Source organism: Thalia democratica, chromosome 2 (assembly GCF_965202585.1).
Source record: "Thalia democratica chromosome 2, ktThaDemo2.hap1.1, whole genome shotgun sequence".
NCBI classification, from domain to species: domain Eukaryota; kingdom Metazoa; phylum Chordata; class Thaliacea; order Salpida; family Salpidae; genus Thalia; species Thalia democratica.
This window is the reverse complement of record NC_139166.1, coordinates 33980106-34124284: the sequence shown is the minus strand read 5'-3', so window position 1 is coordinate 34124284 and position 144179 is coordinate 33980106. Positions and strand designations below refer to the sequence as shown.

The following is a 144179-nucleotide window of genomic DNA, read 5'->3' as shown; positions in this document are numbered from 1 at the left end:
CAAATGCGCTAGATTCTTGGCTTTTAGACAACTAATTTCTAAGATTTTATTTTTAGTTATTTATTTCTCAAGTTTCTGGTCCACTATGTGCCTCCATTGTGGATTTCGGTGAAGAAATTATAAATTTTATCGAAAAGAAAGGATACTATAAAAAAATTAATTAAATTTTTTATTATTTAACTAATTTTGATAGTCAATACATCATTTTCATCGGTGAGGTACGCATTTTTACCCAGGTATAAAGTTCATTTATACGTCATGCCTATTCCCTATGGTACAAATTCCTAAAAGTTTTCTGCAGGTTTTATTAATCTTTGCTGTCTTAGTTTAATAACAGTTGTTGTCATTTTCAAATAAGTCGTCAATATTTAAGAGCCTTACATACAATTTAATATTACTCACTGTGACTTAAACTTGTTAACCACCCTTTGTGATTTATTAGGGCTTATACTTTGCCAAAAAAACTTGTTATTTACTTGGTTTTTTGCTTTGCCAAAACTGTTGTGACTTACATATGATTATACTTTACCAAAAAAATTCTTACTTACTTAAGTTTTGCCAAACTATAGAGTTAGTTAAGATTATACTTTGCCAAGATTTTGTGAATTACTTAAACTTCAACTGGGACAATACTTATTGTAACTTATGTTTCGATCCTCATATGGAATTTTAATTGAAATGACCCCATATGAAGTTTTGTTCATAATGAGCCCTTATCGCCCGTTGGTATTCTAAACCCGCTATGTCTTCCTTTAACGCTTTGTCGCTTTTAATGGTTTAACATTAAAGGCTTTAAAAAGGGGTATTTAGTAAATGTTAGTATTGCTTTTTTTAATTAAATGCCAGCTATAATGGTAAAGTTTATCTAAATATACTGTTAAATAAAGTGCACTATGAATTGAAAATGACAAAATATAAGAATGTAAGATATAGCGATTTAAATATAAAAAGATAACATACTAGTACAGTGTATTTTGGTAATTTATAGTCTTTTTCTCACTTCTGTTACTTGAAAGACTGGTTGTTCTAACTAACCTTTTAGAGGACCCCAGTATAACCCTACGAGGATATTGGTTAATTAATTATACAGTTATAATTTATTAAAAATTCAAACCATTAAACTATACAGAATTACCTACACATATTTAAAACTAAATATTACTTAAGGCTACCCAATTTAAACTAAGCACAAAAAATAAGTGGTTTGGTTATTGTTAACAAATTGAAATGATACACCACTAACAATAAAAAGAACCGTGCATAAAATAATAATAAAAAAACTTTACTTTAGAACACAAAAATTAATCTGAGAATTAAATACTTGAAATAAACTATTTATATAAGAAACAATTATTGTTAAAAAAAAACTTTATTTCTGCTATGTGTGTTTCCGCGTGCAGAAGTACTATATTTTTTTGAATTTAAAGAAATTTTTTCCACCAGATCTAAGTTGTTCTATAACCTTAGCAGCCTTGGCTAAACATATAGAAGAAACGTTCAAAAATGGTTGTATACTACAAATAACAGCTCACACTTAAACATTCATTATAGCAGCTTGTTGTTAGTCCTGTCAGATGTTTATCCATGGTATCGACTTTACTTTCCCCTTTCTTATCTCAAACAGAAGATTGAAAGACTGTTGAAATTAGAAGTAAAAAAACATAGTTGTCGTGAGACTGGTCAAAGTAATTACTTTTCTCTAGTACCGCCTAATGAACCTAAAACTCAACTATCTACAAATGATGTTCCCAATGATATTTTACCGGTCTACTCCACGTTTGAAACAGAAATAAGTACAATCAGTCAATAAAGCGGGCAACAAGATTCAATTGATCAAGAAATTCAGACATAAATTAAGGTTTTTTTTTTGCTGAAGAAAACTAATTTTAACAAACTTAAGAAGCTGAAGTCTTATCTTGGTGACAGTAAAAAAAGAAAAGATACCCACACCTCACCAGGTTTGCAAGAAGGTATCTTTCAGCACCTCCATCTTCTGTTTATTCTGAAAGGTTATTTTCTGAAGCTGGTAACTTGTACGAGCAAAAGCAAAATCGATTGCTTCATCACGTCTTTAAAAAGCTAAAAACCTTTCTTTGTACCTAAAAAGCGTGAATACGAGTAAATGTTATTTATTAAATTACTTACTTCTATATAGATAAACAGTTGCTAAAAAAGTTAATCTTAATCTTTTGTTCTTTTTTAAACTATTATTATTTTTAGTCTAAAAGAATAACTATGGTCTTAAACGTGAGCGTCAAGAAAGAACGACTGGAAAACTAAAGCATGCTTACGTGTAGTCAACGAAATTTGAAAGAAAAAAACACGAGCATCGATTTTTAAACATTTATTATGTTGTTTACAAAAGAAAAATACGTTTTATGTGAATAAGTACTGTAACCAATATAAAATGACAAAAAAAAATCTTTATTAAGAACTTAACTTTTTTATGATTTACAATAAAAAGATTATTTAATACCAAAAAGAAATCGATGCTCATAAATATGGGAAACAGAATTTTTCAAACTAAGTTTATGACGTTTGCTGCATTTGATGTTATATATTTTACTAATTATCTTACAATTTTAGCTGAATGAATTTAAATTTAAATGAATGTAGTACATATCTAAAAATAAATTTCAATGATTAGTTTTTATATTTTCATCATTTAACTAATAATAAAAGCTGTTTTGTAAAGAAAATTATTTATAAATCTCAGAAATTATGAACTTATAAAAGTTTATTTAAATAAAAATAAAACTTTACTACTGTTCAAATGAAAACAGCCTTTTTGCTATTTTCTATAAGCAGTTAGATACATAAACAATATTTTCTTTAAGTTGTAAACTTTTATTTAATTGATAGCTAACACTTAACTACCAAGTTCAATCTAATGAAAAACAACTTCATCTATGAAAAAAACAGGAATGTTTAGAAATAAAACCAAATTTTTATGTAACATAATTTTCTTAAAGATATACGACTTGATAGCAACCGCAAACTATGCAACCTTACATGTTTCCATCAAAAATAAATAATAAAATAAAATGTTTTTGTTCTTTTTTAAACTTTTACTATTTTTAGTCTAAAAGAACAACTATGGTCTTAAACGTGAGCGTCAAGAAAGAACGACTGGAAGACTAAAGCATACTTACGTGTAATCAACGAAATTTGAAAAAAAAAACACGAGCATCGATTTTTAAACATTTATTATGTTGTTTACAAAAGAAAAATACGTTTTATGTGAATAATTACTGTAACCTATATAAAAAGACAAAAAAAAATCCTTGTTAAGAACTTAACTTTTTTATGATTTACAATAAAGAGATTATTGAATACCAAAAAGAAATCGATGCTCATAAATATGGAAACAGAATTTTTCAAACTAAGTTTATGAGGTTTGCTGCATTTGATGTTATATATTTTACTAATTATCTTACAATTTTAGCTTTTTAGAAAAAGTATATTTAAGACAAGTTATTTAAAAAATAGCACAATTACGTTTAGTATTTTTTGAATAACTAAAAATTACTTACAACTGAATTATAATGAATGTAGTACATATCTAAAAGTAAATTTCAATGATTGGTTTTTGTATTTTCATCATTTAACTAATAATAAAAGCTTTTTTACAAAGAAAAATATTTATAAATCTCAGAAATTATGAACTTTTAAAAGTTTATTTAAATAAAAATAAAACTTTAATACTGTTCAAATGAAAACAGCCTTTTTACTATTTTTCTATAAGCAGTTAGATACATAAACAATATTTTCTTTAAGTTGTAAACTTATATTTAATTGATAGCCAACACTTAACTACCAAGTTCAATCTAATGAAAAACAACTTCATCTATGAAAAAAACAGGAATGTTTAGAAATAAAACCAAATTTTTATGTAACATAATTTTCTTAAAGATATACGACTTGATAGCAACCGCGAAGTATACAATGTTACATGTTTCCATCAAAAATAAAACATTGCAAAAGTTTTATTTCGAAATACTAAACTTAAATAACATAAAACACCGCAAGACACAAAATTAAGTATTTTAAAACTTAAGTGTTTATTTATTTTCAAAAGCCTAAAACTGTTATTAATTTTACAATCAATTAATAAAATAAAATAGTTTTAAAAAGTATTAGTTAAAAACGGTTTAAAGTTTAACTGAACTATAAGGTTAAAGCACTTTTATTTTAGCCATTCTTAATTACATGTATAGCTCTTATGATATGCTTGTTTAAATTTGATTGTATACGTTAATCTATAGTAGAGTATAGTATAGTTAATTTTATCCTGGATAAGACGTTAAAAGGTATCCAAGTAGTGTGCGAACCAATAACCGAAAGGTTCTTCGTGCACCAGGTCCTAGGACCAAATAATATTGAGTGTTTTTTTCGATCAATAAACTATAATATCTATTTAAAGTTCGATACTTTATAAATAAAGCAAAAATAATTATTTACAAATAATCTATAAATACATATATGTATTGTTTTTGTAATATAGATACTTGCTGTGTGAAGTTCGCAGATGACAACAGAGACTCTACATCAGGGCTTCCCAAACTTTTTTTCAAAAGCCCCCCTTAAAAAAATCTAAAAATCTATGGCCCCCTCCAACAAGATTTCTCAAAAAACTACCATTAAAACCGCTTATGACCTTTTTGTTCTCTTCATCGTCAACTCCAGAATATCTAATATAAGTTTCAATTTATGGCCTTGATGCCCCTAAACTTCTTTTTTCTTCCTAAAATGTAGTATAATTGTTAAAATTACCATTAAAATAGTCTCGGACCTTTTTTTGCTCTTCATCATCAACTCCAGAATAATGTAAGTTTCAAATAATGACCTCATGGCCCCCCTGGGACTCTTTTACTGCTCATGGTCCCCTTATTTCTCTAATTTGGCCTAATTTGGAAAACCCTGATTTATAGTAAATAAAAACTTTGCTGACGAACGCGTTTTAATGCTGAAATAACTAAACAAGGTAAAAGCTTGTTTTATTGTACTTAGTTTTTGCGTATAAAAAAATAAATGTATATTAGCATACTTTTATTGGTTAGTAAAAATAAATTTCAAAGCTTTTTATCGGTCTTTGATTCTTTCTAAAATGCAATTAAGTATTCTAAAAACTGAAAATTCCAGTAAAATACACTCAAAAAATCTTAAGCTAGTTTATAAAAAAAATATTTTCAAAAAAAATTTCTTTGATAACTAACACAACTTTGATAATTCTTTCATTTTTCAAGAAATTTTTTTTGAAAACGTTAACTTTATTTATCAAAATAATTTATTTTAAGTAGCTCTGACAATCTAACAAAAGAAATGTTTCAACTTTTTACATTGATTTACAGCTCAACTTTATTGCTTATAATATTTTATATGAATAATTACATTTACCTAAGCCAACAATTATTTAACTTTAGTCTAAATTTTAACCATGTTTACTTAAAGCACAGTTAAACTTTCGTTTTATATTTAGTACATTTATCAGTGATTGTAAACATAAATTAATTAGAAAATTAATACATCAAGTTAAGTTTTAAAAAGTCCTTTAATTTTGTTACATTTTTAAAGCAAGTACACTATATGCTTTATATGACTTAACCCTAATAAAGCTTTTTATTTAAAACTTGTCATTATTATTTTCTTGTGTTTTTCTAACGTATTACAAACTAATGCTTACAATAGAAAATGATGATATTTTTTTACACTAGAGTGTGTATTTGATCTGTTATACAACATTTGAGGCTAACTAAATAGGTATAATACTGTATTGATTTAGTAAATGTGATTTAATTTTAGTAAAAAATATTTTAGACACATTTTTCAAACTTCAAAAATAAGAATAAGCCTAAATTTTATGTGACTAATTATGAAGATTGTATTACAATGATAAACACAATTTTTGTTTTTTTATGTAATTGATTGATTTTTAAATTAATTAACAAAATATATATTTAAAAAAAACGATAATAATTATATATACTAAATGCATTTTTTTATAGTCTTTTGATTTAAAAAAAATGATGTTACAGCTTTTACAATAGTATTTTCTTAAACTTGGTAGGTTAAGAAAAATTAAATCACGTCGTATGTTAAGTTTACGAAAACTAAAGTTTTACTAAAATCTAAACATCAGTATTTAAATTGAAAATGAAGTTGATTATTCTGAAATAAGTAATTTCATAATTTTACGTAAAAGCTTTTTACAAAAAAAGCTTCTACTCAACAAGAGGCAATAATAATCAACAAAATTAAAATCAGTCAATAAGATTATACTTCAAACACTAAAATAAGATGTACATAACTATATGATAGATACATAAGATAACTTTTAAGAATAGATTAATTTTATAATTTTAAAGTAATCATGTTTTAAATTACTTTTCTATAACAATATTACAACACTTAAACTATTTTTTGATTGTAACGCTAGCAAGTTATATATAAAGTTATACGAGTATGTCAAATCTACTAAGCTAGCAATTTTGACAAGAATGATCAACAAAATAAAGAAGCCTTCATACTAATTGTAATTTTAAAAATGCTTAAACTTGCAGATTTAAAAAAACTACAGAAACTTTTAAACTGAGTTTTTTTTCTAAAAACGCTAGTATAAAATCGATCGTATATAGAAATAAAAGCAATTTCGTGTTTTTTTGACAAGAAAATTAGTAAAAACTGTCACTTACAACTAACCTACCCTTTAAATATCTATATTTCTTACTTAATTTAGCTTAACCATGGACAACAATACGTTTATTAGTTTTTTGAAGGTTTAAAACTGTGTAGATTCAGCATTGTAAATAGTTATATATTCTTTAAGATTTTAAAATTGAAATAAACATAAATATTTTAAATATTGTTTGTTTAACCATCATTAAATATCTACATGCAAATGTAAGTTGTTTTCGAATGTCTTAAAACGAAAGAAAAACATTATTATAAAGTGAGAGAAATAAGTATTTAAAAAAAGCTACTAAGTATATATTCTATAAAGACATCGTTTTATGAGCATAACTCTAAATACATTAGAATTTAGATAAGAGTTTAATTTTTTTTTAAACTTAATTGATAAACGTCATTTAAACAAGTATTGGTACCTAAAGTAAAAAAAGTAATAGTAAAGGTTTTAAATGTTAACCTTAACTATTAATATATATACTAGTTTCCTATTTATGTTAAGACCTCTTTGGTGTTTTAAAAAAGTCATTAATTTATTAAAGATTAATATTAAAAAATTAACATAGTGCTACTTGTAAACACGTATTTAGATCCTTTTGCATAGCGATTTCAATAGGTTTTAAGGTTAACAGTTAGTGCATGAACAAAATTCTTATATACTTTACTATAAACTACTTGTTAAGTTTGTTTAAAAGCAAAAAAAACACTATGTTATTACTTAGGTATTACTTAGTTTATAGAGTGACTTTTAGTAATTAAATAAAGCCAAGTAATTATAACTTAAAACTTATATTAGCTCTATAGCTCGATCTAGCTTTGTAATTCAAAAACTTATTACGAATCTTAAATACAAGCGATTATTAATACAGTATCGATGCTTTTAACCAAAATTAAGTTTTCAACTATGTTTAGTCTATTTGTTAGGTCAACTTTTCTCTTTAGAAAAAATATAAAAGTTATGATGTTTGAGGTGTTAATTTTTCTTGTTTAAAAGACTTATTTTTTTTATGGTTTCAGTTATTTTATGATAATAGATCAAATAATTATCAATTGATAAGCCGTTTAATAGCAAAGTTTTCAGTACTTGCTTCGATTTTTTAACTTAAAAAAATATCTAAACGCATTCGCTTATTTTAAAATGATTTTGCTTGTCAAGGTTGTGTTGTTTTTCGAAAACCACTTCTGTTTTTCCGTAGTGTGAAACGTAAATGCGTAAAAATACGTAAATGTATAAAATAGAAGTGAAAACAAAATTATTGTGTTATAATTTGTTTGTAATTGTTTTGGTTACTATTTTAATATCATGTACGTTATTTTTAGTGTTTATAATTTCATAACTACTAGTTAAAAATACCTGAAAACATTACAGTGGCTAAAACCATTTACACATACAGTATTAGCGGCACAAAACAATACATAAATTTTGTAAGAAAAAAAAAAGTTAAGGTTGTAAAAGTGAAAATTTTAAAAAAGACAACACAAAATAGTTTAAAAAAAATGTTAAAGCATAGCTTTGAATTTATAGTCTGTAAAAAAAGTTTTAAAACTACTAATTTTTTTCTGAACTGACATACGTACAAATTTAAAAAAAATCAATTCTTTAATTTTTATTTATGATCAAACTAAAAGTTATTGTATAAAACTTATTATTTTAGTTGTGTTGTTTAAAAAAAAATGTCTTATAATTAAAATTGACTTCAAATAAGGCTTAATTTAATAATTTCATGTTTAAGAAAAAACAACAAATATTAAACATAAAAAGATATTTTAACATAGAAAAAATATAAAATGAAAGTTAGGAACTTGGTGTTTGTTTTGGCATGCGTGATCTTAGTGGTTAATACCAGTGGTTTTAAAACAAAAAATCGTGGAAGAAAAGTTGAAGGAACAACAATTTCGTACTTAGCTTCTGTAAGTTTTCGACGTTATTTGTATTATATTTTAACACACTAAAAACCATTAATTGTTTTTTAATAAAAACATATTATGTGATAAAATTTGTTATAGCTTAATTAAGTTAAGTAAACAATATAGTTATAATATTTTTCGTTTAAAAAATAAAACCAAAATTTAAACTTTGTTGAACAAGTTTACTATTCATTATTTTTATTAAAAACTGATAAATAACTAAGGATTTTTAACATTCACATCGTTTAAAACTAAATTTTACTGCACAAGTCAAGAGTATTAAAAGTTTAGATTTTTTTAGTTTTTAAAGAAAAACAAAACTTTAAAATAAACTCTTTGTATGACTTCTAGCTTAGAGTCAACAAAACTAATTATCTAAACTTAGTTTATAATTACCGTTATTATATTTTATTTCAACAATTATAATAAGCTTGAAGACGTTTATTAAGAACTTTGATCACTCATAATACTATTTTATTAGCTTCATTTCTTTATTTAGATTCCGATTTATAGAAAAATGAAAAGTTTAGTTAAAAGAAAGTTAAATAAGGCGATAACTGAGCAGAAAATTTCAAAGTCTAAAAGACGGAGACAGAGAATCAAAAGAACCCCAGAAAACGATCTGTTAAAAATTTACACTCTCTTAAGAACAAAGAAAAGGAACGAACGAATGAATAAAGCTTACTTAGCTCGAATAATCACATTTTATCTTAAAAATAAAGTATAAAATAAACTAAAGTTTTAGTAATAATTTTTTACACTTAAAAGATTTGAAAATTATAATTAGCCAAATTTGTTAGTAAAGTTGTTTACCAAAAAAAAAATTCCTAAAAACTTAAAACTAGTTTAGATTTTTGTGAATTCTAGTCTAAATTATAAATTAAACAAACTATTATATTTTATTGTTTTGAATTTTTTTAATTTATTGAGAAACTAATGTTTTTGTTGTTTTTCAAACTTGTTGTAAAATTAATTGTGGTTTACGTTTTGTAACTTATTTTAAACTACTAGTTTTAAAAAATCATCTTGCTCTTTTAGTCTGTTATTTGGTTAAAATGTATAAAAAAAATTCAAGGTTATAAGCATAGATAAAAAGAAATTAATAGAGATACTAAGAACAAGCTCTTAAAACTTTTGTTTTCAATGTATGATAATCTTAACACTAAACATTGAAATATGTTTATTATGATTTTTTTAAATAAGAACTTATATCAAATAGTTATTTTTAGTAATCTAAATAAAGCTTTTATAGAAAAGTTTCAGTTAATAAAACAAGTTTTCTTTTTTCCTTTAAGTAATTTTTTTACAATTAGAGTAACTATATTAATTAAATTATTTAAAGTTTAAAAAAATTTAATCTCTTTTAAGAACATAAATTTTGAATACTTTTGTATAGACGTAATTGAAAAAAAGTTGAAACTAATATTTTTCTGTGTCTACCTTTCCCCACTGTCTGCAATATGTGCACTGACTACAAAAAATGAAACTAAAATGTTTTTTCCAAAAGACTTTTTATTTTACGTTTTTGGGGATTTTAATCTGCTAAACATAGATTGGACTATTCCTAGCGTAGACTAAGATGAGTCCCATGAGTAATTTCTTAATTTTTTCACGAATAATCTTTAAACTCAGGTAATCAAAATTCCAACTCATAAAAATGTAAACATATTTGATCTTTTAATTTGCAATGACTTTGGTCTAGATAGAATCATATCTCATTTAATTACTTTTCCATTAACAAAAACGTGTGACCATAACTTGATTTCATTTAAAGTTAAAATTGAAAGTCAAACAGTTATTTATGCTAAAAAATATTTATATAATTTTAAAAAGGCAGGTTTGGAAAATATTAATAATTACCTGTCAAAAAATAATTGGACATCATTATTTAAAAGTCAATAAATCTCCAACATCTTTATGACCAATTCATCAGCTCGATTCAAACCTCAATTAAACGTTTTACACCACTTTATTCTAAAACTAACAAAAGTAAAAAACATCCATCTCACATCAATAAATTATTAAACTAAAAACTTATTTTGCACAAAAAAGCTAAGACAAATAAATCATTTTCAAAAGATTATAAAAATAAGTCAAACGACTACCAATTAGCTGTTAAAAAATATAATTTTGAATGTAAAGAAAATTTTGCAAAAACACAAATTTAAAAGAGTTTTATAGTTACGTAAAATCTAAACTTAATTTAAGTACTGCAGTACCCCTTTTAAATGACAATGATAAAGATAAAACAGTAACCTCAGATTTTATAATAGCCTCACTTTTTAACAGAAGTTTTCAAAAATGATATCAAAAAGATGATAACCACCAAAGTTTTAAACTAGCTCAAAAATAATTTAGTAAAATTGAAAACATGTTATAACTTACGAACACCATTAAAACCATTAGAACCCCAGAAAATATCCTGCCCGTTTTATTAAGTATGCAATTACATCAAAAATTTTTCAACTTTCATTAATTTTCAATTTCTCTATAGAATAAGCTGAAACACTAAAACAATGAAAATGTATTTTGTCATTCCACTCCATAAGAAATGTAACAAACACAATACGTTAAACCATAGGTCAATATCTTTAACAAGTGGATTTTCTCGAATTGTTGAACACACTATATCTATTAAAACTCTTGGTTACATTTTTGACAATAATTTACTATCTAATAAACAATTTTTTTTTGTCCCTAGCCGCTCGTAAAACATTCAACTGCTAACATGCTTACATTCATTGATAGTTCCTTATCTCAAAAACGATTATATTAAAGTAATTTACACTAATACAAAAAAAGCTTTAGATTCAGTACCACACAAATGATCATTAGAAATATTGAGTCAGTATGGACTACATGAATCCTTAGTGAAGTGGTTCAATAGTTTTTGAATTATTTTTTACTGAACGAAAAAAAAAAGCACACAAAACATTTGCTCATAGGACCTGGTGCACGAAGAACCTTTCGGTTATCAAGGTCATTAATTGGGAGATCACAAAGAGTGGTCATTAATGATACTCTGTCAGACCCTTTAACGCTATACAGTAAAGCACCACAAAGTGGTGTAACTGGTTCTTTTCTATTTTTAATTACATTAACGATATTAGTTCAAATATTGATATGTAAAGTGATATCAGTTTATTTGCAAATAATATAAGAAAAATTTGTGAGTCAAATATCTCTTTACATTATATTATATCTCTAGATAATATCTAATAAACAATGAACTTTACCGCAAGATCAACAACAACAGCATCCGAGACAATCCTACGACCGGTTTCGTCCTTATTAGGACTCATCAGGCAGGAATAGTCGCGAGAAACCGCTATTGTGATCTTAAACAAGCGGGCTTAAGTACAATGTACTGAAGCGACCGTTTGTGGGTAACGTTGAAAAAATAATATCTACAAATGCTTAAAAACAAGAAAACTTGATTTAAATCCTAACAAGTGTAAAATTCTAACAACTAAAAATAAAAAACTTTTTGACCCAATTGACCTATTAATCAATAACACTAAGATACCAACAGTTAAAGTTTTTAAAGATTTAGGAATATATATCTCTGAAAATTTTAAATGGAATGGACACATACGTTATTTACATAAAGTTGCACAAATTTCTTCCTAGAAAATGTCAAAAAGTTCTAAAAATAGTTTAGAAACTATTCTGACAAAGCTATTTAAAATCTACGTTCGTTATAATCTTAAGTACAGTACCAAAATTTGGTCACCTTATTTAAAAAATAGATATTAATAAAATTGAATCTGTGCAAAGAAATTTTACCCGTTTTACACGTAATCGTTGTAACATAGGAATGGGTCTAAATTGCACGAAGAAAAAATTTCACGAGGTTACTAAATTGCACAAGAACAAAATTGCACGAGGGAACAAAATTCCACGAAGACGATTTTGCACCAAGGGTCAATTTTACACGAGTTACATTTTTGAACGAGAGTAAAAAAATAGAGCAAAAAAAAAAGAATAAAAAACAAAAAAAAAAATTATGAAAAAAAAAGTTACTGACCGAAGGTAAAGGTTAGGGGTGACAGTGATAGTAAAAAAGTAAATAAAAAATAATATAAATTATTATTAAAGAAATAAAATAAAAAACAATAAAAATTAGCTACCGACCAATGGTTAGGGGTAACAGTGATATTAAAATTAAAATATATAAACTAAAATTAAAAATTAATAAAAAAATTAACAAAAGATAAAAAATATTTATTACTTACCGACCGAGGGTAAGGGTTAAGGGTAACACTTATAGTAAAAAAATAACTAAATTTAAAAAAAAAATGAAATTAACACAGAAATTAAAAAAAAAAAAAACCCTTGCAAAATTGTCTGGTCGTGCAAAAGTGTCCTCGTGCAAATTAGTCTTCGTGCAATTTTGTCCCCTCGTGCAATTTTGTACGCTCGTGCAAATTATACAGCTACCATTGTAACATATCTAAAACATCATATAAAGATAGATTGGTTAAACTTGGATTGGAATCTCTAGAACATAGAAGATGAGAATTTTACTTATTTACTTTTTATAAAATTACTAATGGCAAATATAAGGTCTTTTTCAGTTAATTTTTCAATTTTTCTCTTGATAAATATCAGTTAAAAGGCAATTTTAGAAAAATAAAATGTATGCATAATTTTAAGAACAGTCAGTGGCAAGGTTAATTTTTTCACAGAGCAATGACAATGTAGAACAAGCTACCACAAGGTGTGGTATAGTGTGAGAGGGTGGGAAATTTTCGCTTAAAACTGAAAATTTTTAACTTAAATACTATTAATATCAGTAAAATTCAAAAATTTTCCATTTAAATCAACAGAGAAAAATAAATTAATAAATTGTTTATAATATTTATCTCATCTAAATTAAATACTGATTTATTCATTTCTATTTGTAATATTAATTATTTTTATTTCCCTACGCTTCCCCTAGCAGACTATTGATTTTTTTTTTTTTGTACAATTGATTTTGTATGTACTAAGTTTTCGCTTTTCATATCAATCAAAATAGTTTAAACTTATTAATGAGTTCTTTATAACTTTAACTTTGTTTGATATTTTGTTTATGCTTATTTTGTGTTGAATATAAATGTATTTTATTTTGTTCTTCTTCTTGTGTGTCCTGTTTAGGTGGTTAAGGTTTTGATGTATGAGTATAACATTGCACACCAAACAAATTACTTTTATTTGAATATAATAAAAAATAGCTTTGGCTTGTAGTTAAAAAATGTTACGGAAAATTGACTTTAGCATCAATACGAACATCAAATTCAACATTTTATTTTTTTTACTAAGATTTCTTTGCCGTTAGGGATTTTACAAGCAGAACTAAACAACAAAATTTGAGGCTTATACTTAAAAAAACATTAATATAGTTAAGATCTTTATACTAAAACGTTAAAGTTAATAAAAGTTACCTATCTAAAAACCACAAAATTATATTTAATAAAAAAAAGTTAAACAGAGTACACTATAACTTCTTAAAGCTAATAAAACAGGATATCCACATAATCAAATTCCTTCTGTTTACATAGATTTATCTTAAACAAGTGTATCAAAACAGCTTTAAATTTCATAAGGTCATACTCAGTTGCAAATTGTTTTATGATACTAAAAATAGAGATGTTACATTTCTCAGCACACTTTGCAATGTGTATCAAAAGTTCTATAATTGCAAAGCTTTTTGCAGAATCTATTACTTGTTTTGACATTTAGATATTTCTTTCAGTTGTTCTTTTTTGAAATCTTAAAATTACGTAGAGTTTGACCTTTGTAGATCCTGTCAAAGAAAAAATTGAATATTACAACATTTGATACTGGGCTTTCACGTCAAGACTTACTATTACTTTAGATTATATACATAAACTACTCTAAGTTTAATCGCAAGAGAAATGCTCGTTTTTTTTTTTGTTTTATTTAGCAGATCTTTTGCTAACTACTAGAACTTTTAAAACAACATGCAACTACCCGATCTCCAAGGCTGATTTTCTGATATGTTGTTTTTGTGAAGCTTTACTAATTTACCAGCGAGAGACTCTAGGTATCTATCGCTACTGATTTTTATTTTGTTTAAGCTGTTGTAAACAGATCATATGTGCTCTTTTTCGTTGTTATTAAATTAAGCTTTCTATTTGTGTTACATAAGGACTGAAAATGTAAGTATTAGCATGTGAAGAATGATTTTCTGTATACCGTTGTCTAAAATATACTCTCCTCTTAAATAAATAGGATGTCCAAAAACAATAGACTGATCACTGTTGCTCTCTCTTCCTTAGTCAACAATATGGCTTAATTAAAACTGTTCAGTTTGTTATAAAAACGTAGTTCTCCCCTTTATTTCTTGAAAATACTAGAAATTCATCCATATATTGCAGGTACATTATTTCGCTCTGTAAGTTCGGGATAACTTGATACTCCGTGGTTCAGTGAAAATATTTGCCAGGGTTGTGCTCAATTGAGAAACTATTTCAACTCCATTTACCTGGTTGTATACTATTTCATCAAAGCTGAACTTAACCTAATATGTAGCAATTTGCAGCATGCTAACAATACTTTCTTTCCTAATCGTTGGTTTTCGTAAACTGTATAACTTATTTGTAATAATTATTGCAACCTCTTTTAAAGAATCATCGTAAAGCAGTTTCTGACCATTATTAAAAACACTAAAATCAAATCAAACTTAAAACTTCGGAAATATTTGACGCGAATATAATTCGCAAAAACATTTGCCCTGTCGATCAGAGAACCTATAACAAAGTTGAGACATTACGTTAAGTATTACGGAAACTCGCGGATCGTAGAAGAACTGAAAAAAAAAACAGCTGAGTGATTAACAATTTATTAGTTGGAAATTATGCCGGAACTCGGAGGTTGTTGGCAATTTTCAAGTTTTAAAACGATGCAAGCAGAGTAATCTTTATATTTTTGAATTTAATTTTTTAGTTCATGTTTTATTTGTTAAAATTTTTATGATTTAATTCGAAAAACATGTTTTCACTAGCTCGTAGTAGATCATAAAAACATCATGTGACGACTCAATAACTGAAAGGTTTTTTCGTACACCAAGTCTTTAGATCAAGCTTTCTGAGCACTTTAGTTATGGAGTTCAATAGACTATGTAGTACATAGTATGTACTATGTTCTGCTTTTAGTTTTTTTTTTTTGAAACTATTCTTATATTAGTTGTTATAAACCGCAACTTTAAATTGTTATAAAACTACTGTTTCAAAGATCTATTTTTTGTATAACAAAGTTTGCTGTATTCTATTAATAAACGTAAAATATTACTTTTAAAAATAAATATTGTACAAAGGATTAAAACCCCGTAAATATAGTTTCAACCAACATCAGAAGCTTTATATTGAGGTTTTTTTTGTTGATAAGCAGTGATCTACATTTTTAAACACTATAACAAAACTATAGACTGTGAAAAATGTGTACTAACTTTGAATCATAGAACAACCTTTAGTATGTTATTTTATAATTACTTTGTTAAAAATAAAATGTAACTTAACAGTTACAGGCTACTTTCTAAAACTATTTTCAAATTGGTTATAACAATAGCTTTATAAAATTGTTTGATATGTAAGTGAATAAAATAAACGAATTAAAAGACCCTTCAAGTGAAACTTAGTTAAACATATAACAATATGTTTTTTATTGTTTTCTACTTACCGAAATTTGTTTTAAAAATATTGCTCTGATAGTAAAGTGCTTATAGATGATACTTTTGTTTAAAATCATAACTATATTATCAAGTATAAAGTTTTAACTATTCAATTGTCTTTTAAGATTATCCTTTTTTACCAGAATTTACATACTTTTAACTAATTTTTTGTATGAAAGTTTAACAAAATTTATTACCGTGACAAACCTAAAAACCTTTAAAACTTAACAATTTTAAGCGTTTATACACAAACAAATTGAGAAAATTTTGCATATACAAAAAAATACAAAATCAAATATGCTGATGTTTAGTAAGTTTTGAGCTTGGTAAACTCACATTTTTAAGGAAAAATTCATATACTATGGTTAAATTGTTAAAAACAACGAAAAATTTGTTATAGAAACTTTTCAGTGTTAAATGTGAATTACAAATCGCCAATTCCTTGAAGAGCAACATCCATATCTTCGTTGATTGCACGGATCTTGCACTTCTCTGAGTAAAGAGCATCTAAGAAATAAATTTATATTTAAACTTAAATAAAATAAACTTATTTATAAAATGTACGAAAATTCTTAAAACTTATTTTTCATTTATAGTATTTTAAAATACTATATTTTTTATATGTAAAGTTTAATTTTTGTAGCTGAAATATTGCTTACTACAAAAAAACGTTATTGGAAACAAATTTCCAAATTAACAAAATAGTAACTGTCTTTTACTTTAACGAAGTTAATGAAAGTTTTAAGCTACAAAGTTAATTCAAACCTCATAAATTTAGATATATACATTTTGTTAAAGTTAATAAAATTGTATGAAATAGTTTATGATACGCTTCCGCACAAGAATAACGATAATAATTCACTTTTTTGCAAAAAAAAATATGGGACATGTAAAACGTGTATCTAAAATGTTAATAATCAAACAAAATCAATTTATCTTTAGACTAATTTAAAACAAAGTTCTAATTAAACCTGTTTTTTATGCTACGAAGCTTTATAAAGTTTTAAGAAGTACTGATTTTTAAAAGTCCACTTAAACTCTGCGTGTGTATTTTTCTAAGCTATTAAATATTCCACAAAAGTTTTTTGAAAAAGTTTTAAAGTTAGATTTTTAGTAGTATACTAAAGTATTTTATTTTAATTTTATGAATAAGCTAGTTTAGTTACTTAAAAGCTGGTATTTACATGTATCTAAACTTTTATCACAGATTCACTTTCAAAATGCGAACAACATAATCCCTTTTTAATCTTTCAAAAATTTAAATAGTTATTTTACAGTATTTGATTAATTTACTTAAAAATAGTTAGTTTGTTTTACAATTGTTGATGTTTTTTAAGGGAAAAGTTTATAAAAAAAAGTTTTTTTGGTTACTTTTTGTTATAACCAACATGTTTATTTTTACGATCATCATATTATATAACCAATATTTGAAAATAAACCTAAAAGGTGATTTTTTTGTTGTTTTATGTGTAATCTCCTAAGTTTGAGTGAAAATCTCCTAAGAACGTATAACACTACTCATAAATCTTCTTATAAAAAACTGCATGAAAAATTATAAAGTCATATGAACACAAACTCTAGGTATTTAAACTAAAACCGATTGTCTTAAATTTTTTTGTTTATCTGTTATAAATATAAAAAACTACTTGCTAATGGTTTGTTAATACAGATGATACAAAGCTAGTCCGTTCAAACTTTATCATATAACAATTTTATCTGTTGTATAACTATTTGTTAATTATATAAATAACTATTACAACTATTTTGCTACTTTTTAAGCTACAAAGTTGAAAATATATACTTTTAGTACTTATTTAAATTTATATTACCTTCAAGTTCATCAATGTTCTTTTCCAGTTTAATTACAGATTTTTCAGCAAACTCAGCCCTAGTTTCAGACTGAAAAGTATCAATACGTTTAATAAATTTAGCGTAGTTTTCGTATATTTAAACTTATATTTATTGAACTCACGTCTTTAAGTTTGTCCGTCAAGGTTTTAATCTCAGTTTCATAGGTAATTTCTTTAGCAGCATACTAAATTTAAAATTTCGATCAATAGGTTTTTAAAATAATTAATCAAAATTGTATTTTTCTTAAATTTCAGTTGAATACTATAACACTACTTAACATATAAAATTTTTAGCTAACACTTTTATCTGTTTGATAAGCTTAATTATAAGTGCTAACCTTTTCTGATTGTGCCTCAAGAGATTTCAAGTTGTTCGTAACAATCTTCAACTCTTCTTCTAGTTCATTAGCTTTGCTGTTTATAAGTAAATAATTACACATAAATAATAAATAAATAGAAAAAAGATTTTTTATTTAAAATTTTAACTTAATTTTTTCAAGATTGTCATTACAAATATTTTTTTATACAGTCTACAAAATCAGAGAAAAAATTACAAACTTTTCAGCAAGTTCAGCCCTCTCTTCACCACGCTCCAATTCAGCTTCAACCATGACAAGCTTACGTGCGACTTCTTCGTATTTGCGATCAGCATCTTCAGCAATGTTCTTTGCCTCAGTGAGTTGAATTTCTTGCATCTCAAGTTTTTCTTCATCTTTCAAAGAGCGGTTTTCAATAACTTTGCGTCCTCTGAAAATTTAATATTTTGAAAGAATATTTTTTTGTTGTAGTAAAACAGTTCTGAAAGCTTAAATATAATAAAATTAGAGCAACTATGCTGTTTGATGTTTGTTTAATATATTAAGCATTTAATATATTTTTACAAAGAACTTCATACATAAAAACAAATATTACTTAAAAAAAATAGATATATTGTCTAATTTATTTTGTTTTATGCAAATAATAGTTAATAATCATAATAATCAAATCGATTACTTTTTTATATAAATCTTATTTTTAAAACAATTAGCTTACAATGACTTAAAGTCGTTAAATCCTTACTAAAACGTTTAAGTCTACTTGTAATTTTAACCACTTGTAATTTTACGTAGCCCTTTAAAACTACTATAAACTGAAGTTTATAGGTATTAACGAGATCTACATCTTAAAAAAATTACATAATGTATTGCATGCAAGTATGAAATAGTTAAATTAATTGCTGTACATACTAAAGCTTGAAAAAAGTTTACCTATGCACAAGAAAATGCACATAAGTTTTTATAGAAGTAAAAGTGTTTTAAAAACTGGTAATCTTTTTTAATTCTTATTTTTAAAGTATTTAAATACATTTATTATAAAATGTAGTAGAAAATAAAATTAAAACATGATAGTAGTTGTTTTTGCTTTACACACTATTTACTAAACTAAGTAGTGTGAACAGCATTTATTTTAAGCAGTTTATCTTGAAAATAAAAATAAAAACACTTATGCATCCAAAACTTGAAACTTTAAAACTATTCCTTATAGTGAAATGTTACAACTTTTTTAAACGAATTACATACAACACGTTTAAATAAATAAAAACTACAAACAATTTTAAACTTAATTTAAATTCAAAAGTATTACAGATTTTAATTTAATAATATGTAAACACTTTAAAACTATAAACTAATAAATCATTAGATGCAAATAAAATGAACTTTTTAAGTTTAAGTTATGTTAACTCTGAGTTAAAGATAATTATCTTTTTTTTTTTCAAAACGTTTTGTACTATCTTTATATTTATTAATTGGACCTTTTGAAACGATTTTTTTTCAGATACGAATTATTTTTTGATATATGTCTAAAGTATTGTATTAAACTACTGAAACAGTTGCTATTTAGCAATTTTGAACTATCTCTGATTTTAAATATACTTTTTATATATATTACCGTCGTTATCTTAATTAATTGGACTTTTTTGAATGTATGTTTTTGTTAAACACAATTTATTTTTAAAAATTGAAGTTGTAATAACTTTAATTGTCATATAATCGTGTTCATTAACTTACTTTGTTAGTAAGAAAACTTTTTATTTGCTTATATAAAGAATTAAATTTTATCTTTTAAAGTTTCACAGCTCAACATCAAATGAATACTTTAAAATGAGCTGCTTTAGGTATTAATAAAAAAAAATATTTCTAACTTTTGTCAATTTTTGTGTATTAAAGGGTTGTACAATGTAATATACATTTAGTATAAACAAACAAAGATCGAAAAAAAATTATGATAACACTAAAACTTAACTAAGATAATAAAGTTCTCTTTTTTATGAAGAGCATACGAAATAAAGTATTAGAATATTGTTTTTAAAGCAATATTTAAAAATATTTAAGCAGCTATAGAAGAATTATATAGTTATAATCATAAACTGCTGAGTTTAGAAAACATTTTCTATTAAAAGCAATGTTCTAGTTTACCTTAATCACCAAAAGTTAGCTTTTTTTAAGTCAAAGATAATTTTTGTTTCTTATATAATACAAAATAACTCTTTTAAATCTTTAAATCAATTATAAATCGTTTAAGCTAATAGATAAATTGAAGTAATTTATACGTGTTGTATTTTAGTTATTCAATCAAAACAACAAAATTTTTATAACTTAAGGAGATATATAAAAGTGATTTATTATACCAGAAATTACTAAAGTTTTTGTTTTGAAAAGTGTTCGTCAATTAATAAATAAGTCTAAAACATTGTATTACATTAAACTATGAAAAATAAGCTTTGTAAGTCATTTGTAGAAAAAAAAATAAAGCATTACAGATACATACATAAAATTATTTTAATTTCAAAATTAAATATCTTTAATATCAGAATATGTTAATTTGTAGTTTTTTTTTCATAAAATCTATTTTGATGTTTAAATATTTCTTTTATATTTTCAACTTAATGTTTTAGCTACTAAACTTTTATTTTAAAATCACAAAGGTTTTAACTAATTATAAAAAGTTTCATTCATGTTACTTTTTTGTTCCATACAAGTCTATGTAACTAAGACGCTGTTTAGTAACATGAACGGCATTGCAGCGAAGAAACGACAATCTTGTCTATGACGTAATAAGAAACTACCTTTCGCTCTCATCAGCTGCTTTTTCAGCTTCTTCAAGTTTTGTCAATGATACGGAGAGACGTTCTTGTGCTCTGTCTAATTCTTCTTCAACCAATGTTATACGACGGTTTAAACCGGCTACTTCTTGTTCTGCCTATTATTTAAAGTCTTCATTTAATTTATAGAACAGAATATTATTTTTTTTATACTATTCTAAACTTAAGAAACGTGTTTTTTAATAAGTCTGTACAATTTTGTATTTAAGGTATAACTTTTTTTTAACTATCTAGTTTACTTTAGTACCTACCAAACATTTAATATTTAAAAAAAGTATTTAATGTATTGTACAATGATCAAGTTAAACTTAAGTTTACGTTCAATAACATTTTAAATATTACACAACTCTAAACAGCTGTGCTTAAAAAGTTTATGCTTCTAAGCTGTTGTTGTACAAACAGTAGCCTTTAAAATGTTTATAACTTATAAGTGAAATTACAGTTCTAATAAGTAGATATTTAAAAATGTATATAATTAGTTCAAAAATAAATAGAATTCAACAATACAAATGGTCATTAAAAAAACTTACAAACTTAAAGCTATATATGAATTTTAAAATAAATTATTAAATCAAACTTTATTAAACTTTAAAAAAATAAAAGTTTTACCGTATACATTAAAAACAAAGTAAAACATATTTTCTACTACCAATAACTTTTTAATAATTCAAATTAATCTTGACACAGTTTAATTAAAAAAAATAAAACAGCAAAAACTGCACTTTAAAAATACAAATCTAATTTAACTACATTAACAATTTTACTGACTTTAGTTTTCAGCAACTAAAAATTTTATGAAATTACAACAAACTTACATCAGCAGCCTTTTTTTCTGCCTTTTCCAAGTTCTCATTAGCAGCCCTCAATTTTTCGATAGAGTTGTCAAGTTCATCTTCTGTTGCCTTCAATCTTTTTTGGAGAGCTTGAAGTTCTTCCTCAAACTAATTAAAAAATGGTGGTTGATAAACTTTGGGTTAAATTTTTTTTAGTAAACATGAGTTATCTAATAACAACGTTTTTTTTTTTTGTTTTAAGGGTATATTTTAAGATAGCTAGTATATAGTAATAGTCAAAGATAAAAAATATAACTTTAATTTACTGAAAGAGTTCTAAATTTAGAATCTCGAAACGTTATGATTTTTCTTTACCAAAACTTAAAGATCTTTTACAGGTATTTGACATTCTTTAAAACTAGCCATTAGATTATACTATTTGATAAATCACCTTTATTAAAGATATAAAGTTGTACAAATAGTTTTACAAGAAAAAAAAAAGATTTTTTTGAACAGTTTTTTGAAATTTTTAAACTAGTAAACTTGTTTTATGGAAATTTATAAAGCTTTATAGGTGTCACAAAACAATCATTTGTCTTAAAAACTTACAGTTAAAACTTTGTCTTCAGCAACTTTCCTATCAGCTTCTGCTTGCTCGGCACGATCGATGGCCTGCTCCTTATCAAATTTGAGCATAGTCATCTTCTTCTTGATTGCCTCCATCTTGTTTTTTCTTGATAACTCCCGAAATTAAAACAAAAACTACAAAAACAAGTGTATTTTCAATGAAATTAGCAAACAAAACTTTATTCAACTTTAAATCACAATAATACAAGATTTTCTTAGTTGAAAGTATTATGGTTAACACTAAAGTTAGTCTTTACAAATCAAACAAAATATTTTAGTTTCAATCTAGCTAGCTATGCATTCTTAAACTTTATTCTACTTACAAAGTTTTTGAAAATAAATTCTCACTAGGGGTGTTTTTAACATTTTAATTAAAAAAAAATCTTAACAGGAAGTGTTTTTAAGCCATCATAAAAAAAATCTAAAAATTTTAGAGCAAAAAATTAAAGTGAAACATAATTTACCCTTCTACTTTTTTATTCAATAAAAAACTATATATAAGTTCAGGAATATCGCTTAAATTTTAAGAACTGAAATTTATTATTTTTTTTTATCTTACAACTTATTAGACAGCTAACTAGCCGAGCTTTTCCATGAAAGTGACGCTCGCTGTTCCAAAACTTCTGTCTTCCATCATCCATCTAATCATCTGCCTGACATAGACAAACAGGGAATCCCCGCACACACATTAACAAATGTTATGCATTTTCGCACACACGCGCTTCTGATGAATTTTCTATATTTGTGATGTTTGCTGCTTTCAGCTGTCTATTGTATACGTCACTGCTCAATATATTCGCTTGTTAGCTTTACATTGCTTAAAAAATTCACTTATAAAAATAAACTATGAATTATATTTTACTTAATTAATAAAAGTTTTAAAGTAAAACTTATTACTTTTTTTTACTTTTAGTAAAAAAATTTGTATGGTTTAAGAAATAAACAATCTCATATAAAAATATAAAAGTTTATGCAACATTCTATATATTAAAAACGTTAATAGAACACTTTAAAAAACTAAGAGCTTTAGTAATAATAAATTTAAAACATCATTCACATAAATAACTTAATACAATTATTTAGCTGTATAACTTCTTTACCATGCTGTAAACTTCTACATATCATTTAGATTGTGAGTGGGCAACGTTCGGCTCAGGGACTTTAGCAAGTGATCCGGAGCCAAGCAGTAATCTTTGACCTGCGACGTACTATTTAGTTCAAAATCAGTTTTACTTTAGTTCATAATAGACATAGTGCTTACTGAATAACATTTTTTTTATAATGTTTATTTTAAAACATTTCAAATTTTTTCTAAGTATAGCTTTTCAAATAAACCTATCTACCCGACCAAAAAAGTTTTCCCTTGTTAACTTACGGAAAACAAAACATATCAAATGCTTTTAAAAGATAACACCAGGGGTGTGTTTTTACAGGTTTCCTGTTTCCTGTGAACCCCCTGAAAAAAAATATAAAAAAAAAGAAAAAATTATTCTTAGAATATCACTAAAAACGTTGTTTATTGACTTTGTTTCGGTTATATGAAAAACTTTGAATAATGAATATTGAACTTATAACACTGAAAGATAATAAGTTTCCTATACAAAAAATGTTCGTTTTTGCCCAGCTGAAATAGATTTCAAATAAAATTTTAATCGTGACGTGATAATAGGTATAAGTTTTAAACAAGCATTTTTTTTCTTGGAAACTTTTTACTAAGATGCTCTTAGTTCCCTTTATAAACTCTTACTTAGTGTAAATAACTTTTGATTAAGTTTTTTTATTCAACTAGTAAGTACAATTTTACTTAGAAAATTTCCAATATAATCACTAAAGTTTTATTTTACCTAGTTGATTGTATATAATAATGTTGATTGAAGCTTTTGTATTTTAACATTTATATTTTTTGTTTATGTGTCAACCAAACCAACTGAGTTTAAACCTTGAAAAGTTCAATTCAGATAGTTTTCAAAATCATCTTTAGACCACTACACGACCTGGCAATTTATTCTTTTATCATTAAATGGTATTTTAATAATTATATCTATTTTATTTTATTTTTGTATAACTGTTGGCCACAAAGTTTATTCTTGATTTTTTGAAATTTTTAACTCAGAGAGGTTTCAAAACCATCATTAGAGTCCCTGCACCATCAGGCAAACATTTAATTATAATTTAAAGATATTTTAATTTAATTGTATAAGTCTAATCATTTTTTTTAGTGAACTTTCAAACTTTATAGACAAAAATGAAAAACATATATTTATTATAAGTAGATATATAAATGTATAGAGTTTAAAATTTTAAAGAATAAATGTAACTACCATCTATACTAACTTTTAAATCAAAATTGAAATTCTATTTTTAAAAATTTATTCTGGTTTTAACTGTTCAAAAATATAGGTTTAACCGTTTGCTAAGAAAAGATCCTAGTGAAGTAACTTCACTGGAATATAAATAAAAACAAACTGTACAGTAATCTTCTTTTATTGTACCAACATATGTTTCTGTGTGTTAACGAATCAATACACTTCAACTGGGTTCTCCAAAAAAAATAATAATTACTGTAATGAAAAAATAGTTTTATAACAGTCGGATTTAATATTAAGTATTTTACCTATTTTTAACTATTATCTGTAGAAAATGTTTTATTTTAATGAAAACATGTATACACCTACTTTATACTATGCTTCTATTCTTTCATAACACTAATTTTTTTTTTACAGAACCCAGTTGAAGTGTGTTGATTCGTTACAAACAGAAACATATGTTGGTACAATAAAAGAATATTACTGTACAATTTGTTTTTATTCTAGTTTTAATCATTTTATAAAATTGTTTTCTGATAAAAAGGTTAATTTTTTATAGAGTAAGTTAGTTATGTCTGTAACAGTCGAAGAAATAAAAAACATTTGTTTTTTAAACCTTTCATCGGAAGAAAAAAATCAAATAAAGATGAGAGGAAGAGCAACTCCTGATGTTAAAGTTACTCAAACAACCAAAGAAAAAGGTTAGTATATTTTTATAACAGTTTCGAGTATGATTTAATGCAAAAATGAAAACATTTCATTAATTCATAAATTAAAAAGTGTATAATAACAACAAAGTTAATCAAAGTATTGGGAAGTTTTAATTTATAGTGTTTTAACAAATTATTTAATAAAAAATAACAACTTTTATTTTAAGCTAGTGGTTTAAGTCAAGGTTTGAACCAATTGGCTTATAAAGTTTAATAGAAATAATTTTAAATTATCTATAAGAATAACTTTTACTCTACTAAAGATATATTATTGTAACTGTCATGATTTGTACTAAAACTTTTAAAAAAGTGTCTAGAATATCTCATAGAAATATATATAAAATAGAATATAGGGCTATTTACTAGTACAATTTTTCTTTGATATAAATAACTTATATATATATAATTTTAACAGTTCGATAGGATACATATATTGCTAATGTAACAATTTTAGAATGGAATATTCAGTTAAATCAGAAACAAACTTTTTCAATATAAAGTTGAATAATTACCTAGTAAAAAAACAGATAAACTCAAGGTAAGAAAATTCAACAAAAGTTGGTATGACAGAAAAAGCTGGTTGACAGCTTGCCCTATCAGAAAAAAACTTCTATGTGGTATTCTATGCAATACTTCTATGTGGTCGTCTAGAGCTTTCATTAAGAGGTCATAATGAATCAGCCAATCCAGGAGTATTTAGAAGCTTGCTGGAATTTGCTTCAACTATATATGAAGATATGCAAAAGAGAGCAATCAAGATGCACATCAATACAATACAAGATGATTTGTTATCAAGTTGTTTAAATGTTTATAAAAGTTTGATCATTAATGAAATAAATGAAACATCATTTGTATCTGTTTTAGCAGATGATAAAACTGATTTTTCAGAAAGTGTGCAAACTGTCATTGTTTTTAGGTATTTAGTAAAAGATAAAGTTAAAAAAAGATTTTAGGGTTTATTCTTACCAGAAAACCAGAAAGCTTCAGGAATTTCAGGTTGTACACTTTAATAGTTAGATTTAGTTTTAGGTAACAATGTAAACAAATTAATTTGTCAGACATATGATGGAGCATCAGTGATGTCTGGAAAAAATCAAGGTGTACAGGCAAAGATTAAGAAAAAATATCATTGTTCTTGGTTTGTTCATTGTCATGCTCACCAAGTAAATCTTATAGTAGCCAATTCTTTAAATGTAATAGAGGTGCTAAAATGGTGGTGTTATAAGTCACCACAAAGATTAAATGTTTTACTTGAAAGTTTTTCTAAACGGTTGCCAAGAAATTCTGGAACAAGATGGAATTTTAAGCACCGTTCAATTAAAAAATTAAGGGTAAGTATAAAGAAATTATTTTAGCTCTGTCAAAGCTTGAAACTGGCAGTTTTTCTCAAGAAACAGTACCAAGAGCTTCATAGTTTTTAAAAATATTAAAAACTAATGAATTTACTTTCTGGTTAACTTTGTTTTACCATGTTTTAATTTCAGTAAATATTTTATTTTTGAAAATGCAAAAACTTAATTTAACCGTTGATAAAACAAAAAGTTGCATTGAAAGTTTTAAGTCTCAAAGGCAGGAAATTATAAACTCACATCACATATTCTTTTCTCAACGAGATTCTTTGTCTCAACAGGCTAAAGAGGTTATTGACAATATAATGGTGAGTGTTTCTTCAAGGTTTACGTTTACAGGGCATTTGTTGATACACCAGCCTCTTGATAGAGAAAAGTTTAGTTTGTATAAAAATAGTTTTCCAAAAAGTTTAGTAGGCAGTGTTAAAGCTGCTTATCCTTTTATAAATAGTGAAAAATTAGTAATTGAATTAACTACATTTTACCCAAGGGTATATATTCCTGATTTAAATAACTGTAAGGAACTACTTTCAGTTCTGTTAGCTTATGATTTAGATAAAATATTTGAGGAATTTACAGTAGTTGTTAAAATTGTGAACACAATATCGTTAACAACCTGTACTGGTGAAAGATGTTTCTCATCTTTAAGAAGAATTAAAGATTATTTAAGAAATACCTTGAATCAAAACAATTATAGCTTAGCTGTTCTTTCTTGCAACAAAAAGATTACACAAGAATTTCCATCATTTAAAGATAAAGTGATTAACCATTTTATTAATTCTAAAAACCGTAAATTAAAGTTAAAATATAAATAGTTTATCTTTTGAGAAGCATTAAGTTAATATTTCTACATAAATTTGTACATATATACTTCAGAATATTACTTTGTGCTTGTTAATTAACCCAGTTTAGCTAAAATATGTAAAGGCTTTTATTTCTTATATTTTAATTGAATTTATTTTACAAGTTTTAGTAAGTTTTAATATTAAAATCTTTTTAAGAACTTTGGTTTTCTTAGTGGTGCATTTTTATAAAATACATCTTCAAGTAGTAATAAATTTAGAACTTGGCTTAGTTTGTTAATGATTTTTTTTTTCATCTTTTACTTGCTCTCGTTATAATTATTAGCCTGACTGTTTTGACTGGAACTACTTAACTAGGTAATTTGTTAACATATCATTTAGCATATTTTTCTATTATTAAGACAAGTTTATTACTAATTTTTAATAGTTCTTTGTTTTTAGTATCTTAAGAAAAAAAGTTTTCATTTCACATGTGGAACATTTTTTCAATGTATATAACAACAGCACAGAACTTAGATTTATATTTTACTAAAAACTAATAAAAAAAAATTATTATAAAGTTTTTACATTCTATTTTACTGGTATTTTTAGATTGTTTAAACTTCAAAAGTTTTTATTTACCTTTGAAAATTTTATTCCAGCTGTGCTTTTTATTAATCCTGTTCCAAACAAAATATGAAAACTAATGATAATGCTCGTAAAAATTATATTCTCAATTGTCTTATTTGACTGACTTGCAATTTTATTTTCGACAAGTTCTAAAAGTTTTTTATTGAGTTTTGTATTATACAACAGATTTATTAAGTTGTTTTTTTTTCAAAGTTTAAACCAATCATTATAATTTACTAAGATTACCTGCAAGTTTTGGTCTTTAATTACCTATATTAGTCATAATACAATGTTCGTTATTTTCGTTAATTAAATAAACTGTATGTAATATATTTATTTTGAATAACGGACTTGAATTTTGATATACAATTTGTAAGATCATATGTTTTTCTGGTTCGTTTAGTTTTAATTTATCTAAATGTAATACAGTATAATAAATAAAAAAATATAATATTTTTCAATTACTACTTATATGTTTTTTTCATTTTAAACACAGAGTTTTTCGGCTAAATATTACGTATTTATCTGGTAGTGCATACCTAAGAAATGCGTACTTAAGCGGCAAATTAAGAACAAAAAAATATTGTGAACCCCCTTTAAAAAATAGTAAGACAAGCCCCTGGATAACACACATAAAAATAATTAGTTACAAAATAATACTTTTCTACTCATACTTTATATTAAATGATAACGTTTCGCATCTTGTAAAACATTTACGGCATAACAGAGTCTGTGAAAAACTGATTATAAAAAGCATGCAAAACTATTTATTTATCTGTTATATGTAATTACTAAAACCATATGTTTGTAAATAAATATTATGTGAAATTTTATCTAACAAAAAACAGTATATTTTTATATTTAAGTTTAAGTTTTTTTTCAAAAGCAACGTATAGTTTTACCGTTTAGAACCGTGTTTAACTTAGTTAAAGTATAAATAGTTATTAAAGTTTATTCAAAAGTTAAGTTATGAAAATAAAAATACATAACGTAAAATATAATTTTCATAAAACTTTAAGAAAATAATTAATTTCAGTAAAATTAACACAAACTTAGAAAGCCATAAAATAAATAAAAAACACAGCTCAAAAAAGTAGCGAAAACTAAAACCACATCAAAAGTAAAAGTTCAATTAGCTTTTCTTGGTGTCTAGTATTTTTTTTCCAGTATTATGTGTTTTTAATGTTTACTGAAAAACATCTGGTAGGCAATAATATCTGGTAGGCAGTTAACTGCTTCTGTGAAGATAGTTATGTCGGACAGATTTCAAGGTAATATCGCAAAAGGATAAGGGAGTAAATTCCAAAAAGTTTTGTTGAATTTTGTAAAACGAGTAATAAGGAAAATAAAACTATAAGAGTAGTAAATGCTTCAAAAAGATCTACTATTGCAGAACACCTAGTTAAAAACCTTGATTGTGCAAGTAATTATAACTTGAAAAGATTTAAAATTATAAAAAATTGTTTTAACGTTTTAGATTTAATTAAACTTGAGGCTATATGTATTTTAATAAGAAAACCTTAATTGTTTAAACAAAAAGATTTTAATTATACTGTTTCTTCGTTTTCATAAATTGTTTTATAAGTCGTTACGTATGTTTTAGTTATTTTTTTAGTTGCATTGTAATTAGAAGTACTTATCTATTGTTGATTACCCTTTGCTCTATTATTATTACTTTTACATTGATTACATTTTCAATATATAAGCTAGATTTGAAACTTTATTTTAATTGCTTAGTAAACAACTGATGAGTTAAGCATGAAATGTATATTGTTATGAAATTTGAGCATTGTGTATTTTTTGAAATAAATTATTGAAATTTCAAATAAATGCTTAGACTATTCAACAAACCTTAGCCTTATATTTTTATTAGATAAATTACATTTGAAATTTGTTCTTAATTTAAAAAGTGTATGAAGTTTCTTGTAAACTATTTGTTTATTTTTTTTAGCTATTTTTTTTTTCTTATCTTTAGCTATAACAACACTTGTGTATTCGTTTTGAAAAATTAAATAAAAAACATTTCAACATAAATGTGAGTTTAATTTTTTTAAGAAGGGTTAATTTAAAAAAAATCCTTATTTGCAAGAAAGCTGTGTTATTATTACAAATTTATGGATACGTTTTTAAAAAGTTAGAACTTACAATATCAAAATTAATGTAATTAATTTTCTTTTAAAACCTGTTTTCTTACCTCTTTTTAGTTAAAAAGTGAAGCTTATTTAAACTTAACATTTTTATAATATATATAGATTACCTTGGAAAGTCTAGACTCTAGAGGAGTATAGTTGCAATAACTTAAGTTTTTATAAGCCTACTGACCGCAAATGCCTTGGTTTTTACACTTTGATCATCATGCGTTTGGTTTTGATAAATTAGTGCAAAAAAGTACTATTTTTAAAACCGTTATCCATACAAAATTTTCATTCATATCAATTCTTGACATTACTGTGTTATTATTTTATAAAGTTATCAGTTCTATATTGGATAGTTTAATTGTTACAAAAACTTTGCCATCTTTATGTATTTTTTCTGGTATAGTTGATTACAAACGAATTCACTTAAAAATGTAAAAATATATAACATCTAAAATACCACAGATGTTCTTGTGTTAAAACTTTTTTTCAACTAACGGCGTTTGTTGAACTAACCTCCAGGATTTAACGCCTTTTAACGTTACATCTTATAACATCTAAAATGTTAATTTTACTGAACAAAAATTAAAAATAGTACAGATACATGGCAGTATTAAAGTTACAAACTAAAGCAATGATTTACACAAAGAGCGGTTAAAAACAAATAAAAGTTTAATCTAACTGTTTAAAATTTACTATGCTAAACTTATATAGTTATTTGCCTTAACTAAAAAAGAATGCTCAATTTACTGGATGTAAAGAGCTTATATAAATAGACATGAATAAGTTTTTAAACAACAGTATAGTTAACTAACATTGTTACATGCAGTTTCATATTTTATTTTTGCTTGAAAAGGTCGCAATCTCTTGCCACCGAAACCGGTCGCGAATAAAATATAAAATTTGCATAAATCTATTTATCTATCTATGCTAAACTTGAAAATTTTTGAAATAAAAATTTTGAATTATTTTGTAATCTCAACAAGAAAACATATGTATAAAGCTAAAAGCGATTTCATTACATAGTTTACGTAGTAAATCTATTGCAATATAACTTTAAACTGTAGAAAAATAAAATTATAGATTAAAACATTCACAAAATAGATATAAACGGTCTATTTTATATAAAAGCAGTTGAAATCTATGTTTATAATTTAATTAAGTTTTTATATACTCCATTTTTGGTTATGTAGACTGAACTAGAAAAGATGTACAAGAATTTTCATCTATAGTCTTCTACCTTTAATATTCTTTTTTTTAATAAAACAGTCTTAACTTTTGTGTAGAGATAAATTTATATGTAAAGTAAATATCGTTTTGTAACATTATTACAAAAGGCAATTGTAAAACATTAATAATAAGTTTAAAATACAACTATGCGTAAACATCATATCATCTATTACGTAACTATACAAAACGTGAAAGTCAAAATTTTAAGTGCCTGCAGCATTTTGTATCGAATTATTCATTTTTAAATTTTCTCAAGATTAATTAATTGAAATGTTTAAAGATTTTTTTAAACATGTATATGAAAACAAAAGTTACAGGTTATTTTATTTATGCCTGTAGTTACAAGTTTAGCTGTTTTATTGAAACTACAAAAAATTAAAAAAATCAAGAAAAAGTAGTTCACTTTCTATAAGTTTTTTTAATGGTTTAAATTTTCTTTAAAATAAGCATTTAATAATTAAATAGTACGCTGAAACTACTGATAAAATGTTAAACTGATGACAGTTCAACTTGTTTTATTATTATTTTTTGTTATAGAATTTAATACTCTATTATAAGTATTGTTGTGTCCGTTTACATTCTTGGTTTGGTTAAAGAAAAGTTCTAAGACTTATTTAGTTATTTAAAGCTGCAAAACTGATAGTTTGAAATGAGACGATTTATTTATTTTATTATGCTGGGCATAGTTTTTAATTCTTGTTACCTTTTTCTTTGGATATTTTTAAATCTAAAACAAACTTAAATTTTAAAATATTTTTGGCCACTTACATATATTTTTTAGTGTAAACTTGTCAAAAAACTATTAGTTGAGTTATTTGGTGAAACTACTGATAAAATTTAAAATTGAAAACATTTAAGATTACAGTTCGATTTATTACTGTGAAATTGAATACTTTTTTTTTATGTATTCAAATTTCAGATAACCTTGATTGTTTTATCAAAAGTCAGATTATTAGTTTTTTAATAAACATATTACTTGTATTATTTTTTTTTTTTGATTTTTTAGATAATTCTTTTCAAGACTACTGAATTTTTATTTTTCAGTTAATTTTTATTTAGTACTGTTTTACTCGTTTAATTGTATTACAGTAACAATATTATAATACTTAAGTTTGTCAAATCGTCTTTAGTTATGTCAATTAGTCTTTTTATTTTATCATAACACTATATAAAAAGATTAGTATAATTTTTAAAAAATCTTAATTTTACTTTCATTAAATTGCTTGAATTTTGTTTTACACCTGTGTTCCTTCAATTTATATCAAACTTGCATGCTGACGATAGCTTTGAATGTAAAATAAAAACTTTGTGGATTTTTTTATTGTATTGTAGTTTGTTAATATAGTATTAATAAATTAATCATTGAATTTAATTTAAGTTTTTTTTTTCTTGCTTCAAACCTTGATTGTGAGAGTTCATTATATATAATATAAGCTCAATGACCGAGAGGTCTTTTGTACCCCAGGTCCTTAGACCAACTTTTTTTAGTACTTTGTTAGTGTTCAATAAACTTAGCATTATTAAAACTGAAAGAACTTTGCTACAGCAAGATTAAAGTTTTTACAAAATTGTAGAAATTTAATGAAAAAACAAAGTTGTTTTGTATTAAATTGAATTTAAAGCTTTTTGTACTAAAAATAGTACTGTAATTTTTCAAGCTATTAGTGAGTCTCTAAATAAAGTTGTGGAAAGAGTTTTTATTTTGAATTTCAATAAATCAGATGTGTAAAAAGGAACTAAAGTTAAAAAATGTTTGGTTTGGATCTCTGGAAAGAAGTAACTTTTATATTTTACAAGTAGTTTTTTTTTTAATTAGATAAAACACTTAGACATCATTAGTTGATTAACCCCTTTTCATTTTTTAGCTACATAATTTGATTGTTACATATGATTTTTAGATATGATCATAGATATTTTTGACCCATATAAATTCTGCAAAGTGTTACATAGGCTTTGATCTTTTTTTTTCAAATTCTGCTTAAACTTTTATTTAAATTTATTAGCTGTTAACCTTTGTCTTCACTAGTGGTCTTCACAGTGTGCAAAGTAGTGTAAATAAAAATTATAAAACTGTCAACTAAAACCTAGCAAGTATTCCTTTAATTTCAGAGTTGTTTTTTTAACTTGAATTTTTAACACTAAAATCTATATTAAAAACTATTAATAAAGAATTTGCTACTGTTTTTGACGTTACTGCATAGCGAGTAAACTCGTAATTTAGGTTGAAATGTATATAAACATGCTTTTAATATATTTTTGCTAAGAACTGTTTGTTTTTATCTAATTATTTTTTTTATTTTTCAGTGGACAAAGGATCACTCAATATATTTTATGTATCGTTGTTTGACTGTAATGTACATGATTGTATGGTTGATATTTGAATCGACTCAAAAACGTTATAAATATTTTGGAGAATACTTTATTTATTTGACCAACTTACAAGTGTTACAAATTACGTTATATTTTATCATTTCGTTTGCTGTACTTTGTTATGCAAAACTTAGTGGAAGCATTGAAAAAAGTATAATGCAGACAGGTTTGTGCTTTTGACATTTGTTAATTTGGAAATGTATTTTAGCTGTAAAGTCAATGTTTTTTAATTCTAAGACTAACTGCTGAAATGATCAAAATTAATGTTCTGCAAATTTTACCGACAATACTCGTCCAAGTTAAAAAAAGGCAAAGAGACAGAGAAAATAAATAACTACTATTTGTTGTACTTTAAAACAGAAAAGTGTATAGGTTAAACAACTGATTAATAAAATGACAATGTCTAAAAATGACTAGTATTTATAATAAATTAGTGGCAGACGTTTGGTTAAATGATAAATTTTTTGATGAACTAGTAAAATAATCAAAATTTGTCTAAAACTTAATCTAAAGCTATAAATAAACTTGTTCTGGTATAATGATTAAGTGGCAGAATGAAAACGTTTACTCAAATCTTCAACTTAGCGTAAAGAATTTATTTTAAATTATTTGTACTAGAACATATTTATAGCAGTTCAAATCTAACAAAACAAAATAATTTATACAATTTTTTATGACTTTTCATAAAAAATATAAATGATCTTTAAAAAACAAAATAGTACTACTAGACACAACTGTTAAAAAATTTATAAACTGTTGGTATGCACACTTTTAAGCAAAATAACTTCATTACGTTTTTTTAAGTTGGATAGATTGAAAATAAATAAACAAAACAACAACAAATTTAGAATACTATAGCTTTTTATAATCTTAGTTTTACAATAAAAACTTAGTTATTGGTACTATGATTTATCAGTTGAATATTACTCCGCAAAACAATATAAAAATTGTATATTTGTTTCTACAAAATCTTTCAAAAACCTAAATTTTTCTAGAAAACTTTGTATGATTACAGAAAATTAGTTGTATAAAATTAATTTTGGTATACATAAACGAAAATCGATATTATAGTAATTTATACATAAATTGTATTTTTATTTTCTGGACTTAATTTTTGAGATGTTGTCAGTGAAAAAAAATCAAAGAAAACTTTTATTTAAAAACTTTAGTGCTAGGATAATAAATTTACAATAACTGTAGAAATAACAAGCTTATAATATTCAAACAATAACAGATGTCGAAGCTCGGTGGTACGAAAAAATTGTGTTTCTTTTTCAGTCGATATCATTTAATATAAGCTTAACAACATGTGTACTGTTCTGGATAATGCTTGCTCCTACTGCAAAACATGATTATTTACAATCTCCTTTAAATATTCATGAACATGGAATTACTTTTTTACTTCTCATCATTGATGTTTTTGTTATTAGGTTACCTTGCAGGTTAAAATGACTACAAGTATAAGAATAATATTCATTGAACTATGGCGTAATTATTGTAATGCGTTTTACAAAGTATATGGGTTTTGGAATAAAATTATTTAAAAATAAATTTGTTACTTAAAACAGAAATAACATAAGTAAAATGAATGATATAGTTTGAAATTAAATGTAACAGTCTAATCTAATTTGTTTAAATTAAATATATTTTAAAAAAATTATAGTACGAAACAACCTAAAATGAAACATTTTAAAATAAAACTTTTCAGGTATCTTCACTTCATATATACAATTATATGGGCTCTACTGTACTTGGTTCTTACAATAATACTACATGCAACTAAAGTAGATTCTGAAGTATACAGCTTTCTCGATTGGGTAAACAACCCTGGACTAGCGGCTGGTTTGGGAGTTGGTTTTGCAATTGCCGCAGGAGTTGTTGGACAAGCAATTAACTATGGTTGTTATGCTTTGAGGCTTTGGTTTCATGGAAAAAATTGTTGCAATGCAAGAGTCGAAAACTCAAACGAAACAGTTTGAATATTTGCATAAAACTATAAATACTTAAACACGTAAAATTAAACAGACAAGTATAAATTTATCGCCGATATCTGTTGTATTTTCTATATCAAGTTTGACTTATGGATCAATAAGATATTATTAGACTAAACTTATTGTATTTTTTTACTTGGTTTAATAATTTTACGGTAACATTGTTATATTATTTATTAAGTACGCAAAGTTAATAAAACATTTTTTTCAATAAATGAAGTCAGTGTACTTATTTACAATAAAAAAAAATATACAGAAAAATCTAAGAATAGAAAATATAATAAAATAACTTATTTTTTATTTAAAAAAAGTATAATTTCTAAATGCAAGAATTTACAAAACTATACAAATAAATTAAAAGTTTACGATAAACTTTCAACTACTTCTTGTGCATTGGAATCGTCCCACACAGAAGTTTGATTGTTTAGTTTGTCTTCCTCAGTGATGTCATAATCGACTGAACCGCTGAAACTACCAGTTGTCGATACTTGCTCTTTTGTAACTAAGTTAAAAATATAATTTATTCTCTAATTTACGAACTTAAACAAACTAAATACCATGTTATAAAATTTAAATCTATTAAAATTCTTGAAAAAAATAAACAAAAAATACAGCATAAATTCATAAGACAAAATAACTGTATTAAATTATAACTAATAAATATAATTTATAAGAGTATAATAGTAATTTCATAATTTTTGTTTCTTTAGAAATTAAAGGCTTATTTTTTATATGTAACACATGAAAATAGTTCTCCATTCTCCTAATTTTCTTTAAATAATTACTTTTAACCGTGTTTTTCAAATACCTATAAGGACATTTTTCTATTATTATATTTAATCATGTTAATTTGTTGTTGCAAAGTTTTGTAATATTTTAAATAACTTACTTAGTTTTATTTTAAAACTGAAATTAAACATGAAATGATACAAAAAAGGAACTTTACAAAAATATCAAAATGTTTATTTTAAATAAAAGTATTAATCATATGAAAATTATTTTTGACTTAAAAATCATAAAATATATTTACAATTTTTTTTATACTTAAAACTTTATATTATGACTAACCTAGACTAACACACAGTTATTATTTACAAGTTTGGTACTAATTATAAAAAAATTTATTTCACTTTAACAATTTCTCCACAACTGTAAAAAACACATGAAAAATACAAACTTGTAGTTATATCATGCTTTATGTAGCTTCCATACGCGTTCGTAATTCCGCTAATTTCTACATCCGGTGTTTCCCCAACTTCGCAACTATCTTCTTTAGCGCACTTAATTGCAGGCGGGCAGCTTTTGTGGGCCTTCAACCCAGGCAGAACTGTTGAGGGATGCAAAAGGGGAGTGGAGGTCTTCTGGTTGTTGTGGTTTAATAGTGACTTTATGCGGGGATTATTTTGTGGAGTGACAAAAACTTGTTCGTCGACATCTTCTACTTGTTCGCATCTTTCTGTAGCTTCTGCTTTTAAACTCTTGATTTATTTTTTGAAAATTGTTTAAAAGCATCATAAAAGGTTCAAAAGAACAAAAATGAATGTAAAGATATTCGATTGTATCTAGTTGGTGTGTTAGTTTGAGGTGATGCTTATGTTAGATTCAAAAAGCGTTCGAAAACAAATCTCAAAGTAAACTAAATAAATTTTAAAGACAAACGAAATGTAACGGAATATCGAATTGCATTTGATAAAACGTTTTGTTACAATGGAAATGTTTTTAATTATTTTTGTTTTCCATTAAAGACAAAACGGTTTATCAAATGCAACAGAAATAAAATTTTACTTGCCGTGAACTTTCAACTTGTGTTTCCACTATTAATTAAACAACTAACGTGTCAAAACTTGAAATAATGAACGATAGGTTAAGGCTAAAAATTAATAATTACATAATTTCAAAACACTGAATTACTAACACGAATCAGTACTAAATACAACATTTATTACAAAAAATGTATGTTAAACACAAAACATAAAGATAATATCTAAAACTAATCAAACAAATATATTAAACTTCTTCAGTTAATACTCCTGTCTAAAAAAGTAATCACCTAGAAAATGTATATAAATATAACAAAGATATATATTGCAAACTGACTTTTATAGTAAGCAAAGCAGTAATTAGTGAGAAATATGTATTTAAGATTTTTAAGAAAAATTTTTTGAGATCAAAAATTATATTTGTTTGTGTAAACAGGAAACAATAAAAAAATTCCAATAAAGGTTATGATTATTTTTCTAATTTATCTTTATAGAATAGAATATCTTTAACTATTTTGTTTTTAAATCAATAATATAAGTATAAGTTATTACATTTTTACCTTCTTCGTGAGTTGGTTCACACTCATGTTCCACTTTTGTTTGTTCTATTGTAAATGTATTACTTTCTATTTCACTTTCTGGTAATTGAGAAAGGTCTGATTTAAAGAAGTTTAAAATTTAATTTTTTCAATACTGAGGTTGGTTTTTTGAAACAGTACTAAATATAAAAACTTATAATTTTCACACTAAACCAAAACTAATAATATTTGACATATTTTGCGTCCTTACGGCTTTTAGTTTGAAAAAACTAGCAAAAAAGTTTATACTAGCATATATTAATTTATTCATAATCAACATTAAATTTCAAATGGTATTGAAAAATTAGTATTAATAATATAGCAGAGTAGTAGGAACAAGTAAAGTTGTTTTAAAAGTATAGTTAAAAGCATTTTTTTTAAGTATAAAGTTATAAGTATACAAAGTATAGATTATACAACGCTTTTAACTTGAATAATTTTTACGTTTAAATTTTAGAATAATTTTAATGACAAATTTCAGACAAACATGAAAAACAAACTTCAAAATTATGCTCAGGCTAGTTAATAAATTAATATGATGTAAACAACTTGATATTTTTTAATTAAATAATTTAAATGAAGAAAAAATTTCTGTTATTATTTAATGAAAACAATGTTTTACAGTGTACAATACTTACTCACGCATTTTAAAATATCAGCACATTGTCATTAAAACTTTATAAGCACTTAATACATATAAACTCCCTTCACCTGTTTCAGGTTGCTGAGCTTGTGAACTTGCCTCTTTAGTGTCTTCAATACCCGCCAAGTTCGGTTCAAACAGCTTTCTTTTCAGTTTAAAACTCAACTTACTTGGCGTGTCATTCTCGTCACAGTCATGTTTTTTAACATTGTATTTGCCAATTGAAGTCAAACTTTGTGTTTGTCTCAACTGGATTTTGTTTTTTTCAGATGAAAACTGAGAAATCAAGTTTGTATGATGGGATGCTGGGTTCACAAGCGGTAGACTCCTGCAAAATATTCAGAACTTAAAACTATACCAACACCTGAGTATCTTTATATACTCGTTTTCATTGAAAACTTAATCATTGATTCTGATTAAACTTTTTCTTGAACAAAAGCTATGTATGGTATATTATAAAGTGTGTGATATCATTTCAATATTTACTACCTCCTGCAGCCACTGTTTAACTCAATAATTTTACCAATTTTACCTCAAAGTCCAAAAACCATTCAATAATATAATAACACAAAACTAAGACTTTTGTAATCGCAGTAAGTGTGAGAGCTTTTGTTTATTTTTAGTTGAACAAAACAGCAGTACTGCCTAGATAAATATTTTTAGTTTAAATTATTCTACATCCAAAATTATAATTTTTACTAATTACTTTTCGCTTACACAACTTACCATGGGAGAAAGTTCACAAACTTATTAAACAAATTGTAACTTGGTAACCTTAAAACAACAAAAAAAATATTTTACTAATTTGTTTTTAAAACATTATAAGAAGGGTCGACAGCCTTTTGTAAGTCGCGGACCAATTTTAGTAGAAAAGATTGCTCGCGCTCTGCAGTGTATAGAAACGTCTTCTGCAGGCCTTAGTCATTTTAAAGAGCTGTAGTAACCTATACAAAAGTACTGTCCAAAAATGAAATAAAATGTTAACGCATAAATAAGTATTAAAGAGCTTAATTGTTAGTATTTACAATAAAAATAGTTTGTTATATGTTTTGGTTTTAAGATGACAAATAGAGAGATGTCAACTACTGGAGGAGAAATAATGAATTTATTATTTCAAAACTTTATTTTACATACTAAGTTTCGGTCAAAGACCTCGTCAGTGCTTAAATAAATCTAAAAAAGATATTTGACAGTCATGGATTATAGCATTTAAACAATTAAATTATAATAAAACCAAATTTTTACTTAAGAAACTAAAGAAATCAAATTTTAATATCAAGACTGAGTTTTAGGTGAATTTTAAATTTTAGCTAAGTTTTAAAATCAATATAACAACAATAACAATAATAAAAGCTGTATGTAACTTTCTTTTTTCTTCTAGTTAATTTACAGAGTAAACATTGATAAGCAAAAGTGTAATTAATAAAGTGAGCTTAAAATTGAATTTAATGTAGCTTATTTTAACTGTGACGTAATTGTTGAAAACTTAAACAATCTTGTGCTTTTAATCGCTATGAAGATTTAAAATCCCGCTCAAATGCTTTATATGAAAACTTAAAGTTAAAACAAATTTTTACCTAAAAACAAAACAAGTTAAATTATAATACTAAGTTTGAATTTGTGGCAAAATTTAAATTTTAGTTTAGTTTAAAAATCAAAGAACAACACAAATAATAATAGTAAAAAAATATTGTATGTAGCTTTCTATTTTCTTCTAGTTAATTTTCAAAGTAAACATCGCTTAAATAAAAATGTGGTTAATAGTAATAAGTGGACTTAAGTTAAGATGTATTTTAATCAAGCTAAATTTTATTGTGACTTGAATATTGTAAATTTAAGTAATTTTGTGCTAATATGGTTGTACCATCTTTTTTTGAAATTCCACCCGTTGAGCCCAAATAGTTTTTTTTTTTGTTTTCCGATCTGATTGTCGCTTTATATACCACATTTTCAACTAAGCATTTAATCTTAAGGGGACATTTGTATTTTGTTCGACAGTTGCCAAGTGTTTCGTTTTGTTCATCGTTTATTGTTTTCAAGTATTTTCAATTGTGTTTTTGGATCTTAATATTGTTCATGCAGCTATATGAAATTTTACAATTATTTCTGTTTATTATTTTGTTTAACTTGTGGTCTTCTTTTAAATGTTTATCTATTAGTTGCAGAAAAGCTTTGCCTATATTGGTTCTTACTGACTGACAGTAGGGTGGGTTGAAGTAGATTGTTTTTCTTGTTCGTGCTGGTTTCTTTTTGCTTTGGTTGTTTTGGTGGTTGGAGTATTTGAGTTTGTGTTTGAAATTTGAGTTGGTTAAAGCATTCTGGTATCCGGTTATTGATTTATTGAAAATTTCTTTGGTTTTTGAGAGTCTATTGAGTCTTTTTTCGATCATTTTGGTAGGTTCTTTTTGATAATGGACGGGTAGTTCGTATACTTGTTAAAATAGGTGCTTGAGTTTTCTTTTTGGTATGGTTTTAATGTATTGTTAGTAGTGTCTAAGTATATAAACTATCTAAGTGTTATAAACTAAGTGTCCAAGTATAAGTGTACATATAAGTTTTAAGTGTCTAAGTATATAAACTGTCTAAGTGTTAGCAGTATAAAAGCGACAATTAGATCGGAAAACGAAACAAAAAACTATTTGGGCTCAACGGGTGGAACTTTCAGGTACAACCATATTAGTGACTTTAAAAACTATAAAGAGAACGGAACAGAATCATCGAATTATATATGGAAGCTTAAAAATAAGAACATTGACTACAAAATAGATTGGGAAACTATCCACCATATTGGCAAAGCCAAAAACCCACAAAGCATTTGCAGTACTTGCATATTAGAAAAGGTCGCGATCGCTAAAGTAGACAGAAGGGATAATCTAAACAAACGGTACAAGCTCTTTTATTCCTGCCCGCACTTCCGGAAACTCCACTTCAAAACTTAAGTTACCCCTAATACAGGTTTTATGCATGCTTTTTAATTTTTATAGCTATTATTTTCTTTAAGTTAAAACTTTTTTTCTAAATTATTCAAGCAAAATTTAAAATTTTTGTAACTATTACAAGCACAAAATTACTTAAATTTACAATATTCAAGTCACAATAAAATTTAGCTTGATTAAAATACATCTTAACTTAAGCCCACTTATTACTATTAACCACATTTTTATTTAAGCGATGTTTATTTTGAAAATCAACTAGAAGAAATAGAAAGCTACATACAATATTTTTTTACTATTATTATTTGTGTTGTTCTTTGATTTTTAAACTAAACTAAAATTTAAATTTTGCCACAAATTCAAACTTAGTATTATAATTTAACTTGTTTTGTTTTTAGGTAAAAATTTGTTTTAACTTTAAGTTTTCATATAAAGCATTTGAGCGGGATTTTAAATCTTCATAGCGATTAAAAGCACAAGATTGTTTAAGTTTTCAACAATTACGTCACAGTTAAAATAAGCTACATTAAATTCAATTTTAAGCTCACTTTATTAATTACACTTTTGCTTATCAATGTTTACTCTGTAAATTAACTTGAAGAAAAAAGAAAGTTACATACAGCTTTTATTATTGTTATTGTTGTTATATTGATTTTAAAACTTATCTAAAATTTAAACTTCACCTAAAACTCAGTCTTGATATTAAAATTTGCTTTATTTAGTTTCTTAAGTAAAAATTTTGAGTAAAAATTTGGTTTTATTATAATTTAATTGTCACATATCTTTTTTAGATTTATTTAAGCACTGACAAGGTCTTTGACCGAAACTTAGTTTGTAAAATAAAGTTTTGAAAGAATAAATTCATAAAAATAGTTTGTTTAATTGTTATCAAAACGCATGCTTTTAGCTAAAAAGTACGTCGTGAGCCACAGTTTGCCGACCTCTGCACTTTAACTAAGAAAAATTTATGCATAAGTTTTTGAGTTACAAAATTTTGTATAAATCTTCAATATATAACTGGCTAATTATTTAGTTATTAAGTTTAAACTAGCCTGAGTAGTTAAGAGATAAGCAGAAAAAAAGCTTAACTTGTTTATTTACTTAAGAATAATATCAAGGCATTATTGTTGTATATACAGGCATCCAAGCTTATACAAACAAAACTTTTTTTAACTTATAAAAACTTATTAAAATGTTATTTTTTATACATTACGTTACACAAGACACACAATTTCAAAAACACTAAATATATTTTGAGCAATTCTCTTTAGTAGAGCACAATGCTAACTAATAATAAGATTTTACACACTTATATAGTAACCAAGTAATCATAAAGTAATAAAGAGATTAATAAAAGACAAAAGCAATTAGTAATAGTTAAAATCAAATAAGTCCATTTACGTTATAATTGATCAACAGTAAAACTAAAATGAAAAAAATCCTTATAAAAAGTTACAAAAATAAAGAAACAGTATAGTCAAAATCTTTTTGCTTACATAAAACAGGTTTCCTTAACTAAGTACAAATGGCTTCTAATTTAATCAAATCGAAAACATTACTACAAATTTTAATAATTTTAAATCTATCTATATTATAATTGTTTGCACAAGTTGGATTATTAACTAAATGTTCTGAAATAGATGAGCGTTTAAAACCTTTCCCGGCTACTTTTTTAAACAAATTTGATTGTAAAGTTTAAAAAAGTTTATATGCAACTATAAAATCAGTGAATTCATAAATAGTATAGTAACTTTAGCTCTTATGCATATCTTAGCTTGACCGGGACAACTTTTTACGTATTTTACTGACCTGGCTTGAGAAGTGCCTCTGATGATAACACTCTTGCTTCTATGCACAACGGCTGACTCCTTATTCACAGCGCAGTCTCCACCTTCTCTTGGCTGAGATCCTTCGAACGAAACTACTTTTTTAAGCACTGACTTTTCTAATGGTACTTTATCTTTCAAAGTACAGTCTTCTTCTGTCATTCCTTCTTTTAAATCGTTTATTACCAAGTTTCTAAACATTTCAGAAGAATAGTCGCCTCCTGAATACGACTTCATTGAGTCGCTATTGTCATCGTCTGTGAAATGAAATCACATTTGAAAATTAAAGTTTTTACATCTGAATGTTCAAAAAACTATGCAAAAAACAGTTTTACAACAAATATCTAAACTTTTATTTAAAACTTAAAATAATTAAAACTTATGAGAATCTAATACTTCCAGCTAAAATGTTAGAAATACTATAAAACACTTTTTTTTAAACTTACGAATTTCGTCATCAGTTGAAGATTCAGTTATTCCATGAGTCGCAGTTTCAACATAAGCCGTTTTACCTACAAAAATATCAATGAAAACGAATAGTTATAGCTTAAAATTACTCATTGAATTTTAACCATTGAAAGTATAACTACATGCACTTCAATTTATATTTTTGACATGTTTACATTTAGTTTGATAACCTTCAAAAATATTTTAGAATATTTTTACAAAATAAAATGCAATATTTACCGTCAACCTCATCAAAAAAATTTTGTGATTGCCTTTCAGCAAAACTACAGTAAATTTCCTTTAAATCGGTTTCTTCTAATGAAAACCTTCTTTTTCTAACTGGTTGTTTTTTGGTTGGAAGCTTCAAACTCGGCCTCCAATCGAGCTTTTTACCAACTGTTTTTATTACGTCATCGGTAAAGCTGCCGTAACTGTTGACGTTGCGCAGATTGGCGCGGAAATTTTCTTGACAAACCTTTTACAAAAATCAATTAGGGTATACTTAAAAAAGTACAACAGCTTTTTTTTGTAAATATACGTTACTTTTTTATTTTAATATAAATAAAAAACAACTGTTTAAGTTGAAACAAAACAAATTAAGACTTACCATCGGCTCTACAGACCTTTTATCAACACTTGCAAATGAAGTAACTACTGAAGGTTTATAGGGATTAATTATAACTTGACTGTTATCAGCGCTTACCACAACGCTAGGTGGCGCAACTGGAATCGACAAATCAGCCGCATGCAGCTTCGGAACTACAGTATCTTCTTTTAAAAATTTTTGTAGTTGGATGTCTTCAGGCTTGTCAGGAGTTTGAAGGATTCTTGACAACTCGACGAGGGAGTCGTGGACTCGATCCACGGTGGTTTTGATGTCGTCATCGTCACATTTGTTTTCTTGAGACAAAATTGAACAGTCTGTAGATGGTTTGACTATAAAAACTAAAATAAGATGACTATATAAACTAGAATTTTTGCATCACTTTCCATATATTGTAAATATAAATTAGTTTTCCTCTTCAATATTAGAAGGGTATATTCATTTTGAAACTGCTTGTTTATAAGAACTTTTTAGTTCAAGCAAAAAAGAGTTGTTATAAAAACAAAACCATTGATTTTTATAGCCTCAGCAAATTTACATGAGACGATTAATCATTTTTTTTTATAAAAGACAAATAACAGAACACTGAAGATCAACTAAATTTTGGTAGGGAAAGGGCTTTTAAATAAAAAATGCTATTGGTTTTTGATTTATTTAAAGTTAACATGTAAGGAAAGATTAATGAAAACATATTAAAACTACAGTCTTAGCTTCAATAAGTAAAGGTATTGATACCTTTTTTAAGGTAGGTAAGGTCAGCATGATTTTCAGCATCGGTGCTACCACAACTCGATGAATTATAATTTTCAGAAGATTTACTATTTTCAGATGAGTTTTGAGAACAAATGCTACTTCTTTGTGGTGAATTAACTTCCTGGATCACATTCATCTTATTTTCTAATTTGTTTTGCTCATTTATTGACTTTTCATCAGGTATTCTTGAACAAGATGTGGATCCAAACTTGTTCTTACGTTGCGGATCGGAAACAGACCTGTTTACTAATAAGAACTTTCCGGATAAATAATGAAACATAGAGGATTATAACTTTTTTTAAAAGAAACTATAACTTTTTAAATGGCTTTAGTTATTAAAGTATTGTCCATAGTAATTTTCACACTGTATTAATAGAGATAATTGAAACTTAATAAAACTTATAAAATACATTAGACAAGGCGTGTTTATCTCAGTTTAAATAAATTTACATCAATAAATATACTCAAATTGCCTAAAAAAATTGTCAAAACAGTTTTTACAAAATTTATAGTATTTATAAAATGAAATAAGACTGTCAAACAGTATTTTAAATAAAACTGACTTTTTGTTTCGGATTTCTTTCTTAGAACACTGAATGAGTTTGAGTGCGTCTTCAAGCTATAAATTATATTATAACTTTTTTGTTAAGCTGCAATTTTATTTCAAAAATGTGAAGACTACTCAAAATAAATTAATACAAAACCTGTTATAATTTGCAAACAATACAATCGAAGGTAAGAATAAATTGATACATCTAATAACAGTCTTTAAACATAAATATGAAAGTTATTATTTTAATATAATATTTTCTAACTAACCTCTTAGATGTTGAATTACTAAGTTTATTTCCTTCAATTTTTCTTAAATTTTCATTTAATACTATATTGCTACACTCGTTATTTGCAGAAACTTTTTTAGGAGAATTTTCTTTAAGAATACGATCCTCTGCTTTGCTGTTGCCATTTTTAAACAAAATAGATTCCTTATTCCCACTATCTTCAAGATCTTTCTGCAGCATATTAGTTAGTTCTCTCCTGGTTTTTTCTGCAGCACTTATCGGTGGTTCATCGTGTTTGTCATCATGACCGAACCCATAACTCTCAGCCAAACTGCTATCAAATGAATCACTGTTCATAAGAATCGGATGAACCAGACCGGCACTCTCATCACTGTAACAAAAATTATAAAAAATTAGAAATGTTGACCAAGACCGCCATTAAAGTTTTTTTATTTACTGAAAGTTTTTACGGTTTAAAAAATGTTAATGTTCTATATAACTATTAATTTAAAAACTTCCAACTTTAAGAAAACTGATAGGTTTATTTTTAAATATTTTAGACTTTTTTTAATTAATAGTTACGAAAAAATAAATATGTCTCACTTATACGTACAAAATATAGATTTTATGCAAATTAAAATAAGGACCTAAACTAGAAGATAAACGTTTTTAGGATGCTAATATTATCAAAAAAATGGTAATATTAATATAATTTCAGCATCTATCTTAAAAAATCTAACTTTTGAAAAAAATTGACGCTAAAATATCATTTCATCAATCATTTTTCATTTAAAAATTTTATTTATTAGCTAACTATTAGGATTTATTTACTTTTTACAGAGTTAATCTTTTTAAGAATTAAACTTTCGGCGTTTTGCTTTGCTAATTTAATATGATATATGGTATGCAGGTAGTCTGCCTTATTTCGATTAGAACCGGAAAGCTTTTGATAATTAACAAACAACAAATTGGTTAAAACATCATTTCAAATAATGTTTTATTTACTACAGGAATGCCAAAGGTTTTCTAAAAAAAAATTTAAGGTTTTCTGAATTTATTTTGGGTTTTTTAATAAAAAAGTTTATTCGTCCATTTTTAGTAAAACATTAAATTTGAGGTAAAAACTATCTTAATTAGTAAAACAACATTGAAAAGAATCTGTAAAGCTAACTCAGATATTTTTTTATAAAAAAATATTAAAATGAATCAAAAAAAGTTATTATTTAATAAATCTTACATATCTAATCCAAATTTCATCACTTTACGTGTAAAATTTATTTAGAACTCCAGGTTTTATAGTAATTTTTGTTCAAAATACGAGGTTTATTTTTTTTTAAACTTCTAGAATTCCAGGTTTCTCCAGATTTTTTTTTTTGCTTAAGTTGTCAAATTCCAGGTTTTTCTAGAATTCTAGGTTTTTTTTTTCACCCTGTTGTTTATCTAATAATACAGATTTTTGAAAACAAAAACTTGTAAATATAAAGTTTTACTGAACAACTCAAAATAAACTGTATAATACCCAATGTGATCTCCTGTTACTTTATGTTCTATTTCATGTATTATTATTGAATTATTAATATTATCTTCCGCTATGTCAATTCTTGGCAAAGTGTCCATTTCTTTTAATCGTTTTAATGACTCCTAAAATAAACAATGCTGTCATCAGCAGTATTAGAAAAACAATATACCTTTAAAATGTTTTTTTTCAATAACACAACTTTGGTTTTATGACTATCATTTCAATTTCATTGTTAAGAGAATAGTTAGTTTATATAAGCAATTTAAAAAGATAATTTTGTGTTAGTTACATAAACTATTTTTAATCATATTTTATTTACGCAGTAATTACGAATTCGTTTATTGTATATTTATTATAAACCTAAATGTTATGTCCATATCCAAATTTAATAAAGTTTTTACTTCCTAATGATATATCTATAATTAAAATCGAAATGTGTGAATTAAAAACTGATTTTGTTTTAGCTTTTTCAAATGGTTTTTACCCAATATTGTTTTTCTTTTTTAATTCATTTAGATAGTCTATCATGTTAAATAAACGATAAGTTTTTAATAGTTTAAAATTTGTAATTTTTTCAGTTGTCGTGTAAAAAATGTACAAAGTTTAAAAGAAGACAGTGTGATTTTAAATTTAAGCTTTCAAGTTTTAAATACTATCAAAACCCACCCGCGTTCAAAATCAACCCAATTTATTTTTTCCTTAATTATTAATTTATTTATTTTTTTTTGCTTTTTTTTTTTTTTTTTTTCCACTATCACTGTTACCCCTAACCCTTACCCTCGATCGGTTCTCGAATTTGACTGAGTGGATTTTGATCAAGTGGATTATGAACGCGGGTGGACTTTTAACGTGTCCTCTCAAATAAAACTTATATATAAGTCAAGTATCCACAAATCTCAAAAGCATTAGAAGTATATAATGTCAATATTTTAAATGACATTTTTTAGAAAAACAAGTTATAAACTTTAAAGTATAATAATAGCTTATAATAACCCCAAAAAATAATGACGTATTTACAGCTTCAGTAATTAAAGACAGTTGAATTTTTAAAGACTTATTAAAAGTTGGTTTAAAAATATTAAACCTTTAAATGCACGTAAAACAAACAAACATTTCTTTTTAACAAACTGCTCGTTTTTGTAAAAGGAAAACTTGTAGTTTGTTGGGGAGCAAACACAGGAGAAATAGGGGCTGCATCAACAACATCTACACCCAAATCTCCATGACAACGGTCGCCATGCTTCTTTACCCTGACAGAAGAAGTTTGAGGGTGAAACCTGACAAAGTTGGAATCAGGTCTGCCGAATTCATCGAGTCCTTCTACACCGTATCTCTCGCTCATCCTTGTTTTGTACACCTGAAAATTTGTTGTGGCATTTCAACTTTCACTCTTACCACGTAACTACAAAAACTATTTTAATAGAACAAAACTTAGTAGATTTTAAGAAAGCATATTAGTAAGAAAGTTTAATTTAAAAACTCAGTAACAAGCTTTTTAAAGTTTTTTTTTTTAATTTGACCTTTTAAAAAAATGGTTAATTAACAACCATAATTATGACTAAGATTTTATATTTTTCAAAAATAAACAAACATTGAGTAATAGTTAATAAATAGTTTCAAAGATGTTATGCATATGCATCAGCTTGCTCATTCCAAAAGTATTAAAGTTTTGTACCTACATAGTTTCAATAATAAATTTTAAGTTTAAAGTCGACAAAAGATTTGCATATAATTGTCTTTTACAAAAAAAAATAGTAACGTATTAACAATAACTAAAAAGCTCATCAAGAACGTAAAACACAAGTACTAAATAGTAGATAAACAATTAGACAAACCCCCATCAAATGTTTCACGCATTCAGATATTTCCTTGATCTGCAAATTTCTTTTCCTCCTGCTAATTTCACTTCCCTTCTCTATAAGCCTCACCGCCTCTTTACTGCTCACCTTTGGGGGAATGGGAAACCTCTTACCTTGGGTCACCACTTGGTGGCGTATGCTTTCAACGTCGTATATTTTCCATGGCAGCGTGTTGCTAAGCAACTCGCTGAAAACGACAACAAGACTGTATATGTCACACTTGAATGTAGCAGGTTTCCCCGCCATCAATTCAGGTGCCAACCATCTACAAAGTATTATTAATGTGAGCTAGTTGGAATAAATTAATTTAAAAGGCTAATTTTTTTATTTAGTAGTGCTTATCTCAATTAAGAAATTCTAAAAAACTAGTTAATTTTAGTTGAGATTTATTGTGCATAGATCTCTTTTTTGTAAAATAATCTTTCTCTTGCATAAAATTCTCTTAATTAATCATTTTTAAAACATGACAAGTAAAATAAATTAATACACTGCCATACAAAATCAAACTCTTTTACCCAGATACTGCAATACTTTATTGAAAATATTATATAATTATATGTATAAATTAAAAGAAACATTTCCCAGTTTAATGTTAAAATCTGTTTACAAAACCTTATAAGCAATAGAAAACTATTCTTTTACAATAATGTTTTTCAAGTTTGCAAAAAAATATTTATATCATCTTAATATTCCATTATAAATATAATTTATTTTCTATCTTATAATAATCATTATAAGCTTTTATTCTAAATACTCATTACTTTTAGTAACATATTCACATCTCGATTTTGCCGTTTATAGCAAAAACCATTACTATTTAGTTAATAGTTGATAAAGTCAAAAAGAGCGTAAGCTTTAATCTCACATCGAAACTGACAATGTCAAAAAGGACGTTGAGTTGTGATGATTTGGTTTTGTTAACTTTTCTTAGTTGAATCAACACATGGTTGCTTTAGTTCTGAGGTACTTAATCACATTTGTTTTAATTGATCTAAAGGTTAAACTCGCGACTATGTCTGTCTTATGAGCCCTTATGATACCCAAACTAGGTCGCATAATTTTGCGTTGATGGTGGTGCAGTTAGGTTTAGTACTATTTATAAGTTAAAATATATTTTAGTAACTTAAGGTAAAAAGAATATTTTGATTTGGAAATAATGTTATACTCAAATGTTAAACTTTTTCAGACTTTAGAAAACTTTTAGGAGTAAAAAATAATAATAGCAGTTTTTAGTTATAGCTTTTGTAAATTATACAAATGTTTACTTAATAAAATTTATATAAAATGAAGAAAACTGAAACCTAAATATCAAAAGTGTATTACTCTAAAAAATTATTGTATAATTACGTTGATAATTTTTTTTAATAATTGTAAAAATCAAAATATTGTATCAAAAAATACATACTATAATATAATTTATAGAATATTTCTAATGTTTGCTCTATTTATATAAAACAAAAGAGAAAACATTAATTAGAACCTATTAAAGCTTGAAGAAATAGTCGTATGAATTCCACTTTTGTCTTCACACTGAACAGAATAGTAGAAATCAGACAGTTTAGCGTTGTGAAGTGAGCAAATTTGAACAGCGTGTGAAGTGATGCAACAGTGAATATGACCAATATCGTGCATGTATTGTACTGCTGATAATATCTGTAGAGTATTTAAACATATAATTTTGTCACTACTTAAAAGTTAAAAATTTATATTGTTTTAAAATCTAAATAGTTTAACATACAAAAAATAGAAAAATTAGTTTTCAGATTGTTTATGTTGTAGGGGACAAGCATTTTTAAAGTAGTTTTTTCTTTGAAGAATTTTATTCAAGTTACGAGTTGCTTTTTATTAATTTTGTACTTTTTGAAAAAATTTAACTTTTGAGACTTAGCACATCTTAGTTAGAAAATTTCAATAGACTCCCCATTGAAAGCGCAAAATAAAACGGCAAAAAAAATCAATAAAAATTTATTTTTACCTATAATTTTTAAGCAACCAATTTAAAAAATTTCAATTTAGTCTTTATTAACTAATAAACAAATTCTATTATGATTTTTCAGAATTTCCAATAAACTTTTAAAAGTTTTAAAAACTATAAACTTTGTCATAATACTTTAAATACCTACAAGATGTTTTAAATCATGCAAAGAACATTTCCTTAAAACTTAAGGTCATCCTTAGTCTAAAAACCTAAGAGAAGACAGATCTTTAAGTTTTTTTTTTCATTTACCCATAAAATTAAGTCTAAAGATTTGTTCTTTATACGTTTGTATTAAAAACTTTATAAAAAACTTACTATAGATCTAATATTAATTGAAAACTTTACATTCTATAAAAAAATTAGTTTATCAGCGTTATAATTCTTTAAAGCAGAAAAAGAAGCCACTACAAACTAGTCTGAGTTTATTGAAAACCTAAAAAATCACTTAAATCTTTCATATAATAATATTTTTTTAATTATTTAACTATAACTGTAAATATATACTTAATTATACAATTTTTTATTTAGTTTATTGACATTTAAATACATATATATCATTTTTCTATCGAAACTGTTTGCATTATCAAGTAAATCTTAATTTTAGCAATCAAATAAACATTTTAAATGATATGAAAAAGTAGAGCAAGAATCAAGAATTTTATATATTATTATTAGATACACCACTAATAAATTAAGGCACATTAAATGGTATACTATAAATTAATTAAAATTTATAAAATATTGAAAACTAACTGAATTCATTAGCATTTAAATTTAAGAAAACCTAGACTGAGATTTCTAAAATACCTTAAAAATGTACAAAACTAGCCGTTGACCTAAGTCAACCTGTTATTTTCAAAATTCAAATTAGCATGAGTATGTTGCAATCCTGATCTATACTTAAAGCTACCAAATAAAGGTTATTGAAAAAAAAATTTGATCCCCGCCTTGGCTTTAAAAAAATCTTTAGAAATATTTAGGTAGGTGCTGATATAAATAGATAAAAACTGTAGGCAAGTAAAAACATGCTCAGGGTTGCCACTCGTTTTTTCAAAAATTTTTCCAGCTTTTTCAAATTTTTTCCAGGTTTTTCAAAGTACACACTTTTAGGTCTATTTTTAGTTTAAAGTTAAGTTTAAAATAAGAAACTGTGTTAAATAGTATAAAAACATTTAAAAGATACTGTAATGTTACTTTAAATATGTTTTTTAATTAAAAAAAATTTAGATGATGACAAAAGTTCTTTATTTATATAATAGATTTTTTGAGTCAATCGAAATTTTACTACTGAATTGTTAAAATTCCAGGTTTTTCCAGGTTTTTTTTGCCTAAATTGTCAAATTCCAGGTTTTTCCAGGTAAAGTGGTAACCCTGCATGCTTTAAAATTTAATCGTTTCAGCTGTACAAAAACAAATTATAGCTTTCGACTAAAAGTTTTTTTAATTATTGCAGACTATATAATTTAATATATAATAAATGTTTTTTTTTAATTTTATGCAGTCAGTTTAAGTAAAAAAATTACTTGATCAAAAAATTGCAACAATGTTACAATATTGAAGTTATGGTTAGTAGAAAATAAGTTATCTTCATAAAGCACATTGTAGAGTGAATTAAATTGAATTGGCTCATATATCATCATACGAGGTGTTAGTAACTCTACATGTGGAGTCATAAAGTTTTTATCACCTGCAATAAATTTATATTCGATTTTCGATTAATTGAATTAGTTAATTAATTCAAATCTATTCGATTTAGTAACTTAACAGTTTTCGTAGTTAATTTAATAATTAATACCTCACAAAAAAAATCAATTTATTTACAGATTACATTTTCATTATTACATCATATTTTAAAAATAAAAACACTAACTAAAAAAATTATAGTCTTTTTTAATAAAAAAGAAATTATACTTAGTACTTAATTTTTTAATACTACAACAGTTTATTTTTTTTAAGAAAATAAACATGATTTGCATTAATTTATTTAAATTCATAACCTTCTAACTAAAGTATAAAAATGATGAAAAGCTGTACTCTGACATTAAATAAAAACAAAAAACTGCATAGAAAGAAACAAAAAAATTTATTTTAATCATCATTTTTTGAATACTTTCTACTTTCTAACAAGGTGTGCTATTTGAATACTATTAGCAGTATTTCAACACAAATAATTTAGTTAACAACTTATTAATAACCGGAGCATTTTCCCACACATACACCCATTAAGTAAAGAATGTTTTTATGACGTAACAATCCCATGTATTTGAGTTCGTGCATCATAAGGTCTCTTGTGTTACTCATATGACGTAACAACCGTCGTTTACTCATGCGTGGCATCTTTTTTGTCACTGGCTGGTTCATCCACATACCATGATTCAGTTGAAAGTAGGGAAGTGACTAATAAATTTGTAAAAAACTTTAAAACTTGGTTAGCTAACATTAATAACAATAACAATAGACGTATCTAGTAGTTTACTAGTTATGTAGTTTTTTAAGGGAGTAATTAATTATCAAAACTTATTCAAAACACAAGCAAATGTGATTTGTGGGATAAAATAAATCAAAACATTATGACTAGATTCAATTTACAATGAGTTTACAAGACTGATGTCTAATAAAACTGGCATATTATGTAAAATCATAATTAAATTGTAATGTTATAACAGGATTGGCAAACTACAGCCTGCGGATCAAATCTGGTCAAAAAAAAAAACAAAAATATATGGCCCTTAACATGTACGACTCTTAATAACAGAGTTATTGGCTATAACTGCTTTTGTTTTTATCAAAATCTTTTTTCAATAAAGCCTGGCCCGCGAACCCCAATGTTATAGAAACTTTAGAGACTTAATTAATTTTAAAAATATATATAGAGATCATAAATAGTTGTTTTTACAAAAAAGAGAGGAGTTTTACTTTTTAAAACTAACACACATTAAAAAAGCTAACTAAAAATACAATCTATTACACATAAAAACACTAAAAGTAAAATTTATTTTCAAATAAGAAAATTAAATCAATTAATTAATTATGGATTATAAATTATATACTATAATTGTTATAATGTTATTCTAGTACTAAAAGGCTTAAATATTTTATTAAATTTGTTTTTATGAACTCAAGTTTTTTTTATCTCACCTGGTATTTTCTGTTTTCTTCTGGTATTACAACACTGTTGCTTGATATAATAGGAATATGAGCCATATATGCCATATGACCATTACAAACTGATATATCACCAAAAGCTCCATTTATATGATGTCCATTAAAACAATAATGCTTTAACTTATAGTTGTCTCCTTCACAATTGCTTGCTTCTTGGGAACTTGAACTACTAAGCCTCATCATATTTTGCAATCTAAAAAATCATTTGGTAAGAAAACTGTTTATACTATTTTTGGGTGCACAACTATTCAAATTCAGACAACTAAAGTTCCAACAATTCAAATTCTTAAAAAAAATAAAAGGCCACAACTCAAAAATAATGTATGCTTGTCAAAAATAAAAAATACGTATTTAGGTCTTATCTACAAGCCATTTTTTTTCTTTTTTGCAAAACTTTCAACATTTCGGGGATATGGCTAAAATAAGTTTTAGAATATAATCATTTTTAGTAGCTTTTAAACAACTCAAAATATTTAAAATTTTGAAAAAAAAATGGCTTGTAGATATTAATAAGACCTACATAAATATTTTTTTATTCTTTGAAATATTTGTTACTTTTTGAGATAAGGTCTCTTAAATATTTTTTTCTAAATTTGAGTTGTTGGAATTAGAATTGTCCGAATTTGAATTGTCACACTATTTTCAATTATAGGAAAAAAACTCAAGTAAAACGAAACATTAAATTTATTTCAACAACTTTTAAGATTTATTATTCCATACTTATACTCTAGAAGCAATAAAACTTGAATGATTAGCTTGAATATATTAGCAAAATATGTAAGAAAAATTTATTTTTTAAGAAAAAATAATTATTTTATATGTATGTAAGTTTTAAAGATAAAAATCCTTATTGTTTTCTTTAACTAAACAAACACTGACCTTGACATACTAGTATTAGTTTTATCAATAGTAGTTTTAATAGTATCTTTCTTTGTGTCTTTATCAACAAACTGCATCAAACTTTGTTGCCATCCATCAATCAAATCCAGCATTTTTTTATTACGCTTGCAACCAGCTTCAACAGTCCAATCACGAGGAAGTAGATCACGATCATCATGAATTCTTAAATCTCCACCAAACTGAACGATCACCTTTAACACGCTGATTACACATGAAAATGCAGCTGCATGTGTTGGTGTGCTACCATCGTCAGTTCGCCTGCATTTGGGTCTTATATCAATATTATAAAAAAAAAGTGTCACTTTATTTCAAAGCGCATACATGACATCTCGAAAAAAGTGTAAATCTGTTGTCTTAGTAATAAATAAATAAAAGTTCAACCTTGTACTTTTTGTTACTTTTATTCTACACACTTATTATATTTAACAATTTAGAACTATATCAAGTCAAAACTTGTTTAATTTTTACTTAAATACTTTTTTCAAAAGGTTTGTAGTGGAAGTAAGCAAGTCAAGTATTTAAGAAAGTTATACTAAATATAATATCAAATGTACAAATTAACTATTTTATTCACTACCTGGTTTCAGTGAGAAAAAATTCAGACTTTTTCAACTACAATAAAACAGTAAATTTATACCAAAAAAATTAAAAAACTTTTAATATATTGATTATTTGTTAAGCATTACTATATTATAAACTGAAAAACAAATTAAAAGCTCAATAAAAAACATTTGTTATAAAAAATTTTAGTTTTATTTTGTTTTCTACAAAATGTTTAAAATAAAAAAATACATTGTGGACTGTATATTGCCCATCCCTATTTTATAGAAACTAATCAACATTAGCTGTATTGTACTACTTTTTTTTGTGTTATACTTTTTTGTTTACAAATACATCTCTAAATATAAACTTATATATTTCAAATCTTAACATTTTTACAATGAAAGGCATAGGGATGTCAACATTGTTTTTACAAATTAGTCTAATTTTGTAAATTTGTATTTCAGCTACCACATACTTTATACATAACAATTTATATATATTGAAAAAATACAAAGTAGTTTTGAGATATGAGGGTAAAATTAAGAAAAAAGAAATAGAAAAAATTAAGTTTACCTTAAGTTAGTTAGAATATCTTAAGGTTTAAAACTATACTTTCTGAAAAAACAACAATTTGCAAATACTAAAACTAAACAAATGTTAGCTTTATGCACAGTACATGTAAAATTAGAACAAATATTTATTAGATATAAATTGTATTTGGAATACAATACTAACTTGTTTGGGTTAGCTCCTTGATCAAGTAGATGTACAACTACTTTTAAATTTCCTAGCATAGAAGCCACAAACAATGCTGTTTGTCCTCTTGTGTTTTGAATGTCAATATCATAACCTTTGTCTATGTAAAATTTAATATGTTTTCTTATAATACTTTACTACAAAATTATTTGGATAATTTTGTAATTTAAATATAAATAAAAAATTTGAAGATCTGTTTTTACTTTCTAAGTAACATTTTGAGTAAATTTTATGTGGACTGATGATGCAGGTGTCCTATTGACTGTTTTGAAAACTCTCTGAGTTAAATTTTGCAAGATCAAAACCCAGTGTTCAACACTTATACAAAAAAGAGAAATGTTAGTCTACAAATAAACTTAAAAACTATTATTTAAACAAAATTTAAGATTTTTGTTTTTTCTTCTTACACATGAACTTTGTTCTGAAAATACATTGAATATTATTATTAACAATTATTGTTGTAAAGGGCAAAAGCTAGACTGATGTTTAAAAGAAAATATTCTTTTGAGATTATTTTAATTATTTCAATTTAATACAGATTGAATGATACTTAAAATATTAATGCATGTGCGCATATTGCTATGTTGTTGTTTTTTAAATTTGAAAATAAAAATTACTTTAAATTTCCTTAGCTATAAAATAACAATTTATTCAAGGTTGTCACTCTTTGAGTCAATAAACTGTCCTGAGTAACTAAAAAAAATCCTGAGTGACCTCAAACTATCCTGTTTAAAGCTGAGTTTTTTTAAGTATCTAAAATTCATAACAAGTTATTTTATTTATGGCAGGGTTGCCAAAAGTTTTTTGAGTTTTTTTTTTAAGATTTTCTTAATTTCTTCTAGGTTTTTTAAAAAGCAAGTTTTTTGGTTCATTTTAAATTTAATTCAAATTTAAAGTTAATAATTGTCTTTAATAGTGTAACAACATTGAAAATATACTGTAAAGTTCTTTACATTAGCTTTTTTAATAACAGTAGTATGATCACATGATTGGATTGTTGATGTGTTTTTTGTTGTAGCGTCAGCAGATACTTGCTTAGGGATTTGAGCTTCATGATTTTTCCACACTTTGTGGTTTTAAAAATGTTGAGATTTAAACCTTGTGAGTGTTTGCCAAACGATGTGTCACCAGAGGTTTTTTCAATAAAGGGTTAGGAATAGTTTATATTTTAATTTTGGTTAGTTAAAAATAAAATATATACTCTTTCTTTTATATAGATAAATTTAGTTTTATTTTCAATTAAAAGGTAATTTTTTCTTGATAAATTTAAAGATAGGGGAAAAAAATATAGAAAGAAAAGTTGGAAAAATTTTGAGCAAAAAAGCCGTCCGAATTCGCCCGAGCTCAAACTCACTCACTTGACCTTCAGAAAACTTTTATTGTTGCAGAGATGAGAGTGAGTTCTGATGTTTTTCTACAAAAAAAAACATTAAATGATTCACAAAAAATTCTCTAAATGACAGATTTTTTGGACCTAGTCAAAATTCATCATTTGACAAGAGAAATTGTATAAAATTCGAGGTTTTTTGGCAACACTGCTATGAATTAAGGACATATAAAACAATTTAACTTTACTTAAATTAAAAAATAACATATATTAGAAAACTTGTTAAAACTTTAAAATGCATAATTAAACTGTTATATCTGTAAACTGATTCGTTTTAATATAAATTCAAATCATGACAAACATTCATTTCAGATTTAAAACAAAAACTTAAATGTTGTTATTTTTAAGAGTAGTGAAGAGCTAGCAGCAAGGCTAAAAAGTCAAAGATGCATTTCAAAGTCAATAAAAATAAAGTTTTTGACAATATTATTTATATAAATAACAAAGTACTGAAATTGGATCAACTATATCCAATTTGAAATCTAGAAAAAAAATATGTCCTGAGATTTGTAATAAATATAAAACTATTCTCAGTTTTAAAAAAATACTAAACTTCTAAACATTTTAAGTTTTCCTGAGTTATCATGAAATTTTTGAAAATTTCAAAAGTCCAAAGTATTCTGAGTGTGTGGCAATCATGTTTATTTTACCTTGAATGATACATTAACTTAACATAAGAAATGTTGAAAAATGCTTATGTTAGAGTTTGTTTTAAGTCTTCAAAAAAGTACATATAAAGTTAAAGATATAAAAAATTTATTTTATTCAAAGAAACCTTAATAGAAAACAAAGTAAGTATAGGAGTTTCCTTTATACATTAATTTTATTTAAAAAGAGTAGAAAAAATAAATTTACCTTTATAGGATGACAATAGGTACTCTAACTTCTTTACTCGGCCGTCTATGGAATACTTAAAAATTTTTGCTTGAAATGTATCAGACACTTGTACTCTACCAAATGAAACAAAGGAATTATTAAATTTTGACATTGTTGTATTTATATAATGTATGCAATAATCTTAGCCTACTACATTTAATATAAATATTGTGTTTCATACATAAAAATTTTAAATATTTAATTTGCTGTTCAGTAGTGTAAAGCCAGTTTTTGTTTAAAACTAAAACATAAAAGTGTAAAATAACAATATAAAAGCAGTTTTAAACTTCCAAAATGTATAGTTTTAACTTATTGTAACTTTGTTTGATTTTTTTTATTAAACTCAAAAATATATGGTATGATACTTTTTTAATTTACTTAAGTTGTAAACTAAAATATTACTTTTATTTAAAAAATACAAATCTAAAAAAGTTTAAAGTTTTAAATTTTTGTAAATGATAAGAATCTCAAGCTATTATGTTAAAACTTAATTCAAACTTTACTTTTATTTTATTAATGGTAAGATTTTTTAACATTAAGATTTTTTTTTAGTCGATAGAATTTTAAATTCTTTAAAATAATAAATTAGTGCTTTACAAACACTTTTTAGTGACTTATTGCTGCAGGAAAAGTTTTGGTTATTGTGAATACGATTTATTTATATTCGGTAAATTATAAAAACTAGTTTAAAAAAAATTTTAAGCATTTTGCTTTTTGAAATGTTTAGAAACACATAAATTTTTTCTTAACAGATTTAAAAACTCTTTGTATTAATATTTATGGTCATACAGCAATAGTTCATTACTAATTAAAGATTGTTAATGCAGTAATGTTAAATAGTATTTACTTAAATAAAAATTATACTTAATTTATCATTAACTTTTAAAATAATTTTTAATAAACTTTTGCAAACTTTAAAAGTATAACGAACAGATTAAGACAGTTTTTATTTAAAAACAAAATTCACTTTATATTAAAGTTTAAAACCGTTTTTAGTTTTGGTAACTGAATTTTTTTAAGTTTCTCTCCACTTATTGTTATAAAAATAATAAGTAGTAACGCAATTTAAAAAACACATTTTTTTTACAACAAAAACTCACTAGACTGTCATGACTTGTAATCGTGAGGGTGCCTCGTTAGCTATTGTTTATTAAACGACAAACAAGCGCTCAAAAAGATTTGTCCAAGGACTTCCGGTTAGGAGGAGTATTTTAGCAGATGTACAACATAATATTTGTTTCTAAGTTAAAAATGTAGAAACTACTATTTTCAAAGAACCTTTAGTTCAGAAACGATTTGTTGTAAATTGTAATTTTAGTATCGTTATCTTTAAAATTAGGGTTTAACATTAGCAAGTGATGGGTTTTTTAAACACATGTATATTTTCTGCATTCCTTACCACATGCCGCCACTTGCAATACTTTGAAATTTAGTGAATTGTTTTTAAAATAACAGTTTAAAGACTTGGTTAGGTATTGTAACAAAAATATTGAAAATTAACAGAAAATTACTTTAAAGTTATAACTATAAAGTAGTATTTTTTTGTTAAAGATAACTGAAAAGTTGTTGTTAAATTTTTATATTGTAATGTGTCTTAAACATCTTATTACGTAAAAAAATTCTATAGTAATATTTTAACAAGCTTAACTTTAAATACTTAAAAATTATTTGCTAATAAAAATTATAACGAAACTAGTACATTGGAAAATACAATAATAGCAACAACTTGCACAGTGAAATTTTTATTTAATCAACATATGTTTATCTGTGTTTAACCAGTTATAACAAGTAGGGATTGTAAATTATAATTTTATAAATAAACAATTTTATGATTACTTTTTCTTTCAATAGATGAGTTTTACAAAATATTAAAACTGGGTAAACTTAAATTTAGATATAACTTAAAGTAGAGATAACTTAAAATTCTGAAATTTCATATTTTGAAAACTAAAATTTCAATAATTTTAAGTTATCTCTAAAAACTATTTTTTTGTTATAATACAAACTCTACCTGCTTCAAAACCTTTTATTTTTTTAAGTCTAAAATGTTTTTTATTTTTGACAAAAAACGATTTGATAACTTACTTAGTTATGGATATTTTTAGTGGGTAGCTGTCTAATTTCCACGAGCGTACAAAATTGCACGAGGGTACAAAGTTGCACGAAGATACTTTTGCACGAGGGGCCGAAATTGCACGAAGATAAATTGCACAGGTTGAATTTTTTATCTATTTTATAGTTTTCAATAATTTTATTTCATTTTTTATAAAAACAAATTATACAGTATCCTTATTTTATTGTACCGACATATGTTTCTGTGTGTTATAGGATTAATACACTTCAACTGGGTTATGTAAAAAAATAAATACTGTAAAGAAAAAGAATAGAAGCTAAGGTAGGTGTAAACATGTGTTCGGTAAAATAAAAATAATTTCTACAGATTTTTAGATATTAATGGTTAATAGTAGGTAAAATACTTAATGCAACTTTATTTTGACTTTAAAATTACAAATATTATATAGTTTTACAACAGTCGGATTTAGCATTTAGTATTTTACTTATTATAAAATCTGTATAAATTATTTTATTTTAATTTTTAATGTACACATTTATACACCTACCTTAGCTTCTATTCTTTTTCTTTACAGTATTTATTTTATTACAGAACTCAGTTAAAGTGTGTTAATCCATTAACACACAAAAACATATGCCAGTACAATAAAAGAAAGATACTGTATAATTTGTTTTTATTATATTTTCCAGTGAACTTGTTCACTAGGATCTTTTGTTAACAAACACTTAAGCTTATACTTTGGATAGTTATTTCAATTTTTTTTCAATATATATATTTTACTATCACTTTTACCCTTAACCCTTACCCTCGGTTGGTAGTTTTTTTTTTCTTTTTCATAAATTTATTTCTACTTATTCAATTTTCTTGTTTTTTAAATCAAACTTTTTATTATTTGTTTTTTCTTATTTTTTACTATCACTGTTACCCCTAACCCTTACCCTCGGTCAGTATCTTTTTTTTTTTTTAATTTTTTTTAGTTTATCTTTTAGTTTTTATTTTTTATATATTTTTCCTGTTTGTTTTTTTACTCTCGTGCAAAAATGACCCTCCGTGCAAAATTGTAACTCGTGCAAAATTGTCTACGTGCAATTTTGTCCTCTCGTGCAAATTTGTATTCGGCAAAAGTATCTTCGTGCAATATTGTACCCTCGTGCAATTTTTTCTTCTTGCGATTTAGTCCCCTCGTGCAATTTAGTAAACTCGTGCAATTTTAACTAGTTCCCATTTTTAGTAGTTATGAATGTTCTCTTCTAATTTTCAATGTTTTTTTACATCACAAAACTATTAATTAGACCTACATAAACTTTTTTTTAAAGTTTTATTGTTTTTTTAGATGTGACCCTTAAACTGTTTTATAAGAATTTGGTTTATCATGAAACCGTTTAAGCTTATTGTAAAAAATTAGTGATCCTAATAACATAGATCCGGTAGATCACTAAATTTATTTTACTCATTTCAGCTACTTTTTATATTGCTTCGAAAGATTAGCAAAAGCCTTTTATATCTCCTTTTACAACTTGAAACAACTAGAATAGGTTTTTTTGTAGTTAAAGAGTGTAGAGAGTAGAGATGTCTTTTGCAATTGTAAATCGTGCAATACTTTTAAACAGTTGTAAAATTCAATATTCTATTTGTTTTGCGTTTTTTATAATTGTAAAAGCTTAATCCTTAAGTTGAGTGCAAACTTTTTTTTTTATTTCAACTGTATTCTCTTTTCTATAGTTGATAGTATCAACTTGATACTATATCAGGGGCGTGTCTAAACTTTTTTTAGTAGGGTTGCACAACTTTTTGTTCAAAAATAAAGTGTTTTGCGTAGTAGCTTTTTATAATACACTTTAGAAAACTACATAACTGTATAAAAGTTTTCAGGTACAAAAAAATATTTAAACTTAAACAATTTTGAAAAACAAAAATTCATAATCTTAATCAAGTTCCTTAGCTTTTAGTAAAAGTTTTGCTTAACATTATGAAACTAACATGGTAACGAAGTATTTCATACAAAAGAGACTAAAAGCGAAGTACTAATCAAAATTAGCAGTTAATTTATCTTAATAAAAGTAAAACATATTTAGTAATATGTGAATAAAATACTTAGTCAAACAGTTCTAGTTAAGCTATTTTAGCTAAAATTCTAATCAAAAACTATCTAAGTTTGTAAAACAAACTAATCGCAGACATTAAAAATTATTTTACATCTTGATTAAAATAAATTGTAAAACGACGTTTTTTTTATTTTTGTAAAAATAAAAACAGTATGTGATTTGGTCAAAAGTTTCTAAAGTTAAATGAGACCCTTCGAGTTGTAAAGCTACTCAAAATTGTTTTTTGAAACACTTTTAATTGGTTTAGTTTGAATAAAAAGTTTCTTTGTTCAAATTGTGCAACTTTGGTAATTATAAAGTTTCTATGTAGTTTATTCATTTTTTGTGCAAAAAAATTATAAAACTAAGTTATTTTGACGTAGTTCTTTAACAAGTATGAACCAAACTTTACTTGATATCAAAAACTTGACATTTAGATACTAATTTTTTTTAGAATATAATAAAACAAAACCATATTCAATCACTTATTACATTAATTCAAGTTTTTTCAGGGGTCGCACAGGAAATTGGTCAAAACACGCCCCTGCATTATATTTTTATTTTATGAAGAGTCTATGTTGTCTTCGGGCATGAGTCTGTTATGCAAGAGTAGCTACTTTTGCACGGGTATCAATTTAACACGATAAGATAGCCACTTATGCAAAGAGGGTTAATTTTGAATGGTCGTCACTTATGCACAAAGCGTCATTTTTGCACGGTATACTTTTAAGAAACGGTGACAAAATTAAGTTTGTGAAAATGACTCTTTGTGCAAACTTGATAACTCATGCAAAAGAGACTACGTGTATAAGTGTCAGTTTGTGCAAAAATTACAGCCGTGTATAAATGACATCGTGCGAAAGTGATTGCAAAAATAAACTTTTGTGCATTTCTGACACTCACCTGTTATTTTCAGGTTTTAAATTTTAAATATTTGCGAAGAATAATGTACTATTTAATTTTTTGTAACAGTAAAACTTTAGTCTATTATTGAAAATTAACTTTAATTGTTTCTTACACTAAGCAGTTACTTAAGTCGATATTTTATGTCTTTAACAAAAAAAAATTCTTAAATGTAAGTTTTAATCATATCAAAAACTTAAACTATGATCTTATGTATGTAGCTTGGTTTTTTTTAAATTTTTTAGCAAGCCGTATATTTTTTTCGTTTTTAAATTTAAGTATTTCAATAGTACTAATAGGCTTATATATTTACACGTGAAAAATATTTTTTCTTTTTACTAAGTTAGTAGTAATATTGTTAAAGCTTGTATTTTATTTACATTACAAGCGATTTGAAATTTTTAGAATTTCAATTTTTCCGGATTATAATTTGAAAAAAATAACCGTATACTAAGAATAAGATCCGAATTCTAATTTTAATGATCCGGTAGATCACTAGTATATAATTTTTAACTTACGATAATAGTTGAACTGAAACGACGAATTTAACTAAAAAGTTTAAACATAAGTCACTCATTTAAAAACGGTTTATTAATTAATTTCTTTTAGCTCATCATCAGAAAAAATCTGCTAAAAACTGATAATAATATAGTGTAAATTTAGTTATAAACAGTAATTTTGAAATACCTAGCTAAAAAATGTTACGTCATAAAGCATAAAATTCTGTTTAAAAAGTTTGAATTAGAGTTAAATTATACTTGGCTGATTTGAAGTTGTTTTTAAGACAAAACTGTTAAAACAAAAACATTTAAGGTAGTAGAAATTTTACCTGAAACAAAAAGTACATTACAAAATACGACAACAATAATACTAAAAACGCGCTATTTATAGTTTTAAATTGTAAAAATCTTTTTGTTTGCAAATTTTCGGCTTACGAGTTCTAATAAACAACGATTCTAGAATTTGCAATTTTTTATTTTAATTTGCAATTTTTATAGTTTAAAACCTAATTTTAACTGTAAACATTGTAACTTTTTGTTATAGAAAGCTTAAACTACATTATAGAATTCCTTTAATTTGTACTTTTTTTCTTCGAAGTAAATATTCTTAAAACACAACAGCCCTAAAGAACATTTTTTTAAAGAAACCTGACCCGTTCCTCATAAAAGGCAGTCAAACTCTTAAGCAATTAAAAAAAAAACTATGAACTTAAAATACAAGAACATTTCGTGCAAGAGCTAGCAATAACAATACTAAAAAATCAATTAATATTTACCTCTAGCGAATATAAGCTTATTTCGTCCACTGCAAAAGTGCGTAACTAAACGAGAAGTGGCAAGTATACCTACTATATTGGCTTTTTTCTTGCATTTGATTATATACAGTTTATGAACTTTCTTTGTTTACAAAAAAGCTATCATTCAAGTTGTACATATATGTAAAAACTTTTATGATAAAGTTTGTTTATGTGTATACAATGTATTTTTTAAATACCTTGTTCCTTGCCAACCTAAGATTAAAATTGTCTTGCACAGTATTAGACTCTAATACCTTTCTTTATAAGACCTTTTTTTAATACCATGCAAGACAAGTTTAATTTTAGATGGGAAAGGAATAAACTAGCAAAATAAGACATTTATTGAGTTGAAATAAAACTGTACGCCATAAATATTGTGAGGAGTTGAACATTGTATCTTGTTTGATTTAAAAGGGTACCTAAAACATAAAAAGCAAAGCCACATAGTCCAATAGGTTCCTTATGGAAGGAACAAACTAAATTTCAAAAATCAATCTCCTCCTGTATTTTTCTAAATTTTTACTTTATATCTTCTTGAAATGTTCCTTAAATTATTGTTGCCGAAAATCCTGTAAAAACTAAGATACCTGAAGCTTTGAACAATTTTATTATATAATTTTTATATAAAAATATAAATAGACTGTGAACTGAAAACATACAATATATTTGCCACATTTAAACTTTTTCAATTTATTTTATTTTTGAATTTTAAAATGCGTAATTAAATTAGAGTGCGTAAATTCGTGAGATGTGACTATACTTAAGAAAAATAAGTTGATTTAGTGCTAAATAGTCGAAATATAATAACTTTAGAAAAATATAATATTGCTACTGATTATTTAAAGTTACTATAAGAGCAACAGAGAGCCTTTTTAAATCCTCTTTTTAAAGTTAGGAAAATTTTGTAGCCTGCAGCAGTGTACATACTACCCTAGTACTAATTTTTTTTGATAGATGTTGATTTTCAAACTAATATAGATTTTTTAAATAAGAACTAGAAGTAAATCACGTGTATTAGATAAATTAGAATAAAGCTTTCAAACCAGTAAAAGCTAAAAACACTAATTGTATACTCACAAGATAAAAATATTTCATAATATAGAGTCGTAAGCTTATCAAAAACAACCATGTATTTTCTTCGAGTTTATGTATGCCTTTTAATATATGAGAAGAACTATATTTACAAAAAAAAACCTCGTGCAACACCAAAAAATTTAGCTTAAATGGTGTAATCTAATTATAAATATCTATCTGAAAAATAGAAAAAAAAATTCTAAATTTAACTATTTAGTTTGTCAAAGCTTAAAATTTAATACTTTTATTAGTATGTGCTCATTATAAATAAAATGTTTGTATATCTAATAATTATTAAAATAAATTTATAGAAAATACTTTACATTTAATTTAATAAAATCATGAGTTTTATGTTAAAAATCTATTAATCAAAATATTTACACCTCAAAGAACACTTTAAATATAAAGAAACATATATTTAGTTCAAATGATATTACAACTCGAATTAATTAAAATAATAAAAACTTTCATTGTGTTATTACTCAAATTTAAACACAAAATCAGTAAATAAAAACATGTATACAACTAATTACCTAATTATGAAAATTTTTAAGTTGTTAATAAGATTAAAATAAATAAATATCTTTATACAATTAATATCTAAAGCATATTTATAATACAAAATTTCAGGTAAACATTTTGATTAAGTTTCTATCGATTTTACAACTTTCTTAGCAGCGTCTTCAAAACCATCAGCGGCTGTAATTGGAAGTCCACAATTGGCAATAATTTCTTTTGCTTCTTTCACATTTGAACCTATTTATTTTTTTGAAAGTTCATACCATAAAGTACATATTTAAAAAAGTTGTTTTAAATATTTTGCATTGAATCTGAATAAATAAAGAGACCTTAAAAGAATCTATGTAGTCCTATTTTGAACTACCAATTTAGTTGTCTAAATTTAACATCTTTTTACGATTTTAATTTTCTAACTTTCTCTCTGAATCATTAAAAAAGTTTGCTTAATTCTATTTGAGGTAGTATTTTGTGAACAGTGCACATTTATAAAAAAGTAATAAATTTTTTATTTCTACTTATGTGGTTTAAACTCATTCAATACTACTTATTTTTATTTAGTTCTAAGTTATCCAAAAGCAAAAGTTTTTAAATTTTAAATTATCTTTAAAAATTGGTCTAATCATATTCAAGCGTTTTTTAAAGCTTGTTATTGAATGCATAAGCAATATGGTTCGAAGCTAATTCAATGAAAGTATTTTATACTATTTGATCAAGAGAGTTAATCCTTGAAATCACCTATTTTTTAGATATAACATCTTTAGCTATCTGATAAGTATTATTAATCGCAAAAGTTTATAAAAAATAGATTGTTATTAAATCTATTTTAGTCAGTGTGTGATATCACAAAACTAATAAAACTAATTAATTAACTTACTCAAGTATAGTACTAAAAGCAATAGAAGGTTTCAATTAAACGAGTTTTATTTTGTTTTTGAAAATTACCTTCAAGTCTAACAACAAGTGGAACTTTCAAGTCAAGTTCTCTTCCAGCTTTAACAATGCCATTTGCGATAGTAACACAATTTACTATTCCACCAAAAATATTCACAAGAATAGCATCAACCTGATAATTATATTGAATTCTATAACTAAAACAACATTTTAGATTCACTTTTTACAATTATATTTAAAACAATATAGTACAATATAGACATAATTAAAAATTATTAATTTTCTTAAGATTTTAAACTATTTAATTTTTCTTTTCTGTGGAATTAAGGACATAGGGGGGTAAACAGCTTTTTTCACAGTTTAGTCTTATTTTATTGAATTTTAGCAAAGCTACAAGATTACTTTTTACAAATTTTAAAAACTAAAAATAACTTTTGAGATACAGCCGGTCGAAGTCGGAGACTACAATAGGTTCCTTATGGGAGGCGCAAACTAAAACGGTACATAACTAGAAATCACTAAAAATCTATCTTCTCCTACGTTTTTTGAGATAAAGACCTCAAACTTTCAGGAAATGTTCCTTGTAATATTTAAAAAAATCTGACAGAATTTTTAATATTAGTAAATAAAAGTTTTAGGACAAAAAAACAAAAAAAAAAACTGTTTTTTTAAATAAAACTTAAATTATTAATGTTTTCTAATTCTTTCTGAAAGAATTTTCTAAACATTGCAAGGAATTTTTCCTAAAAGTTTGAGGTCTTTATCTTAAAAAACGTAGGATAAGATAGATTTTTAGTGAAATAGTCTTTTTTTGTCGTTTTAGTTTGAACCTCCCATAAGGAACCTATTGTTGGCTCAGAATTTGACCTGCTATATCTCAAAAATCATTTTGAATTTTTAAAATCTATAAAAAGTATCTTGTAGCTTAGTTAAAGCTCTATAAAATAAGATCAATTTGTGAAAAAAAATATTTATCACCCGTATGCCCTTAATAAAAATATATAACAAACAAAATACAATCAAGTAAACCTAAGCATCAATGTTTAAATTTAATAATAGTTTTGAACATTTAAATGAAAAAACTATACTAATAAATGAGCTTTGAGATAACTAATCAAATAGTATTAAGAGTATAAAGTTTGAAAATTAATTTTAAGGTACTGACTCTATATAGCTTAAGTAACCTGGAAAATTCAGTTGATTCATTTGCATTGGATCAGAAAAAAAATTCATAACATTAAAGCGTGACTTACAATTTCTTTCTTATATATTTTTTAATATGTAATGCTTGAAAAAAAAAACTATAAATACACTACCCTACTTAATTGAAACTAAATACTTAAAGGTCACTGAATATTATTCAAGAGCTCGATTTCAAAAGATAAATTTTCAGTAAGTCATTGGGAATGATTACTATGACCATTGATAGTTAAATTCAATAAAAACACAATTTTTTGCATATTTAAATTATAAAAGTTCTATTAAAGTTGTTTAATAATACTATAATTTTTTATGAAAACTTATTATATTGTGACAAATCGCTCTTTTTTATTAAATTGCCTTTTTTATTTTCGGCAATTTTTGTATGTTGGCGGTTAATGTTTATTTCATTAAGTTGTTGTTCTTATAAGCTGTTTTTGCACTAACTTTGTACATATTGTTTATAAATTACTGTTTATTATTGCTGTAATTAATTTAAATAAAAATGATTAAACTATGTGTGATTTTAAAACTGGTTGTTATAATTTTTCACCTAGACTTAACTAATGAAATTAGTATACTTATTATTTATTTTATTGTGTTTAATATTTACATTGTTGAACATTTTTATAACCATAAAGCAGGAAAATGTAGATCTTGCCCCCCGCACCAAGCGCTCTAAGCGTTTGGCTGTTAAAAAAACAATAAGAATAAGAGGAGCTTTAGCTCTGTATTTAATTCTACTAAAACTAATCCCTTAAGACAGGACTCAAGGGTTACAATATTACTAGTTATATAAAAACTTTATTACAAGTAACAGGGTTGCCAAAAGTTTTTGAGAAATTTTTTTCAGATTTTCTGAATTTCTTCCAGGTTTTCTAAAGTACAAGTTTTTGAGTTTAATTTTAGTTTAAAGTTAAGTTTATAGGAAACTGTCTTAAATAGTATAACAACATTGAAAAGATACTCTACATATAGTTTAGTTGCGTTTTTTTAATCAGAACTGTTTATTGATAACAAAAAAAGGATTTATGAAAGATTTTTTGTGCCAAATCAAAATTTCATTACTTAATATGTAAAAATAGTTTTAAGTTTCAGGTTTTACAAGCTTTTTTTTTTTAATCTATCATATCCACGTTGTTTGGCAACCTGAAATAATGCTTATGATATTTTGCAATTATACAAAAAGTATACATGATATGTAGAAAAAAAAGTTTTATATGCATACTCTAAAAAAAAATTTTTAAGTAATTTGATACATAAATAAAAGACAAGTTCAAGGTTAAACCTGTTCAACAGACTTAATAATCTGGAAAGCTTTGAAAACTTGGTCTTCATTTACACCACCACCTAAATCAAGGAAGTTTGCGGGTTTTCCACCACAATGCTGGATCATGTCCATGGTTGCCATGGCAAGTCCGGCCCCATTAACTGTTTAGAATTTAGAATATTTGTCACAATCAAACCTTATAATCCTCTGCTAATGCATTAATGATGCTCTGGTAATGCATTTGCCTTATTCTACTTGTACTTGTATAAGTAGAATTACAGAAAGTTTTATAATATTCTTTCTTTCTTGTTACTAGTAAGCATATTTTTCATACGTGCTACTCTATCGACATTATTATATTATCTTAGTTACTACTTTAAAACTTTAATTTTCAAAAAAAATTATTTGTTTTTTAGTTTTGAAAACTTATTATGTATAATTTTTTTTGTCTTGTAATGCTGGTTTGTACGTAAAGTAAACATGCCAAACATAGCTGAGTTTGATTTTTATCGGGACACTAAAATCACTCCATTATTTACTTTTAGTAAATTGTCAATATTAGTAAAGAGTACTTTTACACTTTTTTTTATCATTTAAAACCATAAAGCTAAACGATCATTATTAGAACTTGAAAGTATAAAATACAAACTTGAAGAAACTACAAAAAAATAATAATATTAATAATAATTTAAAAAGCTATACGACGGTAAATTCTAAAGCTTTATAAAGGTATCAATTTTTAAGTAAAAACTTTATGTTTCTGCAAAAATCATAAACTTCCATACCCAAGCAAGCAATATTTCCATCCATAGATATGTAGCTTAGTCCTGATTGTGAAGCTTCTACCTCTTTGGGATCACTCTCTGCATGATCTTCCATTGCAAATATCTTTTTCTGCCTGAATTCGGCGTTGTCGTCAAAATTAACTTTTGCATCGAAACACACCACTGTTAAACAGCTTTATTTATATTTGTGATTAAGTATTTTATCTTATAAAAATGTTTAAAAAAAGACATACATATCAAGAAAGTAATCAAATTTATAAATATACTTTATATTTTTTATAACTAACAGAAATTTCCTGAGTAGTCTAAAACATAATTTTTTTTTTAATAATTGGTCGTAGTTTCAGTGTATATCTTATAAATTAAAAAAAAAAATCAACTGATTCAATACAAATAACAACTGTTCTAATTATAAAATTGTGAACAGCACACTTCTGTACATTGAAAATAAAATATGTTTACATATCACTGAGTTGCCACCCTTTTAAGCAAAAACAACAACCTGAGGTGACCTGAGATATTAAGTAAGTTTAGAAAACAATAACAGCTAGAAACTGAGAATATTTACTACTCATCAAGCTTAAATACTTGTTAGTACTGAAAATATAACAAAGAACATAATAAAAACACATATATAAAGAGTCTTAAATCATAAAACTAACCGAGTTTTGCATAAAAACAAACTAGCTTGAGTCAGCCTGAAATATACTAACCTTAGTTATCCTGAATATGCGTAAAAATGAAACATTATTAAATTTTATTTGCATAAATTTTATTTTTAGTCTGTAAACTTTTTTAAGTTTTTAAAAAAAGCAAACAGACTGAAAAACTTTCTAAATTCTATCAGTACAGTATAACAATTTATACAGATAATTTAACAACTACAGTTTTGATAGTTAGATAAATACAAATTAAAAAGCATTTTGTATAAAACAGTGAGAATTACGATAGTAAAGTTCTAGCTAACCATCACCAGTATCAGTTTCACCAAGGGGATTGATTTCAACTTGTGTGGCGTCAACATCAAGGAACAAATTGTACAATTTTTTGATTTGATCTGCTGCATTTCGTTGCTTTTCGCCTTCGAATTGTAGGTTGCTTGCCATTTTCATGGCTTGCTCATCACTCATACCAGTGTTAATGTCGATTGCATCCTGGTAAAAAGTGAGCTATTTCTAAACACAGTTTAAATTTCATAATTAATTGAATATAATTTTTTTTTAACAGCTACGTGCACCATGCTTGAAAGTTTCTTTGTTTTTTATTAATGATATCTTCCACACAACAATTTTACTAATATAAAAATTCTATTATAACAAACCATACACAGTTAAAGTTGGAATAATTATAAAATAAAAATTAGGTCTGCAACCAAACCGTTAAGTCTTAACTTGACTTGTTTCAAGCTTCATGTTTTATTTACATTTATTACAATGAGTTCTTATTAATTGTGTTATATTTCAATTAAAAAAAAGTCATTTTTAAACAATTATTGGTAATTTTGTAATACTTTTTAAAGCATTGTTTTTAGAACTTTGGTAAAGATTCATCTTTTTTTCAAAATCTGCTTTTGTACGTTTTTTATTTAGCTCTAATTTAAGGGTTTCCCAAACTTTGTTACGAAGTTGCTCCCTTTACTGCTATTTAAAAAGTAATTACTCCGTGTATAAGATAATTTCTCTTAATTAGTTTTTATCAAGTTTACTTTTTTACCTCTTTATTAGTTATTGCCCTGATAATCCAAATCCATCCCAAGTGGAAATTTTGCTATCATTAAGAAACCTTGGTTTAAATCTTGCCCCAGGGTCAAATATTGAATAACACGCAAAACTAAGTGAAATAGTATGCTACAAACTAAAAATTTTATGAATATCTAAAATTTAAAAATTGACCCTTTCTTCACCTCTTTAATAGTTATTGCCACCCAACTTACTAAAATTGTCCATAATGACAATACTCTATTTGGGAATTCTACTCTAACGTTTTACTTAGTATCAAATACATTTACTTAGTATCAAAAAAATAACAGTAGAAGATGTATTATTAGATCGAATCTAATAAACTACTTAAAATTGTCAAATTCCAGGTTTTTACGTTTTTTGACAACCCGGTATATAGAGAAAGTGAAATTACGCTTGTCGGCTATCTAAAATTACTAAATTAAAGCTATAAAAATTAAGTAAAATTACAACTGCTTAATAATCATCTACTTAGGTTTGCTAAAAGTTTTAGAAAAAAATTTCCAGGTTTTCAAAAGTACAAGTTTTTGGGTCTATTCTTGTTATGAAATTTAGTTAAATTTTTGTCTTAAGTAGTATAAAAACATTGAAAAGACACTGTAAAGCTACTTTAAATGTATTTAAAAATAAAATAAAATTATGATAACAACAAAAAACAAATAAAAACAAATTATACAGTAATTTTCCTTTATTGTACCAACATATGTTTCTGTGTGTTAACGGATTAACACACTTCAACTGGGTTTTGTAATATTCCAATGAACTTGTTTCACTAGGATCTTTTGTTAGCAAACGATTAAATCTCTATTTTGAACAGGTAACAAAAAACTTATTTATATGATAGATTTTTTGTGCCAAATCAAAATTTCATATTTCTACAAGTAAAAATTATATTATTACATAGTAAAAATTGTTTAAAATTCTAAGTTTTTTTGTGATTTTTATTCAAAATTCAAGATTTTTTTCAAAATTTCTAAAATTCTCGGTTTCTCAAGATTTTAGTCTAGTTTTAAAAATTCCAGGTTTATGGTCCTGTCTACTACAGCTTCTAAGCAATCTTCTTCAAAGTTCCAACATTTATTTCTAATTAAATTTTAAATCATAACTTATGTTAATTAACTTTTGTCTTATACAGTATAGGTACTTTAACATTCTAAATTTTTTAGACTACAAAATAATATTTAGCAGGGAAATTTATATAATGATTATAAATAATTATACGATATAAGCCTCCTTACTTTAAATATGAGCTCAGGTGTTTTTTCAGCAACTTCTTCAATATCCATACCACCAGCTGGACTTCCAACCATCACAGGACCATTGTGTTCACGATCCATTAATATTGCAAAGTAAGTTTCGCGCTCAATATTCAAAGCTTCAGCTACCATTACCTAAAAACATTTATATTTCTCGTTCAACGTACTTTAATTATAATGGACTGGTAACTAAATAAACAGTAAAATTATCACAGCAGAAAAACTTATTTTAATAGGTAATACCATACTAATGGATCTACTGCATTGAAAAAATTCACTACAAACTTCTATATATAATTTTAAGTTTTATTTCATACATTGTTGCTTAGCTTAGGTCTAAGAACAAATCTTTTCAAGTGGCTTTAAAAAATAATAGGTTTAAGGGCATAGGGGAATAAAACTTTTTTTGGAATTTAGTCTTGTTTTTTACATAATTTTTTAAGCTGCCAATTACTTTTTACCGCTCGTTAAAATTCAAAGTAACTTTTGAGATATAATGATCTAAATTAGAGGGTTCAATAGGGTCTTTATGGGAGGCGCAAACTAAAAAGGCCAAACCAGACTATTTCAATAAAAACCTATCTATTCCTTCAGTTTTTGAGCAATTACATTACAAGTTTCTCAGAGTAATGTTTATTAAATTTTAAACAACTTGTAGAAAAAATATCTTTTAACTTTTGTAACAAAAAATCATAAATTTTTTTTTTTTCTTTTTTAATTTTATTCATAATCATTTTTAATATTTTTTTTGAAATCTGCTTTTTGCAAGTTGTTTTTAATGTCAAAAGAACATTTCCTGAAAATTTGATAAAAAAATGAAGGAGGAGATAAAATTTTAGTGATACTTTTTTAATTCCAGGAAAATTGGCTTTGAATATTTTTGATGCCATACAATTGTGTTGGATTTTTTTTATAAAACTGGTTATATCTCAAAACTTAATTGATTTTTTTCTATAAAACGTATTTTATAGTACATACTTTAAGCTTTTAAATAAGAGCTAATGTTTATTTTTGTAAAAAAATTATTTGGTCCCCCCTAAGCCCTTCTAATACTTAGCAATTGTTAATGACAAAAATCTTACTTTGTTTACTTTAACTCCTTCAGGAGGGGTTTGCTTGGTCTTCAGTTTGTACCCAATCATACTTTCACAGAGCTGCGGAACTTTTGATGGGTCCTTTGTAAGATGAACTCCACCTTTCAGTCCGCTGTCAAAAGTTCCTTTTCCACGGCCTCCGGCCAGAATCATGGCCTTTATAACAAGCTCTTTAGCACAGGTGTTCACTAAATTTAAATTTTTTTACAAAGTTTTAATATCAAAAAATATATAACAGGGTTGATACTCTTTAAAGCAAAGTCACCAATTACTAATTTGCATTAGCCTGTTTAAATTAGAATACAAGTATATAAGTAGTCGTAGCTAAAAATGACTGTTTATATAACTGTATTTTTGTCAGTGTGCTAAATTACTATCAGTTGAAAATAAACATAATAGTAGTACTAAAATTATTAAAAAACAGACTATTTTTTGGATGACATAGACTTAAAATAAGTTAAATAATACAAAAACAACCTCAAGACTTACAAAACTATAACATGACCATTCAAGTTTTTTTAGTTTATAAGGGGAAACATCTCAATAAGAAATTAATATTTTCAAAAATTAAAAGTGCTCATGTAAGTCTAACTAATAATTTTTTTATGGTAAAAATATTTCTTTAAATATCTACAAAAAGAGAAAATTAGCCTTTACTAAAAAATAATTTTACTATTTTAGTAAGTTTGAAAATTAATTTATATCAAAGTCGAAAATATTTTTAAATCAAAAATGTTCCTGTATCTAATAGGGTTGCTACTCGTTTTATCAGAATTTTTTTCTAGGTTTTTAAAAGTACACATTTTTGGGTCTATTTCTACTTTAAAGTTAAGTTTAAGACAAGAAACAGTGTTTAATAGTATAAAAACATTGAAAAGATACTGTAAAGCTACTTAAAATATGTTTTTTTTTATAAAAAAATTTGATGATGACAATTTTTTTATCTATATGATAGACTTTTTGAGTCAAATTGAAACTTTACTGCTGAATATGTGAAAATTCCAGGTTATTTTAGTGATTTTTCTTCAAAATTCCAGGTTATTCCAGATTTTTTTCAAAATTTCTCAAATTCAAGGTTTTTTTGCCTAAATTGTGAAATTACAGATTTTTTCAGGTAAAGTGGCAATCCTGATCTAACTTAACAAAATTATGATAGTATTCTAATTTAACACTTATTAAGAAAGAAATAATTTATAACAACTCGAAATATTAAAACTTGTATTGTCACATTTAAAATTTTGTGCACCATTACAAAACATACTGAACAGTCTGATTTTCTATAATTTTAAACTAACTTGAGTTAAGGTAATCCTGTTATAAGCTATATCATACTAATAATTTTCATCTACAAGTACAACATATCCTCACTTAAATCGTTTGCAGCATTAAGAGCATCAGAAGGCTTATCAACAATGTGAAACTGTTGAACATTGACATCATAATCTTTCATCAATGACTTACTCTGGTATTCTTGTAAATTCAACATCCTTTTTGCAGAAACAGCAAATGCTGGAACCTGTTGGGAAAAGTTTCACTTTGTAACTTAAATGATAAAATAGAAGGTCTTTATCAAAATTCTACTTTAGTTTAGAGGCAATACCTTTAAATATTTGTTTTTCAATTAAAGATTACAAAACCAATAAGTATAACTTGTAAAATATAACAATACTTATTTAATTTATGCTACACTCAAAGTTAACTTAAAAAATATTATTTAGGTTTTTTTAGTTGCTTGAGAAAAAAATAAATTAAAATAAATATTAATCCCATCAAAAAAAATTTCCCTAAAGTCGGTCCTATAGCTCCTTCAAAGCGATTTTGCTATCAAGGGGTAATGAATAGTAAATGAGCAAAAAAGTACATAGGTAATTAACTAATAAAAGGGTGACATCTTATAAAGGGGAAACTTTATAGTTATCTGACTAGTGGGCAATTTTGAAAATGAGCTTTAGAACGGAGCTTTAGAAGAAGTATGTTTTTAAATAAAAAATATTAAAACTAAGAATTTTCAGTAAAGTAGCAATTTCAAATATGTAAATAACTTTTGATGAGTTTTTAGAATAAACTTATTGAGAAAACAAATAAACTTAAATCTTTTGAAGAAAATTTAATTTATACGTATTTTTCTAAACTAGTTAATATAATTCATGTAAAAAGCTTTTCCCTGTTCATTAAGCTAAAAAGGCAGCCTGATTTAGTAGAGCAAAAATTGAAAATAAAAAAGCTTAGATACTTAAAAAATATAACTATAACATACATCTTAGTAGCTAGGACATAAAACATAAACTTTAAGAAAAAACAAGATTTTAAGCCATAAAAAACAGTCTGAGATTAAGGAAAAATGTCTAACCTACCCAAGTTTTTACACTTTTTACTTACTCTTTTTTTTTTTGAAGTTGTCATGAGTTTCTATAAAACTTTAAACACCAGTGTGTAACAATCCTACAAAATACTAAAGCCCATTGACAGGTTTTCTAAATTAAGCAAGAAACATTTTATGAAAAATTTAGGTATTTATCTCAATAAACATAGGAGGAAAGATTTTTAGTAATTTTAGTTTATGCACTATTTCAGTTTTCTCTTCCCGTAAGAAACATATTATACTTTACAAACTTAACTGGATATATCTCAAATTAAGCTTGAACACTTTGGTTGTTTAAATAAGAGGTGTGAATTCATATCCTCTTGTCAACATATGAAAAAGCTCCTCTTAAAATACAATAAATTTTGAAGTACTTTATAGTCACTTAACTGTTGTTTTTGTTAATTTTAGTTGTTTGAAAGTTGGATGGTAGATCGATTTTTGTACTGAATTTTTGTAATGCACAATATTACGTCATACTGTTTTTTGTTTTTTTTTATAACTTTTGCATCTTTGTTTAGCAAAATGCTTTTTATTTTAAATTTAACTGGCTGATGATTAAGGCATCTAGTCTTATGAAACATATGTACAAGCATTTTTAAAATCTTATTTTTCTAATAATTTAGTTAAAAGCCCTTAAAGTGGGCTCAGTAGAAGGTGTTAAAGTTTAAATAATAACCTTATTTTATATATATATAAATTGTAAGTATTTAATAAAAAATCTAAACCTTAAACACTTGTATTTTTCTGAGAAACTGACACTTAATATTTAACAGTTATCACCAAACTTCATACCTTATATACTTACATATAGAATGTTTTTTTGATGGCTTTTGTACAAATTTTGTTATTTTTTAATATGAATTAAATTAAAACCACTGTATAGAAGACAATAAAAAACTTATAACAATTATCTCCATAAACAAAATAAAATAATGTTAATTTATTTACCAATATAAAGTTAGTATTTTATTTAGTACCTCATTAAGTTTCAAGACATTTTTTCCAATTTGTAGACGTTGAAAACACTTTAGAGCAGACATGATTTATGTTAAAAATCACTAAAAAGTTTGTAAATGTGTAAAAGTTATAAAAATTTTACAGAATTTTGAACACTAAAAAGTTTGTCATTGCCATATTTTAAATACATATACTTTATATCCATCTTTGTTTTAAATAAGTAAAAAAATATTAATTTTAAGTTGAATAACTAAGTATTTACTTACGTTATCCTTCTAAATATTTAGGTTCGAGTGTAAGCAAAAAAAAGATAATACAAATAAGTTTGTCAAAAGCGTATCATGAAGTATTTACTTAAAAAACACATTTAAAGTGACTTTAAAATAAAATATATAGAAGTATTATCTTTATTTATATAAAAACAAAAAGTCTAAAAAATTTATCATAGAGTTTAATATTTAAACTTATCAGGGTGATTTTGCAAACTTTTAAGAAAAATTTAAAAAAGAAAAAATGAGTTATATTATTAGAAAAATTTATGTTTTGTAAGACATTATCTATTATTTAAGAGAAATAAAAACTACCAAAGCAGTAAATTTTGTTTCAATTAGTTAATATTTATTTTTTTATACCATTTTTATTTTATTAAAAAAGAGTATATTTCTGATGTATTTTTAATTTTTTATAAGATTTGTGTATATATTATTATATACTTAAGGTTTTAACTACAAAAAAAAATATTGATTTAAACATAAAATTTAAGGAGATAATGTACTAGATTTCAAACTTTTTAATCTATTATAAAATTGGGTTTAAGTTAAACATCAAATAAGTTGGCCCTCAAAGCCAAAATATACAACCCACTAGTTACTTTTTAAGAAAAAAATATACCTTTTTCGAATAAAAAAAAAAAAAATTCTTCAGGTAAAAACTTACAATTAGGATTATAATTTATTGATTACTTTCTACTTGTACTCTTTTATTGTTTATTATATCACATTTTTGGCTTAAATCTGTGTTTTTATTTACTAGAATGATTTTAAAATAATTGCAGCTCAAGGAAGACTTTTTCTATAGAATGCAGAGTTTTGAAAAAAAAATTCTAAGTTCTTTAAAGAACAATTTTTTAACTCTATTTTTAGCATAAAATTAAAGGTAAAAAAACTGTCTTAAATAGTATGAAAACATTGAAAAGATACAGTAAAGTTACTCTAGATGTGCACGGTTGCCAAATGTTATTGGAAAGTTTTCTCTAGATTTTCAAAATTTCTTCCAAGTTTTTAACTATTACACATTTTAGGGTCTATTTTAAGTTGTAAATCAAGTTTAAAGTAAAAAACTGTGTTAAGTAATATAAATACATAAAAAAGATATCTTATAGCTTCTTTAATTGTGTTTTTTTTTTTATAAAAAAATTATGGTTATAACAAAAAAATTAATTATAAGATAGATACTTTGTGTAAAATTAAAATTTTACTATTTAATATGTTAAAGTTGTTAAAAATTTTAGACTTTTAGAGGATTTTTAGTGATTTTCTTAAAAACTCCAGTTTTTTTTTTAATTCTTAAATTCCAAGTTTTTCCAGGGTTCCAGTCATTAATAAAAAAAAAGTTTTAATGATTTCTTTTTTATATGATAGATTTTTTGTATCTAATTGAAACTTCATTACTTTACATGCAACAATTATAGGTTTCTTAGAGACTTTTGTTTGAAATTCCAGTTTTTTCCTGGTTTTTTTAAAACCTAAATTGTCAGGTTTGTTGGTAACCCTGGAGTAACCCCTACATAGGCTGCCGATCTCTGCTATAGAGCAGACTTTAACCTCTAACCAAAAATAGTATTTAATTAATATTCTAATATAAGGAACAACCTACTAAGTAAAAGATTAATACTTTTCAAATCTTAAAGTCACTCTTTATTACCTTTACAAATAAAATTAAAATTATCAAAAGTTTAACAAAAGGGTTGATCACGCCAATTTAATTATCAGACCACAAGTTTCGGTAGACTGAGACCGGTCTCAGTCTACCAAAACTTGTGGTCTGATGATCGAATTGGCGTGATCAACTCTTTTGTTAAACTTGAGCTTGGGCAAACTAAAGTCCAGGCTTCTGCTCTGCTGACTTTCGCCAATGTTTTTTGTTGAATTATCAAAAGTCTAATTAATTTTTTTAAATATTACTCTGCTAAATTTTTTACAGTATAAAACGATTTGAAATACTTTGTTAAGCCACTGTAAGTGTTTTTATTAATAAAATAAGTTTAAACAACACAAAAAAAATTGTGTATGAAAGGTTTTTGTATCAAACCAAAACTACATCACTTTACATTACAAGTAAAAATTGCTTAAAATTCATTTTTTAGAATGATTTGTTTACAATTTCTACTTTTTTATCAAATTTTTTCATTCTATTTGTTGTTTATGTGTTTGACATGAGTTTCAATCCTGCAACACTCAATTCAGTGAGTCCAAAAAGCAGTTTTCAGGAGCAACCAGCCCACTGATTCCAGGTTTTTCCAGACTTTTTAGCCTAAATTTTCAAATGACAGATTTTACTGTAATTTTAAGATTTTTGGCAACCATGTGTATATATAAAAATTTTTATTATTATCATTTTTTTTCAAAACAGTGTTACAAGCAAATAGCATCCAGCTTGATGACCGAAAGTCTTTCTCCACAACAATTTATTGGCCATATTTGTAAAAAAAACTTTCTTATTTACTTTTTTGTTATAAAAATTACACAATTGGAACTGGAGTTATCCTTATGCTAACTGCATGGGAATTTTATTTCTTCATTTGATAAATTGGTTGAGCCAATTTCACTAGGATAAAGGACATAGTTGTATATACTATTTTAGGTGATTTTTATCAAGATTATGGCTTATTATATTTTTAAGCTATTAAAAAATTTTAACTTTTTTAAATCTTATAAAACTATAAAAAAATAAAAGTGGTTTCATTAAAAGGACAAAAAAAACTTGCGTTTTAGATTTAAAATTATATTTAAACTAGAAATATAGTACACGTTTCCACGATTCAATTTTATGTAATTTTTTTAATCTGTCTCGAACTTTTACAACACAGAAAACAAAAATTACTTTTAAAGTTTAAAAACAATTTTATTTACTATCACATTAATTTGATTATTAAAATAGTTTGAAAAACATATCTTTTTTAAAAAACGTTGTAAACTACTACTTTGATTTAATTTAACAATAATATTTATAACAAAATTGTAAACTTATTTTGTATACATAATAAAAATTAACACCAAACAAAATATCTATTTATCGATTTAGAGTTTATCGCTTTTTTGACCATTAGACTAAAAATTAGTAAAAGGATATAATAAAAATATCATAGTGTTAAAAAAAACTATTTGATCAAAATAAACTGTTTAGTTTTAGTCAAAACTAGTCTACTATTTATCAAAGTACAAAAGTGGTAAGGGCGTCGATAACATATGTAGTTTTGACCAAGGTAAAATGGCGTACCTTACTACAGCTTTGATTAATTTTAAAACTTTTTAACTGGATTTTGGCAAATAAACATAGTCACTTTTATACAATCTAAATAGCTTTAGCACAATTTTTCAAAAAAGTAACTCTGTAATATCTCTATTTTTAATTTCTCGATAACATTTTTGTCTAAGCTAACAAATTTTTCTGTATGTGGAGAGTTAACAAACTTCAACAGAGCTTGGTAAAAATATAAATACTGTAAGGATAGAATAGAAGCTAAAGTAGGTGTATACATGGTTCTTTACCATGCCAACAACAAAATCGATGGCACGAGTAAGACCTGCCAAATATGCAACCTTGAACGAATGGCAATATCAGGAGAAGATAGTAAACAATTAAACAAAAGACATGATGTTTCAAACAACTATGTACACACCCGACGGTTATTCTTTAAATAATATCTTGGCATTTTTTACCTTATTTTCTTTAACATGAACACGACCACACTCACTTTAAACATATTTACATATTTATATGGGAGCAGGTCAGAATTGCACAGCGTCAATTTAGCACGATAGGTCACTTTTGCACGGTGTTATTTTTGCACGGTGCTTCACTTTTGCGCGGCATCACTTTATCACAAAGTAAGAATATTATAGTTTTAAGTATCTCAAATTCTCCCTTGGTTGTGTGTTGTTCTTCGTGATTTTTTATCTTTATCAAAATCGTTTTAAATAAAAAGTCTTTTTTGTTTTACAAAAAAAATCTACAAAGTTATAAGTACTCGTTACATTGCCCAAAGTACTTTCAAAAAAAAAAGTTACTAATCGAAATTATTAAAAAAAAAAGAAATGAAATAAAGGAATTAAAAAAAAAGCTACCAACCAAGGGGAAGGGGTAACAGTGATAGTAGAAAAAAAAGTTAAAAATAAAAATAAAAAATAAAAAAACAATTAAAAAAGAAAAATAATAAATTACCGACCGAGGGTAAGGGTTAGGGCGTAACTTAGGGGTAACAGTAACAGTAAAATAAAAACTAAATTTTAACAAAAGTTAAAATTAATTATAAAATTAAAAATAGTATAAAATAAAATACAAATCGTGAAAAATATCTTCGTGGAAAATTGTCTACTCGTGCAAAAGTGTCTTCGTTCAAAAACATATTCGTGCAATTTCGTACGCTCGTGCAAATTGACAGCTACCCAAAATTTTAAACTAAAATAGTAAAGAAATAATTAGAGTTATTTAAATATTTCTGAAGGAAAACTTGTCATTTCCAATATTACAAAATATTTTTTGATTTTAAAATAAATAAAATAAAAGTTATTTAACTCCGTACATTATTCAAAGCCATACTTTATAAAAACTATAAAAAGTTTAATTTTAAAAACGGTTTAATAAGATGTTATTCAATTTTTTTAAACAAATACTTAAGTTTAATTATTAAAAAAACATTAACATTTATTTAGTTATTATATTCTAAAACAGTTTTACAAATAAAATTTCTGACTAAAAAATGTTTGTGCAATAGACTAATAAACTTTTGCTTATATATTTCAATATAAAAACTTTAACCCTAGTTTGTCTGATTTCTATAAGTAATTAATTAGTTGATTAAATATGAATGTCAGGAGTCCTTTTTGTAGTATGGCTACCATTAGTTAGTCTGCTGCAGACCCCAAAAAAAGATACTCTTAAACGTTATGCCTGCCACTAGCAGAAGCGCTCAAAGGTCTGGCCGTGCATTGTGGATTAGATCGAATTTTGAAACGCTCATTGCTTTCAGTTGGATGAATATGATCAGTATTTCTGATTTTTGTCAGTCTTAAAATTGTAACATTTCTTTATTTCTAAGTTTTACAGTGTGCATAAGTTGGCAGTGGCATCTTAAATCTTTCAATCAAAACCTATAACAAAAAGTTTAAAAGTTAAACACAAAGCTAGACCGTAGAAATGAACAGGTTTAAAAAAAAATCTTAACTTTTTATTATATCTTTTTAATGTAAAAAGCAACATACATTTGAACAGTAGGTTATATTTCTAAGTCACATTACAAATGATGTTTATATAGTAATTTCGCGCCAATAAATTTTATCTAATACAAAGGTTTGATGCATAAAATTTGGAGCATATGTAAAAACATCGTTTTTTATGTTATATGTACTCTGCTTTGTTATGTTTAGCAATTTAAACTGAACAGCATATAACGAGGTTGCCACTTTTTTTAAGTAAAAAAAAGTAAGTTTGAACTATATTTTGCTAGCCATAGTTTAAGAAGATTGACAAATATGAGTTAAAAACCGAAAATAAAAACTATTAGCTTTAACACCTAAAAAGTTGAAATGTTAACAAAAAGACATAAAAGAGTTTAAAAAAAATTAAGTCAATAAATCTGAAACTTAGGATAAAAATATTAACTAACCAAAGTTTTACAAAAAAAATCATTCAACCCATTAATTTTCAAAAACAGTTATAAGTAGCTGGAGTTTTTCGAAAATTTGAAACTACCAGGAGTTATCGAAGTGTAAGAAAGTTCTGATATTATCTTCAATTAATACCTATATAAGGAAAACTGCATACTTAATCGTTCTTAATATCTTCATTAGCTAAAAAGTATATTTTTGTTATCTTAAGTGAGCTAGCGTAATCGGTTTCATAGAAAATAATGTAATTTATATAAATATTAACTAGTGCTGATTGTATAATAATAACAAGTAGCCTTGAATGCTTCAATAATATCAACAAAAAAAAAAATTGAGGCCAAGTGCTAAATTACTATCAATCTGTTTACTAGCTATCCTTTTTAATGTGATGTTTGTCACTTTTATGAAACTATTATTTCTTTAAGAGTAGAAAGTGTTCGGAGTCCAGTATTTGTTACGCAATTAGTCTTGCTATGCTGTTCCTTCTTTTTACTTATTCCGAATTCTACGGTATTATTTTTGTGTGCGTTAGTTAGTTTTAGGTTCGAAATATGTGTGTAGTAGATTAAGTGTTTGTACTGTGTAAGCTAGTTTGACAGCAGCAAGCGACAAATTAAAATTGTCATAGAGGCCATATCTCAAATAGTACTATATAATTGAAAAGAACTAAAAAGAGGTTGTAACTATATTATTTACCTACAAACGCTTTCTTTTTTTCGAAAAATGTTGAATACTTTGAGATATGGCTCAAATAAATTTTTAATTTTAGTAAATTTAAAAAATCCCTAAAATCTGCAGAAAATATTTACTAAGTTTATGCTATTAATTAGATTTACAACCGCTCTTGTAATTTTTTCAAATATAAATAAGTTTTTGAAATATGATTTATTAATTTTTTTTGTTAAGAATTTGAATTGCCACGCATCCAGTTTAATTCAATAACGTTTGCAAAAAAGTTTAATTTAACCATAGATCAGCATAAAAGATTGCTTTAATGACTTAAGATTGAGCTTGGTCAACTATTTCAGTACAACAACATAAACTTAAAATGAGTTCTGTAAAAAAAGAGAACACTTTACGCTCTAAATTGCCTACTGGGAAATTTTAAACCTGGTTGTTTTAAATTTTCATAAAAATTTTAGTCATTTTAATATATATGAGTTAACTTTAACAACTAATTGATGAAAGCCTGCGTTTAAAAATTTAAAATATTTTTTTTAAGTCACGGATTAAAATATTCAGAGTAGTACTATTATATTGTTACAAAAAATAATCCATCAAGCTGTAATTAAAATGAGTATATAACTGTTGAGAAATGTTAATAGTCATCGTATTTGATGAAGGATTTATTTAGAATAGTAGCTCATGGTTTTAATTCATAATATCATTAAAAGCTGTAATTTTTTTTGTATTTTATTAAGCCATATTTTGTTAAATCTGTTTTTTTATTTGACAACAGAGTATGAAAACATTTAATTTATAAATAAAACTAACGAAAAATAGATTTAATTCATGAATTGGTGAAAATTTATTTAATTTATAAACACACGATTACTACAACAGCAAACTTATAAAACTTCTACTATAGAAAAGACATATTTAGCATTAGTATTAGTGAGTAAAACTTCAAAAAAAACTTTCTTTAATTATAAAAATCAAGATAATTTCTAGGAAACTAAGTAATGGCAGACTATATTTTACTACAAATGTTTATTATATGTTTTAAAAGTTAATTAATTCATAAAACATTAAACATAATTATGGCCAAAACTTCAATTTCTGAAAATTTAATAACAATTATTTACGCTTTTAGTTTTGAAGAAAAAGTTTAAGAAAAACTAAGACATGTAATGCTCACTAACAAAGTATTTATATCAATACAACTAATATCTTTAACTTCTGACAACTCTTTATTTTTTTAAAGTTTTAGATTCATAAAGATAGTTTAATTTTTCTAATCTTACAAAACAATTACTTTAACAGTGATAACATCATAAAACCCTACACAAAACTTAAATGCTTTTAGTTGGACGAAGAGCCAGATGACGACAATCGACATCTTCTACTTTTACTTTTGTTTTTAATAATTTTTTGATAATCCTTCAAAAACTCTTCTTTATTTTGAGGTGTTTTAATGTTGTTAATTCCACTCCAAGTTTTCTTCGCCTTCCGTAACTTTTCCATTTCTGTTTTATTTTACACTAATATGATAAAAACTCACATTAAGGGCATAGGTTGATTTTTACAAGTTGATCTTATTTTATAGAGTTTTATCTGAGCTATCAGACATTTTTAACCGCTTGAAAAAATTTAAAGTATTTTTGATATATGAGCGATCAAAGTCGGTGACCTCAATAGGTTCCTAAAGAAAATTTAAAAACGCGAAAAAAGACCATTTCACTAAAAATCTATCTTCTCCTTCATTTTTAAAGCAATCTTCTTCAAATTTTCATAGAAAGTGTATTATTAATCTTAATAAGATTGAATGCAGGAATTTTTTTAATTTTGAAAAAAAAAATTAATTAAAAAAAACCACCTAGTTTTTTTTGTTTTTTTTATCTATAATTTTTATTTTTTGATGTTTTCAAAGCTCCAACATTCAAAGTCTTCTAAATTACAAGAGAAACGTCTCCTGAAAATTTGAGGTCTTTAGCTTAAAAAATGAAGGAGGAGATAGGTTTTTAGTGATTTTTAAAATTTCCGAGAAAATTGACCCCAAACAAATTGCGGTCCATACGTTTGTATCAGAAACTTTTTATAAAAATCACAATATCTCATAAGTTAAATAAGATTTTTAAATTCTATAAAAACTGGCTTGTAGTTTGTACTTTAAGCTTTAACATAAGATACAATGTTATTCTTAATAAATAAAAAAATGTCGGACCCCCCTATGCCCTTAAGTTATTTGTTAAAGCAAGTAGCTTTCAAAACATTTGGTCATTAATGACAATTTTATTCCTTAACTTACCTATTTACTTTAACGTCAATGCGTGAAGAATTGAAAACTATAAGTTGGAGATCAGTACCATAAACTAATGTACAACTTAAAATTTAATAATACGTTTTATGGTCCAAATCTTTGTATTCTAGCACTCTTTTATTAGACTTAAATAAAAAAAAGTGTATACTTAAAAATCATAATCTTTCTAAAACTGTTAATTACAAATTAAACTTACTTAACTCAATTTCTTCTGTTTTTTTACCAAACTCAAGAATTCTTTTATGTTCTAATGAAAACAAAGCATCATAAAACCGTTTACAGTTCAAAATAACTGATCTACTGATCATTTTTAATTCACTTTCATTTTCTTTTACCTGCAAGTTAAATTATCTTAATATAAGTAGTTAATTGAAATTGTTGTATGCATATATATTATCTAAATAAGCTAATTACCACAGTTACCCAAAAAGAGCGATAACTCATTAAGGGGGCGGTAATTTAATCAATTTGGCCCACTATTAAATTGAGTTTAGGAAACCCTCGTATGAACTGTACAGAAAACCAAATAATAATGCCAATTTTTGCAAAAGTGTATCGAAGTCAGTTGGTACATGCTTACCAACAATAATTTGTTAAAATTTTTCTGAAGACCAGTGGTGGCGCGTGGTTTTTTTTGTTAAGAAGAGCGGAAACTTTTCATAAAAAATATCTTTTTTAATATTTAGGTAAACATTACAAAAAAAATTTGTAATTTAAAATTTAGTTTTAATAGGTTTGTGTTAATAATATTATAAAGTAAAACTTTTGTTTTTTGTAAAATTTTGTACTTATGTTTGCAATTGTTATGTAGTAAATAAAAATATAGCTTTCGAACAGCGTATTAAACGCAAAATAACTAGAAAAATTTTGAAGTCAGTATTTGTGTAATTATTAACATATGATCTGATAAAGAATGTAACTTTAACTTGATTTTTCAGTTTAAAATTCTTTTAACAAAAATGAATTTAATTATTCTAACCTTAAATTTTAGTAGCTGTATGTAAGTTTAGGTACTAAGCACTTTTTTAACTTTTATCTTCCTTAAAATTTAGCTCTTTTTTGAACTTTTTTTTTTTTTAACATTTATGTATTTTTAGATTATTTTATTAATAAATGCCTGAAAAAATCGTAAAAACATTAAATCAGTAGTATAAATTATAACAACCATTTTAAAGTGTAATTTAAAAACTGATCTGTTTTATATTTGTAAAACCTGGTATCTAGGATCTTCAATTTCAATTAATTGGTAATGTTTGAACTCTTCTTTAGGATTCTTGAACAGAAGTTCTTTAATTTTTTCTAAATCAACATTACTTATAAACTTTTCCATTGCTGCAATGTCTAAATAGTTTTCTGTAAAAAGGATTGTAAGTTTTTTAATACTGATAAGAAATATTTACCACAAAAATTTTAAGTGAATATCAAATTGTAAAAAAAAAATTTTTATTTAAGTATGAAGCTTTAGTGTAAATAATGATATATAAAAAAATAGTTTAACATTTTAAATACTTTCTATGAGAGTAAAGTTATCTAATTTAGTTTTACGAATTTACACACTATCTACTCAACTTTCTGGAAAACAGAGCCAACACGTTGTCGTGTAATTTTTTTAATGAAATAAAACTTACTTGGAATACCAGTTTGTTCAGTGATCTGAGGACGATAAGCATCTTCAAACAATTCTACTGCAGGCGGATGGCTATCTCTATTCATCAGAATGAAATTTACGAGCAAATACGTTCTAGCAAGACTTTCATCTTCAGTACTATTTACTTTGTAGTTAATTGCCAAAAGTTTTTCTATTCTCTCTTTCATTTGATGATTTCTTTCATTAATGTGAGTACATATCTGAATCGTGAATACCAGTTTATAGAACTCGTTAATATATTTTTCATTTTTAAAGTATAAAGATTTAATTATTAAGTATGGTCTAGTTTGTATACTTAGAACTCGTCTTTTTTGCTTTTTTTTGAATAATTAAATTTAACTACTATCAATATGAATTTTAAAATAAAGTTAAAAAATCATGGTACGGAAAAAAATTATTCTAAATATAAAAAAAATCCTATTTAAATTTGGAATCTACCTTACAACTTCTAGTGTGTTACTACTTTATAACTATTTTAAATAATACTTGTATATGCGCGATTTTTTTTTATTTAGCCTGTCTGAGACCAGTTTAGCCTGACATTTTTTCAAAGTAAGGAAAATCCCCTTTAGAAGTCATTTAAGCTATTGGGGATTTGATTATTACTATTGTAGTCTCCGACTTCAACCAGCTTTATCTCAAAAATATATTGAGCTTAAAAAATCTGCAAAAAACAACTCATAGCTTAGTTACAACTCCATAAAATAAGACTAGATTGTGAAAAAGGTGATTGACCCCCCCTATGCCCTTAACATAACAAATTCAGTGATAAGCTGTTATATCTAATCTATTACTAGTAAATTTTATATATATTACTAAACACAATTGTTCAATTTAATCAAGCACTAAGTAAAAACATTATAACTAAAAGATAAAAAGATTTATAATAAAATGACGTGCATTGTCGTGTTTTGTTAAAATTAAAAATGAATCACTTACACGAGTATTAAAATAAGTAAAAAAAAATTATTATAGTATTTTGACCAATACTTGAAGTTGATTCATAATTTTAAATCCTAAACTCTAAATAATTAATACAGTGATTGTTGATGTCATATCAGACTTTAAAAGCTTACACTTCAATTAAATAAAAATCTTTAATACTTAGTTCTTGTAAAGAAAAATGAATTGTACCTAAAATTTGTACTCCCACAAAACTTAGTACTTATACCTTAAAACTAAGTTTTAGAGTTGTGAATATCTCTAATATCTTTTAACAAACATTAAAATATATGAATAAACAGCTAAGACTATGTAAAAAATACTTGTGTATGAACATAATGTTTAGGATTACAAATGAAACCAGATATCATACATTTTAGTCATTTTGATTAAAATTCATCATTTTATTAATAAACTTAGTTGTAATTGATTACACTACCACAATTTAAATAGATAAAATAATTTTTTTGCTGTACCGTTTTGAAATTACTTTTCAGAAACATTTATTATAATAGTAGATCATTTATATTATTGCGAAGCATAATAACTGGAAAACTAATTTTGGGAAACAAATAATCTTAATTTTTTTAAAACAAATATTATAAAATGTGATACTGATTTTATTTTCTATACAACTTTTCCCTATTAATTTGTAATTTTGTTGCTATTTAGCTTTCAAAAGAATATTTTACTTTTAGTATTGATTAAAAAAATACGCAGCCCGCAAAGAATTTTAAGTCAGACTCCCCAAAAACTTCCAGGTAAATCCGGCCCAAAAATTTGAAAAAAAAACATCACTTAAATTAACATAAACTCAGAGGATTACTTATTTAAGTCTATTAAAAAGAACAAACTTTAATTTCATCTGCACTGTTAAAAATTACACCATCTTGTTTTTCTTCAATTTCTATTCCGTGAATTTTCCCGGTTCTAAGATAATTTTGACTCCATTCAAATTGTTGAGATCTAAATTATTTATATTTTACGTTAATTTACAATAGACTACTAGAAAAGATATTACGAAATTTAGCTTTGTTTTAATAGTACCTTAATTGAAGTTAAGTTATCGAACAGTAATTATAAGTTATCAGATTCATTAATTTTTATAAGGAACTTCACTGTACGCCATTATACCTTAAGTAATTTTTTTTGATTAAATTTAACTTAAGTATCAAGTTTCACTTCAATGACGTTGAAAACTAAAACATATCGCAAAAAGTTTGAAATTTGGATACGTTTAACTATTTTTTAAACATTATGTCGTTTTACGATTATCCTGAAAAAATGAATCGGAAAAAAAAAGTTACACAAAATTTTGTAATTTAGTCATCCTTGTATCAAAAACATTTGCTTTTAAGCTTATGACCTCATACATACTTTTGCAAAATTTCTTGAAAAATAACAAAAACATTATTCAAAAGCGCTAATAGAAAACACTTTTTGCTTTATTTATTTCTTAGTTATAGAAAACGATTTTTTTATTGAGTTTATTTTCAATGTTTTAATTATAATTATCAATTAAGAAAAATAAAAGTTTTAAAGTTTAATAGCACACATCTTATATTGGATCATACTAAGCGTAAAATATTAATGTACAATTATTTAAAATAAAATAAATTCGTAAAAACCATACTGGATCCTTAGAAGTAAAATTATAACTATTTTATTGTGTTAAAATTTCGAAATAAAAAAAAAATTTAAGGGCATAGGGGGAGAGCATCCTTTTTTGGTTTTTGATCTTATTTTATATAGTTTTTACTAAGCTACAAAATGCTTTTTACAGATTTAAAAAGTTCAAAATAATTTTTGAGATATAGCCGGTCAAAGTCGGAGCCAACAATAGGTTCCTTATGGGAGGCTTTTACTAAAACGGCAAAAATAGACTATTTTACTAAAAATCTATCTTCTCCTACGTTTTTTGAGATAACTACCTCAAACTTTCAGGAAATGTTCCTTGATATATTTAGAAATTTCTGTCGGAAGTAATTATGAAAAAAATAAAAAAATAATATAAGAAATAAACAAAAAAAAACAGTTTTTTTTTGCTTTTTTGTTATAAATTTATTATTTTTTTATTTTTTAAAATTCGGTTCCGACAGAATTTTCTAAATATATCAAGGAACATTTCCTGAAAACTTGAGGTAGTTATCTCAAAAAACGTAGAAGAAGATAGATTTTTAGTGATTTCTAGTTATTTGCCGTTTTAGTTTGCGCCTCCCATAAGGAACCTATTGTTGCCTCCGACTTTGACTGACTATATCTCAAAAAATATTTTGAATTTTTTAAATCTGTAAAAAGCATCTTGTAGCTTAGTAAAAACTATATAAAATAAGATCAAAAACCAAAAAAGGGTGCTTACCCCCCCCCCCCCCCCTTATACCCTTAATGTTTGTTATCTTTTTTACTGAAAGCATATTTTAAGCAAACTTTAAATTTTATTATATAATTCAATTCTTAGTTGTTGTAAGTAATAAGGAAACTAATTTGATTATTCGAACTTATTATAAAGAAAGATTTGTACGAAATGGATAAACTAAGATAGTTGACTAGTTAAACTTTTTTTTTTGTAAAAATGTATTTAGCTGTTTTTTTTTTTGCACAACTTAAGTTGTCTTTCATTATGAAATATAAAAATTATTTTTTTACAAAAACTTATAATTTAACGACCACTAAAATTTAAATATATTGAAGCAGTACTTATTTTTAAAATGTAACTATTCAAAATATATAAATATTATTCTAATTTATCGGTTTAAATTTGTCTTGGCAAAGCTTAGAAACTATTAAGTAGACATGTAACAAAAAATTCAGACTGACTTTCTGACATTCTCGGGAAACCTGCAAACGTTGCAGACATACTGATCTTCCATTTTAACACTGGACTCGTCGATTTTCTCACAATTTGTGTGCTTCCATGAAAAACATCTATCGCATTGAATAAAGCTTTCCTGATCATCGTATTTACAGCAGTCTGTAATAAATTCTATCTGGTTTTCTTCATCTGAGCTGTTTTCAGAGTTTTCTTCCTGAACAAGTACATTATTTGCTGGATAAAAGATCTATAACATTATAAGCGTTTTAATAATTGATTGTTTAGCACTTCGCAAATAAATCAAAAATTAAATTTTTAAAAATTTAGTTTTCTTATATTATGGACTCTCATTTTTACAACTTTTATTTGTTAAATGCTGAAACTATTAAAAGTGCCTACTAAAAAATTCAAGTTCTCGTAAGTTCAAAGCTGTTGCATACAACATTAATTTTAAATCTATATTTCAATGCAAAATGTAAACAAAGTAATTCAACATTTAGATAAACAATTATTTAAAAATTTATTGCAAAACCAACTTCTCGTTGTTGTGCTAGTTCCTCTAGTGGTTTGTTAACTCCAAGTCTAAAATAACATAAAAAACTAATTGTTCAGCTTGGCTATAAAAACTTTTTAAAATTATATTATAATTTAAATAAGTTTTGTGTATGTAACATAAATAGAAAAAGGAGAAAAATGTACATACTGTTATTTTTAAACTTAAGATTTTAAAAAGCTAGTGAAATACAAGTAAGTAGAGATATTACTTAACAACTCTATTAAAATTTAATAATTTATTTTTACTGTAAAAATAATTACTGCAATGATCAATTTGAACTTAAGAAACTTGAAAATAAAAACATTTATAAAAACAAACATGTATTTATCATTTGTCTCACTGTTATCATCAGAATCGTATTCTCCTTGAGTTAAGGCTTGCCCACTAACAGAAATTTTATCATCTGTTTTATGGTCTTCAATTTCCTGTAATTGGTTTTTTTCCACACAAAAGCTATTAGTATCTTTTTCAAGAACTTCGTCTTTCGTGGTGGTAAAATCGTCAGTATTAACTTTACTTATTAGTTTTGGATCTAGGCTTTTATCAAAAAAATCATCGATTATTGGGTTCGTTGTAAGAATGTTTGTTGCACTTAATTGAGACTTTTCAACATTCAATGAAGAATCCGTTTCAGCATTTACTGCGTCGATCACTTCATTTATTTTTATTTTTTCAGGTTTAGTTTTACTTAGTTCTGCTGGCATGTCTACATCACAAACTTTACAGTTTGAAGAAATATTGGCATTCACTTTCACGTTCTGAAAGATAATTATTTGTGAAATTCTCTTCAGATTTTTGACATAACAAATTGTTTAACTACTTTAAATTTATTAATTTGATTATTTCAACTAACAGTACCTACTAAGAATCTCAGATCATATTTGAATTCTTAATTTATCAAAAAAACTATAACTACTCTAATTCAAGTCCAACGTTTAAAAAAAAAGATCGTAGTTAACTTTTTTCAGCACTATTACTTTTGTAATAAAAATTAATTACTTAAAATATTACCGCTTATCTCAATTGAAGATCTTTACATTTTTATTAAGAATCTTAACAGAATAAACAATGATTAAAATATTACAGCACTGATACAAACTATTAAGCTAGCTTTTGTGTACATGTATTTTTAATTGATACATGACTAACTCAATTTTATATATAAAGCTACAGTGCTGAAACTTTTTAACACCAAATACAAATGTTAAAAAAACAAACTGTCGTTGATGAACTAATTTGATTGACATCAACTATAGAAGTAGAAGTAGCATTTTCAGCAAGTGAAGCGTTTGGTGATTTGATCACTATAACTGAGGAAGACTTCTTAAAAATTATTTAAAACATCAAAAAAAACATTAATTCAAGATTTTAATCACAATTAAGTTATGTTGCATCTAATACTTAAAATAAAAACCTAAAATTTTAACCAACAAATTTATTCCGAGCACTGAAGGCCTATAAGAATCAGATAAGATGTAATATTGTATAAGAATGTCATCGTAAATAACTACGCATCATTTAGTAAATTAGCTTTATTTCATATGGATAAAAATAAATCAACAAATCTAAACAACAAAAAAAAAGAATTAAAACAAATACCACGAAAATAAATAACAAAGGCATTTTGCATAAAACTTATAAATAACAACATTAAAAAGGTGCGCAGAAATATAGCTAGTAGTATATGACTAAATATGCCAAATCATCGAATGAGCTTTAAACTCAATCCCAACTATATTAATTTGAACGAAAAATCTTATTACATATAGAAAGCATTTGCCTAAAAATAAAACATGGTGAATTTTCAGTATTACAGCATATAATTTTTTATTTAGGAATTAATCTGTCACTGCAACTTCAATATTTCCTAGTTGTCAGTCTTTTGCTGTTTCAAAAAAAAAAACATTATTTTTGTATTTTTTTTTTAATTTAAAGTCATCTGAGAGAAAGATAGTACAAAAAATTGCTATGGACTATTTAGATCAGTGATTCTTTAATGTGGGGTCGTAATAGTTATTATCTTTACTGATATTAAGGTCCGGACTATCAAATTAATTTAAGAATTTTCAAAATATACAAAATAAAAATAAAAAATCAGTTTTGTACTAACAAGTAAATCTTTTTGAAACAAATGACAAAACGATTATGATTTTTTTTATCATAATGGATTGGATGGATTGGTTAAAAAATACTTTTTCACCTTGTTATGAGACGGTATACTTAAATAAAAAATACTTTTTAAGTAACCAACCTATGAGATATAACATTCAAATTAGCAACTAACTTTGTTTAAGTCATGTTCAGTTGAAATATCACCATTAGTAGTTTTTGCTGATAATTTTAGTGGACAACAATCAGATTTTACTTGCTGCGGAACAGTTTTGCTCGATAGAAATTGTTTACTACTTATTTTGTCTGATGTGTCTTTTTTAAAAACTTTTGAAGGAGGCTCTTTCTGTAAACTCTTACTTAAGACGTTCAGCTCTTTAAAGTTGGATGCAGACCGTTTCGTTGCTATAAATCATTATAAATATATGATTATTCTGTAAAAACAAACTAGAATAAAACTAGAACATTAAAAATTAAACATAAGTTATTTATAAAATAAATTTAAGTTATATTGACAAAATAATTACTCTGGATATTAGATGTAAGACTTTGGTTTTTATTAAATCTCTCAGATTGCCGTTTAGAAATTCTCGTTGGCTCGACAACAGATTTTGCAGGTAGTGGAGTAGACTTTTTTTTCTTTTTAATCGAAATTGGTACTGCTACTTTACCAGATTTCAATTCTTCCAGATATTTTTTTGATTTTTGAAGAACTTTTTCATGTTCTTTTCGCTTTTTCAAATTTATGTTGGCGTAAACTCCGATTTTATCAGGTTTTCTTGAAGTAATTGAAGTTGCTACTAGATCGTATTTTTTATTGTCATCAAATAAAACAGTGTAAGTTCCTGTGTTGTTTATTATTGGTTAAAAATGGAGCATCAAGCTTTTAACTATAAATAAAGTTTAATTTTGATTTCTAAAAAACTCGACTGTCAACCAAAACAAAAACTTTTCAACCTTTACCATTGATTAGACAGATTAATTTATTAGACTTATCAATTAATTAGATAAAATACTAATTGCTATACTTGATTGTTTTAATTTTTTTAAACTATGCAATTAGTAAGTTAACTGTGGCAAAGTATATTAGTCATTTGTTTTTTCTTAAAGTTCAATTAAAACCTTTTCTATTTAAAAAACATATCAAAGTTAAAAAGAATAGTCAATATTAGATAGTTTAGTTATAATTTATTAAGTAGTCTTTATAATGGACAGACCGTCACTATTGCACTGTATAACAGTTGAATGATAGTAAATATCTTTCCATTTACTCCATACTCGATCTCCAACACAATGTTCTTTTCCTTTAACTATTGGCGTTTTACCTAGAAATACATGTACTTATAGTAGAAAATGTTTTATAATTTTTTCGCACAATAATAACTTTTTGATGTCCAAATTAAGTTAGCAAAATCTTTCTAAGTGTGGTGCAAAAAAGTTAAGCACAATTAAAAATAATTTAACTTGTTAGTTAACTAACTTAATTTAATTATTAATTTGTAAATAATAAGTAACTAAAAGACGAGTGTCAAAATAATACAAATTCATTCGATGATGACTACAATTTTTTTTTACTAACTTGGATCTCTAGCAAGAGATGGCGGTGTACTCTTATGTGGAGTAGAAGATATATCTGTACTTGCAGCCATTGTAGAAGAATCTGTCGCTAAACTCGGCTCATTTAATGTTTTACTCTTAGTACTAAGTGACGTAGTCAAGTTAATTTCTCGTTTTGTGTTTAGGAAATTTGACGATACTAATTTATTTTTCGATTCTCCAACTACTTCTTGAGAATATGTCTGTTTATCTGTGATTTTAGGTTGTTTTACTAAAGTTTTTATAACTTCTTGTGTCTTCGTTGACTTAGGCAAAACAACAATCTTTTGTCCAAAACCTTCCAACACTGTAACATAAATAATAAAAATTAAATAATTTTAGTACTAGCTATAGCAAATTTATTACTATTTTCAGGTATCTATTAAATGCAGGTTTTAATAATCAATAAAGCAGTCAAAAATGAAAAGAAACTATAGAAAATCTGAAATAAACTTTTAATTTCTGCAGGAACTTTGTTGTCATCATTTTGTAAATTTTTAGGAAGCTCGGATATTTTATCATAGGGCCATACCCGAATGTCATCATTATAAACATTAAAAATTTTCAAGTCTTCAAAAAACTTCACTTTGTAAATATCTAGAACATTAGGATTTATTGAAATTCTAGTGTCAACAAAGTATTTAATCGAAATATGTTAACTTCTTATGTGATAAAAGTGTTTTTTTGATAAGGATGCTGTTAACAATTGAAGAATTTATTTATAATTAACATACATTGATTGAATTTAAATTAACATAAAAGTACAAGTTTCATTGAAATACTTTGTAGTTTTTTATAATTAATACTTCGATCGTTTTTAAAGTCATAAGAAATACAATCAGTGGTGTTAACTTGACTTTTTTTCAAATGCTTACCTCCTCTACGTTTGATTGATGAAGGGACTTTTTCAAGGACCACAGCCCGATATAACTTTATACCATCTAAATGCTTGGCAAAAACAGTTTCATTTATTTCATACTCTTCTTTTCTCAGTAACTTCGGACTGTCTTCAGTTTGGTTTATTTCTTTGAACTTGTTACGGTCTAGAATTTACATATTAACTTTTTGTGTTTCATTTAACTACCCTTAAATAAATACATGGTGGTGATTGATATAATTTAGTCATTTTTGTGTTCAATTGTTTTACTTATACTGTTTATTTTTAAGGTGTTTTTTTTTATTTATTTAATTCATATCTAAAATCTGCTTTTTAAATATAAAGGATTTGCCTGAGATTAAAAAATGGATTTTGAATAAATGTTAAGACGTGTTTCGAGCCAAGTGCTTCAATTTAAACTGTATCTTAACACTTTTATTATATGTTTTTAGTTCGTGTGTGCATGTATCTTATTTTGATTATTTGATATTATCTTGATTTATTTAACTTTAATTGAACTTAATAATAATTAATTTTTTAATATTTATTTCTATTAACTTAATTATTCAAATATAATTCAGCTTAATTCAAAACTTGTCAAAGAAATTACTATAATCCGATGAATTTAGAACTTTTGTATCAACTATTTTTCATGCAGCAAACTCATGAATTAAAATTAGCATTGTATTTAGCATTTTATAGGTTTAATTAAAATACAAAAAATATACTTGCAAGCGATTATAATTTTTGAACTTTGACACGTTAACTTTAGAGGTTTTACCTCACCTTTTAAAGATAATGCGTGCCACTTCTTCAAATCGCGAACAATAATATCGCCTTTCCATAAAACAAGTTTTGCTTTGGCAGAGATATTTCCGTCTGAACATTTACACAAATTGTAGATCGAATATGCACTTTTTTAATTTATGAAACATAATTATTCATCAAGTACATAATTTAAATGGTGTTAGAATTTATCACTCAGAATCATACTTAGTAGCCTAATTTTATCTGTACTTCTACAAACATGTAAAAACCTTAGCTCAAATTCAAAATTTAATTTGAATTTATACCAGTTTAACTGGGGGGAACTATCGCCCCTTTTTTACCCTTAAGTGGGTAGTTTATTATCCTATTAACAACTTAAAATTGATCGAAAAATAGTACAATCATAAAAGTATTAAAATACATCACACTTTACTAAAAGGTTTTTTTAATAGTCAAAACAACATTACAACCAATAAATATCTAACTAATGATACTTATTTAAGGAAATTATTTATATTAATTAAATTAAAATTATCTTTGTTAAAATTTTCTTTTTACAATTTCTTAAGAAAAAATCCCTACTTTATAATATATTAAGTAAAAACAATTTAAAACCTAATAAGATAAAAAATACTCTCACTAGGGTTATATAGTTTGAATCTTTTTAAATAAACAGCTAAGTCGAAAATCAGTCTATCAGTGTTGCCACAGACCAAGCTGAAAAAATTTCCTGACTTTTCTAAATCAAATTCTTAATCAAAACTAATACGAAAATGGATTAACAAAACAAATCCTTGAAATTATGAAGTTTTTATTTTTAATTTGATATAAATTAATACAACAGTTCTTTTTCCGGACTCAATAATATAACTTGCATTGCACCATTTGAACCATCTAGTTATGATCGATGTATTTGCAATAAACATTTCTACTAGCAAAATACTTTGTATCTCTACCACACAGTTAATACACACGTGAGGCAATAAAATATTTTAATCTATTCCTTAAACTCACTTAGACCCTGAAAAAATGATGAATTTTAAAAGCAATTTTTTTTTAGAAAATAACATTAGCAAAATGCAGTTTTTATTGATGATTAACTTTTCATTAAGAGCATGTTTATAACAAATATATTGAATTTTCCAGACATCTTCAAAAAATCCTACTTACTTCTGACTTTTTTTCAAATACCCTTATTCTTTCCTGGTTTTTGTCGACTTTGTGGCAACCCTGCTCTACTATTATATTCATTTTTCAGACTTAAGCTAGTTTTTATACGTTTTTTTTAGTGCAGTTGACAAACTCATTTATGAAACGACTAAAACTAGTCAAACATATATACACAGTACATACTAACATTTGTCTGAGAATATACTATTTTAAAGAATATAAAACTAATTTAATCGAAACATTTTATTATGTAAAATAGCAATAAATGTCAAAGCCTCAGTTCAAATTTTCAAATTATAAAATATAAACTCTACTTTTGTGCAATTCAAAGAAATCATGATATAATATTTGATGAACAACTTTAGTGTTATTTTTTCATGCAATAAAATACCTTTGCTGTTTTTTCTGTAGCCGTTGATCATTTGGCGCCTCTTATCTATAAAAATAATTTTATTATTTTGTCTTAATATTATAAAACATACTTATCTACACAAAATAAATTACTCACCTGCAATAGGTTGATACCAATTAACCTCATATCCTGATAAAACTTTGGTACCTTCAGGCTGTACATTCTGCGGCCATATCATTGATTTTTCAAACTCTATCTGCAAATTTCAATCAAATTTAGCTTAAGGAGTTTTTTAGATAAAAATTATCTTACCATAAACTAAATTTTAATATTCATAATATAACTTTCAGTAGTAATAACTCAAAATAATATTAACTACAATAACATTTTAAGTTTTTAAAATATCTGTTGTTTTACCTGAATGAATTGAGGCGTAGAATAAAAAATTTCAGAAATTTTTTTATGTAAATTTTGCTGCACATCGAGAATAGGAAGTGGTTGACGTTTTCTCAGTGAAGTTTGCAACTGTCATGGTCAAAATATAACATATTGCACATTAAACTAAGTTATGCTTCTTTTTCCTTTTTTAAACTTAATGAAAAACTTGAACCAAAATAGACTTCAACTTTCCAAAAACAGTTTTTTAAACTTACTATTTAAGACAATTTGTATAATAATTTGAAAAAGTATATTGCAATAGTGATTAAGTCAATTACGTAATAAATACTCATTTCAAGAAACACAAGTTATACAAAACTTTTAGTAGCATCAATACAACATTTTAATTCAACTAACAACATCAAGTACTATTACGTTAAGCATTCTTGTCTAGAATTATTAATCATACAAAATTTAAAATATTTTTTTAATTTGAATAACAGTTTTTTAAAAATCTAGATAACACTCAAAAGAAATTTGAGTCATAAACTAACGCAATCTCGCTTCAATTGTTGACAATTTTTACCAATTAGTTGAAGATCAAGAGAAGTAAAAACACCTTCTAATTCTGGCATCATTCTAATTAATTTTTTCTTAAATTATTCATAAAACTTTTATATTATAACTAGATAATCAGATTATTCAACAGTCGTATTTCTAATATATACTTTTAAGTCCATTGTTTATAACATAAATTGTTATCTAAAACTAATATTTAAAATGCAACATTTAAATTAATTTAGGCATTTAATTAAGCTTAAAACTTAGTTGCAAAAATTCAATTTAAGTTAAAAGTCCCGAACTGTTTTATTCGGTTAACTCTATTTTATATAACTTCTACTAAAGTCAAAAATATGAATTAAGGTATGAGTATTAAAAAACAAACTAAAAAATTGAAAAATACAAGCATATAACAAGAATAGGAGATTTCAAATTTATGAAGTTTTTTATCTTAATTATCACTTACTTAAAAAACCAATAATTATTTTGAAATCCATGTGTAACACTTGTATAATTCAGATTAACGTCACCATCTACAATCACAATAAAATCGTTCTGATCAGAAGTGTACTTTCTGATATACTGCTGTAAATTGGTGTTTGTGTTTTCGTCTTTAGAACGACACCCTATGATACCTTGGTGTTTTTCATCAATCTTGAACTTTCCTATAAGATAATTTGTCTTATTTATACAGCTTAAGTTCCGTTACAAGACTATAAAGGGTTTTATTTAAGTATAACAACTAACTGTGAATTATGTGTAATTATAGTTTTTTATAAAAATGTAATTTATGTTTAGAATTTGACAAATATTACTTTGATAAGCAAAAAAAAAAAGTTATCTAACTACATTATCACAAAAAAAAACTTTTGTTTAACTATTTAGATTATAAAAGAATAAAAAAATAACTGCAAAACAGATTAACTAAATTTAAATTAATAAAAAACATAGTTGAAAAACTTAATTGATAAAAAGCCTTTTAAGTTAAAACTACATAACAGCTGCTTAAGACTAACTGGGGAAAACAACCATCGGAGCAATAAATTTTCCATTTGCATTAAAACAAGTAATAACATTGATAACATCATTGCTATTGCAAACAAATTCTTGCTCATTGTATTTAAATTTGACATTTTTGCTCATTCCGTAGTTCATTACGTCAACATAAAAAACTCCTCCACTGCAAGGTTTTAATAAAACTTACTGACATTCAATTTAAATACTAAATAGTCCAAAAATGTTAACAAATACTTTAATTTACTATTAATAGTTTATATTTACACTTTATAAGTATACTAATTTTAATAACATGCTCTCTATACCAGTAATCAGAGTCACATAAACAGAACTGATATTAAACATGAAGTTTGCAGAATTTAAACCAGAAGGGGTAAATTACTTATTTTTAACCAGTTGTTTTTTTTGTTTTAAAAAGTGAGCTCGCTGTTGTTTTAAACTGATTTTTTTAAAGAACGTTTTGATATCTAAGCGAATTCAGTTTGAGAGCTCAATAGGCTTCAAACGGAAGGCGCAAAACAAAATGGTACAAATAGCTTATAATGAAAATATATTTCTTCATTCAGTTTTTGAGCAATTATCTGAAACTTCCTTATATCTAATGTTTTTGTAAGTTTATCTTTGTCGTAAGTATTTTAATTAAGTCGAGATTTTTTTAAGTGAAGTGAAATAGAACTTTAGGAATTTTTTCGAAATTTTAAGAATATCCCCACTTATTTTTTTTTATTTCATACGATTGAATCAAAAACTTAAACAAAACTGATAAAATCTTAAAATTTAACAGATTTTTTGTTTTCAATGAGAAGTAACATATACAGGGTTTCAAAATGTTTTTGAGAAGTTTCTTCTAGGTTTTTTTAAAGTACAAGTTTTTAGGTTTATTTATAGTGTAAAGTTAGATTTAAGGTTGAAAACTGTGTAAAGTAGTATAACAACATTTAAAAGATACTGTAAAGCTCTTTTAAATGTGTTTTATAACAAAACAACTTTTGACAATGAAATTGTTTTATTATCTACATGATAAATTTTTTGTGTTAAATTAAAAGTTTACTACTTACATGGTTGCCACTGATCAAGCTGAGAAAAATTTCCTGACTTTTCCTGACCTTTTCATTATTTTCCTGACTTTTCTAAATCAAACTCTTAAATTAAACTTATTCTAAAATACATAATCTAACACTTGAAACTATATAAAGCTTTCAATCTAATTTTAATACAGGTTAAAAACAGCAGTTTTTTGCTGAATTCTATCATCAAACTTCCAGTACATCACTTGAACCATCTGTGTATGATTGATGTTTGTGATAAACAGCTGTATCAGCAAAATATTTGTATTATTACCTTATAAACACAGCTTGTCTAAAAAACGACACCATTTTTTAGCATCTCCTAGCATAAACGTATCTAGATAAACAAACGACATATAAGGAACTTTTACAATTAAAGCCTTAAATTAATAGAACTTTCACAAATTTTACAGTTGAAACCTTAAAACAATAAAATCGTTAAAAAAATAAAAAGTTGAAAATTTTTTTTAGAATTTATAGTATAAATGTATCTAAATAAACGAAACGACATTATGTATTTACTTTAAACATGATTTACTTATATAAATTGTTCACTTAGTTTAATAAAATACTACCTAAACTTTTTAATATAAAATCCTTAAACTAAAATTCAATTAAAAAAGAATATACTTAACAAAACTGTATATCTGTTGTATAAAAAATTTCCTCTTATCATTTAGTATAAAATTTGTAACAAATAAATATACTCTTACTTACTTAAAAAACTTAAGTAACTCTACAAAAAATACAAATAATAAGTAAATTTAATCTTGGCATATACCTCTCTTCTAACTTATTTTATAAATTTAAACAATTTTGAAAAAATTATAAAGAGGTAAAGTATACACATTAACTTATTACATAAAATACTTAACTAACTGCTCAATTATAAAAAACTCAATTATTTACTCAAACAAAAAAAAATTTGATTCTAAAATTTTGCTAGATAAACTTTTGTGTATGTATCACAGTTTCACTATGGATCTGTCCTTGCTACAGATCATCAATACTAAAAATCTTACAAAATCTGCTTGTTCAAGTAGGGTACTTGTTAAATATGTTAAAAGAAAGTTTTTGCAATTTTATTAAGGATATTTTACTAATTTATACTAGATGAAGGCATTGGAAATAAAATTAAATATTTTGGTAAATTTCTAGGAAAATTTTGGATTTTTTTTCTGACTTTAAAGGACTTTTAATTATTTTTTACCATTTAAAGGCTTTGGAAAACAATGAATTTTGTAAATTTAAACTGACAAAATCAGACTTTTTTTTAAATTTTATAAAATTTCCTGACTTTTTTTCAAAACCCCTCATTTTTTCCTGACTTTTATAATTTTTTTAAATTTCCAGACTTTTCCTGACCGAGTGGCAACCCTGTACTTAACATGAAAAGTTGATAAAAATTGGAGGTTTTTTTCAAAATTTCTTAAATTCCAGGTTTTTTTAGTTTAAATTGTAAAATTCTAGGTTTTTTCAGGATTCCGTTTTTTTTTGACAACCCTGCATATAGATTATATTTTAAGGTTTTAAATAAAGTCAAATCTTAGTTCTTAAAAATAACAGTTCTCCCCTATACCTTCGTAATCTCAAGATTATTTCATAAGCAAATAATAACTATTATGTAGAAGATTTATAACCGATAGGTTAGTTCTTAGTATTTAAGTTCTAGAATGTTTAGAAGCATAAGCCCTTATCGGCGAAAAGCTGGTAACTAAGCATGCAACGCGTGCGCAAACAGCTGTAAAGACGTCTGGTACTAGTAAACCAACTTATTCAAGTAATCCTAAATTTTCAGTACATGACCAACACAATGTGCTTCCAGAGAATAGATAGCAGAGGATTATAATGCGAAAATCTTAAAAACAAATGACAGAAAAATAGAACGTTAATAGTGTTTTATCTGAGTTCTACATATCTATTTCTGGTTGGATCTTAGTTTAGATTTAATATCCGACCAAAACCAGTTAGGACCTTTTTTCAAATCTAGATTCAGCCATAATCAGGTTTTTTTTTTCGAATCTAAATTTGGTTGGATCTAGATGTTGGCAAGCTATGGCCTGAACCGGTAGAACAGTAATTATAACGAACTTACAATAAAATACAAAATTACTATGCTATATCATTAAGCACAGAAAAAACTCTCTTTGTACACTACTGGGCACAGATGTGAAAAACTGATTAAAGTTATGTAATTTTACAAATAAAGGGTTGACATTTTTTTTCCATTTTCTGTAATTACAAGTTTTTTTTTGTTTTTAGTTTAAAATTAAACTTAAGCCAATAAAACTGTCTTAAATAGTATAAAAATGTTGTTAAGACACAGTAAAATAAAACTATTATTATATAACGAAAAATATTATATTTGATAAATTTTATATTTTATATGTTAAAATTGCTTAAAACTTTAGGTTATTCAAATTTTTTACTTATTTTTATTTTCTTCGAAGTCTCTAAAACTCCTGGTTTTTCCAGGATTTTAGATTTTATAGCAACCCTGCTAAAAGCTTATAACTATTTATAAAATAAAACTATTTTTAATTTTAGAACACAACCTTGTAATCCTGTCATTGAAAACACAGAAATCAAAGCAGTGGAACCAGGCTTCTAACAACGGTATGTTTTTCTGTTTTCGAGTGTGTACATTAAATTGTTTTATTTCACGATGGAGTTTGGGAGCCATTTTTTTGATAGAGTAATCAAAAGGCTCTTCCTCGGCGGGGCAAGCATTCAATGTTTTGCGGTATTCTGTTCGTATTAATTGTTTCAACTAATGGCTTAATTCATTTCATCTTTATATAACACGATTAAAACACAATTTAAAAAATGTAAGTTCGGTAACTATATTTAAATTAAATTTAATTCTTGCTAATACTTAGACTTGAGTAAGAGTGTTAGAAAGATAAGTAATTCTAATCGACAATAATTTTGTTAGAGTGAAAAAATTAAAAATTCTTTAAAAATAGTTAAGTTGAAATACAGAAAATTAACTGTGTTTTTTTTACTGATGTACATTAATTAAGAATTATTTAAATTGACAGTATATTTATACAAATTAAAGAAGGTGAATAGATTCTAATATGGTGTAATAAGAAATTTAACTAATTTATGATAAAAAATACAATAAATAGGAACCTTTTTTATTAAAAATAGAACTTAGTACTCAAGACAACAAAATAGACATAAAATGCTTTTAAATGACAATTCTTCAGGTATTTAAACATATAAAAAAATTGTTGTTTTGAGTGTTTAAGATTAAAAATTAAAAATTACCATAACAGATGAAAATTAAATATAGCCTTATGAAAATAGATTAATTCTATTAACTTATTTTAGAGTAATTTTGGTAAACAAGTATGTTGTCTTATTTATTTCATTCTGTATATAGTATTATACCACAATTCTAATACCATTACTTAATTATATATTTTGATTAGTTGTTGATAACATTTTGTTAACTGTTTTAACTGAGCATTACTTTTTTTTCAATAATATCAATTAAACTTTAAGGGTAGCTTAAGGCCTTAAGAGGTTAGACATGTAAAAAAATTAACATTGGGCCCAAACTATCTTCAAGTTAAAACTGTATCAATAAAACAGGGTTCGTGCGCGATTTCTTTTTTCATTTAGCCTGACTGGGACCAATTTAGCCTGACATTTTTTCAAAGTAAAGAAAATCTTCTTTATAAGTCATTTTAGATAATTAGGAGTCTTAATTAGTACTATTGTAGTCTCCGACTTCAACTAGCTTTATCTCAAAAACATTTTGAGCTTAAAAAATCTTCAAAAAGCAGCTCATCATAGCTTAGTTACAATTCAATAAAATAAGACTTAATTATGAAAAAGGTGATTGACCCCCCTTATGCCCTTAACATAACAAATTCAGTGATAAGTGTTATATCTAATACTAGTGTAAAAATTTAATATATATTACTAAACACAATTGTTCAATTTAATTAAGCACTAAGTAAAAACATTATAACCAGAAGATTTTTAACAAAACGACGTGCATTGTTGTGTTTTGTTAAAATTTAAAATGAAACGCTTACACCAGTATTGAAATTCAAACAAACAGCTATGTTGTTGAACTAAACTCTAATGTTTAAACTGTATTTTTTTTATGAATTTTCATAATTATGACGTATATAATCTAGTCAAAACAAAATAATGAAGATTCTTAAAAAAATTTCAGAGATTCAACAAAAGGTTTTAAGCATTTATTTTTACAAATACTGACTGATTATGTCTTAATTAAGGGCATAGGGGGGGGTAAACACCCTTTTTTGGTTTTTGATCTTATTTTATATAGTTTTTACTAAGTTACAAGATGCTTTTTACAGATTTTAAAAATTCAAATTAATTTTTGAGATATAGCCGGTCAAAGTCGGAGGCTACAATAGGATCCTTATGGGAGGCGCAAACTAAAACAGCAAAAATAGATTATTTCACTAAAAATCTATCTTCTCCTACGTTTTTTGAGATAACTACCTCAAACTTTCAGGAAACGTTCCTTGATATATTTAGAAAATTCTGTCGGAAGGAATTTTTAAAAAATTAAAAAATAAAAATTTTATAAAAAAAATAAACAAAAAAAACAGTTTTTTTTTAGTTTTTTTATTATAAAAATTTTATTTTTTAATTTTTTCAAATTCTGTTCCGACAGAATTTTCTAAATATTGCAAGGAACATTTCCTAAAAATTTGAGGTAGTTAGCTCAAAAAATGTAGGAGGAGATAGATTTTTAGTGATTTCTAGTTATTTGCTGTTTTAGTTTGCGCCTCCCATAAGGATCCTATTGTAGCCTCCGACTTTGACCGGCTATATCTAAAAAATTATTTTGAATTTTTAAAATCTGTAAAAAGTGTCTTGTAGCTTAGTAAAAACTATATAAAATAAGATCAAAAACCAAAAAAGGGTGTTTACCCCCCCCCTATGCCCTTAACTTAATCATTATTTGGAAATCAATTCACATCTCAATTTGATCTTAAAAAGATTTCTCAATTGTTTTTAATCAAAAATTTTGAAGCATTTGAACTGAGAAAAACTGAGATTCTCATATTTTTAAATAAAAAACTGATTTAGCCTGACGTTTTTCAATTTTTTTCAAAAAACTGATTTAGCCTGACTTGGGCCTGATTTAGCCTGACGCGCACGAACCCTGATAAAAATAATTTTGTATAAAAAAAAAAAAAATTTGAGATATAGTTAGTATAGTAAAAAGTATCATAAAAATTATTATGCATAAAAATTTTTAGTTTCCGATTTTCTCATAGTTTTAATAAGTTAAACTTAAAACTAAATTAATCTTATTTTTTGTAAGCCATTACCTTTAAACTATTAGGAAATTTTATTTCATTACAAAAAAATCTCGTTGCATCGATTTATAAAAATAGCATTTTATAATCAAAAGCGAAAAAATTATCTTTCATTTAATTATTTTTAAAATATAAGGTGTTTTTACTTTTTTATAATTCAATTTTTAAATTTTTATTATTCATTAGAGGATAGACTTTAATTTAAATATTAGTCTTTTTGCTTTTTTTAAAATGATCTTGCCATAAGTAACCTACTGAACTTTTAAACTTAATTATTTTAGTTTCGAAAGCATTTTACTTTAGAACAATTAAAAAGTAACTGATAGCTAAGTTTGACATTTTAAAATTGAGATTAACTTGTAAAAATTTCGCATTACAAAAGCTATTTTATCAGACTAATCTAAAGTCCATTTTTTAACATATGAACCAATCACCCAACTTGTTGATTTTATACTGGATTTAAGTTAGCTTTTTTAATTTATACTTTTATTAAAATAAAAGAATTCGCCCTTTTGTAAGTATTTTCATTAAACTACCTTAGATGTATTTAAATACTTTTTTTAAAAACTTTTTTTAATTCAACTTGTTTACTTATTTAATTAGGTTGTGGTACTTTTATGGAAAACTTAAGAAATAAAAATAAAAATATCTATTATAAACAGTAGGGAAACTTTCTAATAGTAAATTTATACCATTCAACAAGTACATTTAGAACGTGTAAGAATTTCGATAACATTCAAAATTATGACAACGTTGTTTTACCTGCAATCATTTGTAAAGTGGGGCAGCAAACCTTTGAATACATACCGCAGTATACAAGCTTTAGAGAGCTTTGAACATACCCAGTTATATACTCATGCAAAATCTCATTAGTAACTTTTGTGCCATGACGTGACAAGTAGTTGATGTATTCTACTATTTTCTTTTCATATGGAAGACAAACCATTTTCAAAGTTTTATAATAATTAGTTTTGAGTCTGTTGTTTAAATATTCTTTACTCTGTCTTTTGGTAAGTTTGCTTTCAACTTGAGCCTAAAATATTATTGTATTGACAACAGTAAAATATGAATACTTTATCAAAATTGTGTATGTGTAAACTATTTTTGACAAAAAAGGTTTATGTTTGTAAGTATTTTTTACTAATTCTAATTTATTCCATTGAAAACTAAACAGTAAAGCTAAATTATACATGAACTATAGTGTTATATCAATCTATACTTATAAAAAAATATAAACAACCTCATTTGGAGTTTTTCTCATGCTTATAACAGGATGTTCAACAGAATCCATAAAACTGCGCAACTTCCTTAAACCTTCTTCGTTATTCAATGCATTTAAGCCTTCTTCCCCTACAATTTTTTTTCTAATTGCAATACTGATTAATAAATATCTAAAAATTGTTTGATGAAATTTTAAAATACTCATACGTACGGAAATCTGAAAATTAATACTTACTGTAATATTAGAGCTATAAGTATCAACTATAATTCAGTTTCTATAAAGTATAAAAAATGTGTTAACTTTTGAGATATAGTCATTTTTGTAAAAACTTTCCAAAACAAACGTTTTTTCACTTTCATTTTTCTCAAAACTTTTAAATTTCACTTAGAATCTACTTTCTCCTTTTTTCAAGCTGTTGAGCTCAAATTTTAAAAAATTGTTGTTTGCATCATAACAAAAATCATATTCTTACGATTAAAAAAGAATATACAAACTCAAATTTTATCAACAAAAGAAGAAAATTTTACATAAAATTCAACTAAATTATACATAAGCATTGTTTAATAGTAAGTTTAGTAAAATACATTTAAATTTTATTACCAAAAAAAAAGAAAAAAACAACTTTTTTTTTAACTAAAAATTTTTAAATTCCTACAACAATAATTTATACAATATTAAGTCAAGATTAAACTAAAAAGATTTATGAAAGATTCCTTAAAACTGTAGGAAAAGATAGATTTTTAATGAAATGATCATTTTTGTCAGTTAAACTTCGCCCTTCCATAAAAGTTCTAATGAACTGTTCGGCTATGTCCCCTTAAATTTCGAAAACTAAATTTTATAAAAAAACTGTTAAAAGCAATGGTTAGCATAACTTGAAGATATTAAAATTGGGACCAACATGTAAAAAAAGAACCTTACCTTCTTTATGCCCTTAATTTAATTTATCTCTATAATTGCAAGATTCAACAACTATGATAAAATAACTTTAACTTTTCAAAAAAAACTTCAACACTTAACTGTAAATTTTTATAAGTTTAATTGAAAATTTAGCTAATCAGACAGCTAAATAACACAGAGAGTTCTTATAATACTTCTACATGAACCATAGCTAAAATTAACAAAGTTGCTGTTAAAAACAGAAAAGAGTTATTTGTCTTAACCAATTTCTCTTTAGACAAATCAGTTTTATTTTTCAACAAACCTTCATCCACTTTTGTTAGATCTTCTTCCGCATCAACAAGTGACAAGTTTAGAACTGATTCATTGGGAGAAATGAAAAGTTTACTTTTTTTAGTCGGAGGAGAAGTAATTTCTTCACAAGTTGTTTCTGCAAAAAGCAGTTTAATAAGTATCACATAAAAAATTAATCACAAGATCAGCTCGTTTTTGTTTCACTTTCTGAAATTATTCTTTCTCAACTTAGTATTTACTTGTACTTAATTCTTTTAATATACCTTTGTTTTTATCAAAAATTTAAAAAAAGTTATTGTTCTGTAGATGTAGGAAAAACTATAACATGATATTACACCTTATAAATAGTTTAGAATTATTAGTTCCCGAATTACGCTTCTTAAGCCAGTAAGGGGCGATATCGCCATGTTTATGAAATCATGGTTAAGATTAGAATATTAGATCAACAATTTTCAGTTTAACTTTTATTATGAATTTGTTTGTACGCGTTTTGTTATTTCAAAAAAGTGCAATACCATATTACTAGATGTAGAATCCGTATAATATGAGTTAGTGATACTTTTGATACAATAAGCATTTAGCATTTAACAGAATAGTGACAGAATAATAACATACATAGCTAAAACGAAAAACTTTTGGTTTGGAGCAAAAAAAAATTCTAAAACATAAAACGATACCTTTTTTTTATATAAACAAATAATTGTTATGCTTCAATACAACAAACTCTATATATTGTAGTTTAAAATATTTTATGTTCGTAATGTGTTTATAGTCAGTTTTATAGGAGTAAGTCAGATTGTTACTGAAATTCTTATAATAAATAAAATTATTGGATCCTTATATTAAGTAGCCTAGTTAAGGTAAAAAATCACACGTTGTTATTAATAATAAAATATTTAAAAAAAATCTTTTTAGTCTGAGTAAGTAACAGAGACTTATTGAAAGTAGGAAAGGTAATATTTGCAATGTTGATATAAGTTATTTTTTATTTTTGTAATTTTTAAGTAAGAAAAATTTAAATATAGGTTGGTAGTCTTATATAAGTAACGGACCAAATTTGATACAAAAAGTCTTTTATTTTAATATTTTTGAATTCTTTAAAAACTGGCTTGTAGTTTGTACTTAAAGCTTTCATATAAAAGCCAAAATTAGTTTTTGTAAAAAAAGTGTTGGACCCCCTATAGCCTTGATATTGTCTTTAATATTAAAGCTTAGAGTATATACAACAAATCATTTTTTATGTTAATTTAAAATTTTAATAAATTTTGAGATATAGTCATTTTTGTAAATGCTTAAAATACAAACGTATGGACTGCAAGTTTTTAATTGTCAATTTTCTGATTAATTAAAAATTTACTAAATTTCTATCTTCATCGTTTTTTTTAGCAATTGACTAAAGATCGTTTAGGAAATGCTCTTAATATTATTAAAAAAATATTTTTAGAGAAGTTAAAAATAAAATAAAAATTAAGACCAAAAGAAGAAAAATAACTTTATCAGGGTTGCCACTCGTATTTTCAAATTTTTTCTAGGTTTTCCAAATTTCCTCCAGGTTTTTAAAAGTATACATTTTTGGGTCTATTTTTAGTTTTAAGTTAATTTCTATTTAACAAACTGTGTTAAATAGTATAAAATTATTAAAAAGATACTGTAAAGTTACTTTAAATGTGATTTTCAATCAAAAATTTTTTGATGATGACAAAAAAATCTTAGTTTTAAGTTAGATTTTTTGTGTCAAATCAAAATTTTACATCTGAAAATGTTAAATTATTAAAAATTCCAGGTTTTTCCAGGTTTTTTGATCAAAATTCCAGGTTTTTCCAGGTTATTTTAGCCTAATTTGTCAAATTCCAGGGTTTTCTAGGTAAAGTGGCAACCCTGCTTAATGTTATAAGATTACATTTTCCTAAAAATCTTAAAATTCCTACATAAAAGTAATTAAAATTAGACATAAAAAGTTTTAGAACGATTCCTTGAAAATTGTAGATGATTTTTTTTCAGAGAATCAAATACCAACAATAAAAAAAAGAAAGTTTTTCAGTTTATTTTTAAACGACGTTCGTCTATTTTTTTTATTGCAATAGTAAAATTTAATCCTAATAAAATACTAACGCAAATTTATTTTTTTTAGTTTTTCAAATCATTGATAATGACAAAAAAAAATTGTCTACATATCGTTTGAAAATAAACTTTTTTTTGTTGGTGGTTTAATAAATTGTCCTTTGTTATTTTTGATTTTAATTTATACAACACTAATTTGTAATTTGGCGCTAAAGATTATTTATGTTTGTTTCGATTTGTTTTATTAGTCGTTATAAGTTGAGTTACTGTATGTTAAATATTGTTTTTGGTTTAATAAAACACTTGATCACAGATTGTTAGAATTTAGTATATAATTTTGGCAGTATTAATTACTAGTAATTTGTAATTAAAGTTGTTAGGAGTGATTCAGATAGTTGTAGAGTTAGACGCTCAAAACGTATTGCTAAAAAAGAAGCAAAACTATTACCCCTGAAGGTAACAACCCTAACCAGGCCGGGTTTGTTACAGTGGTATCTGAAAATTTAAGTATCCACTCCGAGTGTTTAAAGTATCTACATTTTTTTATGTTTAAGTATTACTTAATAATTATTTTAATCCGTAATGTACTAAAAGTTTATATTATGATCATTTATATATTTTTATATATTCCATTTCAATTATTTTTGGTATTGTTATGAATATTAAAGAGTGTTAATTATTTTACTGTTGCAGTTTGTTGTAAATTGATTTTGAATTAGTATCCTTTTGTACCATTTTTAATCAAATTGGTTTTACTTTATCAGAAGTGGTAGTTAATATTAGAATTAGTATTAAGTTTATTAAACTTTCAGTATAGACTCTGAAACTATAACTAATGTATCGAGTGTATGCTATAAGGCTCACTACACAAATTACGATTTTTAAACAAATACTATTTTAAGTATAAACTAAATTACATTATAACCTTTTCTGTTATCATGTAACGAAGTTTGAAGACGATTAATTTTCTTTGCATCGCTGTTTTCTAGATCTGGTATTATAACAGTGCTTCCACGAATATTTGATTTATTTTTTTCAATTAAAGAGGAACTTTTACTTTCAAATTTTCCTCTTTTTTGCACTTCGATTTCGTTTTCTAAAACCTATTTTTTTAATTTTATTAAAGTACACATTTTTAAACTAAATTTAAAATTTAAGCCCTGCAAATCAGCTAATTACATAGTTAGAAAAATAGTATTAAACTAAAAACAATTGTTTAACTTCAATTAAAGGATTGACATTCTTTTTAGCAAAAACAGCTCAAGTTAAAAATAAAATTGGTTTAATGACTACAATTTAGCCGGAGTTTTTTGTTGTTGGACTGAAACTTTTGAACGCTTCAAATAAGTCTACGTGAGTGAGACCCCGCAAAAGTTTGTTATCAACTTATTTTGAACTCATTCTGAACTTTTTTTATTTTTAGAATTTTTTAGTATTAACTGATTATTTATAACTAAGTACTACCTGTAATAAGATAATATCACTGAAAATTTTTTAAAACTTACTACTTTATTTGAACATATTTATATTAAGAAATATACTTATTAACAAACTTTATTACTTAAGCTATATTTTATTATCCAATTAATTAACCTTAAAATATTCAAAATTTGCACATAACTCTGTCTTGTAATTAAGAACTAAATATATTTTTGTTTACAAAATATCTAACTAACTGGAGAACACAACGTTTAACATCAATTAAAAATTAACAGAGTTTTGACTTAAAATACTTAAGCAATATATTAACTTGTTTAATAGGAAATTTGTTGTTTAGTCCAGTGTTCTTTACGGTAATTAATATTTGTGCACACCAAAATAGAATAAAAAAAACTTGTGCAACTTAAGCTTAAATCTCCCCAAAAAGATAATAACTATTTTAAAACTTTACTCGTGATAACTAATGTAAGTTTCGAAAAGAATGAACAAAGAAAAACTAAAAAATTTATAAAAATCATGTATGGAATATCTAAATTGTTATTTAGTATACTAAACAAACCTTAACAATTTTAGCAGGGTACCAGCGTCTATTTTGAATACTTCTTACTTCAAGTGGATATCCAACTTTAAATTCAACATCATACAATGGTATATCCTCTAAAAGTTTATTTTTAGTATAATGAATGATGTTCAAGAATAAATTAACTCATGTGCGATAAGTGATCATTTTTTTAAGTCTTAGAATATAACTTTTAGTTAAGACCATGAAAACAACTAATAAGCTAAAAGTTGGTTTTTAAAAATTTTCTTCAGAATTACAAATTTTATTGCAAAGCTTAGTTTTAAATTTAAGTGTTTTTAGTGTAAACTATCCACTTATAATTTACTTTTCGTTTTATGCATGTCAAATTAATAAGTTTGCTTAGTAAACATAATTATAAAAAACACTTATACTAAGTCTACTATATACACAATACCAGTCTCTTTTTTCTCGAAAAACTTATTACTAAAAATAGAAATTGATTAAAATTTAGCGTACTTAGCTTTGAGGATTTTGAAATTTTGAGAAAAAAAAAATTTGAGCTTAACAAAACTATATATATACAACAACACTAATTTAAATTACATATGTTTTTTAAATTATTAATAACCGTTTCTGATTTTACGTGCATCTCTTAGATGCCAACTAGTTTCACCTTTGGAATTAGCAGTTTCATCTGATAAATTACTCATTAAACTTGTATCTAATGCTGGTGATTCATTTACGGACAACGATAAACTCTCATCGGGTTTCGCTTGTTTTCGTTGTTTTTTGTTAGGTGTTATAAACATTTCTTCTACACTAGTGGGTTTACAAACTGTTTCTAATTTATTTTTTAAACTAGTTTTATCTTTTGGGAAATGTTTCTCAAGTGTATTATTGACTGTTTTTTGTTCTTCCTTATCTAGATTAGCATTATTACTTGCAGTAGTATTTTCCTTCACCGTTGATTTTTCCTGATGCTTGGACCTCTTTCTTTTTTTGGTCTATTAATTTAGTTGTTAAAATATTTCTGTTCAGTTTTAATGTTTAGTAAAAGTTTAAATTTGTTTGTAAATTTTTTTTGCTAACTAAATAAAATGATAGCTGACTAACTTTATAATTTTCTGATTAACTTTTATATTAATAAAAGCTGTTAATAAAACTAAAAAAACAGCAAACTTATTTATGTTTATCGATTTACTAAAAAATACCTTTTTCTGTTTGGTTTCAGAAATTTCTGCTTTATCTAAAACACTTTCAGGTGGAGATACATGAAGACTAGATGCAATGTGCGCGGACGGTGACGGCAGCTCAACAGCATATTCTTGTTTTATAACTTTATTTTTGTCTTTAGTACGTATTAATTTCAACTTAATTGGCTCATTATTTATTGCTAGTTTAAGTTTCAACTTCCCAGTAGAAGTACTATTATAACTTGTTGATAGTGATTTTTCATTGTATGGTGAGCAGAAAGAATCACTTTCATTTGATTCTTCAGTATTTACAACTATTTTATCAAAAGTAGTATCAATTTTTTTGGAAGGTTTTGGTGGTTTTATTTTCTGATTTTTTGCCTTGATTTTAATCTGAACTTTCTTTTTAGACGTCTTCGGAAGGCTTGTTAATACACCTTTTGGGCTTTGAGCATCTAAAATTTAATGCTTTATTAACAGCTTTTTTTCAGTTAAACAAAATTTTAATTCACACAAAAAAAACTAACCAAGAGGTAACTATGATGACAAATATAAGATTTTGCTATTTGTTCTTAAATTATGATTAATTAAAACTTAAGTGTTATAATAGTTTGACATTCTTAAGGTCATACTTTGAGTTGACAATAATCAAAGAATCGTGGAAAAATACTGAATTTAGAAATAGTAGAAAACCTGGAATATAAAGGAGTTTGATACTTTTTGAAAAATCTATTGCTTTGAATAAAAGTATGGAAAAATCAAGCAATATTTGACTTAAATATCTATTGTATTATTACTGTTGTTAATTAAATTTTACTTATAATAGTAGACTGATAATTTAAGTACTTTAGTGAATTTATAAATAAACATTTAGTATATAACAAATATATAATCTGTCTTCCAAAAATTTATTTGTTAAATTGAAATATTTGTTTACAAAATGGTATCATCTTTGTTTTGACTTATATTTTTACATAAAATAATATAAATTAATAGTAATTTGATCAAATATATAATGCTTAAGTAAAATATGTATGTTATTTTAATACCAAATTTAAATAATACATAATATTATTTAAAAATGGGGATTGATGTCAACATATTAAGTAACTAATAAGTTGCAGCTCTTACAATAAGTTATTAAGTAAATTTTGATGAATTGACACAGTTATTTCTTAAGAACTTAAAATTTGGAATCAGTTTTAATTGATTTAATAGCGACAATACATCAATTGACTTTACTTAAATTAAATACAGAAGTAAATATCATACACAAAAAACTAAATGTCTTTTCTCAGAATTATAAAAACAAGTTAAGTAATTTAAGGAAAATAAACAAAACCTTAAAAAACTGTTGACTTGGGAAACATTTCTGTGGAAAATTATTTTTTTATAGTTTTTACTTATCAAAATTATATATGTTATATCAGTGCCAAGGCTTGGAAACAATATTATAATATTCTTGTGAAAACCTAAATTAAAAAAAGTAATTGTCACTAATTTTTAAACACATTTAAATAATCGCCCTCTTTAGTTAGATTATACCCCATTACAAGCTAATTACCCGATTACTTTTTTTGTCCCTTATTAGTTATTGCCTCTGATAGCAAAGTCGCTTACAAATGGACAACATTACCTTTGTTTTAGGAAACCCTGTAGTAGATCAAAACTTTAGTAATGCTGAGATCTTTTTATGTTTATCGTTTTAAATTTAAAAGCAAGATTGCAATACTGTTTTTTAGTCTTTTAAATGCTTTTTCTGAAATTAAGTACGTTTTTATAATATAAACATTTTCGAGGCAATAAACTTTAAGTTTCCTTCTTTTAAATTAATTTTTTAAATTACATTCAACCGTTTTTAGCTATTGCTCAGTTTAGTATTGCTCAGCATACACTAACTGCTTAATTTTATTGCTATAACCTAATCTGTACTTTTTAACTGACACTTCTATCTTTTTATAATTTAATAAATTTTACCGCACGACCAACAACAGTATTCATAACAACCTACGACCTGTTTCATTATAAGGACTCATCAGGCAGGCAAAGTTGGAAGAAACCTCTGTTGAGGTCAAAGCAAGCGGGCAGAAGAACATAAGAACTGAAGCAACCGTTTGTAGGTAAAGTTGGAAAATTGACGAAGCTAACTAATTTAAACTAAATTTGTGAGGGAAAATAAATTTTGGAGAATCTTAACTTTTTACTACTATTTATTTTTAGATGAAATTCATTGTATTTTTTTTTTGTATTTCATTTTATTCAATAAATTGTTAAATAGGATTATACATATAACTTATATTCTATACAATTCAGTTTTGCTAATCTTTGAGGCAAAAAAGCCAACCTGAGTGATCAAAAACTAGCCTGAGCTTTATCAAGCTAGCCTGAGTCAGCCTGAGTTACGACAAACTGCAAAAATAAAATTTATGTATGCAACAAACTGAAAATAAAATGTTAATCAATGTTGAAAATCTAAAAATTACAAAATGATAACATAAGGACTTAATTAACAGAATTTTTGAGTATAAAAAGCGCAAAATTTCTAAACTAGCTCGAAATTTAGAAAAAAATCCAAACTAGCCGAGTCAAAAAAATACTTGAGTTTCCTTTTTATATCATAAAAGTCTGACTCACTTTAAGTAGCCTGAGTGTGTGGCAATCTCGACAATACCAGTACTAACTGTTTTTAAAAGGGAATTGTAGTTAAGGGCATAGGGGGGGGGTAAACACCCTTTTTTTGGTTTTTGATCTTATTTTATATAGTTTTTACTAAGCTACAAAATACTTTTCACAGATTCAAAAAACTCAAAATAGTTTTTGAGATATAGCCGGTCAAAGTTGGAGCCAACAATAGGAACCTTATGGGAGGCGCAAACTAAAACGGCAAAAGTAGACTATTTCACTAAAAATCTATCTTCTCCTACGTTTTTTGAGATAACTACCTTAAACTTTCAGGAAATGTTCCTTGATATATTTAAAAAAATCTGACGGAAGGAATTTTCAAAATTTTCAAAATAAAAATTTTATAAAAAAAATTTACAAAAAAAAACAGTTTTTTTTATTTTTTTTAAATTCTGTGGCGACAAAATTTTATAAATACTGCAAGGAACATTCCCTGGAAATTTGAGGTAGTTATCTCAAAAAACGCAGGAGGAGATAGATTTTTAGTGATTTCTAGTTATTAGCCGTTTTAGTTTGCGCCTCCCATAAGGATCCTATTGTTGCCTCCGACTTTGACCGGCTATATCTCAAAATTATTTTGAATTTTTTAAATCTGTAAAAAGCATCTTGTAGCTTAGTAAAAACTATATAAAATAAGATCAAAAACCAAAAAAGGGTGTTTATCCCCCCCCCATGCCCTTAAACATATATAAGTTCAGTACTGCTTAATATAATATTAAATAAAAAATAACTTATAGTATACCTCTTTTCCTTTTGAGATTTTTTTTTTCTTCCATTCTAGCTGTTAAAGTGGTATCTTCTTTATTTATAGCTTTTTGAAGATGCTGAAAAAAATCAAAGCATAAAAACTGCACTGTTTTTCGTATGTTTTATTGAATTAGAAAGAGAATCATTTCATTTCAAATAATAATAAGAATAAGAATAAAAGGCCCACTATCAGCCGAGATCGGATATGTGCAATTGAGCATAGAGAATAAAAATTAATAATAATAATAAATTCTAAGCTTAGTGATGTAATAAATAAAACAAACATATAATAAATAAGAATATGAACAATGTAAGATAAATACAGTTCATTCTGCTTCTTATTTCTTCATCTGCTTCGCTTTCTTAAAGTACTATTTTTACCTTTCTTTCAGTCTTATGTGTACAGTAGATCTCCATGATATTTCTCTTGTAACTGACTTACAGAGATTATCAGAACAGTGGTAGATCGTTTAGACCTAAACCCACATTGAGACTCAAGATATACTCAGGGTTTCCAAATATTTTTGGCAAATTTTTTCCAGGTTTTTAAAATTTTTTCCAGGTTTTTTTAAAGTACACATTTTTGGGTATATTTTTAGTTTAAAGTTAAGTTTTAGGTAAGAAACTGTGTTAAGTAGTATAACAACTTTAAAAAATCACTGTAAAGCTACTTTAAATGTGTTTTTTGATAAATAAAATTTTTAATGATGACAAAAATTTTCATCAATATGATAAATTTTTGAGTCCAGTTGAAATTTTACTACTTTACATGTTACAATTGTTAAAAGTTCTAGGTATTTCGAGATTTTAAAGGGATTTTTGTTCAAACTTCCAAGTTTTCTAGTTTTTTTTTTGGTCAAAATTTCTCAAATTCCTGGTTATTCCAGGATTTTAGGCTGACCAGGTATAATTTACTCAAAATATTTTGAATGTAATGAACTGGTTTACACCTATTCTTTATTCATTACTGGTTTACTTAAAAATTGTAAAATACCTAAAAGCAAGCATTTCGACATATCTATCCGACTAATACAAAACCGTTTGATTATGTCCTGGTCATAAATATTATATCCTCATATTTTGTATATAAAAATGTGTATTTTATTTACTTCTAACTCTTATGTAACATTACTTAATATATTAAAGTATTCACAGTGTTGTAAGACTCAACATTTTTATATCTAGCTTGTTTTTATAAGTCTATTTAAAATAAATCTTGTACCCAGTAGTAATGGTCCATGTAAAACAGAACTATTTTAAATATTACCACAGATGTTTTTGTGTCAAAACTTTATTCCCACTAACGGCGTTTCACTGCTCTCAAAAAAATTTAAGAACATATCTGTTTTTAAATTTATTTGAGAGCAGTGAAACACCATTAGTCGGAATAAAGCTTTGACACAAAAACATCTGTGGTATATATTCCAATAAGCTTAGCTTATCAGGATCTTAAGGATTTAATGCCTTTTAACGTAACATCTTATTTTAAATATTATATATTTATACTAATATCAATTTTTTTTTTAGTATTACTCATTAGAAACTTATTTATTACGTAATATATACACTATCTATAAAAAACTCAACAATGATTTTGCAAAAAAAAATTAATTTATGGACATAGGGGGGATAAACACCTTTTTTTGGTTTTTGATCTTATTTTATATAATTTTTACTAAGCTACAAGATGCGTATAGAATAAATTGAAAGCTTGAAAAAGATTGCTTTTAAACTGCAGAATAAGATATATTTTTAACAAATAACCTTGTTTTGCTTTTTTTATTTGGAACCAATTTAACTTAAACATGTTGAGGTTATTTTAAGTCTCTAAAACTAATTTAAATATTATTAACCAGTAAAAAGCAACGCAAGCTGAGTTAAATATCCTTAAATCAAGATAAACTTGTGAAAAATGACTAACACTCAACTTTATCTATGGCGGGTGCATGACAATTCCAATTCGGACAATTCAAATTCTGACAATTCAAATTCTAAAAAAAAATTGAAAGGGCTACAACTAAAAAAGTTATATATATTTGTCAAATATGAAAAATACATTTGTAGGTTTTATTAATATCTACAAGCCATTTTTTTTAAGTTTGCAGAAGATTAAATATTTTTTGAGATATGGCATTAATTAAGTAAAAACATAGTTTGTTATAGTAATTTTAAAACATCTTAATAAATATTTAAAATTTTGCAAAAAAGAAAAAGTGGCTTGTAGATAATAATAGGACCTACATATGTATTTTCTATTTTTTCCAAATATATATTACTTATTGAGTCTTTTAAATATTTTTTTAAGAATTTAAATTGTCAGAATTTGAGTTGTCCGAATTTAAATTGTCATGTAACCATGTATGGCATAAAATCTGTTCTTAGAACATTTTGAATTTATATGTATATCAAGGCCATAGGGGTACATCACTTTATTTTTTAATTAGTTAGTTAGTTATTCTTCACGGAACGAAAAAAAATATTTGAGATATTGCAGTTGTGTAAAAATTCACTAATATAAAGGAAAGGAAGAGAAATTTTTCATTGCCGAATTTCTCAGAAATTTAAAAATTTACCTAAAATATATTTTCACCTTCATTTTTTATCAGTTTACTTCGAATTTTCAGAGAATGTTCTTAACATAAATAAAAAAATCCTATTGTAACAATTTGAAAAAAATAAAAGATTTAGATTTTTGTAACAAAGACAAAAAAATAAATTTTTAATGAAAAAAATCAAAATTTTTGTAAATCACACTAATGCAAAAACTTTTTTTAAAAGCTTTAGTTTTTCACTTCAAGTGCTCAAAAGTTGCCACTCGTTTTTTTATTTTTTTCCAGTTTTCCAAATTTCTTCCAGGTTTTAAAAAGTACACATTTTTGGGTCAATTTTTAGTTTAAAGCTAAGTTTAAGATAAGAAACTGTGTTAAATAGTATAAAAACATTGAAAAGATAGTGTAGAGCTATTTTAAGTATGCTTAAAAAAAAATTGATGATGACCAAATTTTTTTATTTATATGATAGTTATTTTGAGTCAAATCGAAATTTTACTACTGAACTTGTGAAAATTGTTAAAATTACAGGTTTTTCCAGGTTTCCAGGTATAGTGGCAATTCTGAGTGTTATTTGATTTTCTATCCTTTGAAAAAAAGTAATATACACTTTAAATATTAACAGAACTACAATTAATAAAAAAACTACAAACATTTTATTTTTTAAGCATTACTAATAACCAACTAATTTCTTAATGTTTAATTTCGAAAAAAATAGCAAATTTTTTTAAGCAGTAAATAATTAAAACTCTGCTCCAACTTATGTTGTTTTTTATCTTTTTTACTTAATATTATAAGAAGTTTTTGAAGGACAAAAATTAAAAACAGTTGGATCTACTAATTACAAAAACTGTACCACTTTTAGATTTTATAAAAGATTAAAGGTTACCTTTAGAAATGCTGCTTTATACTTTTTTAATTCATTATCCTTCATAGGCTTTTTATCGTCCTTTTTGACTTTATGTTGCAAAGCTTCTGACAGCTTTTTATTTTGTTTGTGACGGCTTACAAATTCTGTGATCCTAAAATTATATACTTTGTTTAAAGAAATTTATAGACATATAAACAAATAAAGTATTTATATAGGTAAAACATCAATATTGTTAGTAAATATAACTTAAGTGTATATTATTAATAACTAAAGCTATTGAGTTTCGGTAGTGCATTTAGTATAAAATGCTTAGACACACTTTAACTGTGTATTTTATCATAAGTAAAAAAAACAACACTAAATTTTGAACTATAATTAAATAATCTTACTTAACAAGTTATATTAAAGTTGTTACATTTTATATATACATTAAGTTGTTTTAGTGAATATCATTACCATTACAATAATACTTTATTTTAGCAAGTTGGTTAGCCAAAACTGTATAATTAATGTTTTTTTTTGAGTTATAAATAGTGTACATTAAGGTGCATCTGTTGCCCCAATCCTCCAGTTTCGAGATGAAAATTTTTAGGAAACCCCCATGTAAATTGTATGGGATTTAAGAATTTGACCAATAAGTTTTTGGTTCGAAATTTTTTTTCATGTAGCAATTATCACAAACACATTCTACGTGTTTTAAAAAGATTTGAAGAAAGTTTTATTGAGGCATTTTTTGATTTTATTTAACTTTTTATTATTTCTTTTAACTTTAAATTTTTTTGAGAAAATCAATAAGTGCCACCATAAAACTTTCCTCAAATCGTCTTAAAACGTGTAAAATGTGTTGTTGTAACAACTGCTACTTGTAGAAACTTTTCAAATCAAAAACTTAAAGATCGAATTTTTAAGGTTCCATACAACTTACATAGTAATGGTTGTTTTAAAAAAATGTCAAAAGCGCAATTATAGTATAAGATAAAGAGCAATTTTTTTTTTTGTTTTTTGTGTGATTCCCCAGGCAGAAAACAATTTTCATTGCGCTAGTCAAAAAATTACATTTCTAAGGGGAACAGGTTCACCCTAGAGTACATACAATGAAATACAAAGACAATAAACATTAATATAAAGAAAATACCAAGTTACTAGTTTTAATGCTTTTATTGTATAATTTATTTTCAGCTGCTCTATATACCCAGAGGTTCAAAAAAAGTTCAAAGAAAAAACTCCAAATTACTTTAAAAATTTAAAGTTTAAGTAGTTATTTAAACATAATAGGTTCAAATAAAGGAATTTGATAGGTTTTTACTGTAAATAAATAACAAGAAAAGGATTAATTAATTTCAAGTCAATTTCCTCCAACAGTTTTCAGAAAAAAAAATTCTTTATTTTTTAACTTAATTAACTATCAATTCAACTTAAGAAATAGTTTTAAAGTGATAGTTGATTTCAAAACTTTTTTTATTTAATTAATACTTAGTTTTTGTAATTTTTACTAATTATAACACTTTATTTTTTAACTACTCAAAGACTTTGTAAAAACTTCACTCAATTTTTCTGAAATATGTTGATGATTAATATTTTTTTTTTTAATATTTTACAAAAAAAGCTCTCTTCAGAAGTATATAAAAATACTATGCAGAAATTATTACAGCTCTAAAATAAATATTCTTGACAAAAATTAAACACATACAAAAGCTTATTCGGTACTTATAAATAGACTTTTAAAAGTTCAGTTGTTGAAAATAATACCAAAATTTTAAAAATACAGCTTAGACAAATAATAAACATAGATAAAACTTTTGCACAGAATGAGCTCAAGTCCAATTGTATCTTCTTAAACGAGCTTTATAAAATCTACTAAACACTAAAAAAAATTTACTCTCATACTTAAATTAAACTTTTTACATCATTAGACAATTTTATTGGTGTGTTCATGTAATTTAAATGAAAACTTAAATCTTCAAAGTTTGTTTACTATTAGGTATATCTAATTTTAATTGCCCATTTATCAAACTTGTTACAAAATTAATTCTATTTCATTCGTCTAGTGTCACTACATTATCTATTTTATATATAAGTATTACCGCAGTTCTTGACCAAAAATCTAACAAACTTAATTGATCTAACTAATAAAACTAAGTCTTTGAAACAGTTGTTATGAGTTAATCAAGAACTAACCAAGCTAGATTTATCTCTTTAGATAAAGATGCTCTTGGCAATGAAGATTTATAGTCAAGTAAAAGTTCTCTAAACTGGCGAGTGGTAATAAATTTGTTTTTAGAAGCTTGTTCAATCAGAAAAACAACCATATTTTCTTCTTCCTCCTCAGTAAAAATTTGATGGTTCACCATCTGAATACATAAAAAATAATACTTAAATCACATCCAGAATCAACTAAATCACTTTAGCTAGTTATTATTTAAGAAAACATTTATAACATACACTTTAGTTTGTTTTTATGTTAAAATTATACTTATGTCACAAATTTTTATTTATCCTGAATGTTTATAAAAAAAATTGTTTTGTTTTTTGAATAAAATATTTTTAAGCAAACAGATTGTCCATCAAGCTATTAAAAAAGGGCACATATCTTTAATGAGTGTTGTCAATTTTTCTGAATACAATAGATGTGTTAGAAAAAATTGAAAAAAAAAACACATAAGTAAAACTAGCAAGTAAAGTTAATACCTTATTTTAGATTAATTAAATATAAAATTGACTTAGCTAATAGTTTGTCTTTAAATGGAAACTACAGGTTATTTTAAAACTAATGGTATCAAACTTAAGTTAAATATATGACAAAACCAATTTAAAATTAATAAACAATAAAACTTAGAAAATTAAAAACATTTGTATCTTACCTTATTTATAATTTTAAGGAGTGAAATTAGTAGTTCAAATGTTACTTTAACTAAAATCTAGAAAAAAAAAATTTTAGTAGTATTTTTTTCTACAACTGATAATAAAGTTTATAAAGATAATAAACAATTCAATACTGGGAAACTAAAAAACTTCAGTTACAACACACTGTTACATTCAGATTATTAAAACACCTGATTTAAATGTAACCAACTTATGGATGGTATTTTTAACAATTAGAATTTAAAAACAAAAAATTTTAAAAACACTTTTTTTAATTCATGTAATTAATATTTGTTCTGTCTTTTTTTATAGGATTTATCAACACTTTCTTTTATATAAATGATTGCCAAAAAAATATGAATAAAAATCCAGATTAGGGTAAGAAAAGTCTAGGCAAAATAATTTGACTTAATTCTATATGCTAGAAGGTTCATAACTATTTAGTACATAGTTTTATCTCAATTTATTGTTATTACTTTTTGTTGGCAGACTTGAGAATTTCTATTAAACTAACATGACAAATAATTTTTCGTAAGAAATTATTTATTTAAACCACAACTTGCCAGGTGTGAAAAGAACTTTTTTTCTACTTATCTTCTGTGCACAAATTTTTTTGACACAGTGGTAATCAAGCTAATCAAAATATGTGCACCCCAAATTGGAAAATATAAAATATGTACACCTCAATTTGCTCTTCATCAAGTGTTAGTTTCAAAATTAGCCTAAACAACACTTAAACCCTTTATTTTTTTTAATTTTGTAGTAGTTTTCATGCACCCCAAAAGTTTCATACACTTTAAATATATTTCATGCACACTTTGGTAATCACTGACTTAAGTTACTAATAATTTCAATTTTTCACTTACTTTTAATAGCAGTTAGTTACAGGTTTGCTATTTTTTAAGGCAAAAAAACCAGCTTGAATAACCAAAAATTTGACTGAGTTACAACAGCAAGCCTGAGTTATGTAAAATGTTGAAAAAAAATAACAAATGAGCAAAAATTGTAACATACGCATTTATAAAATTACATTTTAAGAAAAATAAATAAAATAAAGCTTTTAAAAAAACCAGCCAAACTTGTACAAAAAAAAAGATTATACAACGCCTAGGTTATAAAAAAGCCAGAATTAGCCTAAGGTTTTTTATTATTTTAAACTAAGCTGAGTTATCTAAAGTGTGGCAACCCTGTTATTGGTTGATACTTTTGTACTTCCTGCATCATACATTTCAGAGTTACATTTACAAAACAAGTATGATTTAAAACTTTTTTTTAACATATGTCGCTAACCGGGTCTACTTATACACTTTTATTGGCCTGGTTTACAACGCAACGTGCCCTCTCTATTACTCGAGACTGTTGAATTTATACTCGCTTGAGAAAAAAGAAGAAAATAAAAAAGAGACAATTAACGCGTAAGCGGTACACATATCATAAAGTTTATTGTATCTATTGTGACACAGTTAAAAGTTAAAAAGACAAGACAATAACAAGTTAAAATTTACTTTGTGGTAATAGAATAGTTAATAGCCACCTATTGACACTTTCAAAAAAAGATGGTACAACCATATTAGCCACTTTAAAAACTACAAAGTGAACGGCACAGAAATATCAAAGTATAATCTAGAAGCTTAAAAATAACAACAGTGACTACAAAATTGACTGGGAAATAATCCACCATATTGGAAAAGCCAAAAACCCACAAAGTATTTGCAGTACTTGCATCCTAGAAAAAATAGCTATTCCTAATGCCGACAGAAGGGATAACTTAAATAAACGTTACAAACTATTCTATTCTTGTCCCCACTTCTATATTTAAAAAACTTAAACCTCAAGTTGTCAGTAATATTGGTATGCTCTTAAAAAGTTCTAAGTTTTATAAAATCTGTAAAAAGCATCTTGTAGCTTAGTAAAAACTATATAAAATAAGATCATAAACCAAAAAAAGGTGTTTACCCCCCTATTCGCTTAATTAGTTATGTTTTATAAATAAAGATTTATTTTTAAGTAAAGATTGATTGTTTATTGATAATTATTTTTTGTTAGCATTGTTTTCCATGAATATAACATATCTTTCTAGATTTTTTAAATAAGCACTGAAGAAGTCTTTGACCAAAACTGAATCTGCTTTAAAAAACCTTGAAAGAATTTATCAATATAAATTTAGAATGTCTAAATATTATCAGGGTTACAACTAATTTTTTATGGATTATTTTAGGTTTTCTGAGTTTCTTCCAGGTTATTAAAAATACAAGTTTTTGGGTCTATCTTTATTTAAAAGTTAAGTTTAAGGTTGAAAACTGTGTTAAGTAGTATAACAATATTAAAAAGAAACTGTTAAGATACTTTAAGTATTTTTTAAACAAAAAACTTTGATGCTGACAAAAAAAACTAATTTTCTTGTCAAACCAAAATTTTAGTACTTAAGATGTAAAAATTGTTTTAAATTCCAAGTTTTTTCAGGTTTTGTTTGCCTAAATTGTCAAATTCAAGATTTTTTAAGGATTCCTGATTAAGTGGCAACCCTGTATAAATTTATATTACAAAAAAACCTTACAGTATTTTTTGATTTCTAAATATTTGACAACCATAACCTTCCATCCTGTTTTTTCTAGAAGCTTTTTATAAACAGTATTTTTTAAAAATAAAGCAATTTTAAGTTGGAAAACCTAACACACCCAGAAAAAGTATTAAATGAATTTTATCACAAAAAAAGGTCAAGAAAATTGCAAAACAACACACAAAATCCAGTTTATTAAAAAATTCATATAAAATTTCAGCTTTTTACAGTTTTTTTTTAATTACCAAATTTCAGTTTTATTACAAACCTGGAATGAGTTTCTTATTCAGAGTTTTTGTTAAACTGTGGGATAAAAATAAAATCAAGAAATACTATAACACACAAGCCAATAAATAATATGACAAAAAGTTAACATTTTTAAGTTATCAAATATGTTATTAAAACTGATTTAAATATAAATCAACTCAAAATGAAGAGTTTAATATACAAATATTTGTGTTATTAGTTATGGCAGTTGCTGGATATCACCACTAAATTGATTATCTAACTGCAATGCTTATTTAAAAAGAATCTTCATTTTAAAAATTTGTTTAGTGAAAAAACCGAGCTGCAAAAACTAGTAATAAACATTTATGTATCTTAGTTTACCCACAAAAACTATTACAAAACATCCTAAATAGACAAAACAATTGACAAAAAATGAACTTCTTTGCTAACAAATACATGAAAACACCAATGCTAAGTCATATAGATTTATTATATTACTTTTGCTATCAGATTGCCGACTTAACTTGTCAGAGTTTTTATTGTGTGAGAGATTGAAAAAATTCTTTTGGTTGAATGAGGTGCTACATGAAAAACAGTATGGGTTTAGAGAGAATAGTACGACAGAACTAGCTGTGAATCAGATTGTTGATGAGTTAATTGAGGCTGGTGAGAGAAAATTAATAAATTGCTCTGTATTTTTGGATTTGGCTTAAGCTTTTAACACGGTTAATCATAAAATTTTAATATCTTAACTTAAATATTATAATATAGAAGGTTCAATGTTGAATTTACTGACAGTTTATTTAAAAGATAGAAGTCAATCAACGGTCATAAATAATGTTGTGTCTGAGCGTGAAATTGTGAATGTTGGAATACCACAAAGTTCTTGTTTGGGTCCTTTGTTGTTTCTTGTGTATATTAATGATATTTTTTCCTCAACTGAAATAAATATGAGATTGTTTGCTGATGATGCCTGCTTGAGCTACCAACATAGTGATCCTGAGTATTTAAATGAAATTATTAATAAACAGTTGGTTAAAGTTGATAAATGGTTGGGTGCTAATAAACTTTTTATTAATTATTCAAAAACTAATTTTTTTTCTTTTTCATAAAACTTCAAAAAATTGTGAATTTAGTGTTAAGGTTATTGGTTTTCTTATTGAGCAGAGTGATAGTATAAAATACTTAGGTGTGGTTTTGGATGATAAGCTGAATTGGAAGAAACATTGGAGTTCTCTGAAATCAAAATTGTCTAGGAGTTGTCATGTTTTGTCAAAATTGAGATATTATTTGGAAACATTTACACTTAAAATGGTATATTATAGTTTGTTTTATTGGCATATCCAATATTGTATATCTGTTTAAGATAGAGCTGCTGACTGTTACTTAAAAATATTTGTTTGTATGCAAAAAAGAGTGATTAGGTATGTTTGTCGTGTGCCTGCCTTGACCTCAACAAACCCTTTGTTTAAAAAAATTGGTGTGCTAAAATTAAAGGATGTGTATAAATTGCAAATTTGTAAGTTGATGCGTAATACTATAACAGAGTTTGATGTAGAACACAATAGATTTACACTTGCTAGCTCTGTTCACCCACACAATACAAGATTTTCAAAGAAAATGAATTTCATAACTGAAAGACCTAGAACGAGACTCGGCCTAAACTGCTTTAGGTACTTGGGTTCCAAGTTTTGGTCTAGTGTCCCTGAAACTTTTAATAACTTAAAAAAAGATCCTTATAGATTTAGATATAAAAACTTTTTGTTGAATAACTTCATGGAGTAAATCTAGAGTGCTTCTACATGTATGTTTTGTTTGTGTTGAAATATGATTAATGTTATTTGGGCATCAGATTGTGATGTGTGGATCTTTATTTTATGAATGTCCTGGTAATGAAAGAGTAATTGTTATAAACTATTGTAATAAATTTTGTTTATTGCTAAGTTATTTTACTTGTTTTAATTTTGCTATTGTGTTAGATTTAATATAGTTCATTTTATTTATGTTTCTTATTAGAAATTAGAGGTAACAGTATAAATTTAATACAAAATTTTTATTTATTTTAGTTTTTTTTTCACTTATTTTAGTTGTTTATTATTTATTTTCTTGAGTTTTGTACTAATTTAATACTAACAAATTTTGAAAAACTTATATTATTTATTGACTTTATTGTTGATATATATATATAGATATACATATTTTTTTATTCAATACAAACGGTATCTTTTTTTTCCTACTTACAGTATTTCTTTATTCTAGTTAGTTTTTTTTTTGAAATAAATACTTTAAATTAGATATCGGTTTATTTGAGTTTGCAACTGATTGTGATATCACACTGGTGGCAGTGATCACATGATTGGATTGTTGGTGTGTTTTTGTTGTAGCGTTGGCAAATACTTACTTGGGGATTTGAGATTCGTGATTTTCCCACACTTTGTGGTTTTTAATGTTGAGATTTTAACCTTGTAGTGTTTGCCAAATGACGTGTCACCGGAGGTTTTTTCAATAAAGGGTTAGGATTAGTTTTTATTTCAGTTAGTTAAATTTTCTTATTACACAGACATTTTTAGTTTTATTTTTAGTTAAGGTAATTTGTTTCTTAGTAAATTTAAAGATAGGGCAGGTGGAATAACATGTGATGAGCTCAAACTCACTTGCTTGACCTTCAGAAAACGTTTATTGTTGCAGAGGGGAGAGTGAGTATTTTCTGATGTTTTTCTACCTTATAAAAAAAAAATTTTTTATAGTCAATGTACAACAGCTAGCATTTCCATCTTTTTTAATAGAGATATTTACTCACTGTAAAAATAAATTAAAAAAAAAACTTATTACTGCAGATAATATTAAGATAATGAACTGCTATGAAATTAATCAAAAAATGAAGTGAAATGTTACTTAAGTTTGTTCATACTAAACCTTAAATTATTTAAACAGATGAGCTGTTTTGATGAAATTGGTAAACAGCTATTAATGAATAAAATTTTTAGTGATTGCAAGCATAGCTTTATTCAGTATTCAAAATTTCTTTATTCTTGAATTCTGACAAGCCTGTTTGGCTGATACTGTATTAAACAAGACACGTTCAAAATCCACCAGCAATCTAAATCCGGCCGATCAAAATCCACCCAGTTGAATTTGAAGACCGCTTACCGATCAAGGGTAAGGGTTAGGAGTAACAGTGATAGTGAAAAAGAAACATTAGAAAATGCAAAATATATATAAAATAAATAATAAATAAAAAAAAGTATATAAAAAAATCGGGTGGATTTCGATAGTATACTCAATAATGTTCTAAACTCTTAAATGAACTTTTGTACAATATCTCTCTAAACGTATTCAAGTTTAGAACTGTAGTTGTTATGCTTTTAAACTCATAACTTCAAGGCCATAATGGGGTCCAACATAACTTTTTTACAAAAATTTACTACTCGCTTTTGTTTTAAATCTAAAATGTATACTATGATCTATGCAACACTTTTTATAGAACTTAAATATCTACTAAATTTGAAATATAACCAACTTTGTAAAAAAAAGTTTAATGTATGGAATAAAAACTTTTTATGGTAGGTTTTTTCCTAAATTTATTTTTTTTTATAAAAATTGAATTTTTTTTTTATTTTTAAAGTTATTTACTTAAAAATTATGGACATTGTCTTAAAAAAAAACTTATTTTTAAATTATTTTTTTTTCTAAAATTTTTATTTTTTAAACTTTTTGTAAGCTGATTAAAGATTAGACTGAAAAATTTTTATAACTTTTGCTTAAAAACTATAAATTTATAATAATAATATTAATTTAGTACATATGTTTTTTTTTACATTATGATATAAATTACTTTAATAAATTCATTTGTGTCATAAATATTTTAAAGAAGGGTGCTAAAAAGTAAAAACTAGCTATTGAAATTGTGCTACCCCACCTAAGTCTATACTCTCCTTTGGTATGGTGAAAAAATAAAGCTGGTTTATAATTTTTAAATAAATTGTTTATAAAGCTTGGACAAATATCTCTAGCGTATGTTTATTTTAACAACTGTCAGCACCAATAAAAAAAGATGGTAAATATGTTTAAAGTTATATCTAAATTTTTTATTCAATACAAACGGTATCTTTTTTTTCCTACTTACAGTATTTCTTTATTCTAGTTAGTTTTTTTTTTGAAATAAATACTTTAAATTAGATATCGGTTTATTTGAGTTTGCAACTGATTGTGATATCACACTGGTGGCAGTGATCACATGATTGGATTGTTGGTGTGTTTTTGTTGTAGCGTTGGCAAATACTTACTTGGGGATTTGAGATTCGTGATTTTCCCACACTTTGTGGTTTTTAATGTTGAGATTTTAACCTTGTAGTGTTTGCCAAATGACGTGTCACCGGAGGTTTTTTCAATAAAGGGTTAGGATTAGTTTTTATTTCAGTTAGTTAAATTTTCTTATTACACAGACATTTTTAGTTTTATTTTTAGTTAAGGTAATTTGTTTCTTAGTAAATTTAAAGATAGGGCAGGTGGAATAACATGTGATGAGCTCAAACTCACTTGCTTGACCTTCAGAAAACGTTTATTGTTGCAGAGGGGAGAGTGAGTATTTTCTGATGTTTTTCTACCTTATAAAAAAAAAATTTTTTATAGTCAATGTACAACAGCTAGCATTTCCATCTTTTTTAATAGAGATATTTACTCACTGTAAAAATAAATTAAAAAAAAAACTTATTACTGCAGATAATATTAAGATAATGAACTGCTATGAAATTAATCAAAAAATGAAGTGAAATGTTACTTAAGTTTGTTCATACTAAACCTTAAATTATTTAAACAGATGAGCTGTTTTGATGAAATTGGTAAACAGCTATTAATGAATAAAATTTTTAGTGATTGCAAGCATAGCTTTATTCAGTATTCAAAATTTCTTTATTCTTGAATTCTGACAAGCCTGTTTGGCTGATACTGTATTAAACAAGACACGTTCAAAATCCACCAGCAATCTAAATCCGGCCGATCAAAATCCACCCAGTTGAATTTGAAGACCGCTTACCGATCAAGGGTAAGGGTTAGGAGTAACAGTGATAGTGAAAAAGAAACATTAGAAAATGCAAAATATATATAAAATAAATAATAAATAAAAAAAAGTATATAAAAAAATCGGGTGGATTTCGATAGTATACTCAATAATGTTCTAAACTCTTAAATGAACTTTTGTACAATATCTCTCTAAACGTATTCAAGTTTAGAACTGTAGTTGTTATGCTTTTAAACTCATAACTTCAAGGCCATAATGGGGTCCAACATAACTTTTTTACAAAAATTTACTACTCGCTTTTGTTTTAAATCTAAAATGTATACTATGATCTATGCAACACTTTTTATAGAACTTAAATATCTACTAAATTTGAAATATAACCAACTTTGTAAAAAAAAGTTTAATGTATGGAATAAAAACTTTTTATGGTAGGTTTTTTCCTAAATTTATTTTTTTTTATAAAAATTGAATTTTTTTTTTATTTTTAAAGTTATTTACTTAAAAATTATGGACATTGTCTTAAAAAAAAACTTATTTTTAAATTATTTTTTTTTCTAAAATTTTTATTTTTTAAACTTTTTGTAAGCTGATTAAAGATTAGACTGAAAAATTTTTATAACTTTTGCTTAAAAACTATAAATTTATAATAATAATATTAATTTAGTACATATGTTTTTTTTTACATTATGATATAAATTACTTTAATAAATTCATTTGTGTCATAAATATTTTAAAGAAGGGTGCTAAAAAGTAAAAACTAGCTATTGAAATTGTGCTACCCCACCTAAGTCTATACTCTCCTTTGGTATGGTGAAAAAATAAAGCTGGTTTATAATTTTTAAATAAATTGTTTATAAAGCTTGGACAAATATCTCTAGCGTATGTTTATTTTAACAACTGTCAGCACCAATAAAAAAAGATGGTAAATATGTTTAAAGTTATATCTAAAGCCTGAAGACAATATTTTCTTTTGTAAAAACTTTTTCGCAAGTCCTTTCTAAAACGCAAGTTAATTTTTTGGTAAACACCTTTTAACTTTAACTAACTTCTTTCATGTATACGGGTTGCCATAAACAAAGAACTCTAAAAACTGAGTTGTATATAAATGTTCGTTTTTTTTTAATGTAATTTTCCAGTAAATTCAGGAGATAAGCTTATCGTTAAAAAGGTATTTATATCAATACATAAGTACAGTGTTGACTTGACTTACCTGTGACAGTAGTGGTCTTCTACGCGGTAGTTATAATCTATTTCTATGAAAAAGAAACTGAAAACAAAGCTATTGCACCCCAAGTGTATTAGTGAGCCGATATTGGGATGGAGCGTTTCAATATTTTTGGATCCGCAAAAATAACTCAATTATTTAAGCAAAATACTATGTTACCTTTTTTTTCGTAGTTACCAACCCCAGAATTTCTTATGTAAGTTTCAAATCTCTTGTTATTACCTCTCAAACTTTTTTTTACTCATTATACGAACCTCCGGAGTGTAACTATCATAATAAACAGATCTCAGATTATCTAATTTAATTCTAGGTACTCTCAAAAGATTGCGTGAAGCTCGAATAATTTTCGTTCACCTTAAAATGAATTTTACGAGTACATAGTATGAAGACTCCTGATCAATTGTTTGCTATAAAAATATATTTAAAACTTATTACTTTCATTGCCTACTTTTAAGGTTGAGAAGGAGAAAAATCTTTAAGTACATTTATAATGAACAATTAATAAAATAAATATGTATAGATACCTTATTCAAATTGTACAGTAAAATAGTTAAAACTATAAATACTACATTAAAAAGTATTAGTCTGATTTTCATGCCAATTAGAAACATTTTTAATAATTAAATACTTAAAATAATTCAAAGAAAAACCATCAAATAGAAATTGATCTAGTAAAAACAAAACAAACATTAAAAATAATTTTATAGTTTAATTGTTTTTTGTTAAATAGAAAATAGTTTTTGTGAAAAATTGCTTTCAATATCACAAATTTCTTAAGTCAAATTTTAAAGTGATATGCATAAATAGTAAAATTATAAAGAAAAGTTTTAATCTTGGTGATTAAAAATCTCGATACTTTAGTATACTGCTTAATATTTTACAATTTAAGAAATAAACGCCTATTTTTGTATTTATTTACTGTTTGTTTCTAATTGACTTGTAAAAGTTACCCAAAAAGGAGGTTATGTTCTATTCTTGGAAATCCTTATTTTGGGTAGGAGTATAAAATATGAACGAAGAGATATTTTTGCTCAAAGACAATATTGCACAGTTTGAAATTTTTTAATATTATTATTTCTATTTTATTGATTAAAATTAATAACAATTTTCTTAACTATCACTATTACCCCTAACCTTTACCCTAATTCGATATTTTTTTTATTTTTTTATATTTTTTTTTCTAATTTTTTTTTTCTTGATTTTTTTATTTTATGAATAAATTTTTTAGGTTTATTTTATCACTGTTATCCCTAACCTATACCCTCAGTCAGTCTTTTTTTTTTTGTTGTATTTTTATTAGTTTATTTATTATTATTTTTATCTTTTTTTTTTATTACTTTTACCCCTAACCCTTACCTTCGGCCAGTAACTTTTTTTCTTTATTGTTTTTTTAGTTTATATATTTGTTTTTTTATTTATCATTATTTTTATTTTTTACTTTCGTGCAAAAGACCCTTAGTGCAAAAGAATCTTCATGCAAAAATGTCTCTTCGAGAAAAAAGTTCTTCGTGCGAAAAAATCTCATTGTGCATATTACACCCTTTGTGCAAAAATGTTTTGTGCATATTTGACCCGCTCCCCCTTGTTTTAATCCTTTCTAAATTTTAAAAACATGAAACTTTATATATTTTTAGCTTAGTACAAGTGAGCTAAAAACAAATTGCAGAAGTCAGCCTTTTAGCCAACACAGTACGACTAAAAGGAACAAATTTAATTTATTTAAAACTATCTGTTTTTAATCAGTTATAAAAAAGGAACCAACTAATTGTAAAACAAACTTCTTAAAAATCTAACTATATAAATTTTGTAAACAAATTATTCAAATAAATGTTTAATGCTGCTTGCGGGCCGAAGTTTGCTGACCCCTGGCTTAGTGCCACACCAGGCACTCAAGTATGAGATTATTTTTATTGATATTTTGTTCTAAAAACAACACAGTATTAATTCTAAAACATTTCTTTAATAAAAGCATACTAAAGATTAAATACAATTTTTAATTTTTAGGAACCTGCCGTTTAAAAAATGTTTAAATAATAAATGTAAAAAAAACTTTTATAAATTATATGTTTATTATTTATGTTTTATTTCTGTTAGTTTTGTTTCAAAATTTTGAATTTTTTTTTATCGGACTAAACTTTGTCCTAACTTCTAAAAATCTTGCTTTTAAATCTTTTCAATTGTAAAATTAAATTTGACTCTATCTGAAATAAAAATCAAGGACATAAAGAAAAACGGTTTACTATCATTTCTCACTCGCTATCATTTCTAACCCGATCACTTCTAACACGATCATTTCTAACCCGATCATTTATAACCCTGTGCCGCTCTCGCGGTAATTGTCTCTTATCTATTTTCTTCTTTTCTCTCAAGCGGAGTATAAATTGAAAAAAAGCGCGTAAAATCAGCTTTTAGTTTCGGCTGCGTAGCAGCCAACTTAAGTCATGGCGGCTTTTCGCTGCATTTAGTTGTTAATGGTTTCAATCTTGGTTATCGAGTTTAGTTCGCTTTCAAAACACTTTATGAATTTAAATAAACTTTTAGTTTCAGCTTCTTTGATTCATGTATTTTAGTCTTTTAAAAGAATTTATAACTCGATGCATTGGCTTTATGTTGTATAGTATTTTTATCACCTTTTTGTTTCGCAATTTCATTGTAAATATAATAATTATCACAGACTCGAACTACGTTTAAATTAGTATAAGATACTTATTTATTAAACCTTTCGTAAATAGTAAGTAAGTCATATCAGTTTATTTAAATCAATTATAGTTTACTCGTTATAATGGGGACATCTATTATACAAGTTAAAGCGCACGTTGCGTTATAAACCAGGCCCCTAACATTGTATAAGTAGAATCATGGTTAGCGACATGATGACCCGGACGGCAAGTTAGTTATAGCTGGAATCGAACACAGATACCTTCATTAAAAAGTTATACGTTTTGTTGATGGTGACCCGAAAACAGAGTAGAATAAACCTGAGTTAATAATAGTATAAATTCGATAAACTTTATGGCATTTATTTAACTTAGTCATCAGGTCTGTAAAGTTTATAAAAATGATTTTAAATTTGTAGTTGGAAAAATAACTAAGTACTTCGAGTTTGTGAGAGATTTGAGTTTTTTTTTACAAATAGTAATTAGTTTTATTGTGTATAATTTTATGTTAAAGTGGTTTGGGAAAGGATGATCGACATGTCTTAGAACTATAACGTACTTGTTGTGTATGATATTATCGCAATTCACTGTTAACGTGATTTTTCAAAATGAATTTTAAATCTTGTATGAGCAAGTTGAAACAAAAGTTAGTCTTGTTTTCAAGCTGTTTCGCCGTCTCGTCAAATAAATTAATTATCTTTTAATCTTTTTACACATTTTATTACAAGAGAAATGTTCACTAAAAAATTAAAATTAAATTAAAGGCTTCTGATAATAAAACTTTCTTATAACATAAAGAGTTTTAAACATCTATAAAAGTTAGCAACTGTAAAATTTATTTGTTTTGTTTTCAAACAATCGTTCTAATTTGAACTATAACCGATAATAAACTTTTAAACTGCAAATAAAAACATAGTTGTTTTTCGCGTCTCCTTGTAAAAAATACTTGTTTGAGGTTATTAAGATTTGTTTTTTATTTAATCGGTTATTAATGAAAATGTCTTAAATTTATTAAACTTAATTTAATTTTATTTTTAGCAATAATATTATGTTCAAACTTTAAACTATAATATTTACAGTTGTACCTTGTTAATTGCTTGTAACAAACTTTTATGGCATGTTTTTTGTTGTTGTAAATCTCACCGTACTTATAAAAACACATTTTTTATGAGGTCATTCGAGCTATTAGATGTCTTACCCAGTATTTAAAATCTAAAAAAAAAACAACTTTGTTTAAAATTTGTTAGAATATTAAAGTTTTTAAAATAAGTACAAAGTTCACTGGCTATATATTTTACATAAACAAGTTTAAACTTTTGAGACGCACGTAAGTGCTTGTTTTGTCAACTAACTCGTGTAAAATATGAAATATTTTTTATGTTAAATCTTGTAGAGAATTACTTCGTATTAATTGGAGCCATAAATGTTTCTCAATTACTTTAAAACATACCAGACTTTAAAGTTGAAAATATATAGACTAATCGACTAATGAAATGTTGTTGCTAACTTATAGCATATAACTTTGTAAATTTATTTTTTTTTTATGTTTTAAATTGTTTTTGAATTGAATTTAAGTAGTGTTACGTACATTCTAATTGCAGTTTCGCACGAACAGCTCGAGAATCGGAAGGCAGGAACGAATCGGCGAGAGGAGAGGTACAAGGAGACCGAGCTCTATGTACGAATAGATGTACGAGGAGACGGATCGGAGGATTCCGTAGCGCCAACAGACCGCTTAGGTGAGGCCAGGAGACTGATTTTTGTAGCGCCAACAGACCGCTTGGGTGAGGCCAGGAGACGGATAAAAGGATGTCGTAGCGCCAACAGACTGCTTAGGTGAGGCCAGGAGTCGGATCAGAGGATGCCGTAGCGCCAACAGACCGCTAAGGTGAGGCCAGGAGACGAATCAGAGGATGCCGTAGCGCCAACAGATCGCTAAGATGAGGCCAGGAGACGAATCAGAGGATTCCCTAGCGCCAACAGATCGCTAAGGTGAGGCCAGGAGACGGATCAGAGGATGCCGTAGCGCCAAAAGACCGATCAGAGAGTGACGTTTGGCCGACAGACGGATCAGCATAAACCGATAAACCGGTCAAACGACGTGGAGATGTACGAGATGTACAAGGGTGGAGCGAGTTCCAGCAGTGAAGAATTTTTTTAAACTTCCTACATTTTTCTGCTATTTTGTAAAATTGTATCATACTTTTATTAAATTTGTGTATTTTAAACCTATTTATAGAATTTCAAAGTAAAGTAACACTTTTTAAACTAAGGAGATAAAAGTTGGCGGTCGTTTTTTGTTCATTTTTCTATATAGTAAGTTTTAAGCATTCTTACAGGTGTTGATGAAAAAAAATTAATGTTTTTTTCGGAAAACCAAGCATAAATTCTTAAAGTACGGAAGTATGAAGAGGAAATGTGCCGCTCTCGCTGTAATTGTCTCTTATTTATTTTCTTCTTTTCTCTCAAGCGGAGTATAAATTGAAAAAAAGCGCGTAAAATCAGCTTTTAGTTTCGGCTGCGTAGCAGCCAACTTAAGTCATGGCGGCTTTTCGCTGCATTTAGTTGTTAATGGTTCCAATGTTGGTTATCGAGTTTAGTTCGCTTTCAAAACACTTTATGAATTTAAATAAACACTTAGTTTCAGCTTCTTTGATTCATGTATTTAAGTCTTTTAAAAGAATTTATAACTCGATGCATTGGCTTTATGTTGTATAGTATTTTTATCACCTTTTTGTTTCGCAATTTCATTATAAGTATAATAATTATCACAGACTCGTACTACGTTTAAATTAGTTTAAGACACTTATTTATTAAACCTTTCGTAAATAGTAAGTAAGTCATATTAGTTTATTTAAATCAATTATAGTTTACTTGTTATTCTGGAGATATCTATTATACAAGTTAAAGCGCACGCTGCGTTATAAACCAGGCCCCTAACATTGTATAAGTAGAATCCTGGTTAGCGACAACCCGATCACTTCTAACCCGATCACTTATAACTCGATTACTTCTAACCCGATCACTTTTAACCTGATGATTTCTAACCCGATCATTTCTAACCCGGTCACTTCTAACCCTATCACTTCTAACCCGATCACTTCTATTTCGATCATTTCTAACGAGATCATTTCTAACCCGATCATTTCTAACTAGATCATTTCTAACCCCATCATTTCTAACTCTATAATATCTAACTCGATCATATCTAACCCGATCTAACCTGAAAATTATTAACCCGATCTTTATTAATATGTTTGTTTATTATTGTTTTAAAGTAAGGGTTTGTTTTAAAAACAAATTAATCTCAACAAAGTTGTTTTTTTTATGAAAATTAGTTTGCATTGTTTAAAATAAAAATTTAATTTTTGATAATTATTGCTATTGGAGGTTTGTTATCCTACGCTAGACCGAGGCATCAAAATTTGGACCACTTAAACTGATTGACACTTAATAAAGAGACGAAGATTTATATACCTTAAAATCAAAAACTACAGTTTTATTTAATATTTATTGATTAACAGCAAAAGAAATCAACACTTTAGTATAATACTAATTGACTTATTTATGATTTGAAGGAGAATGTTTATTGACAAAATTTCTTTTTAACTCCCTAATAAGCAAGTTTAACATCAATTCTTACATCAATCAGTAATTTTAAACTGAACCAAACACAACTGCACAATCTTTAATTTTAGAATTAAATTCCAATTTATTTTCAGTATAAAACCTTCTCTTAAAAATTCAGCAACACATATTGAGACGATTTAGTAAACTATTTCAATGATTTTAACGCAGCAATCAGCAAGATAGTCTGAATCACGCACTTCTTCATTAAAATAAGGCTTATGATTACTTTTGTAAAATACAATTAGAACAACTAGAACGTCAGAATTCAAACAAACTACAAAAGTTCATGAATAAAACTTGTTCTTGTTCAAAAATCAACAGGATATACACATCCTGACTTTTAGAGTTAGGTTCTGTACATTTTTTGAACCGTTTGGTATTTCATTGTTTTTTTATCAATTATTTTTGTCGCTTTACCAAAGAATAATCGATACAATTAAAATAAACATTATTGGAATTAAGGTACTGGAGTTTAAGTTCATTAACTAACCACTAAATTTAAAATTTAAAGTTTAAAGCACATTAAGAATACAAGTCAAATAAATACCTATTGAAAATATTGAAAAACGGTTCATTATTTACAGAGGAAAGGCGCTGCTAATTAAATCAAACTAAAGAATTAACCAAATTCTACATAATAAATCAATGATTTATAAATTTAAAAACTTGTTAAATTACTGATAGTTTCTAGTATAAAGTATTTTATCTTGATCAAGTAAACTTAAATCAAAGTTGTTCAATTTTTATTGCAAAAATTATTTTTGTTTGAAAGCTAACTCCACATTTAAATTAAAAGATAATTATAACTGCATGAATTTTTTGTTTTTTTTTTTCATGGTAATTAATCATTTTTTTAGGTTTAAAAATTGTTTATAAATTAACTGTAGTTAATTAGTTTTAAAAAGCATTAGGAAAAGTATAAGTCTTTTGAATTCTAAAGATTAAATATTAAGTTTTGATAGTCATCAATGTAAGAATTATAATGAGTATTGCAGCCGTTAAAGACTACTCTGTACTTTTTCTTTAAAAAGATTCTATATGGTTAATATACATTTTTCAAGAATGGAGACCAGATTGGTAAGTTTCATTCAAATTTAGGGCGAATTTATATGAAATACAACTTTTTAAGAATATTAATATCAGTATATATGAAACTTGAAATAATACAGTTAAAAGAATTTAGTACTCGCATTTAGTATGGTGGTTTCATTTAAAATTATCATTATTAAACTCTAAGTTCTTAAAACGAAAGTGTATACTGTTTAATAAGTCAAAATTTAAGGAAGACGTTTTTTTAATATCGAAAACCTTTCATTTACTAAAACTTAATTTTCTTTTAGCCATTGGTAAACTATATTTAAAGATTGAACAAGATATATTATATAATAAACTTAACTATAAAAGTTAAGTGTCGAAAACTTATTATTTTGCTTTTTTTTTTCAAACTATGATGTATATAGAGCAAAATAGATTTACATTTAACATAAAAATTTAAAAGTTTTCAAAATTTAAAATTGCAAAAACAGTTTCTCACGATTAATAGTAGAAACTTCTTTAAAAAATTTCTTGATATCTTTTAAAAGTTATTGTTTCACAGGTTTCCAAAAACACAAAAACTTAAGATTATTAGCGATAATTAAATATGAAGTATAAATATAAGTTATTTGATTAATTTATATAGCTTAAAAACTTATAATAAAATAATTACATTTTTTTGTATTGTGAAATTCTAATATAGGTTTAAATTTCTAATGAATAAAAAACTCATGACATTTATAGAAATTTAGAGGTGCAAAAAACACCGAAAATAAAGTCAATAGACTTCAAGCTGGCTTTAATGTTATAAATAAAAATTAGATATGTTGCGTGTGTAATCGTCTGAAAAAATAGTTGATAAAAGAAAACAAAGAACTTGATGGAGTTTTTATAAACTTTTGCTCCTAGTTATACTTAATTTAACTATAATTAATTTATTACTCTATTTCAAAATGTTCTTCAATAAATTTTTCTATAAATTTTTTTCAGTACTTATTTCGTTTTTACTTACGTTATTTCAACTGTTCATAATAAAGTAAATTTTAAAGAAATCTTTGTCAACTAAAGTATCAATTAAAGTCGTAATTGAAAAATTTTGTATATTATATAGATTTAACTGAAGGTTTTAAAAAAGATTACCTGGGCGAGATTTGATTAACCTCGGACTTGTTATACAAATAAACATGTCTGTTTATATACTAGTGACTTTTTTTGCTCTAGGACTAAGTAGGAGTTTATTAATGATGTGAAATCAAGACGGTCAATCGACGTAACATACTTTTGCGGTTTGTTATATGAAATAACTGTTTTGATAGGGTGGGTGTCACTTTTGTACGAGCGTCACTTTTGCACGAAGGGTCACTTTAGCACAATGGGACACTTTTGCACGGCGACACTTTTGCACGGATAGTCACTTTTGCACGAGGGCACACTTTTGCATGGCGACTCTTTTGCACGTAGGGTTACT

The 144179-nt window shown here is 25.4% G+C and overlaps 4 protein-coding genes across 5 annotated transcripts; 1 reads left to right on the top strand and 3 right to left on the bottom strand.

The window, feature by feature from the left end:
* Positions 1 to 16442: 16442 nt before the first annotated feature.
* Positions 16443 to 22813, bottom strand: LOC145849690 (uncharacterized). Its single transcript, XM_082954709.1, has 8 exons — positions 22642 to 22813; positions 22075 to 22200; positions 21224 to 21357; positions 18676 to 18864; positions 18456 to 18531; positions 18240 to 18302; positions 18097 to 18166; positions 16443 to 16774 (listed from the first exon to the last, which is right to left on the bottom strand). Exons 1-8 carry the CDS (start codon positions 22753 to 22755, stop codon positions 16692 to 16694), a joined length of 855 nt encoding a protein of 284 aa, XP_082810835.1. The 5' UTR covers positions 22756 to 22813; the 3' UTR covers positions 16443 to 16691.
* Positions 22814 to 33359: 10546 nt separating this feature from the next.
* LOC145829370 (protein rolling stone-like) lies at positions 33360 to 36393 on the top strand. Of its 2 annotated transcripts, none has more exons than XM_082937139.1 (4): positions 33360 to 33597; positions 34106 to 34337; positions 35406 to 35613; positions 35880 to 36392. In XM_082937139.1, the coding sequence occupies exons 1-4, from the start codon at positions 33523 to 33525 to the stop codon at positions 36148 to 36150; spliced, it is 786 nt and encodes a 261-aa protein (XP_082793265.1). In that variant the 5' UTR covers positions 33360 to 33522; the 3' UTR covers positions 36151 to 36392. The 2 variants fall into 2 exon arrangements, with proteins under 2 accessions (XP_082793265.1, XP_082793266.1); XM_082937140.1 differs by having other exon boundaries at positions 33430 to 33577; positions 35880 to 36393.
* A 30704-nt stretch (positions 36394 to 67097) lies between these two features.
* On the bottom strand, positions 67098 to 79079 carry LOC145830109 (succinate--CoA ligase [GDP-forming] subunit beta, mitochondrial-like). Its single transcript, XM_082937998.1, has 9 exons — positions 78997 to 79079; positions 77023 to 77170; positions 75643 to 75842; positions 74543 to 74695; positions 72533 to 72719; positions 71566 to 71727; positions 70799 to 70941; positions 68362 to 68482; positions 67098 to 67656 (listed from the first exon to the last, which is right to left on the bottom strand). The coding sequence occupies exons 1-9, from the start codon at positions 79057 to 79059 to the stop codon at positions 67544 to 67546; spliced, it is 1290 nt and encodes a 429-aa protein (XP_082794124.1). The 5' UTR covers positions 79060 to 79079; the 3' UTR covers positions 67098 to 67543.
* Positions 79080 to 86469: 7390 nt separating this feature from the next.
* LOC145849621 (uncharacterized) lies at positions 86470 to 126408 on the bottom strand. The gene is made up of 34 exons (XM_082954597.1): positions 126356 to 126408; positions 125673 to 125845; positions 123513 to 123645; positions 120070 to 120151; positions 116664 to 117100; positions 116081 to 116456; positions 115489 to 115586; positions 114415 to 114592; positions 111439 to 111564; positions 110253 to 110362; positions 109775 to 110045; positions 106253 to 106445; positions 102630 to 102793; positions 102080 to 102278; positions 101607 to 101691; positions 101092 to 101199; positions 100831 to 100930; positions 100714 to 100758; positions 99171 to 99263; positions 98383 to 98550; positions 97961 to 98104; positions 97491 to 97814; positions 97129 to 97236; positions 96439 to 96756; positions 96087 to 96316; positions 95021 to 95125; positions 94121 to 94560; positions 93783 to 93828; positions 93252 to 93460; positions 91289 to 91400; positions 89473 to 89692; positions 89058 to 89197; positions 88041 to 88179; positions 86470 to 87050 (listed from the first exon to the last, which is right to left on the bottom strand). Exons 2-34 carry the CDS (start codon positions 125843 to 125845, stop codon positions 86887 to 86889), a joined length of 5838 nt encoding a protein of 1945 aa, XP_082810723.1. The 5' UTR covers positions 126356 to 126408; the 3' UTR covers positions 86470 to 86886.
* Positions 126409 to 144179: the final 17771 nt, after the last annotated feature.

Bases quoted from the DNA above. Each gene is read 5' to 3' on its own strand.
- LOC145829370 (XM_082937139.1), top strand. From the start codon at position 33,523: ATGTGTAAAAAGGAACTAAAGTTAAAAAATGTTTGGTTTGGATCTCTG. The intron at 34,338-35,405 runs GTTTGTGCTTTT...AAACAATAACAG, and splicing joins AAAAAGTATAATGCAGACAG to ATGTCGAAGCTCGGTGGTAC. The intron at 35,614-35,879 runs GTTAAAATGACT...AAAACTTTTCAG, and splicing joins GTTATTAGGTTACCTTGCAG to GTATCTTCACTTCATATATA.
- LOC145830109 (XM_082937998.1), bottom strand. From the start codon at position 79,059: ATGTCTGCTCTAAAGTGTTTTCAACGTCTACAAATTGGAAAAAATGTC. The intron at 77,171-78,996 runs GTACTAAATAAA...TTTTCCCAACAG, and splicing joins ATGTCTTGAAACTTAATGAG to GTTCCAGCATTTGCTGTTTC. The intron at 72,720-74,542 runs GTAAGGAGGCTT...ACTTTTTACCAG, and splicing joins CACCTGAGCTCATATTTAAA to GATGCAATCGACATTAACAC.
- LOC145849621 (XM_082954597.1), bottom strand. From the start codon at position 125,845: ATGGTGAACCATCAAATTTTTACTGAGGAGGAAGAAGAAAATATGGTT. The intron at 102,794-106,252 runs GTTGTGTTCTAA...AAAACCTTGCAG, and splicing joins TTCAATGACAGGATTACAAG to TGGAGGAGTTTTTTATGTTG. The intron at 100,931-101,091 runs GTAAAACAACAG...TGAAATTTGCAG, and splicing joins CTACGCCTCAATTCATTCAG to ATAGAGTTTGAAAAATCAAT.
- LOC145849690 (XM_082954709.1), bottom strand. From the start codon at position 22,755: ATGGAGGCAATCAAGAAGAAGATGACTATGCTCAAATTTGATAAGGAG. The intron at 18,865-21,223 runs GTAGTTTCTTAT...TTAAATTTTCAG, and splicing joins GCAGCTGATGAGAGCGAAAG to AGGACGCAAAGTTATTGAAA. The intron at 18,167-18,239 runs GTGAGTTCAATA...GATACTTTTCAG, and splicing joins TGACGGACAAACTTAAAGAC to TCTGAAACTAGGGCTGAGTT.